This window comes from Nomia melanderi, chromosome 4, assembly GCF_051020985.1.
Source record: "Nomia melanderi isolate GNS246 chromosome 4, iyNomMela1, whole genome shotgun sequence".
NCBI classification, from domain to species: domain Eukaryota; kingdom Metazoa; phylum Arthropoda; class Insecta; order Hymenoptera; family Halictidae; genus Nomia; species Nomia melanderi.
This window is the reverse complement of record NC_135002.1, coordinates 4,763,270-4,907,448: the sequence shown is the minus strand read 5'-3', so window position 1 is coordinate 4,907,448 and position 144,179 is coordinate 4,763,270. Positions and strand designations below refer to the sequence as shown.

Genomic DNA, 144,179 nt, shown 5'->3' with positions numbered 1-144,179 from the left:
TACTTTCAAGATCATTTAGAATATTCAATGCTTTTAACACTAGGTTTACGGAACGCGTGAAATTGACGCATATTGGATTTTAGAAATATTATTTTGTAAATGTTTACAACGAATTTTGATTGATCACACTGACATGTACCCCAATTACCTACTATCAAATCTCCAGTTTCCGCAATCTAAACAAACGAGCATCGATTCTTTTAGGAATAATATAATGAAGTATACAATAAATGATACGAGTGCACTAGTACGATAGTTCAAGTGTTAAACATCAAAACATCTCAATGTAAACACAACTAAAATTCCTAAATAAATCGCAAAATCCCTTCTCCACAAGCGCAGAAGTAACCTAATAAAAATCCCTCGCCAACAACCAATCTTCCGCACCTTTCGCAATTCTTCATTTACTCCGCAGAGCATCATCCGCGAGACACCGCGGAAAATCAATGACACCGTCCAGTCTTCCCCGTTCCGTTTATTCGCGGGGACCAGTTTCGTCGGACGGATCCTCGATTTATTTTTCATGTTCCTCCCCCCTCCCCGTTTCCGACGGAGTCGTCGGCCGTCTCCCCGCGTGTCAGTGTTACGCGTGAAATCGAGGTCGTCCGCGGGACTTTCGAAACGTTACAAGCGCCGCGCGCGCGCTCGCGCCGCCTCGGGAAAATAGTTGGAGGGTGAGTCAGACGATTTTATCGTGTGGACGGTCTAAAAGTTGCTTTACGGCTCGCCCCGCGACCCGCCCGGCCACGGCGTCCCTTTGCATTTTCACGGATCGAAGAAACGCGCTCCGGCCGGGAATTATGAATATTAAATAACGCCGCCGGAACGGGAACGCGAGCGGGCCGCCGGTTTCAATCGTCGCGCCCTTTCTTCTCGCCCGTTCCGTTGCCCGCCGCGGCCGGCCTCCCTCTTCCACCGGGGAATGAGGTTAAACGTTCCTTCTGATATGCAGGGAAAATAACCGGTTCCACAGAATTCGCCGTACACACGAAGGTCTCTCCTCTGCTCCTCGTCGCGCCTAGTGCCTCTTAAGGCAGCCACTGATTCCGAGGATCAACGGAAACGGTCCTCCACCGCGACTTTTTTCAATACCGTACTCCTGCGAAAGTAGCTGCAGCGTGATGGTCTTGAGCATGATCTCGAGTGGCGCGAGAAATTGTACGTTTCATGGGGATTCGAGAGAATCTTAACACTAGGTTTACGGAACGCGTTAATTTGATGCAGATCGAATTTTATAAACGTTACTTGGTAAATGTTTTAATCTGAATCTTGATTGTCTATTTCTACATCTAATTTCTAAAATCTGAATGGACGAATAATAACTTCCCCAGGAACAATAGAATTAACTGTACAATGAATGTAAACCTAGTGTTAACAGTAAATCTACCGGCAGTTGAGTGAAGTTTCTGACATGTCTATGGAAACTCCGAAAGTACGACTACTGAGACTTTAATTAATTTCGTTTGCATGGTGTTGGATCAATTTCTTTAACGATTTCTCAGAGACATTTGTTATCTCTGTAATAATTGCTCAAGGAAGACCATAGATTTTAACACTAAAACTACCGAGCAGTTCAATTGACTTTTAAAATTTCGCTATAGAAACTCCAAGAGTGCATCTGTTCAGACTTTACTTGATTTACAATCCAATTTGCGTAGTGCTAAATGAACTTCAATAATTTCTCACAGAAACATTTGTTACCTTTCTAATAATTGCAAAAAGAAGGCATCAACTACAATTTCAGTTTGTCAAATTTCCAATGATTCGAAAGAAAATTCATCGATTCAACAGACAAGAATCACAAAGCAATTATTCCACTCATTTCAAGCAACGTTTTCAACGTCTTACAATAAAAAGCTTCCAAAGACTCGTAGCGCAGAAACATTCCAACGAACATAAATCGGTCTTCCAAGACGAAGGCGAATCGCTATAAAAAAAGATCGATTCCTCGAAGGCGCAGCGTACGCTGAAACACTAGAAACATCCGCTCCGAATCGGCTGCGAAAACGCAGCGAGAGATACGAGACGGAATTATGTACATCTGCAAATAGAACCATCTTGGATCTCGATTCGGTCGATCGCGCGCGCGACGCGTCCGAGACGAACGGAACGGCTCGAGACGAGGGATCGACGGTCTCGATCGTCGGCCGATCACGGGAATTCTCGGCGACGGGTAACGAGAAAGGAAAGTTCCGCCTCCGATCGACACGACGCGTTTTTCTTATTTCTCGCGTTCCGACGGCGGACGGCGTTATTCCTCGGATTCGAGCAACAGTTACCCCCGCCCCCGCCCAGTCCCGTCGTCTGGCCTTCGACCCTAGCCGCGGACCGGATCACCAACGGGAAATGAACGAGCAAATTGCGACTGATCGAATTTTCTGTCCCGATACACCGGTGATCGGCGCACGTGCTCTCTCGCGGCGCTTCGGCGTCCTTCGATCGCGACAGGAATTTTCCTGGGTAAACCGACGCGCGAGAAATATAACTTTCGGGGTAAGATATAAAATCGAGTATCATATTTTTCATTCGCGTGGGAAATTTCAAATACATCGTTCGAATTCTGAGATGCGTATTTCAAAGTTTCCTGCGGACTAACGTAGGATTGTGTAAGAAACGTGAATTAATGGCGATACCTTGTCGACGATTTTCACGGGAAATTCGCGTCGCTTTAATAGCGCCGACGCGCAAACATCGTTAGAGGATATTTGATTTCCCGGAAAAACTGATAGGGTGATGTTTGTATTTATAAATGTGATTTCGCGAAAGTGTTCCCCGGATATTGTTTGATACGGCGAGATTTATAGCGAATCGATTGAATACGTTAAATATTATCAGAACAAACAGCCGAGAATTGGAGTGAAATTGCTAGGGCAATTACGCCGTTGACCTAATGCTTCCCGATCGATCGATAATGCCACGACCAATCGAGGCGGCCACTGTCCGCAGAGGATTGTCGTAATGTTACATTAGACGGCGATCGTGTACAGGTTAAAAAAAGAATCGTAGCGTTGGGTAATCTTAATTTTGCGCCTGTCAGTCGTGGGAGATTCCGCTGGGCGATGGCAGCGACAGGGAAATAATATTCTCCGGGTCGCCGGTTCGACTTCCGTAACAGAACCTTCCGCGCTTTCTATTTTCCCAATATTAATAGAACGAAAATTCCGATCAATTCGCAACGAGACGGATCTCCATTAAATTAAAGCGTCGCGGAAATTAAGGGTGCCGGGATCATTAAGAAAATGCGAAATGGACGGGCGGACCGAAATGTGCGGCATTTTGTTCCTGACACGGTCGTGATAGATGGGTCAATTTCATTTCGATGGAATTCCTCCGTCGGGCTGAAAATCGTAAGGAAATCGATACTAAAAGACAACGCGGTGCCTCGAAATAATTGCAGCGACGGAATTGTTTCGACATCGCGTGACACAGATTTAATATTAATATTAATACGCTTCGTCTACGTAGTAAATCTTCCTTGATCCCAATCTCTCGACGTTAATTTATGAAAATTGAGATTTGCATCGAGACCCTCGGTCTAGTTACCGTCGACGGGTCCGCTGCGCTGAAGGAAAGGGTCTCGTCCGATCGAGGCATCAAAAAGGAAAATTTATACCCGACGCAGAAAGAAAAGGGAACGCTGGAAAGAAAGAGCGGGGGTGGGAGGGGGAGGAACGCAAAGAGAAGAGGGGGAGTGTAAGTAGTCGGAAGAAGGGCAACGAGATACAAAAGGCGCGGCGCAGATAAGTTTTATTGCGTTTCATCTTGCCTGGTGCACTTGAGCGCTTTATTTAGAGCCGCTGGAGCCAGCTGCCCGCGTTTTCTGATCTCGCGGCGCCCCGCGTCAAGGAAGAAACGCGGCCGATGATGTATGCTCGGCCGTAAAATCGTTACTTAAGGAATGCCTAACGAGCCACTCGTAATTCTTGCGCGCACCGGCTACCGAAACAATCCCCGCGGTTTTCCCATCGTTCTCCTGTCTCGCCCTTCTTTAAAGACACATCGTTGCTTCATTCGTTCGTCTTCCATATCGATGAAACTTCGATTCGTCGAGACGGTAGAATGTGCATCGTGATCAACGAAATTGGAATACTGGCAATTTGATAAAAATGAACGAAATAATCGTGAGATTGATGAATTTTAGAGTTTAGGTTTGTGTTGAACTGATTTTCGTATTACTAGTTTGTTAATTATGTTTGAATAGCAGATTGATTGAGAATAGGTGTAAGTAGGAGAATAGGTGATTGATTGAGAGGTATTGGTGTAAAGTAGAATGTGTCGACCTGTTACGAGATAATAACTTTTCACCTGAATTATCTGTGTATCTACCTGGTGTTCTATAAGTATTGATTAATAGTCTACACGGAAACAATTGAATCGATGTCGTCAAAAATCGTCAAAATTTCGTAGAATGTGCATCGTGATCAACGAAAGTGGAATACTGGCAATTTGATAAAAATGAACGAAATAAGAGTGAGATTGATGAATTTTGCGGTTTAGGTTTGTGTTGAACTGATTTTCGTATTATTAGTTTGTTAATTATGTTTGAATAGCAGGTTGATTGAGAAGATGCGTGGCATTTTCTGTTTTTATTCGAATTCGCTCGAATCGAAGTTTCGTCGATCGAGAAGCTCGAAAATATTTAATGGGGCAAAACGAAAATATAATCGTGCAAACAACGTCTCGAGCACTTTTGACAATTATGTTACGCGAACCGGCTGACCTGGAAAATATCCCGGCGTCCCCTCGTTTAACGCCGACGGTTTTCGCAGAGACGAATGTTTAACTTCAAGTATTCCTTTTTTTCTTTTCCCCTGTTTTTTATTCTCGACTGCTTTTTGTTGCTCGGGCGCTCGTGAAAATTACAGGGATCCCTGTGACGTTTGTTAGCGAGACGGATGAGTTGCTCGTTCCCTCGTGCTTCTTTTTTTTATCGGTGTCCGCGTGCGAAAGTATTGCTGTTTATCCGCTGAGCACGGAATAATTAAAAGCGTGTGTATCGTTAGTGGATCTACGGAGACTATCGAGACCGCGGATTATCAGTTTACTATCATTTCATTTGCATGGTTTGTTGAAGGAAAACAGGTATCGAATAACCTGATAAGACTGATAATCAAATTTTCAATTTTCTGCACTTGTTCAATGAAAACTCTGTAAACTAACTATGAAATTATTTTATTTTCGATATGATCGAATTAGTTTATGAACGATAGAAATTTCTGATTTCGTTTTCTTGAAAATGTGTCGATATGAGAATTCCTATCATTATCGTTCTATCAAAATCAAATATAATATAGAAGTACTCGAGCTGCCGCGAATATATTTTAATAAACCTGCATCGATCGAGCACGTTCACAACTATCTACACGCCTGTCGTTGCTAAAACAAGACTGTCTCTAGTTAGCAACAGAATTTATAGATTCATTCACTTCAGAACTCTTGTCTCGTGCGCCGCTGCAAGAGATCAAAGCCACTCGAATGCAGTGCCCCGACGATCCTTGCCGTTCGTCGTCGAGTCCGTCGGCCGCGAGCGTCGAAAATCGTTAGAATACATTGAAATACATAAATAAATAAAAAAACAGACAAACACGAGACTTGAGAGTAAAATATTACATGTCTCGATCTGCTGCTGAAATAATTGTTACGTTCACATTCCACGAGTGAAATTTCAGTACTCGAGCAACTTCGTTATTCGCACGATCAACATCCACTTTTTCAATCATGGAAACGAGTCGCACAAATAAAGATGTCGTGACGTTCACAATTACAGTCCAGAGAAACCTCTTATCCCCGCAATTGCCGTACGCGTTACACATAAACTGTTGACGATTAAATGAAATGATATATCCAACTATTAAACATAATCACACTCGGAGACCGTGTAATCACCTCGTTAGTCCTTTCCCCTGTGTTCAGTGGCAAGAATGATTTCAATTGTTTGCTGTAAACGAGTCACTCTGTACACATAGTTTAACCCTAATCGGACCACGATGTGACTTCGAGTCACATTTCAACTTTTTACTGAAATTTTTTGATTGCTTCATATTGCATTTCCAAAAGTTTCTTTTGGGCTTTTCAAATTTGTGCCCTATAAACAAAAACAAGATTTTAATCATTCCTTTTATTCTCGTAAGTGACTGAGAGTCACATTTGAACTTTTTACTGAAATTTTTTGATTACTTCATATTGCATTTCCAAAAGTTTCTTTTGAGCTTTTCAAAATTGTGCCCTATAAACGAAAACAACATTTTAATCATTTCTTTAATTCTCATAAGTGACTTCGAGTCACATTTGAACTTTTTACTGAAATTTTTTGATTACTTCACATTGCATTTCCAAAAGTTTTTGTTGGGCTTTTCAAATTTAAGCCCTATAAACGAAAACAACATTTTAATCATTCCTTTTATTCTCATAAGTGAGTGAGAGTCAGATCGCGGTACGATTTGTTAGAAAAACACGTGTTACGATTAGGGTTAATTAGCACGTGCGCGTGCGAACGCTCGTCTCGTGACGTTCGCGGGGCATGGTTGCGTCGCGCGACCGATTCCGTCCGAATAATCGTGCTATTTTCGCGCGTGTGCGGGACACGCACGTCCGCGATGACGTGACCATGCCCGGATGCTTCTGCGTATTCGCAGTCGCATCGGTTTGTAGCCGGGATTCTCGAAACCGACGATCGACGTGCCGCATTTAGTCATTACGGCCCGAGGGAAGCGCCGTTCGCGTGGGCCGCGGTTCATGCCGAATTCCTTCTGTCGCAAGCACGCCGTGGAATCGAGATCGATTACCCCGACGCGGGCTTTAACACTGAAACTAGCAGACCAGTCGAAATCACCTGTTCCTGATTTCTTCGTTTTTCAATTATTAACCCTTTGCACTCGCGGAGTGACTCTCAGTCACTATTTGATATAACAAAATTACAAAGTGTTGTATATGATATTAAGTATTGTATCATGCGTCAATATGTGAAACATTTATATAAAATAGCTTTGTTTATTAATTTAGGTATGTTTTCTCATTAGTTTCAGATAGTGTCGTCTCATTGGAAAGTGTCGAATGTTTCTAGTGAAACGCTGAGTGCAGAGGGTTAAGAAGGCAACAGATGTTTCTTTGAGAAATTAACACTAGAACTACCGAGCATTTAATACGACTAATATGGAAATCCTATAAAAATTGTAACAATAGATTATTTTCAGTTTCTTCGGACATTCGTTATAGTACTCTAGTGAGACTATTTGTTTTCAAAATCATTTAGAATATTCAGTGCTTCGAAGATATCAGTAATTGCTGAACAAAAAAGTGGAAACCAGTCATTTTTACTGGTACGGTAGTTCTAGTGTTAAAGGAATTGATTTAGCAATACGCGAATGGAATTATAAATCGATCGAAGTCCCGATAGATGCACTCTTGAGGTTTCTATAGATGAATTCTAGAAAGTCAATTTAACTGCTCGGTAGATTTAGCGTCAAGCTGCTTCCCCCTCTGTATCGAACAGGTTATTCGATCGAGCGAAGAATCGGAGAAGTTACAGAAGTAGAGCAAAGACGGGAGAAGGAAAATTTCTCTCGTCATTGTTGATTGATTTTTGGTTGGCACTCCGCTAGTCATTCAGGACGTCTGAGCGCGTTGTGTTCTTTCTCTTGTTTTCTTTGTTTCTCTCCCTAACTGTTGTTTTTTGTATAATTATTGTTTTCTATTGAACTGTTGCATTTTATTGCTTTACTAAAAATTATAGCTAATAGAGGATGTAATAAATAAAATACTACTACTACAATATTTACGTTTGGTGATTGATACTTGAATTTGAAAAATATTTGATACTGTAATTAAATGGAACATGGAGTAATATACAACATTAAAATACTTTAGGTACTGAAATTAATGAAGAGACCAAAATGTTTGGCTTGCAACGAACTGCATAGGATACTAATTTTTAATTAGAACATTGATATTCGAATTGAACGTTATTTTCCAGTATTCCGTTGTTGCAAATGTAAACTGCGATTCGCAAACGAGAATATTTTGTTCCCCGCCGAGTAAAAAGAAGTTAACGGTTGGACAGACGCGTGCGTGAGACCAACCCTCTAATTTCTCGCGTTCCAGTCCTCGTTTAAGCACGTAATAAAATTAACGAAGGAATAACTCTTCGTGACGTTCCGCGAGCTGCTAGCACAAGCACTTGGCCGTTCTAATGAACGTCTCCCAATTATTCGCACGACGATTACGAATATAACCGGCGGCGGAACCGGAGAATGGGATCGCCGGAGAGAATTGGCTTTCGGGAATTCACGCGAGAACGTGGAACACAGAATTCGTCTAGCGACCTTCACCCAATTGATTTTCTACAAATAAAATTTCATTGCCGGAGCAACAATTCGAACAATTCCGACGATTCGTACAGATTCCTTTGTACGTTCACCGATACCCGGACAATCTTATAATACATTTCAACGATAACATTCGAGTTTCCTTTATTACGGAGGAAAGCCAGCGAGAAGTCTCGGTAAATCGTACTCGCGGAACGTGAGGCCAGCCCCCGAGGTTAAGTCTATAAAAACGTTCTTTGAGAAATCGCTCCTTTCTTGACTGGAAGGAAGGAGCGGCGAAGATAAAGGCGAAAGACACGCGACAAACGATCTAAAAATTTCTCCGATCGGCCGGTTCCGCGGCGGCGCGACGTATCGATGAAAGCGGGATTTCCATCTGTTTATAATCTCAGGGTCGCCGATTACAAAGGCTCGCGGCAAAGTAACTACAATGAGGAGAACAATTCCAGGGCGAAGTGTACCGTATCGGCGGATCCGGTGTGCACAGGCGCGTGCAACGGACTGCAAAGTGGAAGCGCATTTGTGTGCAAACCGCGTGGAGAAGGACGAGTCCATGCGAGGCATCACGGTTATACTTACCGCAGCTTCCGCTGGACGCGTCCATCTTCAAAGCGGTCCGCGCGCGGGGGCTCGTTGATTCATGCCCACCCTGCTTGAACCCTTTGATTGTTGGTCAAGGTCACCGATGATGTCCGACTTTCCCGAGAACGATAGAATAGTGACGTTGCGAACACTGAAATCATCGATATGAACGATGTATTAACCCTTTACTCCAAAAATTTGTCACTAGAAATATTCAATTTATTTCTATGAGATATAGACATTTTTTTCAGCTAACTTAACCCCTTGTCCTACAACTACGAGTGAGACTCGTGATGAAGATTTTCAATATGATTCAACAAATATATTACTCAGTTCATTCGAATTCAAAATAAATATTATTCCTCTGTAATCGACTATTACACTTAAAAGGAAATATAGGCGTAACGTAAGCCTAGAATTTTTCTCTTTTTCCAATCAATTATTAATGACAAAGTAGCCGTGTCGATCAGAGAAAGAAATCATAAGCAAAGGGGTTAACGAGGAATCTATTCACAAAACAAGGGGACCAATGGTATTTTATTTCCCCATTGCACGTATCGACGGATTACTTAAGATTTAATGTTAAATACAGAATTTTACAATTTTTATGCACCAATCGAGTGACTGAGAGGCACCTTTGGAGTGCAAAGGGTTAATATTAGAGAAAATTTGAAAATTGTGATTACGCATGTTATGGTTCTATGACTTATTTTTCAATTACATCACTTTTGAATTTTTTAATAATCTACTCGACGAATTGTAAATTGAACGTTAATCGGTGCGTCAATGTGCATTGTTTCGAACAAATTCCATTCGTTTGGAAGTGTTCCGAGTTCTTATGAACTTTTCATGATCTTTATGTCTGTTGACGTTATTCCGTGTTATTTCAGTTAAATAGAATAATATTCGTTTTATCGGTATTACATTGAAAGTATAACAGGCTACCTATCGCTACGCCTAATTCTTCCACGCGGAATTGCACGCGCTGATCGTTACAACCTCTTAAAGGGTTATCTTCTTAACTCAATCGACCTCTATCCGGGCTACGTTCGCAATACTCCCGATAAAGAGGCCATAAAACGGTCAGAAGATGTCCGGTGCGTTATCAAATAAAAACTGGATCAGGACTCCTCCAGCCTTTACGAATCATTACAAAAAGAAACTGGGAAAAGTCGGAAGGACACCGTGGCTTGATTAAAGTACCGATCAATCGACGAATCCTCAAGCTGGAATTCCGTTCTGACATCTTTTCCTTCGAGGAGCTACATTTAGAAAATAAATTCCTCCGTGGAAATTCAAGGGAGATTAACCAAGAATGAAACGACTTCAATGAAATTCCGCTGTTTCATTCTTTCGCCCTTTCACCGTCGAAAGAAGAAAAGACTCGAATAGCCAGATTTGCGAAAAAAAGGGCACCCTCTAAAATTCCCTTCCAGCCGGATTTAAACCCTCAATGGCGCTCTGTTTCTTCAACTCAAGCCCCCATTCCGCGATTGGCGCGTGTCTTCGGCCACTTTTCGGAATTAAAAATTGAAAACGTCCGTAATCAAATGGCTCGTCGTTCGAAAGAACGAGCGGGGTTCGAGAACGAACGAGAGAGAGGGCGAAAGCGGACGGAGCGACGAGAGCCGGAAAGAGGCGGGAATCTCGTCGTTTTAATCTGAAAAAGCCGGTCGCCCGTTTCCGCAGCGAGAAAAAATAAGGAGCGGAGCTATTCGCTCGGTTTATTCAAGCCCGCTTTTCCAGCGTGAAATCGAGCCCGGCGCATCGGCGCTGTTTTCTTTAGCGAAGGGCCTCGCAGGATCGTCCCCGTCCTCCCGTTCTCGTCGCCCGGCGTCGCTGATTGCTGGATAAGCTTTGCGAGAGCCCTCGCGGTCTTCGAGGAGCGACGATAAGAATCCGTGCGCAAAATGAAAACAAAAATGGCCACGTAATCGACGATACAGCTTCCGTAGGCGAAATTTCTCGCCGTGTCTCGCTCCTTAATTCCTGTCACGCGAAAAATTGCAACGCGTAAACCGTCGTTCTATCTGATCCAGATAATCGTTGCTCAGCGGAAACCACGGTTCCACCATTGCAAAGTGGAACTCGCGAAAGAGGCTATGGAATTAATTCCCCAGTAGAATTATCATGCAAAGCGGATCCCCTACAATCCTGTTTTCTATCTTTCCTTTATCTTCGTCCTGCGATCTGCTCGCCGCTTCGAGCGGCGTATGTAATTGCTGCGAATCGACAGGAGCGCTCGTGACCTCTACATCTCAATTTATCTTATCTCGGTTTCCCGGAACGTCGTTATTCCTGTTCGTCTTCTTTCTACCTCTCCTGTGTCTTGTTCAAACAACATTCCATCTGCTCTTTGTAACTTGCGTCCTCCGCCTCTCCTTATTCCCTTTGTCGTCGTCTTTTTGCATTATGCTCCCTGCGACTTCGCGTTTACTTTCAAAATTCCCCACCGGTATTGCCTTTTTTTATTCCCGCTGCCCACCTTTCCGCTTCATTGCCCTCTTATTTGAAGTTACTGCTCCGCTTCGGGCCGGTTGTCAAAGGCGACGCGAACGTGTGCGCGGATAAAGGAACTCGAAATCGTGTTCAATTTACATGATTGTCTTCTCTTTGCCTCGATGAATTATCTCTACCTAACAAATAAATAAAATATAAGTTACAAACCTGTTCGAAAGCCAGCAATTTTAATTTCCCATTCCTAGAATTTGTTTCTTTATACGAAGATTTTAGAACTCCACTTTCAATTTACGTCGAAACTGTTGCAATTTATATTAGAAAAACCCCTCGGTCGCGAGACGGTAATTCAATCGTTTTCCTTCGGTTGTTTTAATGACTCCGGAATGCCGTTAAATCTTCCGATCCCCTTTTAAATCGCCGAGTATAATGAAAGGCGGATCCCCCGATAATCGCGATCCTTCTCGAAGCGGCGAAAAATCGCGAGTAAATTTCCCTCGGACGCGGCGTGTTCCATCTTCCCGGGATTCCTCGCGTCGAGCTTTAATTAAGGCCGATAATTAAGCGCGAGCGATGCTTTTCGGCCGGCGATAAATCTCCGCGGCGCTCGGTTCCCCGTGTTTTACGGGTTTCGGCGACGTTTATCGGTTCCCCGGTGGTGAATTCGCCCCGCGGCACACGTGACGCTCGTCCCTGCGACCGGCTGCCTTCCGATTCGTCCAATTCGCACGGCGATGCTAATCCGCGAGCAAATTCCCCGAGGAAACGGAGCCGGCGTTGCGAGTCGCCGACGCGGCTGGCCCGTTTCTCGGAACGAATGTTTATCGGGTTCGATTGAAAGATAAACAGCGGACGCGCTTTCTGGGAAACTGTTCTCGCAAGATTTCCCTTTGCATCACTTTTTACTTCGTAATTGTTCCGGATAACACGGTGAAAGTTAATCAACTGGTTTAATGGAGGGAGCATTCCGTTTCAATTGAATTAGCCTGCGTTTTATCGAGATATATTGTATTCGTTCACGGTCTATCGCGATGTTAATTTAATAATGGCACTTTTGAAATGTTTAATGAATTGTTGATTTGATAGTAATTGATAATAAAGATTGAAGCAATACGCGGGATTAATAATTACTCCTGGATTTCCTTGGCAGTGAAATAGGCCTTCAATGATCAGACACGATTCACCGCAGAAAGGTGCAGGTATTGGTGTGAAGTAGAATGTGTCGACCTGTTACGAGATAATAACTTTTCACCTGAATTATCTGTATCTACCTAGTGTTCTATAAGTATTGATTAATAGTCTACACGGAAACAATTGAGTCGATATCGTCAAAAATCGTCAAAATTTCCAGAAATGAACAGTGAACTTTATCGTGATTTTCTTAACACAAACTACCAAATAAGTCAAAATGACCCATTCGTGAGTTGTTCTTTCACAATTATTGGAAAACGGACAAATGCTTCTCCGAGGAAGTACCGAAGAAATTGATTTAGCAACGCAAAGTGAATCATAAGTTAATGGAAATCCCAATGGATGTACTCTTAGAGTTTCTGTAGACAAACTCGAAGAAGTCAACTCGACAGTTCGGTAGTTCCAGTGTTAAATGAAATCTCACCTGCGACACACCGAGAATTGCACGTCGACAAGATTTCGAAACAGCTGAAACAATTCCAATCTCGGAGCATAAACATCGAAAGGAGCATGCCCCGGGGAGGGAGCCGAGCTGGAATATGTAACTAAAATGATTTCCCGATGGGAAGATTGATTCCGCTGACGAGCCTCAAGGCGTAATTCGTTACACGCAGGAATTCACATTCATCACGGGCCGAACTCCCGCGAGATGCTCGGCCCGTATCCCCGGCTTTCTTTCGCGGAGCGTGCCGCTGCGCGAGCATCCATTATTTAAACGAACGACATTCTTGTTCGAGGGCGTAGAGCAGCCGTTTAATATTTATGAACCCCTCGAGAAACGGCCGCGAAATATTCGGCTGTTCCTGATCCCGCGCGGCTGAGTAATTAATCGGGGCCCCCGAATTACGTTTCTTCATTAAACAAGCTTCCACGTCTCTCTAACAAAGAACACACGTTCGGCTTCGTCAGGCTCGAGTGATTCGTAAAATGATTACCTTGTTATAATCGTTATTTAATATTCAGCAGAAAATACGTAGTAATTATTGATTCAAAACATCGCGTTGTTTGCACGATGAAGAATGTTGATCTGCTAAATGAAACGAGACATACTGATCCACTCGATAACTTAGTACTCTCCATCTTATCTCGCCGCGGGAGCCAGAAAGTTGGGAAATTTACGCTGCCGTAAAGTCGGTGTTTTACAAAAATAAAGTCGGCGAGTAACTCTGAAAAATGATTCGCCGGTTGCGCTAATAATTCTCAGCGTATAAAGCGGCTACTAGGTTTTTCAGCGAATCGATATATCGCCCGTAACGCGCGTGCCATTCTACGAGAAAGGCCGGTACGTGTCATCTTCGTGTTAACGTTAGACGGTTACGATTGCGATCAAAGGGGCGCGGCTCGAGAGCGGGGCAGACATTTTTCAGCCGTACCGTAAAACTCCGGGAGCCGAGATACGAGCCCGACATTTCGGCCGACCGGTACACACGGTTAACGAGGTTATATTGACGTTTAAAGATAGATCATGAAATATGGATCGCCGATGTTTACCGAATCACCGGCACGTATCGCTTTGCATTCCCGTTTCGGCCCGCGGAAATCGCCGATGTTTCTGCGCTCGGCGAAATTCAATTTCTCGATCGGCGAGCCGGCGCGTCGCGATTAACGGATGAAAGGGTCGGAGTAAAGAACGAACGCGATACAAATCGGTCGGACGATGAAAAAAAAATATTGAAAAATCCCGGTTGAATAAATGCGCCCGCGGAACAACGGCGGAAGCTTTTTCTTTTCAATTTAATTCGAAAGCGCACTTGTCAACCGCAGCGCTAAAATTGGCTCGGAAACCGGCGGAGCCGGGGCAGAAGTAGGTCTTGCTAATGCTAGGAAATCGATACGGGATGTGTAATTAGTAAATACACGCTAACATGTAATATTCATTACCCCGCGAGCAATAATTTAATTTAAAAACTGACGGGCACAACTCGCGGAACACGTGACTGGTTATTAATAAATGTTACGACGGATATCGGGGGACCGCTAAGTTTCTCTGGTGTTCCATTAATTTGTGTCCGCCGCGGACAAACCGGCCGCGAAGAACGATATCGGACTTAAGATTCTTAATCTCGCTAATGAACATACTCGCTGCCCATCTTTATTAGGATTCGTTAAGTTTTAACCTCCGCGCGAATTGATCGGGGAGAGTTTAAATTTTTATAGATTTACTATTCGAGGTAAGATCCATTATCGGGTCCTGTCATCGTTTTAAAGCTTCTTCATGGAAATATCCGTGTTGACGAGTTGAATTGTCATATTACATTACCTCGTTTTTTTTCCTAGCGCGATTAGAACGGTTTTTATTCGATAGTTGTATAGTGTATTCAACAACTGCACTTTAACCTTTCCTAATTGATCTAAATTTCTAAATGCTCGTTACTCATTGATTACCGAATATTCAAAGCAGAATTACCATTTTATTCTGTGCAACTGTTTTCTACTCTAACCATATGAATTTTTATTCAACAATTGTAAAATATACGAACCATCGAATTTTTTCTTGAAAATTTGACGGGTCCAACGATCTTCCTTGGGATTTCCCCGATTTTCCGAAATTTCGAAATGCACGTTGCTCGTCGGTTAGCAAATTCCAATCAAAAGATACTGTCGACTTGAAATACACCGGCCTGGTTCGCCCGAGAAAAATCTCGTGTAGCAGATCGATCAAACGTACGGAGCGATCTAGGATGAGTTACGACCGATCTAAAATTGCCGATGGTCAGAGGAATCCCGGGAAAGACTCGCGGCGCGGCTAACGCTCCATTTATTTTTCATGCGTGACGTCGCGGCACGATTCAAACCGAATGAAAAATTCCCGTCCCGTCGCCGTTCGGCGTTCTCTCATTCCGCATTCGTTACCGGGCTACGTTATTCTGATCTCACGCGCGTCATTTGGCAGCGCGAATGATACCGGCCCGCTCCTACAACAATGTTATAAATCCACGTCACCGGAGGGACCACGGGTTACGGAAATATTCGCGTTCTTTGCATTATCGGCCGAACGCCGCTCGCCTAATAATAAACTGGTAACTGCTTAATGATCGTTCCGACAGTTCCCGCGTATTGGGGAAAGCTAACGACCACGAGGATTGCAGCGAATACATGCAACTGCGCGCGCAACCGAACCGTTTCAAAATTATTGTGGTCCAGTGAAGGACACTATCTACTCCAACGAGCAGACTTTAAAAAATCTGGATTTTTTAAAAATATATATACACATAGGCAAGTATAGAATAATATCGAATATTTTCTGATAGTCTAAATTTTTTAAAATCTGCTCGGAATAAATGTTTTTATTTATCAGATGAATGCAACGTCTACATTTAGAGATGTAATAATCATAAATTATAAAATCGATTCATGGAGTCAATGGTAACAACGTTTGGCCTGATAATTAGATCAGTTTATCCTAGGGATGTAACTATTATTGAAACCTCGATAGTTGGAACATCAATACGTCGATAGCTACAAGCGACCCTAGCCGCTGGCATTCCGTCAACACATGGTACAAATGGTTGCCTGGTTACGAATAAACAAAACTCTAGATTCGTCTTACTGGAAGGATAATAAAAAGCGATGAGCTCCGACGAGCTTGTTAATTGCATGCATTTTCGACGACCGATTCGTTGCAACTATCGACGATCTATCGTAAACAGCTTCGGCGAGCTACATAATCGTCCCGCCGAGTCGATCATTTTTATTTTTATTTCAAACCCGAAGAACTTTCGTCAATGAACGAAGGCGCTCTAAAATTAGAGACAATATAGCGGCCGCGTCAGCGCTAGCCGCTGATTGCCACTTAGATACGGAGCGGAGAATGTTAGAGAACGCGAAACAGGTTTCTTTCGATGAAGTCAGCGGTCGGACGAAAGTGAAATTTACGGTTTCTATCGATTAACCGGACGAAGATTCTAATTTCGACACCGCGCAACGGCTGCTCCTGGCAGGAATTCGGTAAATTGGTTACGGAGCGGCGATTAACGAGTCCACGACGGAACAATCGATTCGCAACAAGTGTTTACACCGAAAGGCCATTTGTCGGGCTGGTATTAACACCTCCTCGGTGTGCAATTCGCTTCTGTCGCTGGCGAAACGTTCCTGTTTTAATATTCGTTCCCTACAACTTTAAGATTCTCCCAATCTTCGCAAACCTCGCGAACTCTACCGAGAAGAAAAAATCCCTCACTGATCTATGAAACATTTTCTCTTACTCCAAACATCAGTAATTAAAAGTCACTGTTACCAACTTAGCTATCAACTCAGTGACCACTGCCAATATCAAGAAATACCCGAAAATTACACACAGCGTCTAGAAATCTACCAGCTACAAGCAACGAGCGACGAAAGAAGAAATATTCCACGGTCCACCTCTAACATCTCAAAACGCCCCGGACCAATTATCCGCCATTCGTTAACACACACGCCTCCCCCCGATTTTCCCCGGCCAGTTGCACGCCAGCTGGCCCCCGTTTCCTTTGAAGAGCAAAAACGCTCGGGATTCCACGAGCAAACGATCGACCTGCCTCAAAGTTGCCCGACGGATGTCGGCGGCGGGTCGCGACACGAGGTCAGAACCTCGTGGAACTCCGGGGGCTCACCGCGATTTATGTATCGCGAGTGGCAGAGAGCACGCGGGAGGTTCAAGAACTCTATTAGCCGGGCGGAGTCTCTAGATTGATAGGAGGTCAACCTGGTTTTCTTCCCCCTCCCCCGCGCGAGGTCGAGCTCACGCATCGCGGCCGCCGCACCGCGCGCGCACAGTGGTCTAGAGCAGTGACTCTCAATCTTTTGTGCTCCGCGCGTCCCTTGGAGGATGTGCACGAAAATGGGACAGCTCTCGCTTAGGTACGCAATGCTGTACATGACAATGGAAATCAAATAAAACACACGTGCACGATGTATATTTAAACCTATACTACTTATTCGGTATACATCTTATCGAAATTATAAATTATGTTTTATAAAATTATAAAACTTTCAGTAGGAGCCATTCTAATTGCTGTGTATTAGCAATTGAATGCTTCGGAGGTAATTTTTGTATATAATGATGTTACCATGGAACTATTGTATTCCTATTGACGATTTCGATAGCATTTAATTTAGAATGCGAAGATATGTAGAGAATAGTATTGTCATCGGTAGAGAAGTACTTTTCGAATTTTTTCCTGCTAACCCGACAATCTAGACCACTGTGCGCCGTCGACGACGGACGCACGGACGCGGCCGACCCGGTGTGCCTGTGTGCGGCAGCATTGGTATTTATAAATAAATGCGTCGGCCACGTGCCACGGGAGAAATGGAATGGCGTTTGGAGAGTGCCTTAACTCGTCCAAGACGCTTAAAACGGACGTGTCCGGGGGTGAAATCGTCGGCGGGGAGCGGAGGAAGGGGAGGAAGGCCGGCGGAGGAGAGGGCGAAGGTGGATGAAACGTGGCGCGAGTTTGTTATTTAATTTCCTTTGATGATGAAACTTCGACGGACTCTGAGGTCGAGGTTTTCGAAAATTGACTGGGCACGATCGACGCGGAGCGTACTGGATGTTTCATAACACGCGCGCGTGCCTCTCGCGATGAATCAGACGTACGGAAATAATGAAAATGCCCATGTGTATGTTCCTCGGATTGAATCCGCTTTCTGAATTGGTAGCGATATTTTTGTTGCGTTACTTTATTCTCGGGGAATCGATCTTCCTCTCTGCTACTTGCGAACAGTCTTTAATTAACCCTTAGTAGTCTAGATGGTTTCATAACGTGACAGCGGTAGTCCTACTGAAAATTAACAATGTTATAACATTTCTTAGACCTTTAACCCTTAGCACTCCAGATGGTTTTATAATTTATCAGCAACTGCAACTAATTTTTATGGTATCTCTAGTGAAAATTACAAATGCTATAACATTTGGATGTGTGGAAAATCTAATAATTTTGGGGTAGTTTCTTCGATTCGTTAAAATATTTGATATTAGAACTGGTGCAATATTGGAGCCTACAGAGTTCAAAGGGTTAATTATCCCTCCGGAACTCCGCTGGACTAATAGATAGAAACAAATCTTTCCACGATTTCAATTTTTATAATATATATTTCCTTCGTATTTGCTCGAACGTTCAAGTGCACGATTTTAAAGAAGAAAAACCAAGCTACAGATTTCACTATACAATACGTCAAGTTTAATCGCAATAGTCTCAGCGATATACCATCTGACTTGTATAAACTTTCCTTCTCACTTATTCACGTAAACATTAGCTCACAGCATCGTCAGTTGAATGCAGAACTAAATAAAATATTCGACTGTACGACTATGAGTAAAACTCCACCGTTTCGAGGATCGAAACATATCCCATCATGCAGAAAAAGCTAAGCAACGGGTGGAACAGTTTTGAATCCACCCAACCCGAAAGAGTTAAATAATCATCCTTCCAATTAACTGCTATTTCGAAAACACGCTTTCAATTGCGCTGTTTCAAAAACACCTTTCAACGTATTCAAAACGGAGCCGTTGACCCGGAAACAGTTTCCCGTGTACCGCGAAATCGAATGTGCGCCACATGTCAAAGAATCACCACCGAAATGAACACGGGTTTACCGTGAATATTAATTTCAATTAGTGTACCCGTATCAAACACACCGAGCGTCTGGCAATTATGTTCTACAGTTGAATCACCGGCGAACGCGTAACACCGTGCAACCCGGCGAGCCGCGGTCAACCGTTCCCAAAAGGCACGGTTAAAAGCATTCCGACCGAGGATACACGGTGACTCGGTTGATACGCGTCACGAATAATTCTGTTACGGCTCGTCCTGGCGTACCGGGGCGGCGAAACAACGGTTCCTCTTCACCGGTTACAACCACCCAGGGACCGGATCGCGAGATAAACCCTTCACCCACGCGCGACGCACAGCGGTGAATTCTCTCTAAATAGGTGGACTAAATGCATACAGCATTTTCTTACTAGAATAGAAAACTACCCTTGACAAAGGTGTTTGATCTGAAAAAATAGAAACTTTGGGAATTACGACGATAGGATAATTTGAGAGATAATAATAGAATATTGATAAATGATTAATAGAATATTAATAAACCATTAATATAATGCTAATGGAATATTAATATACAATTAATGGAATATTAATAAGTAGAATATTAATCCTTGTTGTACAGAGAAAATAGAAACTTTGGGAATTATGTCGATAGGATAATTTGAGAAATAATAATAGAATATTAATAATCCATGTAATGCTAATGGAGTATTAATATATAATTAATAGAATATTAATAAATAATTAACACAATATTAGTAGAATATTAATCCTCGTCTAACAGAGGTTTTGATAAATCAATCAACGCGTTTCCCTTATCTCCGGTTATTTTTACTATTTCTTTTGTATCGCGTTACAGGCTTTCTAATAATACAACGACGCAACCTATAAATTCCCCGCGTTTCCCGAGGAAAAAATTGGAAAATCGGCCGAGGGGTTGACGCGGCGCTGCGGCAGGACCTCGTTCGCCAACAGGTCCATTCATTGCGATCAATTTGGACTGCCGCACCGGTCCCGACCAGCGCGACGCCGGCCGCGCTGAATAACAAAAACCCAATCAACTTCTTCTCAACTTTTATTCTGTCTTCTTTTTCCTCCCTTCGCTTTTTTCTCCCCTCCGTTCTCGTCTTGTTTACCGACGTTGCGGCAGTACGTTGATTAAACCGGCGTCACCTACTTTGCAGACTCTGCCGTCATTTCCGTTTTTCGAACGCCTTGCGTCACGGCTCGCCGCATGGACGCGAGAGTAATCGTCCCACCGGGGGGAGAACGTGTTCGTTACACTTTTAGAAGCGGTTTTTTTCATGCGAACAATTTTTTTTTTACTCTCACTCTCGTTCTCTCCCCCTTTCGCTGCACCCTCGCCGCGCTCTCGCGCGCGGATCGCGTCCCACGCGCCACTTTCGCTTCGATTATAATTGTCGTTCATAGAAAGCGAACCGGCGATAACGGGTGGTGGAAATAACCGGGATTCGGACGGTCTAATTCTGGTTCTATTTGGGAGCTTCGTTCGGGAAAGGAACGGTGGATCTGCGTTCTCTGAACGGGACATAAAGATTGTTTGTCTGGTAGACGCGCTGGGAAAGTTTTCCTAAAACACCCTGACATCGTTTCCCATGAGTAAACCGAACATTCTGTATACATAGAGCTTGGTATATCAAACATTTTCATTTGACCAACGTTTACTTCTCATTTGGACTACGTTGGAGTTATTGTTCAGAACTCTTGGAAGCTTTCCCTCCAATCTTCCATAACAGAAGAAAATTCAATATACAGTATACCATTTATCACCATCTTTACAATATTTTTCCCATATACATCCCACGAAGATGAAACAAAAGAGAAATTCCTTTGACTGATCTCAAGACAAGCATTCTTGTACAAGATTGATCTCATCGTCAGACGTCCGGTCGCGTTAATGCGACCAATGGTAACTAAACCACGCCGAGGACGGAACGTTAACGTCTCCGTCATCGACGACCGACGGTCGCGAAACCCGACGCTCGACTTTCCCGTCCGACTTCCATCAGTCTTGAAACACGACCGCGAAGAACGGACAAAAGAGCGAGGTCAGGTCCGAAATCCGACCTGGACGACGGGGGGCAAGGTGGGCAGAAGAAAGGAGGAGCGCGGCGTCGAGCTATCGAGAGAGGAGTATCCGAGAGAAACAAACAGAGGAGAGGAAACGACAGGCCCGTGGGGTGGTTGGTGACGATCTGGTGGAGGCTGCGGACCGAAATACACTCGCACGGCCAATTCTCACGAGCACAAGCGCGATCCTGATTGCACGTGCAGCCGACCACCATCTTAGAAGGTGGCCGCGCTATTTCAGGCGGGCCAGCCGGTGCCATGTAGCGAAGCAGGACCGTACCGATCGCCTCTGTTTACCCGTGGACCACGAATTTCTTCGATGATGGCCGAATCGTTGATCTCCACCAGCTATCGGATTAACGGGTTGAGGAAATTAGGATAATATTCATCGCCTCGATGTAAGCCTTTCCTTCTACGATGGGACGAAATAAGAAAGCTTGGCAATGTTATGCTCCATTTTGATACTGTAGAGTGTGAGGGTTACGACATCGTAGATCCAGAAAATTAAGGGACGTCTGATTGTCCTGCTACGATCTTTTCTTGTTGCGAAAGGAATAATGAGGATTACGAATTTTATACTCGAATTTTAAACTATAGAATATAGGGGTCGTATCGAGAAAACGAAGATAAAATTGATTGCCTTAGGGTAACTACTTCGCGAAGGAATAAAATGAAGAGGATAAACCGGGAAGTTCATGCTCGATTTTTAGATTGTAGATTGTACGGGGTAGTTTCATAGTGGATCGGAGGAATTAAAGTAGAATCATTCATAATCACGGTATAACTTTTTTACGAGGGAATAACGTAGCGAGGATGGATTATGAATTTTTTATGAGGCGTTTCGAGCAGGGACATAGGTCGTAGACGTGCCCTAGGACGTAAAAATTAGACGTAAAACCGTTGAATTTGTCTTAGCTGCAAATTGATTACCATTCGAAGAAGAACAGACGAACGTTTCGTGCCCGATGCGTCGATAGTTTTCTTTTTAATTTTCACCGTGGAATTCGATTCGTTCCTTTTTATTTTAACGCGTTGCGCGTTCGATTTATTTTAATTCCGCGAAGTTCCATGCGAATATTGCGCGGTGAATTTAATTCCGATTTATTCCGGAATTGTCGATCGCGAACGGATTCGTGCGCATTCATACACGTTCGTACGTACGATTTTACATTTAATATCTTTTAAATCCAGACAATATTTCGCTTCCGGTACACTCGTAAATAGTGAAAGCCAGTTTCGGGGGGACGTCACACTAATTTTAAACGCGGACCAGACATGCGCTATGCACGGGATATAACAGAGTTGCAGAAAACGATGTATATAATAATAAAGTAATAATAAACGCCGGCGGTAGGTATACATATTCAAGACAGACTAAACAGCGCCGATGTGGCCGAATCTCATTCACGCGAACCTCGGCGAGGATTAATTAATTAATCCGCTCGACGCGAGGAACGCACAGGTTCATGGATAATTCTCCAACATTGAAATACGCGCAACAAAGTCTGAACATCATCAAAATTCTATATGTTGCAATCGCGTGGAAGGTCGTCCGTAATTAATTGACAGCAACTCTCACCGTGGAACCTTGCGAATCAGGTATTTATAGGAAAATTACCGCACCCGTTTCTTAACGCCGCAGCCATCTCTTTCAGAGATCAAACGACACGCAGATATAATTGTTTATCGCGTGATACTTTACTATTATCATACACTCTTCGTGTTCCTGTTCAATTGTCATCGATATAAATTGATTCAATTTCTTAATCACTCAGCTGTACAGTTCATTTATTTTCTAATCGCACAGACGATTAATTAAAATCTCTAGAAGACAAGGATTCACTTCAGAAAAGCAATGTGTTCGCTGTTATTGTTGTAATATTTACAATGAACACTTTACTATTGTCATACTATCTTCTTTCTGTTCCTGTTCAATCGTCACCGATATAAATTGATTCAATTTCTTAATCACTCAGCTGTACAGTTCATTCAATTTTTTAATCGCACAGACGATTAATTAAAATCTCTAAAAGACAAGGATTGACTTCAGAAAAGCAATATGTTCGTCCTAGATCGCTTCTGTGACTATCTTTCCGTTTGTTATCTATGTTACGGTATCTTTTGACAGTAAAGGTTAATATACATAAAAGATAACCATCGGCACTTTCTCGTTAACATTAGCCAAAATTAAGTTAACAGGGAACCACCGCGTGAGAAATAGCACTACCGCCGCGTCATTCAACTCCCCGATAAAGCTAGTTCCGATTTAACCAAAACATGCGGATAGTGCGGCTAAAATGGAAGAGTCTTTACACCGAAGATCTCAAATGCCGGTAAACACGCGAAGCCAGGCTCGAGATCTTCGTTCGTTCGAGAATAGTCAGGTACACGGACGGCCGAAGGAAAAAAGGCAGATGCCGGCGATAAATTTTTCAACGACGAAATTCATCGATGATTATTTTTGCACGAGTTCCGCCGCCGGTTCCCCGGCCTGCGCCGAACGATGCGTCGCGCCCCGGTGAGACGAATATAATCCAGAAAGGGTCTTCACCCTCGTGAACCTACGCGGAACAGGTTGAACTCCCGTTCCTCGCGCGAACAGCCGGCGTAAACAGTGGCCGGCTCGGAGGCCTAGTTCGATAAACACGGGAACGAGCCGCGTTAAACGGTTCGCCGGAACAATCAACCGACGAAACGTAAGGTTACGCGTCGAGAGCACGTTGAATGTCGCTGGGTCACCGATGACCGTTAATTTCCCGGTGGCGCCATCAGTGTCACCGTTGACCAGCAATCAAGTCAAATTACTGTAATTCGTTCAACGATAATTGATAACGCGTCGACTGTTAGCGGTGGCCGACAGAGCTTGCAAATTGATTGGGAATGCTTACGGTAAGAAAACTCGCGTGGAACGGAACGTTTTAGTGCCCAGATGATAGACGCGACAGTAACGATCGGGCGAACGATTAATAATTATTTCAAATGTGATCTTTCTTCGCTACGGAGTAAATAATGTCGCACGAAGCACACAAAGTTCTCGCAGTCGACGCGATTGTTCGCGAACGTTTCAGCGTCGCGAATAATGTAACGTAAAGCGGCGACGTTCGATAAGATCGACATGCAGAGGACGGCAATGCAACCCGATTAAATAATTTGATATCGTACTTCCCGCGTGATCCATATTCCGCCGAGTGAAAGCTCCGGCGCGACGCCTCGGGGCGAGCCACGCGAAAATCGTGCGGCGTTAAGCGCGTTAAATTTTGATCGAATGGCCCGCGACCGAGGAACGAGGCCCCGATCGACGCGAGAATTGGAGCAGGCCGGGCGGTTTAGGAATGCCGCAAGATAAATCGATGATAGGTGGCACGAGCGTACGGAGGATCGGTACCCGAAGAGAAAATGTTCCGCAGGGAACTGAAAAGTCGGCTTATGGATGATGTATGAGGCGAGGAGACCGCGCTGATGTCTCCGTCTATATCGGTCCGCGGCGCGGGTCTAGGAAGTCTTTTAACCCTCCTACATCCGTCGGGTCTCTTCTAACCCAGAAACTTTTTCATCATTCCCCGCTATGATTCCCCAATTTGTTCCTCGTTCTTCGGAGATTGCTCCGGGGTAGACGGGAATATTAAACAGAGATTCGAAACCAACGGGACTGTGTATTCTCGTACAAATTTCCATTCTCGCGTATTATATTCCGCAACCTAGAACCGGGGGAGGTTGACCAACTGGAGGATCCCCCGCGCGCGCGCCGGCAATTTAAATATAAAATCACGTTCCCTAAATACTTCCGTTACTCACTGTACGCTATGAATTGCAATTACAGAAATAAATTTCGCGGAATACCGTCGGCCGCGATGATTCACCGATAATTCGAAAGAAAAGGTTGCCGGTGTCGTCGCGAGAGCGTAATGAATTTTCAGCGGTCCCGACAATAGCGGCGCAAGGGACGGTACCTGGCGACGACGAGGATAACTGGAATTGAAATAAAGTCGAGGCACGACAAAAGCGAGAAATTCGATACTACTTGAGGCGCGCAAAGTGGAGCAAGCGTTCGCGAGAGAGAGAGAGTGAGTGAGTGAGAGGGACGCGAGGGGTGGCCCGGGAGGACGGAAGAGCCGAGTCGACGGAAATTCAATAACCAGTAAAAGTTTCTGCAGGAGAAACGGTCTCCCGTGTCGCGTCGGAAGAATCAGACGGTCGGCAGACGGAGCGCTGTGAAATTAGACGCTCGATGATAATTAATTTGGGTCGTAGCGCTGCCCGGAAACGCGCAATCGATAGGCGACTGTTTTTCGCCCCGCGGTCCGCGCGAACGGGGCCATCGCGACGTCTGCCCCGAAGTCGTTAAGGACCCGGGGACACCGAGACGTCGTCGACGGGACTTTTTGCCCCGAGGCGTTTCCAAGAGACCGGCGGAGCTGACCTGAATAGCCGCGGCGATCCGCGGAGCGGTTTTCAACGTGACCGACGACTCTAATCTCGATACGCCCCACGTTTCGCCAAGATTTTTCATGAACGGTGATAGACAGCTCGGTCGTAACGCGGGCGAAGTCGTTTCCTGGTCGAAGTTGCTTCCGGAGTGAATTGTTGATGTCTCTTCCTTCGCGGAAGGGGTTGGAGACGTTTATAGACGCGTAAAGGCGACCATTCGAGGTTTATATGCTTGCTTTACATCGGGAGCGGGACGGTAAGGATTTTAGACGTTTTACAGGGGATCGTTCGTTTGTTAAAGCTGGAGGAAGAAGCTTTGGAGTTGATTGGCGAATGTTTCAGGGGAAACTGATGTTTCTTGTAGACTGAAGTTTGAAGGAGAAGGGAAATAAGGGAATATAATGATTGAAAGCTGGAGGACAAAATAAGTAGGCTTAACAGTAGAACTACGTAACAATCGGAGTGACTTATTTCCAATTGTTTATCAAAATTAGAACAATCTTTCTTGAGATTCGATGGGTCGACTAGCCTTGTATCTGTGCAAATACACGAATTCGAATGAAAATCTTTCGCAAAATTCTAAAGTGGGTCAATTTGACTCGTCCGGGAGTATTAGTGTTAAGACATTGCATACTGGTAACGAGAAATCTCGTTTTTATGTAAAGACATTTAGCTATGCAACTTCGCTAATTACCACAGCATTGAAGAAAATGTAAAATTTAATTGGAATTGATTATCTATTTAAAATATATTACATAACAATATATCTGAGTTTTTGTATCTATAGCGATATAAGTTGGTCTCGCTGAAAATCGCCATCCGCAGAATACGATTTTCTGAAAATTAGTCGGTACGCAATGTGTTAAGAAGATTCTTTAGCAATGGCTAACGGAAAAACTTGCGTTCGTATGGTGGTTGCAAACGGCGAGGAGGAGATTAGCGATGTACCGTAATTTCGTGGACCAGGTTCGGATCGTGCCGAACCGTGTCGAGAAGCACGGCGTGACCCACTTGCTTAAACGCTGGCGAAATAATATTCCGGTTGGAAGGGAGTCGGCCGTTTCCATATCTACAGTCGGTCGCAATAATGCCCGTCCGCAGACTCCATTTTCCCTCTAGCCCGCACTCCAGGCCGTACTTTTCTGAAACGAGGCTGCTGGCGATCGATCAGCTGGAGACGAGCTCCCCCGTAACGACCTTAGCAAATAGATCCAGCGATAAATTGCGCCGTTAATTTTTTAATGCGCCCGCAGCCGTCGCGGGTGCAGACCCGAGGAAATTGACCCGCGATCATTAAGCAGCTCGACGAGGAGATTCAAGGTCTTATCAGGGAAACCAGAACGAGCGGGTCCGCATTTTGCGCACTAAAACTACCAGGGTCAAAATCACGCATTCAAAATTTCTTCATTTCGGAATTATTAAAAAGATATTTCTCGGAGAAATTATTCAAGAAATTGATTTAGCAATTGGCAAACTGAATTATAAATCAATTAAAGTTTCGATAGATACACTCTTGAAGTTGATATAGATGAATCTCACCGAGTTAATCAAACTGTTCGATAGGTTTAGTGTTACAGCGTTCTCCGGCGAACTTTTCGCGCGTACTTTTAAGATTATCCTAAACTTAGGAGTAATTTCTTTCGATAAGATAATAAATCGTAATAGCTCGAAGGAGTCGAGAAAGAATAATATACAACACTAGGTTTACGGGCATTTATTGTACAGTTTATTCTATTGTTCCTAGAACAGTTGACATTCGCCTATTTAGATTTTGAAAACTATAAATTTAAATATAGACAATTAGGATATGTATTCGTGTAATCGGATCAACCAAAAGCGACCGAAACATTTACCAAAGGATGTTTACGAAACTCGATGTGCCTCAAATTGACGCGCTCCGTAAAGCTAGTGTAACTTTACGCTAATAAATAGTTCAGGAACACACAGCTACGGATGAATACGCGACTACGGAAATACGGAATCGCGCGGAATATTTCGGGCAGCCGGTTTTCATGGGTGACACGTAGAAATGAAATTTTTGCGGACGGCACAAAGGTAGATGCATCGTGTAACGACAAACGAACGATGCACCGTTCCCGCTTCAATCGCGCCACTTTTTTAATGCCCGACGAAATACGGGACAGGAAGCTTTGATGATTATTGTTGGCCGAATAATAGAGCACCGTGGAGGGGGGCCGGGCGGGGGGAGGAAACGCTTTCAGGAGTTGCCGCCACTTTGTTGATCATCCCGGAATGCTGGGACGCGCTTTGCCTCAGCCAGCAATGAAATGCTCTCCCGCGGGCAGCTCGCGCAACGATAAATCAGCCAAAACAGAATTATAATAAATAGGATTAAAGCCGGGATCCACTTAAACGCCGTAACGTCGTTTGAATTTTAAAAGAGATAAATGCAAATGTGACCACGAGAGGCTACCGAACATGGATAACTCGACTTTCACGCGTCACCGTGGCCGCAAGTTGCGGTACATCGTACGCACAAACAACAGGCATTATATTAACTTCTATATTTCCGCAGCAAAATATAATTAAGAACGAAGCTCTGGTTCTGGCTTGAACCGGGATATGCTGTTAACGCAATACAGCCTAAGAGATAAAAACTGAAGCTCCAACATAGAATAACCGAGGTATCCGCCTTAGACAGAATATACCGTAACCCTAATTTCGAATAGAATCGAGTCGAAGTTTCCTAAAATCGCAGCTTGATGAGCGCACAATCAAATAGCAGAGGAACAATTCTTTTCGCACGGATTCGCAACAGCTGTTTCATTCAACCGGAAACGCGAATGGGATTCCGGCGAGCCGTATGCCTCGCGCAACGAGCGAAATTATTCGAGAAAAGCACGGACGGGCTCGTTAATGACTGGTTTTTACGATCATCGCCCATCCGGTTACATCGGCGGTCTGCAGACGGTCTGCGCTATCTCATCGGCATGGAATCTGCACGTTCCGCGAAGAGGCCGCGCGCACCCACGCGTACGACCGACCGACTCCATCCCCGAGTCTCGCCCCGGCCGACAACATGACACGTTCGTTCCTCCTCGTCGGCGTGACTCACGCAACGCAATCTGAAACACGGTCACGTTTCGGCAAAAACAATGCGCCTTTATCACCGGGCGCACGCGGTGTACTTGCACGGACACACGTCACATCCGCACGTAGGACCGCGCACCTGGAATCTAATTTTCAGGGCTGTGAACTGTTCATAATCGCGAGGCGAGGTTTTTTTTATACTTGCGAATACACGAATTTTTGTGTGAACTCATTGGTCCTTTGCTTTATAGTTTATTTTAGAATTGAGGTCAATTTTAGACGTTTTTGTCAATATACTAGAAAAGAAGTTTCTCCTATGATGTTTAGTACTAAGATTGACGACTGGTGGTAGAATAATATTTAACTTTGACTCGAATGATTGACGAATTTGATAGAACATTATGAGACAAAGAGTTAACGTTAAGATTGTGAGGTGAGAATGACCTACTTCTGGTTTCTGTATGTTGTAGTTATTGAAAGGATAGTGCTTTTCGGAGAAATTGTGGAATAATATGGTTTAGGTACATGGAAACTGAAGTATAAAGGAACCTTGCAATATCTATAAGGAAATTGCAGAATAGTCGATTAGACAGTCAATGGTTCTCGTCTTGAGGCTGGGAGGAGGGCAGAAATCACTCTTTCGAGGAGTGAACGTTGTCAATTCTGCAACGGGAGCGGGCCGAACCGCGCGTCTCTCCGTAGTTTTTAATTTTTCACGTGGGAAAGTTTTAATCGAAGTTTCTCCGTTGGCTACGGAAAATTTCATGCTCCCCGTGGGAAAGATCAAAGCAGCTTCGAACCTTTGAAGTTTACCCCGACGTGACTTCGACGAGGGACTGTCGCAGGGGTGGTTTCGGTGGCGGTGAACGTTATTCAATCTCCGGCAGGATTCGTTAATTTACGATTAGTGCGCTCGTGTAATTGGATGTAGCAATTCCGGCTGTAATTTGTATCGTCCAGTACCGTCGCATTTCAATTTGCCCGGGCACGGTTAATTACGATAATTACACCGTCGCCTGATGTGAATGACGTTAATCTTGAGGGATGGGTTTAAAACAGATAAAGCGCTGGTAACTCCATCATCGGGTCGCAGGAGTAGTGTAAAGCTAAATCGTTTGACGAATTCGAGTTCTGAAGCATTCGACGTAGAAGAAGGTAGAAGTTAAACTGATTAACGATTGAAAGGAAATCATTGACGGAGGGATGGTTTTTCTTGCAGGTACTTATCAAGGTCAGTGGCACCGGGGGATGAGGCATGGCTACGGCGTGAGAGCGAGCGCGCCGTTCGGTTTGGCGAGTCATTACAAACCGTCGAAGCAAGTCAGGGCCTCCTTGACGTCCTTAAGGAGCGCGGATGGCGGAGGACCTGTCGCGCCCACGCCGGAACCGACGGACAGGAGGGATCGTCGAGTCGACGATAACAGGGGTGGCTTTGTACTAAAAGCCAGGAGCGACGATCCTCCGGCACGGAGGAAAAGCCTCACGGAGAAATCCTTGAAAAAGGGAATCCTCTCGGTAATGTGGATTTTAAATCCTCCAGTTCTTAACATATTGATTCCCATATCGGAATATTTTAATATTTATAATTGTTCTTCTTGGCATTCGCTGTATTATCGAATCTCGTCAAAGAATTCTGCAAACCAAAATTTATCGTGTTTCTAATTCTACGTACAGAATTATCGATGTCCACCCATGGAAGCTGGTTATCCAGTAATGTCCCGCGACTGAAACGATCGTTAAAGAGTGAATATAATTACAGGGGCTGAAAATCCGGAAACAGAGGAGCACGGGTGACTTGGAGAAACGCGGTACTGGTGGCAGTATTAGAAGCAACGCAAGCTCGGCGTCATGGATGTCGACGGAGAGCTCGCAGAGTCAAGCCTCCGCGTCCGTTCACACGGACAGCAACGCGTCCTTTGTCATCGAGGTGAGCTCCGATGGAATGGTACTCGAATAAGTAATAAGGATAAGAAAGGGAAACGGGTACAGAGAGAATTAGCTTAAGTCGAACGAAGAATTCAAAGGGTCACGGGCAAAGATTAAAGTCAAGAGTTCAAGCATCTAATCGCGCAACTTTGGTTACAGGACGAGCAAATGGACGCCTCGGTAACCGAAACGTATCTAGGCGAGTGGAAGAACGACAAGAGGACAGGGTTCGGTATATCGGAGCGCAGCGACGGCCTCCGGTACGAAGGCGAGTGGTTCAACAACCGTAAGTACGGTTACGGCGTGACGACGTTCCGGGACGGCACCAAGGAAGAGGGCAAGTACAAGAACAACGTCCTGATCACCAGTCAGAAGAAGAAGCATCTGTTCCTGATCAGATCGGCGAAGTTCCGCGAGAGGATAGAAGCTGCCGTGAACGCGGCTCAGAGAGCCAGCAAGATCGCCCTTCAGAAAGCGGACATCGCGATCTCGAGGGCGGCGGCGGCCCGCGGCCGAGCAGAGTTGGCGGACATCGCAGCGGAGCACGCGAGAGAGGATTCGGAGCTTGCCCAGCAAACGGCGAAGCAGTTCGCGCCGGACTTCCGGCAGCCTGGATTGGAGAGGTTACGGAACAGGGAGATACCCAAGTACGTGCCACCCCCTCAAGACACGGTTCCGGGGAAGAGTATCCTCCACAAAGCGGGCAGCGTGGATCAGCCGGGCGGCGGGGCTGGCATGAAAAGCCCGATCTCGTCGATGGAGCCGACCTCGACGACCACCACCACGTCCACCGTGAGCAACATGATGCAATCGATCAGGCGGCCCAGCATGAAGACGCAGAATCAGCTGCCGCAGAACCAGCTGCCGCAGAACCAGGTCCCGTTGCCGCAGAACCAGCTGACGCAGAACCAGATACCGAATCAGGTGACTCCCGCGCAGCTCGTGAACCAGTTGCCGTTGAGCCAATTGAATCAGACTACCCTGAGCGGCCAAGACTTTTATCAAACGCAGTACCAACAGCCCATGTCGCAGAGCAGCATGCCGCAGGCCCAGTACCCTAACAGTATACCCAATCAGTATCAGCAGGCCGGCCAGTTCCCTGGCAGCCAGTACGCCCCGCAAAATCAGTTCCCTGTTCAGGGTAGTCCGTACGGTCAGCCGCAGTACCAACCGGTCGGCCCGCCGCAGGCGGACCCGTACTCGTATCAGCAGCAGCCGCCAAGCCAAGGCTACCAGAATATGCAGGCTTATCCTAATCAACAGGTGATCACTTCAGTCGGACCCGTTCGACACGATCGCCCACTGGGCGTCCGTTTGATATGCTTTTTTTTACACCGACTAACCCAGTATCTGTTAACCTTGAAAATTCTGAGGGGAAGGACTTTTGAAATTCAGCTGGACTGAATTGCAGAAGGATCAGACATGTTGCTTCTCCTTGAGTAACAGCTGTAGTTTAGAATTTATTATTAACTGGTGCATTTGAGGTTGAAGACTTTCAGTTAAACGAATGTGTTGCTCAGTCTTTTTAGGGTTGTTATTCAGAACAACTGGGAACTAGAATTTCGAAGCACTGGGAGTGCTCGAGAGTTATGATTTCTTTTCTAGCCTTCTAATACCCTACCAACCGGAAGGGTGTTTTTGTTCTGTGTTGGATAACGGTGTGGTGACGATGTCATCCTACTAAGTATGATGTCCTAGCGAAACCTTCCGCGCTGATGAACGCGTGCACATGCGCGAAGGCTAACATCCTGACGATGCTGATTAACAAAGATTGCTGTTCGAACCCTGTGTGATTGAACTGGCCAGGCAAATGTTAGAATCTAGTCCGTTGAAACGTTTCAGATGCCACTAACCAACCAGTACGGGCCTGGCCAGATGAACCAGTATGGTTCCCAGCAGCTTTACACCCAGCCTCAAGCAGCGCCTCCGCCTCAATCGGCGCCTCAGCCTCAGACGCAAATTCCGCAGCAGTACCAACCTGACGGGGACCCGCAACGACCGCCGAGTTCAACGAGTATACGAAGAAACAGCAGGGTCTTAACCCCGCAAGATCGACCCGGGACTATCGGCCAGACGCTGAACGACAGGTCTTGACCTTATCTATGACCAGCTGAAAATATATCCCCTGTTTTAGATAGAAACACAAACTCGCCGCGCGTTCATCCTAAATATTTATCGGACTCATTCGACACTTTACTGGCAGCCGGTGGTTTGATAGTCTCTTAAAGGTCAACGATTAACGCCCGGGGATTCGTTAACAAAGTTTTCGGTAGAAATAATAATTACAATCGCGAACGCGCGAACCAGGACTGTCTTGAGGAATAGAATCCGATAGCTTCTTCTGGGGTTATTATTTAAGAAAGAGTTGCTCGGCTCTGGTTTGATACAGCACAGTCGTCGAGAATCCTATTAATAGACTTCCGGTAGATAAAGTGTTGACTTGTTGCCGACCAGACACTTGGTAGCCGCTGTACTTTTACCGAAACCGCGGAAGAAACGCGGGATACCTCTGCAGGATTTCCTTGATTCCGAGTGGACCGTTTCTAATTTGACCGGTTCCGACCGATCGTTTTACAGACTAGATCATTACAAAAGGCCGCCCAGCCGTGATAGTTCCGTGGATCGTTACGCTAGAGCGCATTCCCGGTTGACTGGATCAAGGCAGCCGTCCGTCGATAAAACCATCACGAATCCGCCCCAGGATATGCTCGACAGGTGACTAAAGTGTTCCGGGTCTGTTCCAACCGGAAAACCGTAAAAAACCGTTCTCCGTCATTTAATAGAAATCTCGACGTCTTCACAGTATAATAAAAATACCCTAACCGCGCAAAAACCACGTCCACCGGTCCAAATTCTGCAAACTTCGTCAGACTCCGGGCTTACATGAGAATCTAACCGTGAATCTAACTGATAATTACTTTCCCTGTAACATCCTTGAAATCCTATTACTGCAAGCATGAAATCAGCGATTCATTCATTATCCATGCATCGTTTGACCCAGGCGTGACAAGGTTAACCCATTCGCATCACATGACAGTCAAGAATATTCCATCCTGCCAAAATCTCTTGTGTAAACAGTAACGACACACATAATAATACTTATAATAATATAGTAATACCGATCAACTAATCGTCGACAGTCTAGACTAAAGTGTCATATACCCTAATTTCATACGAATTCATTATATTCCAATGATCAATATGCAGAAGTCGGCACAAACAGGTATTAATATAAAATCATAGTATTCCAGTAAATAACAGTAGCAATCAAAACTAATGATACCTATGATAACATGGTAATATCTACTAACCAGCCATCGACAGTCTAGAGTATCATATACCCTAACGATGCGAATGGATTAAAGTAGGATTGAAAGGTGTAAGAAGCTTGATCTCTGCGTGCAGATCAACGAGAGCACCGAGCGCGATCCGATCAGGCACACCGCTGAATGGATCGGTGGTGGGTAGCGGGACCGCGACGCCGACGTACGCCGCCTCGACTTCCGGTCAATTCGAAGGGGCTCTGTTGAAGAATCGTGGCCTTGGACAGGACATTCTGCCGAGTCCGGGACAGCCTAAGCGTACCGAAAGCCTCTACGTCACTCCCGGACGCGGTCCGGCCGCATCCGGCGGTGGTGGCGGCGGCGGTGGCGGGGGCGGCGGGCCGAAGGTGAGTCCTCCTCTTTTTTCGTATCACTACCCACCGTATAGATATTTATTACATTTATATTCCTATTTGTCACGCGACACCGTCGTCCTGGCACATGCCTCACGGGGCTCGAAAGATCGGTCGCGAATCCTTTGGATCTCGACCTCTACCGTTACCGCTCAATATCAAGTTATCGTCTAGTACATTTTCGTTGACAGTATTATGTAACAGAGTAGCGACAAGCGAATCAGCATTGATGGTTTTCTTATCAGAAAAATCTACGGTAATGACGAACTTTAACGATCTAGAATCCATCGACATTAATGAGCTCAAGATTGTTCGCAATTCCGCGTTACATATGCATACCGTTCCGTGAGACGAGTTGCGTAATTTAAGAACGCGACGCGGCCTTTGGCACTCTGTTTTCTATCGGTAAATTCAAAATTCAATTATTCCATCGCGCGTCGTTACGAGAGTATTGATGAAAATTTATAGATTAATCTGAAGGAACGTACACTTCGCAAGAAGCCGCGGCGGGAAGTCCCCTAAACGTCACGCTATTTACGGTCACGGTTATAGCGAGAAGAGGGCGAATGCATTATCCGATGGTATGATATACTTTTATGAGTACGAGCGTATTCAACGTTTTCTCGTACGAGGCGTATATAGGGAATTTATTGGAAATTCCTGTAGACGGTGAATGGGGTCCAAGGAGATTCGCGACCCGTTTTCCGCCCGATTCTTCCTTTTAGTGCATCATTTAGGCGTTATCACGAGTTTCTTTTCATCGAACTTCCCCGCGGAAAGTGTAAGCTCTCCGGGAGACGTCCGACGAGAGACGTAACCGCGATCGAGGAGGAAAGAGTCTGAGGAGAGCGGCTCGGAGAACGTTTCGTCGGGACCGGTGCTCTTCGGCGAAAAACGAACGAGACGCTTTTCCGGGGAGCGTCGTTCGAAAATACCGCGGCACGGTCGAACACGATAACAATCGTTCGCCGCGTTAACTCGTTCATTCACGCGTCCCTCGCGAAGAATCGCGAATTTATAGCATCTCGTCGACGCGCGGCGAAGTTCCCTCACGGAAGGAAATGCCATTGAGCCGACGTGATCGTTTAGCGGGAATTCCGAGTAGATTACCGTCGATTCATCTAGCCGCGTAGACTCGAAATAAATCTGCATTCCCGATTCGAACGGTTCCGTAGATCGTTGCCTATAAAGTGCTCAGGGATTCTAACCGTAAACCGTGTCGGAATACTTGGCGATCATTGTAACCTGTATATAGTAAAGATAATTGACCATTAGGCGACGCAGTGTAACTCGATTCGCCCGGTAAGACCGGATTGTAAACACGATAATCCGCAGTCGGGCGATCCTGTGACTAGTATTCTTGGATAATTAGGGTGAACGTGTCAGTTCGGTTTAGAACGAATTTCGAATTGGTTAATCACGTGAATTGTAACTGATATAAGGTAATTTACAAGATTCTGCCGTTCCTGCTTGTAATTAATGAATCATGGAATAGATTAAGATGTAGACAGTTCGATAAATTTGTAAATACCCTTCGGATATATCTAGATTGAAGATAGATTCACAGAATGCCACAGTTTTATTAATTGATATATATAATGTTAGACATTTTTCAAAATCTTAGTAACTCGTTCCGAATGATTACCATCAAAATTATCGTTTCGATCGTCACTTACTCGCATACACCTTGCCAAAATCGAGTTATCCTGTTCCCTAGCAGTCAATCAGCGCTACACTGATCTTCCCCGAGGTCAGAATCTCTGAGAGTACTCTAACTTCCGATTGGTCGCTTCACTCTGCCTGCTGATTAGCCGCATCGTACGATTCTCCACCAAGCAAGCCCTTTTAGCGAGACGAACGATGTAATACCATGTTCTTTTGCTTCCTGAGTACGTCATAGTTTGCGCGGTAGTTGCTAGCCTAGCGACCATGATTAGCCATGCACACACCGGTTTTTATTACTCGTCACGATCGGGTGCTTTCGAACGATCGACTTGACTTTCCCCGTCGCAAACCGAGGAACAATTTCACGCCGACCGAACGCTTCGAAGTGATCGAACGCCATTTTACAGGAACTCTCCAGTGCCTACGGATTTGACGATCAAACGCTTCCCCGCCATTTAACGCTGTCCGATCGATATACCCGTTTCAACCCTTCAGCCGATCTCCCATACATGTCTTTGATTATCATCTCAAGTGTCCAGACCCTCCGTTAACCAAGTCTTATTTTATTTTTCTCTCTCTTCCACTTTCTCTCTCTCTCTATCTATCTATCTATCTATCTACCTCTCTGTATCTGTATCTTTTCTCTTCTCTGTCGATTTTGTCTGTCTGTGTAACTGTGTGGCATTTTGTGCTGTGTTCTGTGCATGCCATCCCAGGACGCAGGCCGGACGGTCCCCGCCTTCGCCGCAACGTCGAAGGGCCGCGCAACCCTATGAGTATAAGTATTATAATAAATAATGTACACCACCTGCGATCTGCGAGAGTAAACGAAGCTTGCGCCGCGTTTCGTCGCGCGATTCAGCCGAGAGCCGGCCGAGAAACGCGGCTCGTGATTCGACCCCGGACCTTCGAGCGATGTTCACTTCCAAGGGATATTTTGGGGCTCGTTGAAAAGAATATTTCGTGTCCGGAAGAACGACTGGCGGATCGTTTAGCGCGGCTAATTTAGATTAAGATCTAAACGTACCGGTGGACACGCGAATACGAAAAAGTGTTCTATATTTTTGTAAAGGGTGCAATATATCGTTTTAACACTTCGATAATGGAACGACGATGGTTTCATTTTGAACACTGTACGCGCGATAATCTTACGAAATGAAATTACATTTTCTCGTAATTATTTCTACACTGCATCTGCTAATTATAGCGCTGTCGATACTGCGAGTTATTACTCCAATGAAACACACGCCACACTTTGGAAATATGATATTAACGTTAAGTGCTTATTAATATTCGACCAATTAATATACAGAATTTTGGAAATAGAACGGACAATTTCAAACAATCATCCGCTAAGTAGGTCCACCGGTACCGTAGCTTAATGATAATGTTCGTCGTAACGTGTCACAGTGTATCTAGTGTACATAGAGTTCAATGTCGCAAAGCAGGGTGTAACGTTGTGTTCCGTGCAAACGTGGCTGCTTGCACAGCGCGCTTATTTAAAACGATGAAACAACGGGGAAATCGATTTTCAAATCAAACAATAACCTCGACGCGTTTCAAAGAGAATATTTTCTATTTGCTCGAGGAACCGGGGTCCATTCGCGATCGTGGGCCGCAGACTTCGTCCGTGTGGAGCTTCTTGCGAACAACGCACTTCACATTCCACCGACCAGCCGGTCCAGTACACATTCCCAGACCCAGAGATCATATTTTACATAACGCCTCGTCGTTGAACGATAACGTCCCGGTAAACGTCGAAGCCCGTGCCAAAGTGACCTGGACGATGTTTCTACAAAGATAACGTATACGTTCGCGCCAAGACTCCGATCGATCAAACAGACTCGGGAATGTTTGACCGGTACCCGGCACTCGTTTGGCGCTGAATGTATACAGGGTGTTTCAATACGGGTGACAGAATTCGTAATCGAAGACAGCCGAACGGTATTTCAAACACGACCGAAACGTCTTTTTCCGTATATCTTCGAACGGGCAACGTTTCCCGACGATTCCCCCGCGTAAATCAATATTCGGATCGAGAGTAATTGCTCGATCGTTAAATAACAGTTACTCGATCGATCGTGAATCATTGGCCGAAATTTTTCTTAAGGGACAGCATCGTTTGATGTCGGACACGAAATTGTTCTCGCTTTGACTGACTCCGGCTACGGTAAATCACCGATGTTGATCGTAAATTTCTCGGGGCGCACGTAACACAGCTCGAATTGAAAACGAACTGTGGTAGTAAAATCAAATAACTCCTAGCCTACGTTGAAATATTATACAGCCTCGCGACGGTTCGCCAGAGACCGCCGATGACATTTATGGAAGTCTCGTGAACACGTGGACGAAAGCTGTTTAAAAATCTATCACGCCTATTGAAACACCGTGTATCCTACGTAGGGTCACGGTTTAGTCAACAGGCACGCTCGCGGTTTACATCATGGCTGGCGTGTTAACGGGAACAGACACCGGAACCATTGTTTGGTATGCGTCGAGAAGGAAAATATTTTCAGATCGACACTTTAGTCTCGACGATGCGCGCGCCAGACTTCGCGGACTCGCGGGTAAGGCTACGATCACTGTCCAAGGGAAAGAACCCGATGGAAGCTAGTTTGGAAGATTAGATCGCTGGGTTCATCTATCGAACGTTGAACAACACTCAAATTGGTGATAGCTTCTTTGTCAATGATCCTCATTTATATTTCCACACATCACAAAAGACGACAGATAAATACTTCAACTTCGATGAAAGAATACTGGCATCCACGACGAATACAAAGCAAAGGCGATAATCGTCTGCAGCGTTAACTAAGAAATTAGTAAGTTTATTTAAAGAAAAAGGAAATCGTCCCAAGTTTCTCGACAGACGAGCTAATGAATTCAGAAATGGAGGATGACTCACCAGTTCCAAGTAGCAAACCCACGAACAATGTGTCATCGTGGCCGATGATCGTTAAGCGAAGGAACCGTTCGCAGACCTGTTAGGTCGCGACGAAAACGTTCTGTTTGCCGAGCTTCCGTCGCGTCGGGATTCATAATGTCGTAGCCTTGCCCGGGGGCCGGCGGCGTTTCCGATTTTCTGAGAGCGTGGATTAGCAAGGCGGAACATGTACCTGGTCGTAGATTGTTATTAGCTAACTACGTACGTATATAGAGGTCTCGCGTATGCGGATCGATAGGCAGTTAACCCTTTCGGCGATGAATCGCGCGCGTTTTCAATGGGCGAAATAAAATAACGCGGCCGAGGGAAAGGAAGAAAGAAGGAAATATTGAATCGGGCCGCTCCGCGCGCTCCGTGAATAGGCCACGCGGGATGAAAAGGGAGTATTGATCGAAAGGAAATGAACGATAAGTAGGGAACGGAACGACCTGGCCCGCTCGGGGAACGTTAACGAGGCTGAAAGGGTTAAATCGAACTTGGGCATTGAGCGAAAACGGAGCGACGTTCTTTTCCGCTTTCTTGTCGGGGACAGACAGAAATTATTTTTTTATGGGAAGCACAATAGACGTAGCGGAACAATGAACAAGAAGATATACGAGAGAGCACTTCACGACCGACGCACGCGATCTGTGCACGACTGCAACGATACCGCGATCGCTTCGCTGCCGAACGATTCCTTGTCGAATCACGATAGGAACTTAAACGGTTCTCGAATCGTACCGGGCAACAAAGAAACACTCGTCGACGAGTAACGCGATACTCCAAAGAGTAGTTCGAAATCTAGCGGATTCAATGGAAAAGTGTCGATTCGTTCCAGCTGAAACGATCGCAACGTCGGCGAAAGTCGGAGCAGCACGGATGCAATAAAAGTGCGTCCGCAAATGAATTCGCACAAAAGAAAGGTTCGCTTTCAATAATTTCAACCCCTACCCCCTAGCTTCAGTCTCGACGCTTCGAGCGAACGATGGAGCAAAACAAATTTCAGCAACCATGTACATATATATATATATATACACATATATGTGTGAATCCTTTCGATTCCCGTCGCCATTTTGATTTTTCCCCGTTACCTCTCGAGCCGTTTCACCGACGGCAGACGAACAAAAACAAAACGATCCGGAATGTCGAGAGCACGCACGACCACCACACGCACACACGGAAATTGATCTGTTTTTCTTCTCTATTTTTTTTTTCTCTCGAACCCAGTGCACTCGGTGTTTACGTCCATTAATTAAGCGAAGTAAGCGTAATTGATGATTACGTCCATTAATTAAGCAATTCGAGGAAAAACCGATGAAAAAGGTAAGGTTTCGCGCGCGGTGTGGAGGCGGGGACCCGGTTTCTCGTCGATTCTACTTTCTGTCGCCTATGTTCCTCCACTCTGTTCTATGACAAGCTTCGACAACCCGTCCTTGAGAGCTTCCCCGCATCAACAGGGTAACGCTTCCTTTTCTCGGCGCCATTACGCCCGCCATCGCCGGATGTATAATCGTCGGACGTGTTCTGAACCCGCCCCGCGAAGTCACGCGTTGCTGGGTCCATCCAAACCGACGTTGATCCTCTTGTCCAGATCGGCGGCGACCCGGTGACTTCGCGGGGAAGAACTGTTTTTAATCTCTCTCTCTTTCTCTCTCTCTCTCTCTCTTTCTCCTCCACCTCCACGCCGCTTGTTTGCTCCTGTTTTTTGATCAGAGACATTATTTTTCTAACGCATGCTTCTATGACATAGCGTCACTCTGTAAAGTCTATGATATATAATACTGTATACCAGTTCCACAGGATGGGATGTCTATATTATACATACATATGTATACACGTACAAGCAGATACACGCATACACACGTACATACACGTACACACGTACACACATGTTCCGTAGAGATAAGTACAGAGAAACATCGTAGCGTGAGATAATTACTTAAGTGGTAATATTGTACAAGTGATCGATGACGACGACCCTTTCGAGACGAAGGATCGTTGAAGGGAATTGTTTTACTACGGCGCAACTTCGTCTAAGCGGGAACTAATTTCTGAGAAGTGCATTTGTTCTCGAGCGTTTGTTTGATTGGCGGGAGCGGATCGGACGATCTGAGATCGACCCTTAAAAGATAACGGTTTTTAATATTATTCAAATTTTCGTTTCCCTTGTCCATTGAAACAATTCGGAGGATATGGAAATGTCGCAGTAGAAAGCAAAGGGGAAATTAGAACAGTTGTTGCGAATGAAGCTTAACCAGAGATACTAGAAGTCCTCCCCACTCTGTAACAAAGGGGGCGTGACATAAAAGTAGAAGAAGTGACCTTGAGTAACGAGTTTATTTGAATCCTACCCATAGTCTGCAAGTTGTTTCTGTGATAAAAATCGACTATCCCCGTATTAAGCATTTACATCTCTTCGAACGAAATAAGTGATCGATGATGGGTCTCAAGCTTCTCGAAGGGGTTGGTCCTCATTGCCGAAAAAAGCACAAACGTCAGTACCAAACGTGCATTATAAGAATACGTAACTATAACTCGAGATACCTCTGCTGAACATTGAAATTCCTCGTCGAATCAGACCAACGCGGGAAAGTATTAATTCTTGTGCGTTAGGCGCGGCCCAGGCCACCGACTCGTTCATGTATAAATACACACACGTACATACACACGAACGTAAATATATCAGAAAGCTCTATTTTAATCACGTTTTTTCACAGTACATTTACGAACGCCTTTCGAGCGCCACGTTGAACTACTTGAACGTAAAAAGAACGACAAACCTTTTCGACGATCTTTATCAGAGAGCAAGACAACAAAATATTCGTTTCACGGACAACAACGTTAAATTTTAAATCCGTGCGTACTCTGCTTTACCTCGCGCCGCGCGGTTTCGTTAGTTTTAATTACTGCCTCCCCGAGCACGAAATATAATGCGATTCCGAGTCGACAAATCTTGAACAGACCTTCCTGGCGACTTTTCGAGCCGCCCGACGAAACCGTACGGCAGGTACAAGCTGGCGAACACGAGTTAATACGTGATTTTGCTCAAAAGAACGCGGTGACTAAACGTTTTTAAGAAAAATTTTGAAAACCGTTTCTACGAGGGAGAGGAATCGCAGATGTTTTCTGTCGAACGGGGTCAGACTTGCTTCGGGGGGCGATCTTTTCGCGAAACACGAATTCCCTGATTCAACGTGGTTGCAATCGTACCCCAGCAGACGGTCGTGCCTAAAGAAACGAGAGGAGCCGTACGATCACGGGCCGGGACAGAATCGAATGAAACCTGGAACCTTGCCGGCGAAAATAACGCGGAGGGCAGAGCTCGGTTGTAATTGGATCTCCCCAAGTTCCTTGATCTTTCAAAAACTATTTTTTACGCGGACCGGCGGATCCGCGGCCTCACCGCGAGCCTGATGTACGGGGTTGTTCAAGTGCCAAGCTTTTCGAAAGTGTCTTTTCGCGAGAAACTGGGATACAATGTGTGATTCGGCGCAGTTGGCGTGGCGCGACGGAATTTGATCATTTTTCAACTTGTAGTTCGATCTCGATTCGAGTTCCATTTAAATAGTATTCGATCTGGGTCGTTGGACTGCGGATCTTTATGGAAATTCGAACCTTGTACGAAGACCATTGGAAAATCGAGATTACGATACAGAATATTCTGTCCGGGAAATATTACAGAAAGCGCTGCACTTTCGGTAGTTTATATATTTTTCCGTATCGAGCGCTATTTCGCAGTTTTAAATCTCCCGTAGATAAATAAAAATCCGCAGTCCGGAGGTCGTAATTCGAATTCGAGCGATCTTTTATTTGGAACTTCTCTGTTTTCGGGGATGATCGTGAAAATCTGGACGAGCAAATTTCAGCGAGATGAAACGATCGACGCGAAAACGGAACGTAGGACGAAATTTCACGTATTTTATTATTAAAACCGGAGGATAAGAATCCGTAGTGTTGTATTAGTGGAAAATCAACGTAGGGAGTTTCGACTAGAGGAGCCAGATCGATGAACGCGAATTAGCCGATGCACGCGCACACTCGACGATGCATTTCCAGGTTGCATTTCGGGGAAACGATTTCGACGGGTGTAGAATGATCGACCGGCGACTGAAACTCCGTTAATTACACAACGATAAACGCAAAACGTTGGTTCGATGTATTGGATGTATTTATGTACATGATGTAACAGCTGTTATTGGCCGACAGATTAAAAGCATGTCGATTAGGAGGACGTTGGATAATTCTCTCAACCACCAAGTCTCTTTTTTTACTTCGTTACGATTAATCGATGGCTTCAACCTTTAGTCCATTAATTATACCGATTTAAATTTAAATCTAATGATACTATCACTTGCAATATTCATAAGATAATGGCGCTCTCTTATTTATTTTTTTTTACTTTAAGTTTCTTGTATCACTCATTAATGATAATGTTATGTCAGGTCACGTATAGATGGGAAATAGCAAGTTTAAAGAGACTCGACAACTGCTCGCAATCATCTCTGCTACTAAATTGAATATTAAACTTCGATGTTGATCGTGAATCATAATAGAAGAATTTACGGTTATTCATGAGGTGCTGAAATAATACATTCATTGGCACCTCTGTTCCCCAGCAGTCTTGTTTTCGAGTTGTTGGCAAGAAAAAAGCGCCACGAATCTTTGCGTAACAATGTACGTTTGTCTAATTGGCCGCCACGGCTGTGCCAAGAGACGAGCGTGTGTCGAACGCACGCATCGCGACGACTGCACTCGTCGAGACAATGCCTATTGGCGTGAAAACAACGCGCGATATTTCGGTAGCTCGCTCCGAGGCAGCGTTTGACAATTATTACCAATGTCACGCAGCGTCGTCCAAAGAATGTCCGCAATAAACTCGACATGTCCCGTCCATCAAAACGAAATTCTGCATAAAACGCATGAAAATCCTCTCGGACTCTAAAATAATTCCCCAAACATTTATCGAACGATCAAACATCGTACCGTATCTTACACTCCTGAAAGAACCGAAAACACAACGACGTTTCCAATTAATATTTATCTTAAGAAAACATTCGATCCACCTTACAGGATAAATTTTCGTTGCATCATCCGTTACGAATTCAACGGAAACGTTCGTTTCAGCTATAAGTTACAAACGAATTATTTACCCCTTTCGTTCCAAATGGTATACATAGGTACCACGAACATTTTAAATTGCCGGAAAGCTAGAAAACAGCTAGATAAAAGAAAATTATACCACACGAGGATCTTCGCTTGTGGCTGACAGTTCAAGCGCTAATTAGCTATCGGTACACGTGTCCTGATTGATTAGTGCGCAGCTGTTTTTCCACAAAATTCATATTAAACAAGAATACATATTCAACGACGAGAGGGTTAAACGTATTCTGCGAAGTATACGCAACAGCATTGGAAATGTTTATAAAGGAGAAATGATCTGCAACGCAAACCACGACAACTAAGTTTCCAGGGGAGCGTATTTGCACATTTACGATCGCTTGTTCTCCGATCGAATCGTATCGCGGTGCAGAGTGAATGACCGCGATAGTTGAATGATCAATTCTACTTTAATTAGACGCGTAAATCCGTTTATCGAGGGACACGCGCAGAATGCGCGGGATTTCCGTGATTGCAGTTCCGTTGCCTCGCAGAAGAAGATCGTCCGCGAGGGATTACCTTATGACGGTTCGGGTGACTTTCCATGGGAAAAGGGAGGGTAACGGTGATCGTTAATTGGGCGGTATCGCGTGGTCTTGGCGGCGTTGGAAAATCAACAAAGCCCCGTGGCACGGTTACCGTGCATACTGATAAGCCCCGGGTCAAGAGATCATGGCAATAAAATACACTCGCAACAAGATACCGCTCTGATTAACAAAGCTAATTACCGTTGCGCCAGGATTGAAATTCGATGATTAATCGGGCGAGAAAACAAGCGTCCGACATCGATAGCCGACCGATGCAAATGCTCGGCCGTTGCTTTTGCGAAGCGCGCAGGATCGAACATTTTTCTTGAATAAATTGAGAATTATTTTGAGCGATAAAATATATATACATATATAAGAGAGTAAACAGAAGAGGGAAATATCGAAGGAATAAATTATTCTATACGTACGGAGTACACAAAAACGTCTTGAAGAACGAGAAGTTGAGAAAACAAAATTAAGAATCGACTGATTGAAAATGTTTACGCAACTATACTAAATTTGAATTGCAACAGATACGGGATTTGCATAAATATTCGCGGCTTCTCGATGAGAAATAAACGAATGAGCAACACGAAAATCGTTTTAGAGAAAGGCAGGAGTCGCAGCGGGACGCAACGGTGGAGGAACAAGGAAACGGAAACAAAAGTGGGCCGAGGCCCATTTTGGCTTGCGAAGATCGAAAACAGAATTCTCGAAAATCGCGACGTATTCGTTCGCATGCCAGGCGGATGAATCATAGACCGCGATTTGCGAGTTCGGCTTTATTTGCGTAACGATATTTCCGGTCGCGTCTCGGCCGTGAACGGACTGAAGAGCTCTCGTCGTCGCCGTACGACGCGTCATCCGCGTCCGCCATCTTTGATCGTCAACTGTTACTGTACCGTGTCTTCGATCGAATCGAAACTACCAAACATGTTCTTACCGAGTCTACATTCGCGACAATGCACCAGTAACAATCAAAGAATTATCAGTAACAACTAATTGCCTCCATACATCGGGGATTTCGATGGATCACCGAAGTGACTAACCATTATCGATCCAAAGATCAATGAAAACAACACTCCCGCATGACTCACCGACGTTATCGGATGCTCCCGCAGACAAAAAGCGAGTTATCGTACGATCGAAAACGCAGGCAAGCTTAATCCTTCTCTCTAGAAAGTTGTTTAGCAGAAATACAAGTCGAAAACGAATCACGCGTATAAAGCATATCTATTTTATTTCAATATTTCACGTATCGATATACTGCGCACAGCTTAATATTACACATCAAACTTTATCATTTCCTAGTATCAAGTTTATTGGTGACTAAGAATCGCCTCTGAAGGTTTAATCGCTGCTCGTCTTCCGTTTTCTCTCAAACGACCGCCGAAACGAACACCTTTCCGTGATCGGGGCGCGCGTCCACCTCGGAGCAGGCCTAAAAATACGCGCCGATACCGGTTCGACACATATGCGAACGAAAAACCGAAACGATTCCGAAATAATGCCAGCGCGCGGCGAACACCCGGCGATAAATCAAGCAGCGGTGGATCGACAAGGCTCTGGCATCGGCGACGACGGAGGAGCCGTGAGCGTCGCGACGCGGCCGCCGGTCGCGATGCTATTTCGACGAGAAAATAGTGGGGCGTCTCTCTATTTCGGTCGAACCAGCCAGGGCCGTTCAGTCTGCGGCCTGGCTTCCTCACCAGGAGGCCGCGGGTCTGAATTTTCCATTTTCATCGTCGCGCGCTCTCCAGGAAGACAAGCGTTCTCCGTTTATCGAAGTCCGGAGCCGGTTGGAAAACCCGTCGGCGCAGGAACGACGCGATCTATGAGCCCGGTTCGATCGGCCAACGGCTGGAAACGCGGTCGGAAAATGTTCAGGGATAGTCTGTGCAAGATGAGAGATGTGTATCCACCGGTGATCCGAACGAGATAAAGTATTCCCCCTTCGTTGTTCGCGGGTCAGAAGACTTTTGACACGGGTGAACGTTTCCTCGGGAGCTAAGATGTTTTGGTCAGAGCCTGACGAGGAGGAAGAGGCGCTGTTATGCAGCCCTGCGCTCATGGCCAGGAGGGCCTCGGAGTCCTGGATCGTCGCGCCTCCCGTGGAGGTACGAGAGACAAGCTTTCGACAACTCGCTCACCTTAGGTTCCACCTTTTAAGCCCTGGTAACCTCGAGTTCATTGCAGTGAATGTTTTCATTGAAAAACCGAACGGTAGAAATGGTAAATAGAAGATTACTTCGTGTCTCCCATAGAAGTATCGTAGAAGGAATGTTCTGTGAGGTAGAAGGATCTAGCTGTCAGACGTCTGTTTTGAAAGGTGACACGCTAGACGGAGACGTTGCAGCGGATCCTCTAAGTTCCCAGAAGATTCAGTTGCTTCGAACGCGACTTGAATCGTGTCGAATGATAAGGGACCTCCGTCCACGGGGATTACTACGAAAGAAATCGTTCGATAAGCTCGAGATACGATTGGGGGAGGACGGAGCGTCGGGAATCAGAGTGGCAGGCTTTTCTTCGCGGTTGTCGCGCGACGTTATCGGTGCACTTTACAATGCTCTGGAGAAATAACCTCGAAACCGAGGATAGAGTCTCGTTGACCCGTGACTGGGTTACGCGGAGCGGCGGAAGACGGGATCGGGGGTTAATTAATGGCGACAGGGGCTATCGTCGAAGGGGAACAGAGGCGCCGATCTAATTTTACGCCTAGTAAAACGCGGTAAAAGTTCGCGTAGATTGATAAGCGGGGTGAACGAGAGCGTACGAGCTTCCCTCCTCCATTTTTCGCGAGATCTCGAAACTCTCGCCGTCTCAGAATATTATTCTAATCGCCGCGCTTATCGAATGACACATTCCACTTCTCGGTAAAAGTCGTTTACGAGCGGTCACTAGCATCGGTCCAATGCAACCAGAGTGCGTAACGCGTAATCATTATCGCCGGCCCCCGTTATCGGGGTTTTCTTCGCCGGGTTCTCCGAAAGTCGAATGAAAAATTGGTGTCGAAGGTCAACGTATCCGGAGTAGAATTCCTGGCCTTTGCGTCGTTATTACGTGCGATTACGAGCGAGGCTGCACGTTTTGGAATACGTCCAAGGATTCCCCCATGCCTTTCCGACCGTCGGTCTGGCCCGGTTTCCACGCTTCTTCAAAATGTGGAACTAATGAACACGTAAACGTACGGCTGCCCGATGCCACGCCAAACAAGTTGCCGCCGTTTTTCACCGGGACCTCGGACCCGCTCTAACCCACGATCCTTAACCTCGGTTACTGATCCGTTGCCGAAGACAAATCCCTTTCTGCTAAATTAGCGCGGTCAGGACGGCGCTTGTTATCTATTATCACTAGACTGGTGACTTTTCTGCCTTTAGAGTAAATGGCACTGAAAATTCCGGGGAAATCGGATACAAATTTAATTTCGTTTTCCAGGGAAGATACTATCATATACTATTAAAATTATTAGAAATGTCCATTGTCTCGATAATGTAATCCGATAATATTCATTATGTTATAATGTTTATATTATTACATATCATCGTATGCGAGCATCCAGCAGCGAGTCACGCCGCCCTGAACGCCATAAGTTACGCGTGATTAGAATTACTCTCCAAGGAATGTGGACAGGCCATTGCTTCTAGTTCCTGTTTCATTTAAATGCTGATAGTTACTTAGAGTCCGTACAGATAAGATCCCTAACACATTCACTGTCGAATAGTATCATACCACGAAGAGTACGATGATCGAATCTTATATAAACTTACCGATCCATCGAAGTCAAACTATCATACAATATCATTAATACCCAAACGTTCACAATAACCCGCGTTAAAACATGAAACTGGACAAACTTCACGGTTAATACCTATCGAGCATGCTTCAGTGAAAATCCGGTCTTTCTCGGGAGAACCACTGTGAACATTCGAATATATCTGACACGAAATTCTACCTGAACGTCCTAACGACGAAGGAAACTCGTTTCCCGAGCGACTGTGAAAGGCTGCATCGGACACTGTCGATCTCGGGGAACAATTAAGCGTTCGCAACGAATTCCTGGCAGGGTCCGTGAAGGGACGGTCCGTTGGAAACCCATTGCCCCGATCGGACACGCGTCCGTGTGCATACCTGCCTGCACCCTTAAGATTTTAAGGCGTTTACCGAACCGACCGTATCCGTGGACCATCTCTCTCTCTTTGTTTCTCGTTTCCTTTCTTCGTGCAGGCAATGCCGGCGGCGGCAGCGGCGGCGTCCCTCCAACGAAAGAAGTCACTGCCGGATGTGGCGCAGCCCATTCAGCTGACTGCCACGGCACCGCTGTCCAGGGAGGAAGTCAGTATCCTGAGCAGCATGAGGAGGGAGGAGATCCGCAGGCAGATCGACGAGAGCGAAAGGCTCAGAGCCAACCCTCTGTTGTACCTGGTCAGTCCTCAGGTTAAAGTGAGTATCAACATACATCTGTGGATGTGTACGTTCTATATTTTTAATGAGAGAATGGTTCAACGTCCTCTGAATAACTGTTGACATATAATAAAAATAAGGGGAAACGTAGAGAATGATAAGGTATCGAGTATAATATCAGAAACTAGTGGATGGGAGTGTGAGTTGAAAACGTTTGTTCACGTGGATTTGTGAAAGATATCTACGTACTGTTTTCATGGGAACTGATCAAACCGGTCGTCAGGTAGCTGCGTAGTAGCTTAAAATGATTCATAGTACATTACACTAGGGGATAGCGTTTGCATAGTCGTCCGGTCGACGCCCGTGATATATCGAAGAGTCGATAACGGTTCGACACGAATCTTCTCTCTTTTTATATATCCGCTGTGGAGCATCACGACCGTGTATTCCAGAAACACTCGTCGTTTTAGATATCCAATATTTAAATAATACTCGCAGTTAAAGAAAATCGTTCAGATCAAATCATTCCTTCGTGTAAAATTCAAATTGCCCGATGCACAGCAGAAAATGCAGTGAGAGATAAAAAGAAAATTCAAACGCATCCCTCGGTCTCTGTCCGAACTCCTCGCCGCTCCTTAGCGTTCATCTTAAGGCACGCATTTGCGAAAGAAATCGCGAGACGTCTAGTATTTCCGAAGGGTGACAGAGAATCGATTGGGAAGCGAGAAAAATACGCAACATTTCGAAAACAGCTTGCAAAACAGCTATCTACGTGTTGTGCGTAGAACGAAAAATAGACGCAGTACCCTCGGCCGGGGAGACCTTGACGAAAAGAAAAAGAAAGAAAAAAAAGAGGGGAGAGCGAGCGAGCTGTGCACGGGACAAGCTCGAGCTCGAATCGGCGACGCAAAAACGCTCACTTCTTATCGGATGATTGCGAGAGTAGGTCGCGCGAGTAATGATACGTGATTATGAATGCTTAATCGAATCGGCCGCTTTGAATATCCGGCCCGAGCCGGTCATCCTCTTGAATCGCAATTACTCAGAGCGTGAGCGCACCTTTCGCGACCGCAGCCGCCATTCGTGCGCACCCGATTGAACTCGAAGACTCGCCGCAGTTTTACGTAACGCGCTGCGATTTTCAATTTCACGCTCTTCCACGGCGTTTCGTCTCCTGCGACGGTTGGGAATTAATTTAACTATATATCGCGATTCCGTCGCATTCGTTAAGCAAACTCGTTGCACGAAGAACACGTAAACGCCACATGGCGAGCGGTGTTACGAAATCAACTTCTTTGCGCATTCTTGCACGTGGGGACGCGGGCTCTTTTTCCTTCGCGATGGTTCGTATCACTCGAGGAGACAGATAACAGGATCGCTAGTACGGTCGTAGTAACGCGTGCGCGTAGTTTTAACGGTTGCGGTGTGATCTTGTTAATGCAGATTCGCGAGGCAGATAGCGATGCGGTTGTTAACGTTGTAAGTTAGAAGGAGCGAACGTTTGATCGTAACAACCAATGTTAATAACGGAACAATCTAACAGATTGCTGTTCGCAAAATGGAAGATATGCATCTACAGTATGAATAGACTCCGGATGTTTATGCGATTTCCAGCTTCCACTGGCACGCTTCCAATGGCTTATACTTCCAATAGAAACATAGGTTGTGAATCATAGACTTGAAATAAGACGAAAATTTGAATATTCTCCATTTCGATTATCGGTGTCATCAAAGAGATCGATTGAAAAGCGTCCACCGAATATTTATCTAAAAAGAATTCATTCTTAACAACTGAACGAGAGATTTAACGGATATAATGATTTTCAGGACTGGTTCTCCCGACAACAGCTCGTGATGCTGGTGCTCTTTATCAACATATCCCTAGCCCTGATGTTCTTCAAGCTGCTGACGTAGCAGCCAGCCGACGATCGGATTCACGGACTCGTGGTAGACGTGACCTGAGGCTCGGGGGCGTCGCGACGCCCCGAGTTGTCACCGGAAACCAGAACGGAACAAGCGATGCGCGGGGGCGCAAGGACGCGACCCCGGCGCAAAACCACGAATAATGAAATTGCTGAGAACGTCCTACGAGGGATCGTGCTCGGTCCCACTCAGTCGGACGAGCGGACAACGTTCAGGTATCGAAGGGTCAGCGTGGGACGAAGGAACAAGAAGTCAACGACTACGACCACGACCACGAAGAAAAAGAAGAGGAAGAAGAGAAATCTCCGGTCGAAGATCAGACGTTTCGAGTCCAGGTTTACGACAGGATTGTAACGCGGTCGAGGAAAACGAATCGAGGAAGCATACCCGGGCTCCTTTCACTCGCGAAAGGACTTCCGGTGGCGCAGAGGTTCGACCGAGACCCGGATTCTTGGGTGGCGACGGAGAGAAGAGAGCAGCTCGTTTTTTTTCTCGGACACGGGCTACGAGAGACACTCGCGTGCCCGGTCCCGGCTGTATCATACATATTTTTACACCGAGTATTTTAATAATAGTAATATTTGTAAGGGCCACGCGGCCGTCTCCCGATCGGAGGCCGGCCGCGCCCCGAAACACGGTGCGCACAGACACGAATCTCTCTCGACACCTTTTTCCTTTGATCTTTTCTTTCTCGGCGATCGGCTCGAGCGCGGACGACCACGATCACTTTTATACGCGACACTTAGAGCAGCTAGTGGATCATTCTTTCAAGCCGGGAAATTCTCGCGGATGGGGGACGCGCGGATATTTTTCAAAAAATGTTTTCCCGCCGCCCCGTGTAACGAACGAGGGGTGTTGTTTTATTCGGGGACGCTTTTTCGACAGTTGAAATTCGCTGGATCGATTCGGGTATTCGTCGGGGAGCGGCGGGCTTTCGAGTTTCTATGACAATTGTTACAGGTTTTGTACGTGAGATGCGAGAGAGTTGTTGCGTGGTTTTGAAAGAAACGATTTTACGATTGTACCCGTGTGTGTTGTTGTCGACGTGTCCGTGTAATTCGTATGAGTGTTGCGTGCGGATATCCACGTGTATAATTAATCGCGGCGGCCTCTCCTGATTAGGAGACCGCCACGTCCGCGAAGTCTGTTTCGTGTAGCCTTGCCTTCCACGCGAACACTGTACATAGACACTATATTCTCCAATTTTTATATACACGTAGCTTGCGCACGATTCGTCGGGACACGCGAATCCGGAAGCTAGAACTATCTGTCAGCCGCTCGGAGGGATCGGAGGAGGTTGATCGGGGACCGTGATAATACCACTGTTTATCTCTTCATCGTCGAGGTACGACCGCGACAGGAAAATAGGGGTGTAGCTCGTGGTCATGACGGAAACGATTAATCGGGTCCGTCGACGGAGATTTTCTCTCGGCCGTGGGAGACTTTGTATTTTCTCCGAGAATATCTTTTTTCGCGATGGGAGAGACGCTCCAGAAATTGTACGCGTGACGCGGCCAGTTTTTAGAGGAAACAACGTTAGGGATCTTTCTCGTTGAACTTTTTAACGGAAGCGCAAGAAACCGCGGCGAACCTTTTTTCGGCCGTTTCCCCGACACAAAGAGGAACGTGTTCGCGTGACGCGGATCGGCGTCGAATCTTCTTCACACGCCGGGGGCTCTCGACGTTCAGTTCGGGAACCGAAAGGTCGACCTAGCCGCGCTCGAGCGATCGCATTTTTTTTCTAGCCTCAGGCGTGTAGCTTGTATACCTAGGTGAATTTGTAAATAAGTGAACGGAAAAGGAGGACGAGCGATGCGGGAGAGAGTGAGAGAGCGTGCATGTAGACCGCGATCGCCGCAGTTCAAATTCGTCTGCATCATTCTCGTTTCGTATTTCCTTTTCTCTATTTGATTGCTCCCCGGCCTCGGCTCGGCGGATCGGTCGAATCGAATCGAATCGAACCGGCGAGCACCGCGGCCGAGGGTCGGGTTTCTCGAAACTATTTTTCCAAAGAAAGAGAGGACACTCGCTATTTTCATCCTACGCTAGTATGTATACATATACATATGTACGTGTATATACATATATACATATATATTTTTCCTCTTTGTACCTAAGACACTAGCACTTTCACGTACCGTTTCGAGTACTTTTAATCGCCGGCGCGAGTACTTTCTCGATCCTTTAGGATGAAAATGGGGCAAACGGCGGTGGATTTTTGCGCGTCGATCGGCACCGATCGGATCGCCGTTGTTTCGAGCCGCCGTTGCCTTTCGTCTGTCGACTGCGACGGAAACGGAACCGTATAAGGATAGCTTTTTCCGAGGATTAATCAGCGCGACATGTCGCGAGACGCGATCGCCGCTCGACGTTTCGACCGGCGCGCGTTCGGACGTCAGTCTAGAATGGAACTTCGATGAGTCGCGGAACGGATCGACCAGGCTTTTTTGTTACGGGGATCGTTCGTATTTAATGATCGAGAGGCTATTCGTAGCGGCGGGATTTGTTGCCCGCCGATGGACATGTACTTGTATATATATATCGCAAAACTATGTACGCATATATGAGAACGATTAATTAGTATCAACGACCGAGAGAGGGAGAGAAGCTCTAAACAGAATTTGATATAAATGAGAACAACGCGCGAGAGGAAATGAGCGTAAGGAAAAGAGAGAGTGTGTTTGTGTATGTGTGTGCGTGCGTGTGTGTGTGTGTGTGTGTGTGTGAGAGAGAGAGAGAGAAAGGGAAGAGGGTGGATCGGAGGTTCACAGAGGAAAGGGACGGGCATTGTAGGGGATGCGTTAACTCGAACCTACACGCGTTAATCCATTATTCATTACCGCATCGCGGAAGCCATATCACGAATCAAAGGGGAAATTTCTAATATGTATAGGGACTAGGTATAATTATCGATCGAACGAAACGAAAGAGAAGAAAACGATTGGTTATACGATTGCTATATACACACGATGAAAAATCTATGAAACAATCATATGTATATTTTAATTGTTATCTATTGATTATTATCGCAATTAGCATATCTCGTTATTATTGTATATTATTATTATTATTATTATTATTATTACGATTATGATTATTACTACTTATCGCTATGATTAATTAATTATCATTTATTATTATTATTACTATTATTATTACTATTATTATTACTATTATTATTATTATTATTATTATTATTATTATTATTACCATCACGATCATCATTCTATCGACGGCTAAAAAGAAACATATTGAAACGAGCCACGGGCGCGAAAGAAATTTACGAATTTCACAAAACATGTGCATAGGTAAACGACGAAACATTTAATGGGGCCCACTGACAATTGTTGATTTGCGAGGTAAAAAGCAGTGATTCAATAAACTTGTATCATATCTGGCAACTATTCACCTCGTTCGTTCATATTGCGTTCACGTTCGCGCGTTCGCTGCGGATGACGTTGTTTAACGATTCAGATTGTTTAACTGCGCATGCTATCGTGACACCACGCACGGAATACGTTTCATAATTCTTATAAAATACTTGTGGAATATTTCGAAAAGTCACCGCATTAAATACCAATTGATTACCCTGGTTAACATAGATGTACTTACGTAGAACGAAATTGTACGAAAGTTTCGATTACCGAACGACGAAACGCAAGACCGTATTCGTCACGGGTACGTGACGGTGATAACGAGTTAAAGCAAACGACCGGTGTATGATGCTAATTGACGCAGGTGATTTGTTTCGTGTCCGCGCGGAAAAAAATAATCGCAACCAACGCACGGTGAATTTAATCCCCCGGTAATTCGCTGGAAGAAATACGCGCGAAAGTCGAAACATCCGACAGCGAATGTGCTCAACGTGGAGCGGCCGCGCGCGTGTTATCAGTCGGAAAGACGGAGAGGCGAGAGAGAAACGAAGACGCCGAACGAGGCCAACAACTTTTCGTTTCGTGCCCCATACGACAAAAGCCGACGACCAACGTTAATTGCCTCGCAACCGCGAATAAGAAACGAGTTTTCACGGTCCCTGGCCCCGGTGTCGCGCGCCGCTTTTGCGAAACGAGTCCCGCGAAGTCTGGCGGATAATAAAACTCGCCGTTAACGCCAAACGGTACAGCGACCGGTCAAATGACCGGTTTCTAAAATTTCATTCGGAATTCTGCGTTTTTCTTCGTTCACTTAACTTTACATCAATTTATATATTTTCCGATTAACCGATATTTCGATTATCCTCTTTCGTTCTGTTTCTGCTTCCAATAAGAAAAATCGAACGTCCAACTTGTTCACCTTCATTTTATAACCAATTATTCGACTCGTTATGATATAAATAGGTATATACGAAGTGACGGGGTACGTTTAGCGTTGACTTTGTTCGCGATGGGAAAAAAGAACGGAGGGTACTCAATAAATCGCTGTTCTTTCCAGATAAATCGGACGAACCGTCGTATCGGGGAGCACGGTTCAGTGAAACACGACGACGGCAACGTTCTCGAGCCGTTTTATCGTCGTTTCGAGTATCCGGCGAGTTTATTATTCGCTTCTATCGTGAATCGTTCGGAAAAATCGGCCGGAAAACAATGGAGTGTCATCGGCTGATTCGCTAGAGCCAAGGCCGAGATATTACGCGACACGTGAATCGTTCGTTTCCGCGTCGATTTTTTCCCCTCCCCCGTAATCGTTTGGAATCTACGCGATAAAAAAAAAAAAGAAGCGCGGGGGGAAACAGGGGAAACGATAATGAAGAGCGTGCACTTCCACCTTTCGCGGCGTCGCCTCTCCCGTCACGTGCTCGCTGTCTGACCTCACCGCGACGGTATATCGATGTCAGGCCTCGTGCGAGAATGGCGAGCGAAACGTGACCGAATCTGATACCGCACGCAGCTAGGGAGCCTCGTTACTCCTCCGCGATGATCACGAGGCCCTGAAATCGAGACGATCACTGGGACGATCTCCGTGAGCCGATACTATAAGCCATTAAGCATCGAGCGGCTACGGCCGCCGCGAGAAGGATCGATCATCGAAGGACATGATATCTAGATTCTTGGAATACATACGTTTTCCTACAGTGTGTCCTCGTTCTTCCATTATCGACACGTGCAGGTTGTTAGTTTGTATTCTAATTTTGTACAATTTTCGTATGCATAACGATTCGTTGGGACATTATCTCATTATCTAGTCGGTATTCGTGTTCTCTATCTCGATGGGTTAATATTATCTGTTTAGCTCCAGGCTTTTTCTTTCCATATTCATTTTAGAGTAGATACGTGGCTGACGTAATGCACGGGGAAGTGATACGTGAAGTCAGGAAAATCGGTAGAGTCAACATATCTCGCTCCATTCGTACAAAAATGCTGATTGTGTGGGGGCTGTTTACCAATTTTGTTTCGAGACTCGTGCATGTTCGTATGGGAAGAAGGAAATTGAAGAGGGTACTTCGCGGATGGTCTTTAAGAGGCAGTTAACCCCTTCAGCACGGAAGTCGCTATGCGGGCGACATCAAGTTTTTATGTCTAGAACGGATAATCGTTAAGAAAACGATGCAATTATTACACGACAAAAGATCGACTTATTTTCTAGAGTTTAACATTTTAATACATAATTTAGCGTCTCATCGATAGGCTATTTAAAATTTCGAAAGATTCCCGTCTACAACGGGTTAATTCCACTCCAGTCTGTTTTTGGATGATCAAATCTAATTCCACGTCGACTATAAACAAGGTGTATAATTTATACAGTCCAGATGTAGGACTATAACAATCGCGCGCCGGCTGCACCGGAGAACAGCGGAGCGTCCGCGAAATTCAAGGACGGTGCGTGCACGTCTTCCAAGGTTTTTCTTTCAATCGGTTGATTTTGCGCAGGCCGCGGCAACGTATCGAGGTGACGTCGCCGTTCGGGTCGACGGGGCGGGGGGCATTTTATCTCGATCTTCGATTGCCGATGAATTACACCGGCGATAAGGCGGCATCGCGAGTCCGGACAAAAAGTTCTAATTTTAACCCGGACGTATGACTCTGCGAGCCGAGGCAGGTGGTTGGTTCGTCATTGGTGCAACGATTGTGACGAATTACGCGATCCATCGACCGCGAGATCCGCCGGCGCGATAATTTTCCTTCGCGGTGCGTTTCCCCGAATGCGCGTCGCCGTATTCTGCGTCTCTGACGAGGACTTTAGCGAAAAGAATTCGAAAGCGGCGGTTGTTTTGTGGCGAAAAGAGAGATAAGAGAACTACGCGACTCTGTCCTATCGAAACAATCGCTGCCGCGAAATTTTTTCGCGAATAACTAATTTTTTTTCAGGTTATCTGGCCTTCCTCTGTCCTCATGCAATTACGGTTATACTCCGCGAATACTGTAAACAGAACATTCAACGGGAAACCCGTGCTCTCGTGACTTCTTGCTAGCGATGCCATCAGAAACGCAGGGTACTTAATACTTCCCATGATGGCGGTTTGTTCCGTGTCGGACCGCCGGCGGATGCGTTCCATTCCCCGCGCCGCGGCCAAAAATATTCGTTAACCCGAATATAGAACGACTCTGTCGCTCCGTCTTTAGCAACCGGCTAGATAAAGCTATTGCGCAGAGATTATTGAACGGAACACGTATGCGACAAGCTCGTTTTATCGGGTGATCTTCATACACGCCGTCGTTTCGTCAGATTCGCTTGAATCGGCGGGAAAGTAAATGTTTTGATTCTTATCCGAACCTCTGTTGCTCCTCCTTTTCGTTTCCTTGAACCGTTTCGTTCTTACCTTGTATCAACTCTTCATGTCCTGAATTACCACTATCGCGTTCGTGAATTTTTATAAACGACACCTTGGTCTTGGACAGTTCGACTCATATTTGGATAACGCGAATGCCAAGTGCAACTACATAGTTTTTATAATAATTAAGGTGAAAATATGTATAAGTTTGATATTACATGGACTTTGTTTTATGATGTGGTACGTTGAAGTACCATCGGGACGCAGGGGGTTAAAGGGTCCGATTTCGCATCGTCGCCGAAGCGAGGTGTGATCCTCGGCTGTCTTTTCGTTCCGACACGTTTCTTATCTGTTATCGCCGGCTGTGTACGTGTTCGCGCGTGTCGTCGACACCGAAGAAGGACCGATAAAGAAGGAACAGCTGATAACCCACGCAACGAAGTTTCAGAGCGTCGGTTCTGTGAGACATCGGCGTAGCGAGGAGGGAACTTCGGGAAGAGTGTATGTACATCCTAGGACGTTTTTATTCGTAAACTAGTCTAATTACTTGTAATAAAAACTTGTTCACTTTATCATGGAGAATAAATTTTATTGCGAACCATTTCCCGCGGAGGCACCCACTATTCCGGCCGCGTAGCCGCGCGCGTTATAATCGGCTTCTCTGGTTTCGTCCGTGATATCCTTCACCTGAAACTACGGCCGCGCCGGAGCGCGACATACGCGGCTGCTGTTACTGAATATTAATTTTCTCGTTCGCGTAATCTGAACTTATATAATCGTCTATGGACGATAACGTGGACCTACCGTATGCCGTTCTTTGATTACAGACATTTGTCAACCCCAGCGACCGACGTCGTCGCCGTAATCTCCTGGCTGTCGATAGTGCGTGGAATTTCAACTGTAATTATTTGAACGCGGAATCACGATGCGCGTTTCGTTGCCCGAGCTCCGAACACTACGATTTTCTAGACGGAAATGTATCTAGCGCGTTTATCGCTCTAGAAAATATTCGGCTTTGTTATTCCTCCTCAACGGGAGAGTTGATACGTTTTACAATAACAGTGTCGTAAGTATCAGAATATCGTTACGTTCCTAATGGTAGAGCTACCGAGCAGTCAAATTGATTTTTAGTACATTTCTATAGAAAATATAAGAATGAATTTCTCGAAAATCAAGCATTCATCGCGTCTTATCGTATACTATGCAGTCGCGATAGCCTTAAAGGTTGACGAAAAGAGAAACTTTCGTTCAATATATTCCAAGTTCAGCACCATCGGTTCACCCACGAGAAACATGAAAAATGTATGTCTCCGCCTTTAGTCTAGACTGTAGGATTTGTTAGAGACACAAAAATTCAAGATGGTCGCCACACGCGCCAGCCCATATATTTCCCGGGGTGGCGGACGATACAGTCGGAGGGTCGCCGATCCCGCAGGTAAACGACGAACATGGGCGGATTCTAAATGAAGGGTTCGCAGCCGTCCAATTCCACTCCAGGAGAATAATAATGGTTCATTATCGGGACGAATAAATACCTTGCCGTTATAAATATTCCGCGGCAAAATATGTTTTTCGAAGACCACCGGCCAATCCCGATAAACGAAATCATCGAAGACCGTAAACAATACGTCCGCTGCGTTAATCTGCCTTCTTATTTCTCTGAATCGAATGTGCAAGGCTTTCGAGCGGCGAAAGCGTATCGCGGATCACGTAGCTTCGAAAAAGTAAAGAACGAAAACTGAGCGGTACCGTTATCATTCCCGAAAATCCAGACCAGCATAAATCACTCGGTAAGCCCAGACCCCGTAAATTTGCAATATTCGTCGGCGGTCAACGCGCGTCCAGCTCTCGGATCTAGAGTTTCATAAATCAGAGCGAGGCGTTCGAACCTTTCTTTTCCCGGCATTCCGCCCCGCCAACCCTCGGGAGCGAGCGTCGGAAAACGCGGTCGTTACCGCGCGTTGGTCGCCGGGTTCACAAAGATGTGGACGATAGAAAAGGAAAAAAAAGCAGGAGAGACAAGAGAGAAGGAGAATGTGGAGGTAAAAAATGAACGGAGAGAGAGAGAAAAAAAGAAAGGCTCGATATTCATTATGCAACGGTCTAATAATGAGGCTCTCTCGCTGCGCCCTTTTCGCCTGGGTTACGCCTCCACTGGAAAACGGGTAACACGTAATACAGCCGAGGTACGCACGACGTGCACGTGCGTGAGCTGACCTCGGTCTGGCCACGCACCTCCCGCATGACTCTCCAGCGATTCGCGTGCTGCGAAGCCTAACGAGAGACCTTCAACGCGAGAGAATACATCAGTCGCGCGCGAGGCGGGCAGAGAGAGAGACGCGGAAACCGCGCGTGTGTCGCCCGAGCTCATGCACGCAAGGATCCGTTCGTCGCGCGACTCCGTTCCTCTTCGTGAGACGCAGAAACACTGCACACGATCGGCCTTTCTCCGCTCGATCCGAACCTATCGATCGATTGATGGACGACCACCCTTACAGTGAATCATGCTTGCAGCTGCGCTTCTTTTTCACGTAATCTCTATTCTTTTCCCCTTTTTTGTTCGATGACGACGCGGTGGGATTATTTTTTGAACTTCTAATGGAAACTTTTTTTCTCTTTGGCACTTGAGTCACTTCACATGGAAGTCGTATCGGAGTGTTGGATTATTCTTTGGATTTCGAGTAGAAGCCTTTTTCTTTTTAATTATTGTTGAAAAGTTATTGTTGAATTCAATATTTCAGAAGGAATACGAGAATTCGAATCGTAACAGTGGTTACAAAGTTCCTGTAGATTTTAATTATCGCTTCAAGCTATAGGAAACGCAGATGAGATTACAGGCTTGAATGATCGTCGAGGCTACAACAGGTACTGCAGAATTCTCGGAAGGATCGCCGGAGATCGCGAAGGATGGATCGATCGAACCGTCGAACCAACTCCCTTTTCCCTTTGAGCCGCCGTTACCGTTCCGCTAATGAACTTTCTACGCGGATCGTGGGTCACGAGCGATCGGCGATGGGAGAAATTTTTTAATTGCTTCGTAACGGTACGCGGGGGCATACGCGATGAAAATATCTTTCGGGGAGGAGGGTGGGGAGCGCGTCGATGCTAACGGGAGATCGAAGCCGTCCCCGTTCACAGAAAATGGATTGGTTCGTGAATTATTCAGCGCGGCGATGAGAACCCGATTGAAATGTGGCTAATGCTGTACAAATTGCATCTTATGAATGGCGACTGCGGGGGGCATCGCCGTGAGAAGTATTCTCTTATTAGCGCTTTTCATTCGAGGCACGCTGGATTTTAAGCCTTTTCAGCTTGAGCCAAGTCGACGTTTCAAGAACAAGCAACGTAATCTAAGATTTTTACACGGAGCTTCGTTAATTACTTCGCCCGCCGGACTTTCCATTCGCAATTCAAAGTTATCGATCATTAAAACCCGCTATATTCTATCCGGCGAGACTTTCTAGAACCCGAAGTTATTAATTATTAATCGTCCACGGGCAAACCGTCCCGAAGCAGGCATCGGTCATTTTTCGTATCGTCGGAACTTTCTACCGGTCGAAGTTAACGACAATTAAAATGTGTGGACGGTTTATCCGAGCCCACGGTGACACATTTTCTATCGACGGAACAATGGAGAAAGTGAGGCCTAACACGTGCGTCGAGCAACCATTAATAAGATTCGAGAATTTTCCTTCTAACGCGAAGGTTCGTCGAAACTACACATTGTTCCTGTTCGGAGAGAAACACGCGGCCCATGACCGCCGCCGGCTAAGCTCGCGTTCACCTTCTTTATTGCGTTATCGCGGCAACGATTCGATCGCGGTCGTTGCTTTCCCTTAACGCGCCTCGATTACCGGCCGGCTCGTTACATTTTATCCAGATTTGCATATGGTAATCAGCCGGCGGGTGGGGGGAACAAAAACCCGTTGAACCTGCGCCACCGAGTTTTCTCGCGACACGCGGCGCAGGGATAATTGATCGTCGCCGGGCACGTCACGGAGGAATTAAAAACTGCCGGGGACCCAGGTGCGCCGGTTTACGTTTCACTTTAGCCTCCCCGGGCCCCGACACCCAGTTACATTACGCTCGCGCAACATTTCGCAATCGCAAAATCGAGAAATCAGCCGGTCGACCGACCCGGCCGGTTACCTTACCGCAGAATCGACGCCGCCGCTGCACCGTGTCCAAGGTTCTCGCGTTTTCACGAGGGGAAAACGGATCGTTAATGATCCCCGACCGGTCAGGACTACCGGGACTGAATTGGTTAAAACGGTACGGCCCTGGCCGAGCAATTTCTTCATCTAGTCGAATTTCGATACTTCCTGATACTACCGGTCCTCCGAATGTAAATGAACGTCTAGATACACGCTGTCGGACTATTCGTTGCATAACTCACGGATTGTTTATGCAATTTTTGTATATAACGAGGAGAAGAGTTAGATGGAGTTTCTGTGTTAATTGGAATCTCTGTTAGGTTTTGTTTATTAGTATTTGCCAATGTGTAGAGCACACAGCGCGTGGTACATAATTTTTAATGCTATTGTAATCACTCCTTCCTCAATTTACATATCTTCTCACAGTAGGTCTGTGTACTCCGAGATTTCGAATATGTATTCTGCAAAAACGTTTGTCCTCATCTAAACGACGAGGATCGCGTATACTTCTACGGATAAACTTCAATTAAGGAAAATAAATCACCCGTACGGTCGATTAATTCCAAAATACGCAGGAAGATCGATTCGTTTTTTCACGTCGTTAGTCACGACGTATTTCCAATGTCAACGTCATCCTCTCGCGGCGGGGATCGCTCTAACGTCTACTGCCCAAGAAAAAAGATATGATCTTTAATTCCACGTCACCAGATACGAGCACCGATGACCCTATCCTATCTCCCGGGTTATCAATAAGCCTGCATTTGGAGGGGAGGCGTGCAAAGGCTAGCGGATCGACCCAATAAATTAATCAGCGCAAGACGACGCGTTGCCCAGGGGCCGGGCGAGCATCGACGCCTTTCATAAAACTTGCAACGAGTATCGCAGCGAAATTCCGGATGGATGACCGATCGCGGCCATTATCGAAATCCCTGGGATTACATTCGGCGACGTGGAACACGCGGCGAAGGAGTTTCCTTCGCTTGCGCAGAATGTCCATCGCGACGAGCAGCACCACGTGTATCTATATCGTTGGCGGGCGCGGGAGAGTGTCGGGGCTCAAACTCGTTTATCGTGTCGGAAACGATATCCCTCCCCGCGTGCGTTTCCGATATATTTTCATCCTCGCGGCCACTTCCTCCCGCGACTTCGTTGGTCCTTTAATTCGCGATAACGCGTACGCCGCGCGGACACCGCAGCATCGTTATCGTGCGCCACGTGCCGCGGCCGCACCTACACGCACGCACACGCTCGAAGACCGCCTTCAACTGCGTCTATCCCGGGACGAGTTAATGTCGGAGCCCGCGGCGCAGTTAGTTTCTTCGGTCATACGTTCGACATTAGTCGCGACAGAATTAAAATTCAGCGGGACGCGCGCGTACGAACCACGAACTCCCGACGTGTGCGTCTCGGGTCGGCCGGGTCGCCGTGTGCCCGCTAAAAACCACGCGCGGAACAATCCGCCGTGATACACACGGGGGCCGGCCCTATTACGGCTTTCGATCGAAAGGTGAACGTTTCCCGACGTACACGACAATGTACACGCTTTCGCTAGAATGGGTATAGCACGGTCGTTTAGATAACCGTGAGATTGAATAATGTCCCCGGCGGCGGAGGTAAAAGTTACGTAGGGCGAGAAGGGTCTTGGTTGTCAATTAGATCGCAGGGATTGATTAAACCGCGGCCGAGTTCGATATTCCGCCTGTGATTCACGTGGAACTCCAGGCATGGCGATGCTGATCGATATTTTTAATTTTCCAGCTATAAAAAGAATCGCTATTAACTCTAGGCGGACCGCCTGGTTTCATGCGAACGACTGGCGTGCGAATCTCGATAAAAGGAAAATTTTCGCTCGGGGCTCTATGAAAATTTTTACTTGATTTTTAATCGGCGCGTTCGCCAACCAGCCTGGTTTCTCTTTTATCGTTGCTCGCCGCTAGTTGCGAGGTGTTTAAAAAAAACGTTGCTCGTACCGTTTGGAACGTTCGAAAAGAATTTTCTGGTTACTTTTATACCTTCGGAATTTAGACCGGGGTATCGTTCTCGTTGTAGCAAAGATATTGTTTATCGAAAGTAGCATCCGAAATAAACGGTTATGTGCGCAGATAAGTTGCTCGTGGCTTAGTCATTCTAGGATTAAGAGCGTATACGCATCGGCGAATTCCGCAGCGAGTCTAGTAGCATCGGAAACGCGAGTAGTTATTTTCGGGTGCAGCATTATGTATATTCGGCGCGTGTTTATTATTTGCCTAGACTAAAGGCACGTATTCATGAGACCGTCCGTGAGGCCGCCCCGATCGGGCCAACAAAACTCCGCCGCCGTGTTACAACTTTCTGCCCGCGATAGCGTTACGACATATAAACAAACACGGCCGCGTGTAGCTGCGGCCCCACGTTGCCAACACGAAATTTGCATCATTCTCCCCTTTCACAGCCGACCTGTAGCATAAAGAGCCTCCACACGGAAGCGATAATGGCGCTGGATCGTTTATCTCTGTGCGCATGCGCTGTGCCGCTTCTGGTCGATGGCAGCACCACTACTTCGAGTATTTTAAATGCAATATTCATGCGACCGTGCTTTCACAGTTTCCTCGCAATCGAATATTACATTCCGACAGACAGATCGCCGATCGTAATAATAATCGAGTTTCGAATTTCTTTCGAGCATTATGCATACATTCAATTCGGTATTCATTACCGAGGATATTCCGAGAGAAATATTTTATTTAGGTTATATAAATACGAGTATATTCCTCAGTCACTTACCCGCCGCATAAGTGTCTGCATTATTCGCGTCACGAACCCAACCATGCATTCGTCTTTCATACTTGACATGTACAGGAATAAATGATTCAAACGACGCTGGTAACCAACCAACAAAGGGCCATTCATTCACCGCTCTCGCACTCGTCAATCTTTATCGTATTTCTTAGGAATCTTCGGGAAACGATCATCCACCGTGAGATCTTTACTTCGAACACTCCAGGTGAAGTCGGGCGATGGTTTGAACAACGGAGAACACAATTTATACGGAGGAACGTTCAAACTGCCGCAAGCGTCGCACACGCCATCTTCCCAAGTATCCAAGATGGCGCGTCGGTCGTGGTCGAACAGCTGAGTGGAGAGTGGAATATCTGTAGAAGCAGAGTGCACGGCGAGCAGACGTTCTGTTCTCCGTGCTCGGCCAGATCGGCAGTAAACAGCTGGCGACGCGATGCGTCAGAGCAAAATGTCGAACGGGACTGCGCCGAGCTAGTCGCTCCCCCTCCCTTAACGTCGTCTCGGGCATACAGAGGTACGGGAAAAAAGGTGGACATTCACGGACGAACGTTCGACGGGACTCGCGGCAGAATATTGACACCGGGCGAACGAAGAGAGCCCTGCGGCGACCAGCTCCGGGACAAGCTTTACGGGAAACGGGGGAAAATCCGCGGCGAAAGTGGAGTTTCTTTGTTCCTGCGTGAAACGTTCTCTGCGCATAGGTTTCCGTGGCTGTGGCGCAGCGTTGTTTGTTGTGGTCGGTACGTCACTGCTCTCTCGGTGTACACACAGGCTCGGTCTGGACAAGAGGAGAGCTCGACCCGACGACTGTGTCCCGACCGATCCCGCCGTCGACGGGTCTCGTCTGCCACACAGGACAGCGTCCGCGGCATAAAACGTCGACCATACTCGCGCTCGAGTTGAAACGTCCCGTCGACCAGCTCGGAGAAAGGATCGCTGGCCTTTCGTGTACGCGCGAGTGCTTTGTTTTGACGAGCAGCTGATCCGGGGACTAAGCTACGTTCGTCGACGATCTTCTTCTTTTTCGCCGTTGCAACGGGTGGCGCGCGGCCCGTCTACGAAACAGTTTTTTCCTCGCAAGTTGGTGATTCTCTTTTTTCCTCTCTATCAGAGTGATCGTCGGACTGCACCGCTTCATTCGACTGGCCGCCTCTGTGAATAGTGCGTTTAAAGGGATCGCCGAGCCGTGGCGAGAGAGAAGCTCCGTTACATCACGGAAAAACTGGAGGAGGACGCGCGCGATCGACCGATGCTCTCTCGTGGACACAACAGTCGCCAGCCTATACACCCGTGAACCCCCTCGATGACAGGCGGACCAACATAATCAAGAATTTTCTATTCGTCGATCCGGACAGAAATCCACGGGCTACCTCGGCCCGTGTCAATCGACGCTGTTCGTTTCCAAGGGATACTGCGCTCCCGTTCGTTCCCATCGACACCCAACCGGAACGAAGAATTCCTGCCGTCCTGTAAATAACGATCGACCAGATCGCGCCTCACGGTCCTATCTGCCGTGTTTTACCAACACAACCTCTAAATAGTCTCACAAAGGAACCGTACAAATCGACACTTGCCAAGATTACAACGTTTGTTTAGTTGCCGATGATATTCCGACGCTTATTGTGTCCACATTCGTTTTTGGATCTCCGACTTCGGTTTTTCCTCTAGGGCCAGCCGAAGCTAAAACCGATCGTTGTTACCAACCTATATTCACATTCACGCCTACACGCAAACATACACACGTTCACACACATACACGCCTTTACACACACGTATACCTATATAACGTGCACACATTAAACCGTGGCCGTATGCATCGGTTCTCTAGACGAAGACTGACGCTATCTGTCCTTGTCTAGACCGTTCTCAACGGGTACGCGCGGGATCACGCGATTCCTGCGAATACATACGTGTCACGAAAATACGGAAGGGACGCACGGACGGCGGGCACGACGTTCGTGGAGCGGATCCGCCGAGAAAGTATCCCGGCTGTGTTGTGAATCGACGACGAAACGGTTCGGTGGCCGTGATCGATGCGGCATAAACCCGTGGGGGCCGTGCTCACTCGCGCTGGCAAACCGGGGGTACGGCACCGATCGAGCTGACTGCTGGAGTCGACCTGAGGTGACCAAGGGGATTCCCGTGTCTCCGAGGACGGGTACTACCTGGCCGGGTGTGTAAGGTTCGCCGGATGCCAGTCGGGTCCTTGAGCCGGGCTGGCCGTTTCAATCGTGTCGTCGGACTGGAAGGAGCACCACCGGCCCGAAAATGCTGTACATATTCCACGTGGACACCGGCACCACCATCACCTTCGACATCAAGCTGGCGCTGCAGACGTAAGTGATCGTTAACCTGTTTTTGTTATTACCGCGCGGACCCGCGGCTCTACGCCTCGAGCGCGCTCTTCTTCTTCTGACGTTTCCGTTGTTTGTTTATTTTGTTCTATGCCATTGACTCGTTGACTGTTCTGTATACATCTGTGTGTTTGTTTTGTTGTGAATAGGTAGTACGCATTTAGGAAGAACGCATAGGAATGTCGGAGGTTTTTAGGGTCTGGTTGCGCGGAAGATAATAATGATTGGTCGCAGTAAAGTTTTGAACGAGAATCGTATGCTTCTGTTGTGTATGCCGTTTTTTGGCAGCCTGTTTGGTTTTGAGTGGATTTTATAAGGAGACCCGCGGGAATGAAGTAAACTATTGAAGCGTGTAACTAGAATGTAAATATTAAGAAGACTGTTTATGTGGCATCGGATAGATATGTTCTCATTTGGAACGGCGGGAATACTTGAGACTCCCACTCGTGGTCAATGTAGGTGGCCTAACAGCCGTTGGACACGTGTCACGAGACCTTCCTTTGCTCTCTAAAATTACCAAAAAAGTATCCTCTCACGACGCCTATTGGTCTAAAGAAAATAAACTGGAACGGACTGCGCACAGCGTTCCAAAAATAGGGAACCATAATTCAGTAGAAAAATAACCTACGGCGAAGGTGTTGAGCAACACCCCGTATATTACTCTCTAATATCCGATATCTATTATTCCCCAACTATAAATATCCCCCTCCATTCTCAGTCCATTCCTCTTTTGCGCTACACAGCTCGCACTCGACACCCTCCTCATTCACTTCCTTCAACCACTTGATCCGCACGCGGAATATTGAGTAATTGACGGTGCTTGAAGTATTCATTTTCCATCAAAGAATATCAGCCGCTGTCGTCTACCCGTCCAAACCGCGACCTTCTTTTCTGTCAACACATTTTTCACGTCCCGCTCAAATGGCGGGACCAGTTGCGCGCGGAATCGTACACCATTCATCGGACATTCAATTAACTGTACCCTCGGGGGAATAAACGATGATCTTCGCAGCACGGTTTCTCTAATTCAATGAACGCGATTCGACGGTGATTTTTATTCAATGATCAGTCCGTCATGCGTCCATGAAAGGTAAGACGAAATTGAACGCCGAGCATGTGATCGTGAAATTAAGGACATCGCAAATTGTCCCCTGAAATGAATACAGACAGGAATTTCAACGGACGTTGATTTAAAAATTGAATATTTTCGCAGCTCGTCCCCGGAGGAGTCCATTCATCGAAGATTCATTCGCATTAATGAATCCTGCTCTATATTTAGGACACCATTGCGCGAGGTATTCGTAAAACGTGTCATCTTTAAAGTACTCGGTAACTCAGATAGTATCCGCGCGATGAGAGTCAGTGATTTTAATGGTTACACGATGCGTACCGGTGATTTTGATTTCATAGGCAACTTTATAGTTACATTCTAGATGAATCTGCACGAAATTGCTCCACCTGTAAGAATCACTCGCGGATATTGCACAATTTCTTCCTGCTTACGAATTACCTGCACACGTTCGCCGCACGGTCTTCCTTTTTTCTTTCTCGAGCGTGGCTGCCTGTATTATTTATGATATCATAAAGGCGCGTTCGATATTATTCCCAGATTAGACTCCCTCGTTAAACTCCGACGATGCTTATCAGACCAAGCCTGCCTACGAACGTAGTTTCCCTGCCGCGGAAACTCATTTCTTCGCGCGCAGATATATGGTGAATATAGCCGTATCCTTTCTTGGCCGGTTCACGTGCTCGTTTTTTTGCGGATGCGCTGACCGCCACCCGAGAAAATCTCTCTTCCTTGACGATCTCCTTTGCCGGATACAGTTAGATCCGGATTAAATGCAGCGATTGTACCCTGAGTTAAGCGACAGTGGGCTGTGCGTCGACTCCTTTGTCTAATTCTAATGAGTAACGCTTCGTTACGGTGATTCACCCTCCTCGCTGTACGAATAATAGAACGTAGCGTACTTCCCGAATCAGTGATTACTATACCCTTCCGTGTAGGCTTGCTTAGAGTGAAGTTAGCAAGCTGTTATACAGGAAAATTTAGTAAAATACAATTGCGTCTCCTTTAAAAGAAGCCGGAACGCCTTTGTCTAAGTTCTCCTGATTCACAGCTGTATCCTGAGTTACTTGTAACAGGTGCCGACGCCCCTTTGAATTGCGCCGCAATGCATCGGTAATTTTGGGGGAGAAAAAACAAGTGCTTGAGACGTTATGGGATATCGGGGCACTTCTCGTCGAGCCGTGGTCGGGATCAGTCGCGTCGACGGAGAACGAATTTTCGTTTTATTGCGTTTTTATGTATTCACTTTTCGTGCAGTCGTGAGCCGACTATTTTTCTATTCATTAAAGCTACCTGAAATAGTAAGACTCATTTGAACACTGGCCTAAGTCTGCCGAATTTTTCCTGACACCTTACATACTAGAATTATCGTAAACACCTCGATGCAATTCTAAATCTTCACCGGAGAAGTTTCCTATTTTTCATACATTTCCAATCCTACCTTTCACTCGAACAGTCGCATCCAAGGTCTGGGTTACGACAATAACACGAAAACCGGCGACAGTTTCCTGGCAAGACTATGATGTATCCTCGCAGTCGGGAAACTTTTACGCGCGATTCGTATTCACCTCGATCCGCGCGCCCAGCCATAACTCTTCTAACGCGTAACATTTTCCCAATCGTCCACGCGATTGGTCGCCGTCAATCATTTAGCAACTCGTAACGCGAACAACGACACGGCGTGGAAGCGCCAAGGATCCGTCGAAGGTGAAGAAAATTGCAAAACGACGATCGATCTATCGCGAACGGATGTGGGCAAAGCCGTGCTCGAGAGGGGTTTTCTCTCGCTTCGCTAACGAGCGGGACGATCCTCGTTGCTCGCGCGCGGCCGCCGAGCAGGTGGCAACGAAAATAGTAATGGAATCGGCGCGGTGAACGTGGGCGGCCATCGGCTTGTGTCGCACACGAGTCTGACCCGCGGGCAAAACTCGGCCAAGTCCTTAATGCGTGATGCAAACGCTGCATCTCTCGAACCTCTCCGTGGCTTCGAAACGCTCGGTCCACTTTAGCACGGCTCCGCTGTTTACGAAACTTCTCGGAACTTCTTCCCCGCTCGCTCGTTAACGGTTCCGTTTTATTTCAATGTTCGCGAAATTCCCGGCGGTTCGAGCTTCATCGGCTTCGAATGCGCACGCTGCGAACGCATAAAATCCGCGAACCGCTGATCATTGCGTTCAGTCGAACCGAATGGAATTTGAAATGAATTGGCGGGATTGATTTTAATGCGAATTAATTTTATGTTTGAACTCCTTTTTGTAAAGTAAAATCTCGTAATGTATATTTCACCTTGTTTTAATAGAGGTCTTTATTACGAGATGATTTAAATATACAGAATCCGAAGATACAGTGGTTTTGGATCAATTCCGATCGCAAATCATTTGCTCAAATCACGTCTCGCGACTTGGTTGATCTTAAAAACCAGTGAACTTATTGTGATAGTGTTAAGTCTATAAAGTCCGACGAAGATAAGCGTTGTAAAACATCCTCGGTGATTCGATCAACGAAGGTATTAGTTCGATCCGTTTCTTCTTTACATAGACTATCGTCGTCTTTATTTGAATTTCGACGCACACGGAGTTATCCGTGTCAGTTCATCCGTAATTTTTCGATCGGCGGACGCTCGCGCCGCTTGTCGCGGTTGAAAGAGCAAAACCGTCTGCCGATCGAACAAAGAATCGATTCCCGCGGCACCGATCGCTCACTCGATCGTTCGTAGCCAGCGCAACGCGCGAATCGTCTTGATACAGTTCCGTGATTTTATAGCGGGTTTCCCTCGCGAGCTTCTTGTAAATATTTACCGCGAGCCCCGAAGTATTATCAATAAACCTCGAGCCGCTGGGCTAGGTCGTAAAACGCGTATCGTGGCGAACCTCACCTCTTTCGCGATAAGGTGGAACAGCGCCTTTCGTTCTCTCTGGTCCAGTAATGCCTCGCGGTATCAATGGCGATAGCGATACGCGACAAACGCGAAAAAGAGCGAGGCAGGTGATAAATTCATTGCTGCCGCGAAAGAGGGACGGAAGCGAGAGGAATTCCTGGATGAATTTCTGTTTCGCCCGCTCCATTTATCATCGCGACGATAGCGCGGGAGACCACTGGCGGCGATGGTAGCGGCGGTGGTGACGAGGATTGGGCGCAGACGAGAGAATTAAGTCGTTCGATTTACGCCGGTCCACGAAAACCTGTTCGTAACGAGCGCTGAGCGTTAAACCCGAAGAACTTTCGTTCCGACCTGATATAATGCATCGTATTCCGGCGCCGAGGGGAGCACGAACACGGTGTTAACGGTACGCGAAGCGAGGAAAAGTTGGCGCGGAATGAGGCCAACGTGAATTAGGAAAATAAAACCGGTAGGCGTGCAACTATCGCCGATGAAGAAAACGATTCCGCCGAGCGCGCTGCGCCCGCGCCCGTTCATTCGAGCCATTATCCTCTCGCTCGCTCGTTCGCTCGCGGTGCGTTACGCTCGGTGCACGCTCGGATTGGTAAACCAACCGCTTCGCGTATCCTTTGAGAAAAGAAAGTCCGCAGGATCATAGCCTGCCGCCAAGGCCCCATTCAAACCAACCGTCTCCTACTTATGTTACGCATCCATCTTCCTCCGTTCCCATCGGAAACCGATGTTCCGCGTTTTACTGCGCACCGTGCCATTTAAATATCGTCTAACGTTACACACCTCTTCCATTTCGCATCCCGTTTCCCCGCCGGGAACCTCGTGCATGCGTGTTCCGATTGATTCCCCACGTTAATTAGATGTTTCTGTTTCCGCGGCTGTCCGTGGAGTCGGACACCCTATCTCCTCTTTCGTTCGGTGTCGTGTTCCAGCGTTACGCGCGGAGACAGTTTCAATGTCGGCCGGGTGATTTATGGAGACACTTTAGCTGCGCGCGGCCCTTCTGTCTTTGAATTATTATCGTCATCGTCGGATTCACTGCGGAACCGATGAGTACGTAATCCGCTTTGTACCCGGTCGTTTCGCGAGTAATACGCCTCTTTTCGAGAGTCCCGTTTGAGAGGATAGCACTTGCCGCAACCTTCGTTCAGCTGTTGGCTACGTTACAAGTTGGAGCGTATTGAATTATGCCATACTATCTGGTAATTGGATAATTGGATAATTTCTGCTCCCCAAGATACTAATTCTAGGGTTAATAACAAATAATAGATCATACATTTAAATGGATATCGGTGGGAAAACCTTATTTCGCGTCTATAATCTCCATCGCATCATCAATTCATTAGAGCCGAGCGATCAACGCGTCCCCCAACGAAACTCTAATCCACCTCGAGGATTCTATTTCGATACAGAGTCCATTGATTCACCTCCGCTCGCGTGACGAGCCAGATCCCCTCAATGTCTCGAGACCGCCTTTGACTAGAGCGTACCGAGCGTTATGTCACACACGTTCCAGCTGTTCCGAACGGCCATTACGTGCGTAGAGAAGATCAGCCACGGTGATCCCACGCGTAGGAAAGACGCCGGCCTCTCGGCGAATACCTCGACAATATTTGTGCATTAAGATAGCGCGGTCACGCCGGTCACCGACCCCGTTCGTCGACGCAATTAACGATGCGTGTCGATCCGCGGCGGCGGCGGCGGCGGCGGCTCGCGCCCCCGTTGCTTTTATTTTCGCGACCGGTCGTAATTACAAAGTGTACCGCTAAACCGCGAAAGGCCAGTCAACGCCGCGATGTAATTGTGATTTATTCCGTAGCTGTGTGGTCGAACGCTTCGAACGGCCGATTCGGGGACTCGAAGTTGCGTCGGACGCGAAGCCCCGCGGTATCGCCGGAAACTCGTGAATCAATCCGGTGCCGCTCGCTCCGTCGTTGCTAATTAAGTCTCGTTAATGTTAGACGTGCTCTGTATTCCGTCCTCATCGGTTAACCGGCTTCGAGAGGCGCGGAGATCCTCGTTAACGCTCGCAGTTTTCCATTTTCGAACATATGATTGGACTGGATTGATTAGAAGAAGCGGTTCGACGAGTTTATGGCAGTAACTATATCAAGGATAGTATATCAAAGAGTACGATTTGTCATCGAGCAGGAAGAGGGTTTCGATATCGAAGTGATTGTAACTGTAAAGCGAAACTCTATAATGGTATTTGGCGTTTAGAGTAGTTCTCCGGCTTTCGGTCGGTGCAGCTGAATCAACTGGATCCAGAATAATAACGGCACGCTCCGCCATGTTCCACGTTCAAGTAATTATGAAAAGGTAGCAGTTAGAGTTCGCTCGTAGCACGCGAGTCCGAAGGAACGAAGTTTTCAGTCGCTGAAAATTAATCTACTTCGGTTCCATTCAATGCTCTAGAGGTTCTTCCTCCTCTCTCCCGTTATTACCACCCCCATTCCGCGCCGACAAACGCAGAATGCAGCGCGGAGGGGGGCCAGAATCCCGCAAAGAGCTTCCGAGCTGATCGTTTACTCGCCTGTCCAGACTATTTCAAGAGGTTTCCGCGAACACGGTTAGAAAACGACGCGGACATCCGGCGAAGAACTGATTCGAAACTTAATTAACGAGAACATTATTCACCTACAGTATTACTCCGCTTCGTACGTTACTTTTTAGTTTTCTACGCGAAGTCACGGGCTACTTGGTCGCTCGGGTTCGTCGTAAAAATTCTATTAACAAGGTGTGGGAAGAATTACCAACGAAAATAGATATTTTCCGTGCTACGCCTACGTTGTCCCATAAACTCGATTGCAGCTTTCAATTAGCGCGAGACAAACTGAACAACAGTTATTTACTTCAAATACGATCTACCTTGAACTCGATAACAGGGTGTTGCAGTTTTAACGCTACGTCTTCACTATAAGATACAAGAATAATAAAATAACATGCACGGCGACGCGAGGAAGGCGTTGAGTAGCGGCAATAATGATCTCTAGAGATTTCGGCGGCGGTAACGTCCAAGTTTCCGCCATAAAGCGATTAAATCCCCGAAACGTGGCCAATACGTTGGTCTCGGTTCAAGATTACGAAACGCTCGTATTTCGGACCAATTGCCGCGGAGTTTTATTGCGAGCCTCTCCTCGTAACATTCGTAATTCGTGGCGGTCGCTGCGTCGACGGTGAAGGAAAGGAGGGAGGCTATAACGCGCGCGTAAAAGGAATTGGAACGAAGTTGTCGTCAACACCCTCGACGAGGCTAAATAACGCACAAGGAGAGCTCTTTGTCCGCGGCGAGGACGACGCGCGAGGCGCATCACGTATTAATTATAAAAGGCGCATTCACGCGAGACCAGCGACGCCGCCGCGCGCCACTTAAGCGAGAGGAACCATGCAGTTTTATTCATAAATGCGCCACCGACAGTTATTCGCTCTCTCTTCTCTCTACGCGGCTTGCGATACCGACCTTTCATTTTTCTCGTCGCGCGTCTTTCCGAGCGCGGAGCTGCTGGACGGCAGGCTGGTCCGGATGAATATCACCTTGAAATAATTACCGGGTTCCGGCCCGCGACCTTATCTTCCTCAATCGAATTACACTCCGGGTTTCGACTCGCTGCGCCCGGGATTAATCGATTTACGAAGATTTTTTCGGGACCTTCTGCACGGGAAGGTAAATTGCGTGTTGGACTCTTGATTACTGAGAAGAGAAACTGCACGGATTTTTTGTCGGTCGAATAATTGGATTATTTGTATGCGGCCTTTTATTTTCGTGTCGAGTGTTCGGTGCCGCGAACATGGCGATCCCGTATCTCCTCGAACTGTTAATAGATTTCTGTAAGGGAGCTCTGTGTACTCTACCGTCACGGTAAAAGTATAAATGGATTCTGGGAAAGTAATTAATGTATTGACGCGGGGAGGCTATCAGACGAAATGTTGTCTTATCTCCTCGGAACTCTCAGGCACGTTTGCTCACGAAAGAGGGCATCGGATCGATTTTCCTGTACAGAACTACATAGAAACTCGCACCGAACGAACACACTCTCGCGGCGGGGATAACGTGGCTCACCAGATTCGTTCGGATCGTTTAACATTCGACTATAGCCGAACACATTTATGTCCACCAGCTACGAGTTGTACGACGTGCCCTAGAAACGTACCGGCAAAATTTACTTTCGCTCGTGCTCGTTAATAACGATCGACGGGAAAAAATCAAGTTTGCCGGCTAATAGATTAGCGAAATTATATAAACCAGCGACGTTCAGCGGGAACACACCGCGGGACACGTTAAATATCCCGTTCACGAGCACCGGGAGACTTATCGAACGCGAAGTTAACTCGTAAGAGGATTAGGAAATTATTTCCACGGAACCATAACACTTTAATATAATTATTTCTCGCAGAGCAGCGACTTTTTGCGTTCCCCGGTGCTCGCGTCGGACTCTCGTTGCGATGCGCCCGGGATCGTTTGCAGTCGGTTATCCGAGGTAGCAGTCGTAAGTGGTTAACTGTACATCTCGGAGGAAACGTTCTTCTAGCCACGGGCTCGCTCCGTGATCCGAATATCTCAATATCTCGCGATTTGTCTGCGCTTATCGTATTTTACATCTGAACGGCCTACTCGGCGCGGCGTGGATTGCTCCGCGTTTAAAGGCGAAGCATCGGAGTAAATAGAGAGGAACGGAATAGTCGCTTTTGAGATCGAAAGTAGGCTCGGAATCTAGCTGTGCCGGCTATTTTTTGCGTCCCCCTTCCGCCGGCTTCCACGCGAATCGCGGAAACACGTCATCCGGCTGTTAAGGATCCTGCCCGGCGAAAAGCAGGTCGCGACTCATTGAAGGAAACGCGCTGGACCCGAACGACCGACGGATCACGCGCTAGATCTTCCAGTAGTCTCTTTCCAGCTTCCTCCAATTAGCCGGAACTTTTGTTGGTTCTTCGATACACGGCCACCTCCGATAGGGGCGGAGATAATCTTGACCTTAATCGCAACATCGACGACGCCGAAGCTGTACAACTGGCCGGGTTTATTGCTGAATTCATTATGTACACGGATTATGCGCCTTAAATGGTTCATCCGACCGTAGAAGATCCTGTTTTGGGCTTAGGCGATGTCAGTTAACGCGATTAACGACAGGAGAGTTTCGATTCGACTGTCAGCCCTTATCGGAGGGGTCATACAAACGACTTGACTAGTAATTCAGCGCATACAATGTTCTATACGTCGATTTTCCACCTTTTTGTACATGGTTTCACGTGATCTTCGTATAATTCTGTTGTTCTTTTTGTACACAACCAAACGAGATCCGTCTAATAGACAGTACGCGACCGGTGTACAATAGATGCAAGAAATGAGATGAAGAAGAATCTTATATAAGCCGAGTATTGTGAAGACAACGTTGCGTGCACGTGTAAGTACACTACCGGTCAGAAGTTCCGAGTCATTTGCCGCATTCAGCGAAATTACATAGCGTGACAAATTTTCTTTTAACATGATCATTTGTAGAGTCGGTCGCCGAGATCTCGTCGGATTTTCTAGATTTCTACAGTTAATCTTCTGACCAGTGGAGTATTTATTAACGTACGAATTTGCCGATTATTCTATCGTTGTTCTCGATAAAGTGTATTCCTAATTTGGTTGTTCCTCTTTGTTGCCACAGGGTGTCCCAGCTGATGGAAGCGATCGAGAGGGAATGCGGCGTGGTCGCGGCGCACCAGGTGCTCCTGATGAGCGGAGGCGAAAGCCTGGAACCGAACGCGCGTGTATGCTCCTACTCGGCCGGAACCGACACGAATCCGATCTATTTGTTCAGCAAGGCCGCCATTGAGAGCCACCTTCCACCCACGCCGAGCATAGATTATGGTTCCGGTGAGTGACGAGCTTCTTCACCTGTGAATGTATCCTTAGCTTATCACGGTTCGCCGAGTCCTCTCCTTTTGCTTCCTGCCCGCGCTCGTCCGTCGAAAGAAAAACAAAGGGACGAGAACAACTTGTTCTGTTCGACGGCAAACTTTCCGCGCGTTTGGAATTTCGCACGAGGCGATTAAACGGTATCGACTGCCGCGTCGACGGTTGCGAGTTTTTCGAGTGAAATTCAAATTCCGCCAACAGAACCGGTTAATAGATTTGTTGTTTGTTGTTTAATCGCGGGACCAAAGTTCCCAGGCATAATGTCCCGGAGAGGCCACGATAAAGCGGTCGTAAACTTTTCGCGGAGTCAAGGGGAACACCTCTGCACTGTCATTTACGAGCCGGTATCCTTGAAATGTCACGTTGCAGGTTTAATCGGCAGCCCGCGGACGATAATGACGATTCCCGCATTCGTCTCGCGATACCGATCCCGATTCGTCTGTCGTCGCTGGTTCGGCCTCCGTCGATCCGTCGTCGCGTTCCCTTTAAATATTCATGGTCCGTTATTCAACCGCGAAGGTTCATCAGCGTGACCAGAGAACAACCGCGGAAAGTCTGCGGTCCGCGTAAGAGATTTTGCATCATAATGCTACATTTACATACCGCGGAACTAAGAATCGAGCTTATGTAACGAATCTATTCGTAGTGATTCGCGTGCTCGCTGTTATCCCGTCTGCCGATCATATATGCTCGTTCAATTTAGCCGGACTGGCTCGGTAATCGGGACACTTACTCAATGTCCATCTTTTTATAACCGCCATCTTCAGAAGTATCCACGTAACGTTGTAATCGAGTGAAATGATTCCTGCCCCTCGAACGTTCGTGTATCTGGTTACCGGCGGGACCGCGATTCCCGCGGAGCAGTTCCACGAATAATTCACGCCGCTCCGAGCTGCGCGTTTTCTGGCTACGAACGGCAACAATCATTCGAGCTTCTCGCATCGTAACCGCGTGCGTGACCAAAATAATATCTCGGGACGAGATAGCGGTCGAGAGGAGGCACGTCCCTCGGCGACACTGGGCTGCCTTCGTTAACCGAGAATCGTGCCGGAAGGACGCTGCTAATAACGATCCTTATCGGCGAGCGTCCGCGGGCGGGCAAAGAGGAAAAAAGGAGTTAGATGATATTAGCGCGACGACAACGATATCCGCGCGGCGGGGGAGAGGCAGGCCGCGAAGGTTGTCTCTTTGTGCCGGGCACAACCGAGAGGCTCACGGTACCGTAAACGGGCACAATAGGAAACGTCAGCCGGTCGTTTCGTTACTTTTTCGTCACCGCGTAACGGTTTGTACCGTCAGGGCTCTGTATTCTGAACCGTAAGAACACCGAAACAAAATCACCTCGCTGCGTAGATAATCTTCAGGTATGTTTGCGAGAGCCTGGGGTCTAGGGTAGCGAGGTCACGTAAACATTGACGATTATGAAACGGTCAAATGATCTTTCGTAGCTGAACTTGAATCTTTTCGTTTCGTCCGTCTTACAATTTTATAGTTTGATCATTTCATAGTTTCAGCGTGTAGCAATGTTACCAATTCACCACTTCTATCGCTGTTGTCATCTCGAATCATCCCCGTATCGATCGCGAATCGACCATCGCGGCGTCGCCACGTCGAGGAAACGGGGCGTCTAGACGAGCGTCTACTTGGTCGACAAGGCTTCGAAGGAAATCGGGTCAGCCATGTTTTCCCTTCACCCGGAGCCTGCATATCGGCCCGTCGATGTCCGTCCCGCCGCGTTCTACGGGCCCCGTAAAGGGACTCTCTCCGGCTGGAACGCTAAACGATATGTTAACCGCGCAATTTCCATACCGTTACGCAGTTAAATGCCCTGCCGTACATTCGGCTCGGTATTACGCCTCTCGATCCTATGTTACGACGATTACACCGGCAAGCTATGATTTCACTAGACGAGCGCGCTCCTTGCGGTGTTCCCGGTGTGCCGCGGCGATTCGACCGCAAATCAAACGCGTTACGAGCCCGGTACCTGGAAACGCTCGCTCGGAAACACTGCAATCGCAACCGGGAATCGTTTGCGTTATCCTCTGGTCGCTTCTCTTGTAGTTTGCGACGCGACGCGGGTCTAAATTACATTCGATATCCGCGCTCTTGGCTTCTTCATGGGAATTCAGCGCGTCGAGGCTCCGAGGATATTCCCATTGATTGCGCCGCGGAATTAGATGCACGATTATTTTGTACAATTTGTATACGTCCGTTGCAGCGGTTTGATAACCGTTTAAAACGTTACTTTATTTCATTCGTTAAATAGTTTTTCAAGAACCTGTGTCGAGTGCACGCGAGATCCTTTATCGCGAGGGAATATTTAATCGCGATTCCATGTTTTCATATTTGTTTAGGAATTCGTGTGAGATAGTTGTCGAGCGGTGTTCCTGATAGGGACAAGGACTGCAGCGTAGTAGACCGACGCTTCGAGATCACAAGACCATCATCTTTGTTTGTTTATCTCTCCCCATTCTATCTATCACCAATTTTATCTTCTTTCAATTCCATTATTCATTGCACGTTCATTCGAAAAATCACGAAGCAGAGGAAACCATTAAAACTCTGGAACCCGCGTTGAAACTTTTAAAACAGTAATAAAGTATTCGAGATACAAGCTTTCCGTTGCTCCGTATAAAGTATCTCGAAACAGGCGGGAACACAAAATAAAGAAATTCACGAAGGAGATGTTCACACAGCGGAGTGCTGGCCGGCCCGGCTATCTGTTTTTCAATCACCTTATCTTCATCTCCGGCACTTTTTCCCGGAATAATCCCTTCCATGTTTTCCCCCATTTAGAACCGTGGAAGAATTTTCGTTCATTTTCATTCCTTCCCATCCATCCATTTCATCCTCGCCGCCTCGGGTTTCATGCGGTAATTCACGTTCCTCGACGCGTTCCGGTAACGCGACCGCAGAGACCACTCGTACCCGTTGCGATGCACTTCGCGTTGACCGCTTCAACCGGCTCCCGATGAAGTAACGATCAAGTTCGCTCTTATCGCCTCGCACTTTCGATTTTCGCGGCGAATCGCGCGCCGGCTGCACTCGTCGCGGCATCGCCGTAAAATCCTGGATGCAACGCGCGTCCATGATGCTTGATTTCGCCTCGGGTAATTTCTGTTTAAAAAAAAACGAGCATTTGCATATGATGCTCCTAACGAATTATTTTCCCGGGACTTTGTTTCGAATCGCGGAAAATGTTTGTTTCGAAAGCTCGGGCTTTCAGCGAGGAAAATAAAAAACACGTAACGTTTAAACAGTATTACCGTGAAAGTCGTAAAAAGTACTGGCCGCTACTAGCGAAAACGAAATGTTTGTTTTCGTCCGGACGTGAGCGCACCGGCGGGCACCTTTGTTTTATCAGACTAAATTTAGCGATAATTGCGCGTATTATACTTGAGATTTTACGACGGAGCGATCGGCACGGTGTGCTGGCGTCACAGACGAAATTGTCGACGCCTTATCGTCCGTTTGCGCAACCGACTGTCTTTCGGCAAATTCTGGTAGACATCTCGCCCGTAATCACCTCGCAATCCGATGTCTGATTCACGTACCGTCTGATTAGAACGAGACTGTTGTTTCGTTTCCGCTCGAAAATAATCCTTGGAACTTGTAACGCCGTTTCCCGCGCTTGCGCGCAGATAACGGTGTATCTTCGACGGTTCTTCCATCAACAAAACAGCTTTTTTCTAAAAATTCTTTCGCCCCGGGCGATGACTCTTGCAAATTTTTCGCAACGCCGAAGATATACGTATCGCTTCAAAAAGTGGCTCACAGACTTCAGACTCGTAGAGTTAATCCTAGTCATTCATTCGATTATAAACTCTCCGTTATTTAATCTTCGCAGTCTCAGCTTTTAATCTTCTTAATTTTTTCCTGCGCCGACAGCATTCGTGATACCCCTGAAACACTCTTCATCCGATCTACTGTTCGCTCCGTGATCAGCAATTTTTTAACGATCGTTAAACAACAGATTATAAACTGCATAAACAAACAAACCAACTCGAACCGAATAAACGAAAAAAATGGAAACGTGCCGTCTATCGCTAATCCGGGGAGTATCATCGCGATAATCCGAGCCTCGCTCTCGTTGTCATTCATCCGTTTCATAAGCACCGGTCGATTAGCTAAAGACTGCAAGCTGACTTATCGAGTGGTCATTAATATTTATAATCACCACGGAAACCCTTGACACGACGGCGCTGCGCGAGCCTCTAGCGCCCCGGTGCACGCCATGTTTTTCTCCGGCCGCGTTTTTGTCTCTTCGCTCACATTAGCGGCGTTGTAAAGCGTCACGGCCGACTTCTTCTTTCCTTTAATCAACGATTCAAGCTCCGGTTTACGGGCGCGGGAAGAAGAGGAGACGAGCCGTTAATCGACTGTCCCTTTCTTATCGGCACCGGTTTCGAGGAACGATCGCAGACGCAACAAGACTTTGACCCCCGTCAACGAGCCCCGTGACCATCTTCGACCTGATTCTTTTATCCGACGGATAACGATCTGCGGCCGCGCTGTGCGCGTCCATTCGCGCGACCGGATCGCCGTCTTCGTCAATTTCGAGGCGAAACTAGGTCACCTCGCTGCGCCGTTTTCTAAGCAAAATTGGTTAATTGACGCCACGTGAGCCGGGGAGCTGACTCCACCGATCCGAGGGACAACGAGGCCCCTGGATGGGATGCGCCGCTTAAAAATAGGCGGATTTGTGGTCAAGTCATCGCGATTGAACGCTCCTTTCGCGACGCGATCACGCGAGTTCCGCGAGGGACGAGCAACTGACAGTCATCCGGACGAGAAACGACGGGACGGTTACGGAAGTTGCAGTTAACAGTCGATTGGTATCGTGATTTTTAGGTTGAGGAAATAATATTGTTGCAGATCATTTGGAAGATTTCCTCGGATTATCGTAGACCGGTGTTCGGTAGGAATGAGGAACAACGGAAAAGTGATTAGCGATTAGAATCGATGAGAGCATCGGGAGTAATAGTTTCACCGTTTGTTTGGTCGCTTTTAGAGTAAATGATTGTCGCGCCTCGTGCAAAATGGCGGTGCCGTTCTCTCATGCATATGAAACGGGCGTCTCGAACGCTGATGCAACTGGCGGCAGAAAGATTGGCACAAAATTCTGACACGATCCAACATTTTTGCCGAATTTCGCGGACCGTGTTATCTTCCTTGCTTGAATCTTCAAGGTCGCACCTATTTTCCGATGGGTTCCGTAACGTGTGTAGTCACAGTTTCCGTGTGATGCGGCTTCGATGTTTTGGACGATGATCAAGAGATGAATCAAGAGATGACTGTCTTGAGGAAATCGTTCTTGCTTCGGTATGAGGAAAATTTTGATACTATTATTTAATTATTATAACTAAAGCCCATTGTGTACTTATTTTTACCTCGCTTTCTAAATGAATTAATCAAATATTCATCGGCACCAGAAATTAGTTGGAAATTCAGTTATCTCTATTTCGATAATCCAGCGAAGAAACTCCAGTAGTTTAAATTCGAAATATTAAAAATACACTGTTGCAATATGGAGAGAGACCGTATCGATGGTAGGTGATAATTTGTCAGTTTACCGTTGACAAAACGAAGTTGACACCAGGACGACTTAATACGTCGCTTTCAAAGCGGACTTGGTTAATTCGAGCGGCCTGTAAATACCGCTGTCAGCTCGAGTAGAAGTTTCTGTAACCGGCGAGGCCCTTGTACAAAAACTCAGGACGCGAGATATGAAACACGGACGGTTTTTGCATCATTCCCGTGTCCCAGGCCAGAAGCCCAATCTAGGACAAAGTAACACGTCGTTTCCTACGCGAAACTGTTTAGTGAAAACGACACCTGACCGTGACACGTGTCTCCGAAATCGGGAACGCTGAAACCGTACGAGCATTTCGGTGTCGCTAATGAGTTTCGAATGATCCCCCGTTCGAACGGAGAGTGTATACTAAAGACTTGATTATGTTAAATCGTTCTACGCTCGCAAATGGTTTTCTCGTGTACAGTGAGTAACATCAGACTACGACGAAAGCTACGATCTCGGTGACAACGCCAACTCCGATTGTCTGTTCCACAAAAATGATCAATCCAATACTCTCAAAGTATTTATTCCCTATAGTAATTTTCAATTCAATAATTTTCAAATACCTATTTCCTTCGCAAATGTTCAATCTTCAAATATTCTGTTTTCTTTTTTCCAAATTCGTATCATAGTTCCCGCTTAACACCGTTTCAAATTTCCTACGCGCTGAAAGCTCACGTTCCTTTTCATTAAATGATCTTAATCCGCGCCCGCAGACGATGAGCATCCTTTAATTTCGGAAAAACCTGGGAAGCCTTCGGCGGCGATAGAAGTTGGCCAGAGGAAGAAGAGCCTGGACAATCGGCGTCGAAGCCGAATCATTAAGAGGTCATTCACGATTCGTGACTCACTGGCCTCCAAAAAACAGTCGCATATACATCGTAAATAATCCAGAACCGGTCCGGTTTTCAGTATTCGCCGCGAGGAAGGTGTGTCATATTTTCCTTTCCATTTTGCTGGTTTTAAAGGAGACGCTTCGAGATCCTCGACCGACGATTCCAAAAACAGCCTGCCGTGAAACTTGCATGACCTCGTGTATGTACAGCGACCGAATGATTCCTGCCGTTTATAGCCTGGAACGCCACGGTCAGCACGCCAAGAATTTTCAGGTGTGTTTGTTCATGCACGAGAGAAGACGCTGAAATTGGGCCGCGAGATGGGACGCCTCCTCTTTCCCGTTTTCAGCACGTTTCTAATTATTTCGACGGTCCGCCGAGCTGCTCCGAGTCGCCTCGAAATTGGACCGCTAACGGGCACAATCGTAATAACTATTGTAACGACTGCGCAACGGTGTCTTCCCGTTTTTCGTTAATTACCAGAGGAACCTTTCCATTCGCGTAATGAATAATCCTCGATAATGAATTATTCAGCATTGAAATCTGAATCCTGATCACGCAGATGTTAACCCTTCGCCTTTTACCATTCGTTTCTGCGACTGGACTGTTAATGATTTCCTAGAATGACTTACACATTCGTTATAACTGCACGTTGCTCCTGAAAGTTCAATCTTCCGTTCAGAGGGCTTCACTTCGAATCACGTGAACCGAGCGGCGGCGTTCATGTTTATTACACACGGTTTACAGTGTTCGTCGCGTGACCGAATATTCTAACTCGACGCGGTTAAATCGTTGTCGACCGATTGGGAATATTAATACAAGGTTTGTTGTTCTCCGCTTTCGAAGGAAAAACAATCTAAGCCAGACACGTAGCCGGAAGGTGTCTGAAAAGTTGCCGACTAATTCTTTCAATTACGATAACGAGAATTGCGGTCTTAATTGCGAGGGGAGAGATGCAAGTCCCGCGTGAGTCATCCTTTTCCTTTAGCTGGCCCGATTCCGTGTTCCGTGCACATCGTACGTCTCCGCATAGGAACGAGCGCGGTACGCGCGCGGAAAATGTATCCGAGTCACGCGAGCGATTTCGGGTGACGTTCCGATATGTCGTCAGAATTCGTCTCGTCGCATGTCGGGTTGCTTTTTAAAAGAGACGGAACATGCGAGGGAACAATGCACACGTTCGTGCTTGTAAAACCGTGCGGGTTTTCGCCGAACGTATTCAGAGCCAGCCACCCGTGCGCATCGTTGTTGTCGTTATTGTTTTGTTTCCTCCTTACGAAATTCGTTGCTGCGAACGCATTTCGGTCTGAACATTTGGAATTCTGATCTACGCGGAAGAGGAACGCGTGGAATAAAAAAGAAAAAGAACAATCGGGTTCGACGATTAAATAACGCGAGCACGACCGGCTCTAGGCTCGCCCAGAAAAATCATGAATATTCCAGCCGATCGAGATAAACGCGAAACGTACGTAACGAGCGTGGCGTGCGGCTGCAATAAACGAGTTGACGAGCGATAGTCCGGGCAAACGTGTTCAAGGCGAAGATGGCACTCTCTCTTTTTCTCCGCCGAGTGCGACCGGCGAGTCGTCACGCGTTTAAGTATCCGATGACCCGACTGTCTCACGCTGTATCGATAGCCGAAGCAGCTTACGTGACGTTTCGCCGTCAGCTGACGACACGACACGCGAAACGTGGCCAACAGAATCGGCGGTTCGGCGCGGGAGAGCCGAACAGCTGCGACGGAAGAATGGTTCGCATGGCCAGGATAATGACACTGGCCGCTCAATGGTCGATATACGATTGAGCATAAAGGATGAACGTCCGTGAATCGACATTCGCGAATGCATTGAACAATGGTTAGGGATCCCTAGTACACCATTTTTCGGCTGTTTGGAAGTTAAGTTTGAAATATTACTATTCTTCTTTGTAAGTAATGATCGAAAGAGCTGTGTCTTAACACTAGATTACTCTATTGTTCCTAAGAAACAAAATGTTCGTTCATATGGATCGCAGAAATGTGTATTCGCATAATTGCGAATGAAAATCGATCGTAACTGTCACCGAATAATGTTCAGAGGATTCGATGTCCGTCGAATTGATGGATTGAATTGTTAACACTCGTGACGTTGAGCGGTGGAAGTACGATTAATTTGCAATTAGCAACCTTTAAGAGACCATTTCTTGGACATTCGAGGGTTTCTCTGGAATCTGTACAACAATTAACTTTGAAGCTTGCATTTCCTTGCGGAGAATACTTGAAAATATTACTTCGCAGTATTCACGACTTTGCACGCAAAGGACAACAGCGTCTACCGGCTTCGGACCGTCGTTTTTCCATTTCTCTGTTCTATTGTTGCGCGAGTCCGCCGCGAGCATAAAGGCTCCAGCATCCGTGCACATTCTCGCTCACGGATAAGCAAGTTTGTTGTTCGTCGAATAACAGTCCGAGCGTTGATGCATTCGCATCGATAATGAAAGCATTAAGCGGCGGATCTCGAGTGACACGATCCTCGTTTTCCCAGGATTAACGGACGACTCGAAAGCGCAGAATAATTCCGTTGATTTATCGTTTTAAATGGTCCGTGACGAGTCAACGGAAGGTACCTTTCACGGAGAAATTGTTGCGTTTACATTGCGCGCGGTGATTTGTTTAAAACACGCAGCCCGTTAAGCCGGACTCCACGGTTATTACTACGAGTGGATGTTACGACAGATGTTCGGGCTTTAGATAGCTAGATTTTTGACAGATGCAGACGCGAACCGGCGCGAACGTATACTTTCGCCGGCGAGATTGTTCGGGGATTACGTTATCGCGGGTCACTGAACCGTAATATCGCGCATTGTCATATTAATTATCCTCGTACTCTTGATCCCGATTGCGATACGACGTTCTTTCATTACCAACCGCGGGCGTCAATGACTTTCGAAAGCTATTCTTCGTTGTCAGCCGACAAGTCACGACCATAATTCTTTTGTAAACGGAGCTGATCGCTGCTAACACCTACTCCCGAATTATAACAGCCCGGAAGGGATTCATCGTGATACGAACGTCAGGTTCTTAAATAAGCTTCAAGAATAATAACTGCTTTCGAGCAATGTCATTTTTCATACCTTCCAAACTCTCTACTCCAAATAGTCCACTCCGAATGCCAATCAAACAAACGTCAATCATAAAGCGGTAATCTAAATAAAAGCATCAACCCCAAAGGAATTCGGATTCCAAAATGAACGATCTCAATTCGATCGTTCAGCCGCCGAGCCGCGAATGATTGCCGATGCCTCGAACATTTTTTCCCGAGAAACAGCATTCCCGTTCCTCTAATTCTCCGCGTAGCTCGGCGAAGAGATTACCCGTCGACCGGCAGAAATCATTACTCCGCTTTCTCGAGCGACCGGTGGCCAGGATCTCGCGATTCTCGATATCTTTCCCCGGCCATTGAATTCAATTGGCACGGTGTCGGTCAGCTGATCGACGACACGGCGGCGCAACGCGCGTGCGAAATTGGATTCAGGCGACGCGACGACGCGCGGGACAAAAGGGACTTGCGGGAGAAAACGTGGCCCGAACGGTGGTCCTTTCTTTCTCTTCCTCCTGCTCCTCTCACGACTCTCCTCTTGCGGTCCCCGGTTTTTTCTTTCCGGCCGGCCTTGAATTAATTTATGCCGCACGGTGCGGTTCGACCGTTTCGGCTGTGGGCCGCTCGTCTCGCTTCTCTCCGGGTCTTTGACCGATGATTCGACGCAAATACGACCAGGACGGAGAGAAACGAGCGGCCCTCTTCACCGGAGTTCGCTGAGATTGTTCCGTGGCGAATAAAAATAGTGCGACAAGCGTAAATGGGCGAAACGGAATGGAAGATTTTCGGTGGGCGGAGCGAAGGGAATCGAAACGTTGATACCGAAGTCATATATATATATATATATATATATATGTACGTACAAATCCTTTCTGTGTTTACGATGTCACGCGAATTTCATATGTTTGCGCAACTTCGAAACGTACATCCACGTATTGAAGGAACCGATTTCCACGTTCGAGCGTCGCTGGGAATTTATTTAATATTTCGAAAGCTCGCAGAAGAATAGTTTCGAAGCTGCTTCGAACGCGCATGATTATTCTGGACGTTGGTCCCCGAGGCCGACACTATTAGCAAAATCAACACCGACTGCTTGAAGGCTAAATTTTTCCAGAATAGACACAGATAACTCGAGTGTTTGTTTGCCCGGGTGCCGCTTAACCGGATAGGAATGCGAGAAAGAAATCGCGTTACGCGTGTATCGGAAAATTAGCGTACGCATTGTGCACACCATTGAAAAGGTTAACAAAGTGATGCACCAGCCGCGAACACCTCCATTGCATATTTATTATTCGAGAGGACCTTACCTAAGAATACATTCTAATTACTCTATACATAAATGTTTTTTTATGGCTGCATAATGCGTCCATATGGACGCCGCTATACGCACAGTAATTAAAGATGAATAAAAGTGATTCGAAGGTATTCGCCCGCTTCGAAGGTAATTAACTTTTAATTAATACCCCGCTGGATACCGTAATTGGAGCAGATTCTCGAATCTTTCGGATAAAACACCGAACAATAAGGACTTTATCGGGAAAGTGCAATTAAATACAAATGAGTCGGTTAGCCGCGGTTAATAAGTTAATCGAATTCGTCGCGTGACGTTGATTCGCTAGCTCTGCCGTCGAACTGTTCGCTGAAAAGTCTGCTCGTATTTTTCAGCGAAGCTTCGAGGGGAATTTCACTGTTTCGAACGAAACCTCATTGAACCACGCGTTGCGTATTTTATTCGAGAACGATCTATTGTCTTTCGGTTCACCTATACGCGATGTTTATCGCTACGTTACAATAGAAACGTCACTCTCGAAAGCAAAACGACTTTTCGAGCGATCTAATATTTCTCCTTGACCGTGAACGATTATTTCAAGTGAGGCACGTCGATATGATTTTATTTTAGACCTGGCCGCGTTGGCACAATGCGTTATTGTGCGATACCGCGGACTCGGCCACCCTGTAACGTTTACATTGTTCACGAATCGAGTCTGCAGCCTTTTTTCTCGCTTCTACGTTACATTTACAACTGGTTCTGTTGAGCCAACTAGTGCATTCGATGGTGTGCGCATCTCATGCATGTTCTTAACGCTCGCTAACGTTTCCACTTCGTTTCTCTTTCTTTCATCTTCTACCTTATTAGCAAACCGTTTAGCTTCATCCTCTTCAGTCTCCTAACCCTTTGCGCACGAATGTCGACATTCTGGCGCGATCAAATTTTCATACTTGGAATACTAAGTTGTAAACGAGTGATATAATTATTTAAACGTAAGAGATCATTATGTAGTCTCTTATTTTTCTATATAGAATTATATGCTGCAGGTTTTACATGCTTTAAAGAGTCTTCGTCCGATGAGAGCTAATTCTTACAAGTTGTGTCAGATTCTTAACTAATTCATTTCCTTGCAAATGTTTTAACTCGCTCGTGCACGTACTTCAGTTTTAATTAGTCGAGTGTAAGCATATCGACGAATAGTATCGTCAGTATCGAAAATGAGATGAGAACAGAAAATGAGATGAGAACCGATGGAGATTGACCAATTAGGCTTGTATTCCTCCTTTAACTAGCATTGTTGTCTGAGACGCACAGCACCATGGAGCGGCTATTATCGGTGCCCGTCGAGATTTCGTCTTCGCAGCTCGATCCCTCGATTTCTTCCCCGTTTCGTAAATATTATTCGCTGCCGGTATCAGACTTTATTTTTCTGTTCTCGTTCGATTCTTGTTTCACGGAACGGGTTTGCGATATGGTCTCGATACCCGCCTGTAAATGTCGCGGTGAAAACGCCCCCTGCCTCACCCCGATCCCTCCCCCTGCGGAATTTTAATAAATCCGACGGTTCAACGACTTTCATCTCGGTATCAGAATTTCTGTATCCCCGAAACGGAATTTTGTTTAATTTCTGTCGTTGCTTGTTTACCTGAGCAACAGAAATCCGCGTGCGGCCTCTTGAGTTTTTCCTCCCATTTTTTATTCCGAATACGCGTTGATCGTTAACGGAGGTCAGTTCTGACGTATTTCAGTCTTTTTATTCTCGCTGTGAAATTTTCTTTTTCACAGCCAAGTATTTGGATCGATCGAATGTGTATTTTCGTACGAAAAAACTTACTGCCTCCATGCTCGAAAGCTTTACTTTCTGTATTTCAATACTTCATCTTCTAGATGGTTATCGATAAGATTTCTAATGATCTATTAAAAATCGATCTAATAATTATCTCCCATAAGTCTCGAATAATAATTAGATTGCCCAATGTAATCCGCTGATTTAGGATCGAAATTGTTACCACCGCCAACGATTCGATGAAGAAATCCGCAGGCATTGATAATTAAGCTTCAGTAAACAGTTCAATAACTGTCGGTGGGTAACACGTTGGAATATTTATTCGCCTCTGCCAATTCGGATACGGAAGACTCTATTGTACTCATTTTTCTGCTGGCTCCACAGCAGTTACATTCGAAGAGGATGTGCCTCATGCTGGTTTCCGTTGCGCGTCGAGCGTTCGAGCACTCTCCGGTCTTGTTTGCATAGATGTTTCAAGAGTTTCGAGCCGTGTGTTACTGAACATTCGACATTGGCCTTGCCAGCGAGCGGGCCGGTGTTACCAACTGACGATATTCCGACGATAATTACGCGTTCAGCCCTTCGGTCGGAGGAAACGGCGCGTCGAAGGAGGGCAATCGGCGCAATAAATAAATCGGGCGTAAAGGGTGGAACGCTTATTACGTTTGATGGCTGCATAATTCTTGACTTTATTAAAATAGTAATTAAGGAATCGGCGTTGTCTCTTTGCGACGTGCAGTGATCGGGAAAAGTATTTTACGCCCGTTGTAATTGCTTCGTAGGAATTGTACACGCGTACACGTGGATTTATCAACGATTATTTCTACCTTCGACGACGCGCGGACTAATTGTAAGTTATTCTCCCGCTTGCGCGAATATTTATCGCGACTAATTACCTCTTGAATTGCGAACGGAACAACTCGGAAATTTAGGTTCTCGTTGTTCGCGATAAAATTACCGTATGACGTTCGCCGTCTCACTCTGACCTACATTTTTATCCTTCTCCGTTTTCTTGCGACGGACTGCAAGGACTCTCCGTCATTTTTTGAATTCGGAGCGCCGCATCACGCGAGAGTATAATCAAGCGAGGATTCGCTGTAACGGGGATCCATAAAAAAGCGAACGTTGACTCATCAGACCTTTTTGCTCGTAACCTTTTTCTTTTTATCGCAATTACAGCTGTACCGAGTTCGCCAGCGTTCGCATATCTTCGGGAAATAATGCAAGATTGCTTACGTGCTCGGATCCACGCGGGACTTTTTTTTCACTTGTCAGACCTTGGGCAAAGTAAAGCGCAATTGCAATTATTACGCGTGCGTTAGCTAACCGTCTTCATTGTTCGCTTTTCGATTTCTCTGTCGAAAGTTTCCGTTTCATTCACGGGAGGTTTCCATTGAAATTTTACGATGGTTAAGATAATAATTCATTTCGTTCATCGCCGCTATTAGTTTTTTCGAGAGATCTCCTCTTTCGTTGCAAACAGTTATTCAACCGAGTACACAATGAAAAACTTGACCGATTTTCAGCGCAGGGCAAAGATATCACCGTTCTTTACAATGGAAAAGTGCAAACAGAGGTTTCGGAGCTGAAATTTCCATACTCTTTCAAACTACTCGCCCAGATAGTCGATTTTTCCATTCCCCTATCTAGCCGTTTCACTTTATTCGACCTCCTAGTCCATTTTAAGTCCCCATCAAACATTTTATGCATCTGCGTCCACATGTTCCTTTTTTCGTAGCTTTTCTCAACGAGCTTCGACCCCCAATCACTTAACCGATGTTCAATTATAGCCTCCGCCATCGAATGCCTCCATAAAAATAGATATTCGAGCATCACCGGTGGGTTCCTACGTCTCCGCACGATTTTCTCCGAATGTAAATGCTCCTCGGATGGCCTCCGTGGAGGGTAGAAGTTCCTGAATGGTCGATCGACAAGAAATGGAACTCCAGAAACGCTTCGACGAGCGTATATCGCCCCCTACTTTGATGCGCTATTCGCGTGCTTCTCGCGATCGGTTCGATCCCGCTCCAATTAAAGCGGCCAGAACGAATCCGTACTCCTCAACCTCGAGTAACTATCATTTTCGTGATTCGGTGCGAATGTAACATCTGCTCGAATCGAAAATAGAACCGCTCCAAAACGCCGTTTAATCCTTACATTAATAACTTGAAGCTTCGTGTTAGTACATTGTGCACTCGGCGTTTGAATCTCAAAAAATTTGGAACTAACAAATTTTCAAGCCTCGAAACTTCTAAAATTTCAAATTTCCAGTCACTCAGACTTTCAAACTTTCGAACTTCCAAACTTCTAAATTTCCAAATCTTAAAACTTCTAACGTTTCAAATCTCTAATCATTGAAACTTCCAAACGACCGAACATTCAGGCTCTCTACGCGATTCATTATGTCCTCGCAAAGCTCCGACGAGGTAGCCTCGTTTAGCGTAACAACGCCGTAACACCAACGTTTGAACAAAGCGATCATTTCGGTCGCTAACGCGAGGATTAACGCCGTTTAATTCAAACCCGCTCCGGGGGCGCGATCGCGGCGTAACGCGGGAATAAACGGCGCGTATAAATAACGCGAATACGAGCGTGTGCTGTACACGTAACTTCGGCGTCGAGCGTTTTATTTATGTAAAAGAAATACGCGGCGCATTTCCTTGAGATTCTAATGGCGCTCAATGGAAAATGTGTTTCGCGCCGTCGAGTTCCGCGAAGGGAACACGTCGCGGTGGATTGTCGGGCTGTGTAGAATTGTTTTTGTACGAATAATAGGCGTACTCTGCACGCGGAATTTTACCGTTCGCCATCGTCGCGATCATTCGAAGCGCGAGCCAAGCCATCTCGACCGCCATTTCCGAGGCGTGTTGTTCCGCGTGGACCTTCGAGGTTTTCTGCCCTTGACCTCCGCATTCTGCGAATCTCCTTACGTTATCGCATCGCCGCGGAACGCGGCAACTTTCCGATGCACGTAATTGCATCGGACGCGGCGAAAGTGACTGTCTCTTCCTCGCGGGATTTGAATCAGCGTCAAGGATGTGCGATCTTCGGTCGAGCGAAGTGATCGATGATTTAATCGGAAAGAGGACACGTTCGAGAAGATTGGGAATGGACTCGGTTACTCTTGAGAAATAAGTTTTTAATAAACTAATAATAAGCTGGTCCTGAAATACATTGTACATCGTTCAGGCTGGTGACCTTGATATTCTATTGAAATTGTGGGCAGAGTTCTGTTCGCGAATAATCACTAAATTGGATCTATTAATTGGAGATGGAGCAGATGATTTTTGGTTACACGCTACGCCATCTGCTGGGGCAGTGCTGCTTAAATTGGTAGAGTTCCTTGTCTTTCCTCGAGCGATACTCTGTTGGTTACAACTATGTTTTCGTAACACTTGGACTTGACGTGTTTATACTAATTCATAGGTTCTACTTTATATATATGTAGGAAACGATAAACATTCTGAATACATTTTTTCCCGAGATAAAAGTGAATCGCATGATAATATTTAATTGCTTCGTTTTATCTTTACTGCCAGCACGCGTATTTACTTTCGTATAGAGTGAAGTCGTTCGAGTAGATAGAAATAAGTGACTGGGTTCCAGTATTTTAGGAACAAAGTAGAATCTTTATCAAATCTCAATTAGCATTTAGCGATACATGAAAGTGAATTAAATTCAGATAAACAATTTGAGCATGGGGAACTCGATTGAAACCAAGGACAGGCCTCCCATGACGTTCCGAAGTCGGATTCTAATATGAAAGTTCGAAAGCATCGATCCCAATCGGCCCCCGAGGCCGATGAAAAAGTTCGAGGTTCGACCGACATATAAAAGTGTAATCAGAATTTGTAACGTGGCATTGTCACGATAGCATAATGGTTCTCTGTTCGAAGAACCTACCGGTTGTTACCTAATTATCTACGAACAATGCAGTCGCCGTCTTGTATAGGAGAAACAGGGAGTTCCTCGATTCTAACCAACATCCAGGTGTCACTCGCAGATAACTGCTCGACTGGCAATTATACCGAATGAATTATTAACCGGAATCAGCGATTCGCTTGTCGGCCAGCCCGATCGCTTCCGATGACAATATAATTGGTGCAATTCCTTGGAACTGCTCGCCGCGGGGAAAAAACTCGCTGGAATTCGCTAGCCAAAGGATTCGCGTTTAATAACGACTCTCGGCTCGTCCAGGAACGTGACCTAGAAAACCATCAGCATTAAGGATGAGTATTCATCCGGAGATCTAATTTTTCAAATCTTCACCGGCAATTCTCAAAATTCAACCCAGAATATGCTTGAAGTTCTGTTCATATCGTTGATTATCTTGAATAATTACTTAAATTCTTATGAGTTTCATCACGTTTTTCATTAATTGGCGGCATGTGGATAGCCTCCTGTTTTCACTTTCAGAGGGTTATCGTTGTCACCTCGAGTGCGATTGCCACTCCTTTAAATTAACTATCGATCTTCCTGCGACGGATTCTGCCGGTTTCTTCAGCCTCTTTCAATGGTCTCTCGAATTAACATTCTACCGCTCCGTCTTTTGATTCATCCAATCTTTCGAGTACGTTACCGCGGCAATTCCTTCTAAATTATTCTTTTCGCGGACCCGCGAAATCTATATATCACACTCAATTACGGGAACCCGATATATCGACGGTGTCCAAGATAATATAAGATTTCCGAACTTCAGCCGTCTATTTTTCTCTGTCAGAGTTCTATTAACTACTCCAATTTATCTTGGACACCGTATTCCATTATTTCGCGTCTTGCCTATCACCTAAACTACACCCCCATTTATCATCGACTCGAGAACTGTCCGCCAGAACCGACAGAATCACGCCCTTAATTCCACAGTAAGCGAAACAAACGAGCTCCTTAAAATTCCGCTACATCGGAGCGATCCTTCCGGTATCGGTAACGCCTTACAAATGATTACGAGCGAATTATCGATCCAGCTGTCAGACGCTAGTACATTAATACGCGACACTGTGTGCATTATCGCGTCACCTGAACCCCCACCGACAATTACCGTTCCTGAGCGCTTCCGCGTTTCTCTGACGTCAGCGCGCGAAGATTCGTTCCCGCTGCCGGTACAAAAATAAAAAATAAAGCGAAACACGTAGTCAACGAACAAAAGACTAAAATACACATCGTGCTCTATAAAAGGAACTTCAGAAATCAAATTTTCATTGCTCTCTGTTTTTACGCGTGACAAAAATAGAGACGGAAATGAAACAAAATACACGACCAAAAGAAGGAGAACAATAAAACACTTCCCATTTTAAAAGAGAAACTTCGCAAACGAAAGTCAAATGAAATCCCTAATTCAACGAAAAAAATATTCAATCCTCTTTAAATCCAATGTAATCGAAGTTTCGTTGCTCTTTGTTTTTATACGTGACAAAAATGAAACAAAATACACAACCAAAAGAAGGAGAACAATAAAGCACTTCCAATTTTAAAAGAGAAACTTCGGAAACTAAAGTGAAATGAGATCCCCAAGTAAACAAACAAAATAATCAACTCCCTATTAACGTCAGTGCAGAAATTGAAATTTCGTTGCTCCCTATTTTCGCACGTGACAAAAATAGAGAAGGGATGGCAGTGTGTGCGGTACACGGTGCACGTGGAGATCCCGCGAATTGGCAGCGAGTAGGAAGACACGTGCATCCGATAGATAGCGGCGGAGCTCGGCTCGCTGGTGCCAGCTTGTCTGCTTTAAATTGAAGTCGCGTCATTTGATCGTCACGCGCGGGAACGGCGATCCGCGTACGTATTCCGCTCGCGGCCGAAGGCAGACGCGTGACCGCGACGAAAAAACACGGGGAAAGAAAGGATCTGGTTCGCCGGTGTACAAGCCAAAATTACCGTAAACGGCTCGCGCCCCTCCACCGAACGTCGATACGTAGCGCATAACACGTTAGTACTTGCACACCTTCGCGATAGATATTTTTTTTCGCGTTCTGCCGCGCCACGTGTGGGAAACTTTACGTAATAAGTCGCCGGCATCGTAAACACTCCAATCGATAACGCGATTGCTACTGGAGCTGATAAACTCGACGACTGAAATCTCCTTTGTGGGTTCTTCGCGGGTGCAGCCGTACGAAATGTGAGAGTTCCGAGCTGGAGTTCGAAGTGTAGATTTAGAAGTTCGAATAGTATTTAATACAGTGGTTTCTTAAATACATGGGTTTGCGAACAGTTCTTGAATCGTTCGTGCGGATTTGCTAACCGGGGTATTTATGTTTTAATTATAGAAGTTGAAACTATTTAGTATATTCCCGTTTGAAGCGTTGAATAATATTTAATACAGTGGTTTCTTATATACATAGGTTTACGAACAATTCTTGAACCGTTCGTACAGATTTTCTAATTCGATTAAATATCTTCCGCGGAAAGTGGACAGCTTAAGGCGCGTTCCGAGTAATCATCGAAAATTATAGTGGTGTATCGCAATAATCCTTTGAACGTTTCAACAGAAATGTCGGTAATGACTATGTGAGATTTCTACGAACGAACTCGTGGGTGGTAGCTTCGGAAAGTAAAATTACGCAGTGTCCCGCGAATAAGTCGGTTTCGATTAAATGTCATCGGTTAACAATCGATTCTGCATTTCATTCCGATAAATAGCTATTCCAGGATCTATGCACGTTAATAATAACCGACTAGGAACAAGGTATATACTTTCCTACCCACGCAAGAAACGCTTGAAATATGCCTAGCACTTCGTCGGGGGAAAAAAAGGAGGAGGATTACGATCACGGGCCGAGGAAAAAAATTCATCGCGCCCGTGATGAATAATCAATAGGTCCATTATTTATTCCCGCGACGCGTTGACTCGGTATGACGGAACGATAGCGTGTCCACGGTGATCCTTTCCCGGGGCGGTTTTTATTTTCGAATGTCTGTCGCCTTGAAACGTAACAGCGCGATCGCGCGATTTTCTTAGCAGCCTGAAAACGATCGGCCTTAACGAATCAATCTTTGTACCGTAACAGACTAGGAAGACACATCTGAGTCGCTACGTTCTCTCCTTGACAATTTCTTTTAGAAAACTCGGTTGAGGTAACCTGGGCGCATAACGAAGACAAGAAATAGGACAAAGTGATCTCGCAATAAAACGAGCACTCTTAATTTCCTATTACGCTCGTCGCTAATATAATGTGTGTCAGCGTAGAGTGGACTTCGGTTAGCGTACGCACAGTTGGCAAGATCGGCGCATCGGATCCTATGAACTTTCCATTTGTATACTCAATAGAGCAAATAAAACGCTGCACCTGTGGATGTCCATGGGAATCGAAGGATTAACGGTCGCGTTTCTCTTCCCGCGAAATTACATTCGTTTTGTATCTCTTTGTTCCGAAGGTGCGCGTGTTCGAGGAAAATTATTCCGGCCGCAATTAAGGTGATCGTTCGGGGCACGGTTGTCTCTGTGTTTCGAACGGGCGAGGAACGCGGGAAAAACGAGGGGAAAGAATCGCGATTAGAAAGCTGGCGGAATTGCCGGGCGTAATTGACGGGAATTACATTAATCAAAATTAGAGTCGTTCCGTATTCATTAAACACCGTGTCGAGATCCTCGCCGCTCGTTCCGCGTACAGATCCGGCCGTGTTGGAGCTATCGTTAGTTCAGCCTCGTCTGATCGATGCTGAACCACCGCATCCGCCGCGCCGCTCTCCTGTTTCACTTTTCAGCATTCGTAATGCGGGGAAGAAAGTGTTGCAGAGTGCGCGCCCGTGCGGTGTGCGTGGATTGAATTGGCTGTTCAAGGTCAGTGTCCTCGTTAAATCGTTCTTCATTTCTCTTTGCGCGAATTGTGCGCTGTCCTTCGGAACGAGCACAGTCTAATCGCTGCGCAACTGCCAGAGAATGTTCCTTAATCTAGATCGATGGAAATATCGTGTTCGAATATCGTTTCATGTTGACATGAAACGATCGTTTACTATCATAGTAATAATATTATAGCAATATTGCAGTATTATAGTAATAATAAACCGATCTTAGTCGAACGCCAAATGGAATTAAATTCAGAATCACATGTAGAATTCCTTATGAACGCAGTTCAGAGTTCTCGTATGAATCACGTATACAATCCCCTATAATCTAAATTCGTCCTCTACGATGCAAATTTGGAATCTTCCATAAACCAAACTTCGAGTCTCCCATAAACCAAATTAAAAATCTATCAACCAAATTTCAAATCTATGCTGCGAATTTGGAATTTTCCATAAACCAAATTAAAACTCTACGAACCAAGTCTATTACTTCCTATCTTCTACCCCCCAAGTTCGGAATCTTCCACGAACGAAATTTCTCCAAACATTCACAAGAGGGCGTCTTCACCGAGAACTCGGAGCCCGAGGATCACGCGAAACAATCATCGCCCCTAGAAGTCGAGCGAAGCAACAGGGAAACTGGCTGACCCAGAGCCATCCATCCCCACTGGGCCGCGTTTTAATCCGGCGCGCTGGATGCGGGCTCTTTCCGCGGAACCGCCGCGTCGTTCCAGGCAAACAGAGAAACGAGCGTAGATTTCCACGCACGCGCGGCGAAGGTGATGTAAGTGCGAGCACAAGCTGCCGCGATATTGTTCTCCGGCTTTTTATCCGTAAAGTAGGCGCGCGGCCGGCGGGCGAGGGCGGGGAGGCGGCGCGATTTTCCATGTATCACTCCCACCGTGGCGATTATTTGCCGCATTATATGGCGGCCGTGTGAACGAGGTCGAACCGCGTCCGCGGCTTTGTTCCTCCACGACCCCTTCGGGATCCTGCGAGCAACGAGGAGGAGTTCCGCGACGCCCCGGAGCGGCGACGACTGCTTTATTTCGCCGACGTTTTGTCTCCTGGAAAAATTGGTACCGCTTCCTGCCGCCAGCCGACTGAATAAGAGCAAATTAGTACCACCGGCTTGTTCGCGGCCTCTCAGCCGACGTTCCCTTTTTTACAGACGGAGGATTCTCCGGGAAATGCCCACTGACCTTCTTTTTATTGGCCGGCTTTCGAATCCGAGCGGCTTCGAAACGATCCTCGAAAATAGCGGACAGGGACTTTTAACGCGGATCTTGAAACTTCGCTCTTTATTCTACCGATCCGGAGATTTTCAATGTGATTCCACCGTGTATTTTCACGTTCGGTTTGTCAGCGGGCGGTGGATGTATTCTCGGCGCCCTCGATCGATTTTTCCAGTGCCGATAGTTTGCACAGTTTATCGCAATGTTTGCCTTACGCCCGCGTGGAACTTCGGAATGTTGAAGTTCATATCCTAGTTCTGCTATTTGTAGCGAATTTCGTACAGGCATTCAACAAGTGAGACTGTTTCGAACGTCGAGCTTGAATGTAAATAGTGTTAGGACAAAACATGGGAACAATTATTCCCTTCGGTATTCAAAACTTTGGCAGCGGGGGCAACGTATTTCTCTATTTTCGGTGAAATGGAAGTTCTATGTATTCCTCGGAGTGTTATGAAGTGTCTAGATGTACAATTGATTGCGTTCTTCGCTTAACTTCGGATCAAACATTCATAAAACCCATCTCGGAGTGCTGCGAAAACGATTTCCGTCCGGGAACAATCGGCCATTTCGCCGCTCCCACTTCGCCGGCGCAATATCCCCGAATCCGCCGGCTGAATCGCGAGCAAACGAATCGATCGGCGCACGATTTTCAGTGCTCGGGACGGGATCGATTGGTCCGGGTCGCTTCTGGTGTTCAATTAGAGACCTCGGTGCGTGAAAGTCGGAGGGGAAAACGTGGACACTACGGCCAGGCCCGTGTTTCATCGGCCGATGAGAAACGGCACGCAATATCCAGCCGGGAGATCCCTCGGTGTTCGTCGTCCTCGTCATCGTCGTCGACGGCTCACCAAAGTGGAATCGATACACGCCGCATTGAATCCGTCGGCCCCGTTAGGTCGTTTTATGTAACGCGGCGGCCAGGACGTTGGGAAAACAGAAAGGAAAGTGGAGTGCGTGTGGGAATACGCCGGGCGGCGTTACCGTTTCTTACTTAACCTTCTCGCGCGATTTAGTGGGAATCGGGAAACGAATGGAGAGTTCGTTGATCCGAAACGTCCCGGGAATATCCGACGTTTTTCGTTCAATTTTATTCACCTGTTACAATATTTGTTAACGATCGGTACATACTTTGATGAAGAAACGGCAATTTTTTGAGCAGCGACGAGTATACTCGTCACAGAAGTAGGATCTTTTGTAGCGATGAATATATTCGTCGTGAGCGTGCAATGACGAGTATACTCGTCACGAAGAAATGGAATTTTTTGTGTAATTATGAGTATATCATTGATTTCTCGAAGTAAGGATAGCGTTGTTTCCTTATTATTCAATTCGATCTCGCAGTAGCTACATGTAGGTTTGTTCGACGAATATAATCGTCATTGCGTCCAGCGGTACAATACAGACAGATGCTTTTGAAAGGGCACTGCAGCTAAGAGGTTAATGTTTCCCGGTTCGCTCTGAATATTTTCTTGGTGCTTTGCGGACCGTGGCAAATTGTGGGAAAGTAAACGCGGATTAAAAGGATTTGTACCTAATTGAATCGTTCGTTCCTGATTAATCGTGATGATGTTAATGCGTTCGTATCGTAGGCGGGAACGATCTCGGCTGATTATAGAATTCTTTAAGAATTAATTGTTAATGCGAGATACTATGCAATTTGTAAGATTCCCGGGGTACGAGCAGAAAGAAACTATGCTCGTTTGTTCTACAATTTATAATAATATTTACAGTTCGTACAAATTATCTTCTCCTCTTACTAATATTGAGTCATTAAATATATGGACGTAGTAAACGTTTTATTGCTTCATCGAAGCGTGTAGTGTGCATGTAGTGTAATGTGTTCCCTTCTCTTCGTTATCGCAGTCATCGCTTTTTATATCGTGTCTTGAATTAATTCCACTGTAACCAGACAATACTGTATAATAGAACGGAATGATTTAGAGAATCGTTTGAAATGTTTCTTTCAATTGTAGTCGAGCGCCGTTCTGTTACTTTACGAAAACACCATTTCCACTGAAACGTTTATTCTCTGTTGAAACTTGCTACTTATCAGTTTCAAAACCGTCACATATCGCAAACTTCCGTACGACAGTGAACGTGTTCGCCACTTCGGAGCACGTAACTCTGTCCAACATGTTCGAGATGCGTCTCAGAAATGCAAAGTTTCCGAGAATATATTGATGCAGAGTTTTACGTCGAGACCCAAATTGACGTCGCGACAGAATACCCGTATCTCGTTATCGATTCGATGCAAGGATTCCAGCGTCTCAATCCACAAACACATTTGACTACCAGAATCCCTCGGAGATTCACCGAATATCATTAACCCACAAAACAGAAATTCGCGTGGAATACAGGCATATCTCACTTCTTAAATATACAAAAAAAAATATGTAAAGTATCTGAGATACAATATGCCAATATTAAAAAATGGGAAAGTAATAATCTACACAATTTAAACGAAACTCGATCTTACACATCCCAGGATATGTTCCAAGGATCGAAATTATTGAGTTCGCGAATATCGTTAAGAAAAGATCGTTAAGATACCTGTATCTTTACCTTCTTCAAAATGACCCTGATTTCTTCATTTTGTAATGATCGAAAAGACAACAGATGTTTCTCCGAGAAATTAAAGAAATCGATTTAGCAATACGCCGACTGAATTAAGAATCAATTAAAGTCTCAACAGATGCAATCTCGGAGTTTCTACAGAGAGATTTGAAAAAGTCAAGTTACATGCTCGGTAATTTTCGTGTTAATTGCGAACATTAGAGGATCATTTGCATGGAGAGGCCGAATTGAAAGGATGCGTAATGAAAATTGCGATATGAATCAACATTAACTCGACCGCCGTTTCCAACGAGCGGTTCGAAGGTTAATGGGCAGAACGGCTGGGTTTTCCACGACCCATGAACCTCCCTGGTCCACTTCGGAGCCGGACTTTCACGGCTCCGATATGCTCGGTAAAATGCGCGGTCGACGCGAGAGGTGTGCCGTCTCGGCTGCTAAGAAAGAATATTAATTCCAGAGAGTTTCACCGCGGCCCGCCCGACTTCACCAGATCAAAAGCGGCGCGGCTCGATCGCCTGGGAAATTGGAAACACCCGGCACACCGACCGAATTCCGGCAAATTTATTCTCGTTTCCGGATCGTGATTATTCGCCGACCATTCCTTCCAGACTCGGAGAGTTTCAGCTTTAGTGCTTCGTTAAACTTCGCGCGGAAACTTCGGCTCTGTTTTCCGGTCTCGTTTCCTATTATACTCCGGGCGTTACACAACTCGTATAAATTCGAGACATTAGTATCGAAAGCACTTAACGGCGAGAAAGTGTTTCACGCTACAAACGTTATACACTCGGTACTGCAAAATAGTAATCAATATAATTAAACGATAACCTCAGCTTACAGATTAACTAAATATAGCACGCTCGCGTTTGCCAAAATTCTCTATGAAAGGATTCAATTGAAAATTGTAGATTTAACGTTTGCATTGCAGTTTAACCTTGCTACCGGTGCAAGGGCGAACCACCGAAATCTTCGCACGCAGAACAGTCTCGCGAGGCTGCAGTCGATGCTCGTTAGCGTCCACCGAGGTCGGTCCTAATTAATTAACACCAGCGACCCGGGCAGATAAAACGATAAATAAATTAATGATCGGCTCGAGTGGAAGGAAGCAACGGCGAGCAACGGCCGAGCTTGGTGACCCGAAAATGAATGGAAATCGGCTCGGCTAGGTGTTAAAGAGCAACGGAAGCCAAACGGGGAGCACGCAATAAAGCATCCACGCTGGCACTCGGCATCGAGCCGGGCCGATATTCTTTATTTAGCTGTCGATAACCAATCGGCCGGGTTTTATTTAGACGGCCGATACTATTTCCCCCTGCGCACAACGATGCTCATTGTTACCGCGAGAAATCTGTTCGGCGACGATTATCGCACCCCTTTCGCCGGCTGCCACCCCGGCCGGCAGATTAAACCGCAGAAAAATATGTTTTCGCGTTCATTCCTACCCGCGATTCCAGAATCTCGGTGGTTTTGTTTGCGAGCCGCTCGCGCGCTCGCTCTGATAGGATAAAGGGAAACACCGGAAGTACCGCGAGGGGCTTCAGGGTTATCTTCCATCGGGTCGAGATTCAACGGTGGAGAAAATGATTTTATTATGTGCTAATGAGACCCTTTGATCTGCTAACCGGAGAAAATAGCCGTTGCTTACGTTTTACTCTTTAACTCGTTGTATAGCAACATTCTATAATCTTATATGTATAATATTAACCCTTTGAACTCTGTAGGCTCCATTGCACCAGGAATAATATTGGATATTCGAATGAATCTTAAAGAAACTACCCTGCAATTATTCGATTTTTCACATATCCAAATTTTGCACTAACAAGGAAAATAAAAGATCTAAGAAATGTTATAGCATTTTTCATTTTCGCTAGGGATACTATAAAAATTGGTTGCAGTTGCTGATGGATTACAAAACCATCTGGAATAGGGTTAAGTATAATACATCAATATGTGAAATGTTCAGATAAAATAACTTGGTTCGATTGATGTATATTTGCTCATTAGTTAGTTTCAAAGAATATCGTCTATATCGCATCGGAAAATGTTGATTACTTCTATCGACAGATTTTCCAGTGCAAAGAATTCATTCGATCTGATTTCTTCATCGCTTCGTACCTAGAACTGTTTGCCTTCTAGCTATCCATTGAATATAATCAACGTAAACGCGTGAATCTTGTGCGAATACGATCTATGAAACAATAAGCAGTATCAGTGTATAGTTGATTGGAGCTCGTCACGTTAAAGGATTGATTAAGCGTATCGAAAAGGTTGTTTATTGAAAATAAGCTAGATGAACTGATTAGCATTAACTTTCATGGCCGTTGTTAGGGGATCCGGCGTTATTGAGAGGTTCGCGAGCGGCGTAGGTTGATTGGGTATCGTAAACAAGGTTACATCGTCTTTTGTAAGTGAATTTGTGGCCTCGCGGAAAATATGGGGCGGAGGAGGATGAGGGACACCGTGGTCCTTTGGGAGCCGTGTTTACTACATAGTACGTTTACTCCGGCGAGCCGCGCGGTGGCTTTGCATCGTATATTACGATCATTTATTGACAGCGGATCGTAGATTCGGCGGATACACAGTGGCGCGGCGCGATGCATAGGTACAGTATATCAGATACTTGGACCGGATCCCAGCCTTGAAGGTTTATTCTAGTAGCGCGAGGGTTTTCCTCCTCGGATCCCGTGCTTCTTGATCGTTGGATTTTTCTCGCGACACGGAATGGAAGATTCAAAGGGCGGAGGAAACGAGTTTGACGTATCGCGATTTTATTCGGATATTCCCGATAAAACCGACTGCCATCTGGCGTTGTCGTAATTCCTTGAATAATACAGATACCTTCATCGCTCTCCTCATCATGTTCGATGATCCGTATTACACTCGGAGGTTGAAATCAATTTTGACTTCTGTCAGCGAATTTTCGAATAGATTAAAATTAATAGCTACTAATGGGTTGCAAACAGATTTTTGAACGGATTAAAATTAATAGTAATGGACGATGAATAGATCGTTGACAGACGAAGATTATTAATGAGATATTAATCTCGAGGAAATGGTACGAATCCGGTGGTATTCATGGGAAATGCTGTTCCGCGAAGGTACGTTTCGTTAGAATGCACAGTTAAGTCGAAGTTGTCTTCCAGCTAGTGTCGTATTTCTATCTTCGACTTCGAGAAGTATGCGTCCACGGTTTTTAGTGCTTCACACGCTTTCGTTACGCGGCGAACGGGAGTTCTAAGCGTTTCAGTACATGCCACCCCGTTGAAACCTTCTATATTATTGGTTTTGCGTTTCACAGTGGGGTGCCAAGAACCTAACCCCAGGTCATTCACGGAGACAGCTGCAGAGGTTTCATTGGACTCATGGAAGGCGACAGGAAATTTTCTAGTAAACCTAGTGTCGCAACGACATATTTCTGATATTAACGACACGGAAACCAATAAGGAGGTGTTTATTGTATTTTCAGTAACATTTTCGCGCGGCAAGAGGAAAGAAACAGGGTAAATATTGAATTTCAACGGAGTTATTACCGTGAGTTTAATTACTTCGGCAATATTTTAAGCAAGTAAAGCGCGATGGAAGGAAAACTCGACGGTTTTTTAAATTAAAGCAAACGGAACAGGCTTTCCAAACACATTCGCCCGCGGGGCTTGTAGGAAATATGATTTTACACCCTCTGCATCGGTACCATTTCCTTCCAGTTTTAAAATTCTGCCTTTCGAGTACCTAAACGCTGGGCTGAGTGTCTGATTTGTGCAGAGTTCCACGTGCCTCGTGGCTCAGCGGCGAGTTTACTTTTTCCCTTCCGTTCCCCGCGGAAATCGTGGGAGGTGACGTTGATCCACGGAAGCGGAAAACCGCTGCAATTTTGATCGCGAAAATGCTTGGCAGTGACTTTCACCACTCGACGAGCACTCGCTCGGACAAGTCCACGTGAAATTGACGAGGATACGACGTTCTTTGGGGTGCGTTTGCCTGATTAACCCTGGAAAGACAACCTCGGGACCAAAGAAAATTATCTGCGTCCCTAACCACTTATTTTCAACACCTTTTGCGAGAAATAATATCTTTACTAAAATAAAGTTGCTTCTTTGACATCAGTTTTAAAGATACACGTGGCAGTAAAGAATATTTTCTAATATTTTCAAAGTGACGAGTCTGAGAAACTTATTTTAGTTTCCCAATGCTCATTTTCATGTTTCACTGATGAAATCGTTACGTTCGCGATGTTACTACGGAATTGCATCAAAATTAGAACTAAATTAATGGAATGCAATAACTGCAGTCTACAGTAAATTGCATAAAAGGATTCAATAGATTTATTCACGTACTTCCGTGGAACAAAGGAATACTCGAACGAAGGGATATTAATTTCGATTCAGATTGTCCGGAACACTGCACAAAGGTTAAGACTTGCGGCTAACAAATGCGAGAGCCGCTGGAAAAACATCGAGTTCCGTTTGAGTTGAAAGCTCTTTAAGCAGAACGTCGATGCGAAGTGGCTTCGATGAATCTCTAGAAGCGGTTGTATATTTTCAATGCGCAGCGTCCGATTTTTGCGGAGCCCCGCCACTTTTCCTCGGTCTTCCCCTCGCGTCTGCGATCCGCAATTCCATTGAAAGTCGCTCGACTTTCGTGGGCATGAAAGTAAATTCTCTCCTCTGCTTATCATTATACTGTTACCCAGATAATCCCTGTATTCTTGCTATCGCGTCCATCTTATTGCACAGGAATTACTTCAGAATTAACATCATCCATACACTCATTCCTGGAATCCAGGATTCGATCACAGTGGGCGTTTTCGAATAACGAGTAGGTTGAGTTAGGAACCTATATATTTACGAGAAAGTTCAAATTCACGGTAGACTCCGAGAATCTACGCACACTCGCATATTCTCGCGTTCATTTATAAAAATCCCTCTTCCACGGAGCGCGATAGAACTACACTCTTCGTCCTCATTACGCTCGAATTACGATAAGACTCGATCATTTCCGAAAATTCCTTTCATCATCTCCTAAACACCAGCTTATCTTATCGGTTCGCACGATAAATCTGTATACAAACTACACGCAACGAGTGTTAACAGAAACAATTATCGATGTATCCGGCAAACAATCGTTACATGTAACACCATCGCGTCGGTTGTTTCCTTTCGATCAAGATCACGACAATAAAACTACTTTTCTCCATCCATTATCTCTCCCTTTCCCCTCTCTCCCCGTTAAATAATCTCCGTCCCCAATTGAGGACCCGCGGACGGACGTCGAACGATTATCAGGAAAAAGTGCACATTACAATCTCACGTTAAGGGGCGCGTGCAGCAAGATCGGCGGAAATAAAAGCGAGATAACGGAGACGGATAAATAATTCTGACCCGATTATGGCGAGGCTGGTTGCGTAACCGTGTCGGTTAACGAGTCGGGAGCCGCGGAAGCGAGACGCGCGCGCGCGCGCGGAAATAAGAGGAAGAAGAAGCGAAAACCGCGGGCCGAGCGAATCGACCGATAATCGCGTCGCGGCGGATGCACGCGTCGCACGTGTCACCGCGCACACGTTTTCCGTCTTCCGCGGGGCGATAAGCACGCGATCGCCGGCCGATTTCCCCTCCGCGGCGCGACAAAAGGCGGCCGGCCGAGTTTTCGCACCCGAGATGGGATCGCGGCCCAACCGGCCAACTATGATTCTTCATTCATGCGTCGGACGGCTCCATCGGAACGGTCTCTGCCAGCCGGCTTTCATGATCGCCGCGGCCTGCTGGTATATCAGCTGTCCGAGGGCCGATGCGAATGAAAGGAGCAATCGTAATTGTCTGGCACACGATGCTCCTCGGTGCGTGGCCCGGGACCCATTAACCCTTTAATAAAGCACGGCGGGGCATAAACATTCGTACTGGCTGCGATCTTGGCTGCTGTTCGATCGGAGTTACCGTTTTACGGGATGAACGTTGGAAATTTCAAGGCGAAATTGAGGAAGTGCATTTTTGGGGATGTTAGTGGGAATAGATGTGTGTCATTTTTGGGGTACAAAGTGGAATTTTAACGCATTTAGACAGTTGGTAGTCTGGATTGTTAAGTGGAGATTAAAGAGATCTGTTTAGGTGTTCTTCGATAGATTTAGAGCAAAATTTGCATACCGTTCAGGACCTACCGGTGAACGTAGATTTCATCGCTTGAGTTTGTGGTCAAGTTTAGTGAATAATGGCTTCGTGTATTATCGTACAGGTTTTATGGCTCCAAAAATATCGATGTTTTGAATACAGCGCTGAGTCCTTGATTCGTCGATCAGTCCATATAAAATTGTCGTTCGATCCGCGGCGAATCGAGGAAAACCATTTCTCAGCCGCCGCAGCGCCGACATTGTCGTTTATGGTCAACGAGGAGGGTGGCGCGCAGAAATGCGTTTAATATACGGAATATATTGTTCCTCCACCGTGACCAGAATTTTTGAACGCGTGGGCGTGTGTTTGCGGTGCGTAGAATATATAATTAGAAAAGGGGAGCATTAGTCCAAGTTAAGATATTCTGGGAATTCAGTGTCGTGCCGAGAAATTCTTGGCCCCTGTTTGCCAGGTTCAACCCTGTACCGGAAGCTTATGCAACGGCGTGATTAAAAGAGGTCACCGTCGTTATACGCCGCGCGCTGTACGACAAGCGAATTTTGCATCGTCTTTACGCCCGACGCTCGACGGTACATTGTTACGCCGCCGGGCCATAAACGTGGACAAATTGGACACACCTGGTTACGTCCCTCTGTCGGCATCAGCTTGTCTCGGTAAATCGTGGTAATGTGTCGGTAATGACTCGGCCGCGGTTGTTTCCCCGCGTGCACGCAATTTTTACACGGCAATTCGCGTTTAACGCGATTTACCTAAAGCGACGCGAATTACCTCGAGATTTACACAGAAAATTCAAGATTCATTAAACTCCACTGAACGTCTGTTTTCGGTAAATCGCGTTCCCCGACTCGCGGTGAACGCAATGAACGTTCGTCCGTATTCTCCCCTCGAGTCCCGTGTTCCCGTTGAAAAGCTACGCTCGTAAATAATATTCACCCAGTACGCGAACCGCCCAACGAATATACGTGCCCTAGAATCCATTCGACTCGCGAGCCACGTCTATTTCGATGTTAATCCAGAAACAGTCGGCGCAAAGAACCAACGGAACTTTCGGAGGAACCGAATCGAGGAATCAAAGTCAATCAAGGCGGATCTTAATTGAAATCAGCGGGATCGAGTTTCGCTGGGGCGAGCCCCGAGGGAAGCCAACGAAATTCCGCTGTCCGCCCCGGCCGACGACGGAAGCGTCTATCTTCGCACGGCGATTTAGCGGGGCGGCGGCGGTCAATCGCCGAACCGATTGCACAGTCATCCGCGCGATCACGATACGCGATCACAGTCCGCGCAGGTGACCAGTCGACTCGCGATTCCCGAGCCTGTCGTTCATTTTTTTTCTCTTTCTTTTGCGTCGCAGCGCGACGACGATGATCTCACGCGGTCGTCGCGTCAATCGGCGTCCGTTCGCGACGCAGTTTTCCCCTTAAACAGTATTCCGAACGGGGATCGGTCGCGATTTTGCAAACAGATCGCCGGGGGTCAGCGGGTCGGGAACGTGAGGTCTAGTCCCTGCCTACCGCCGTGTCTATTCACCGTTGCTCACGCCCGGAATATGTATAACACTGATCTGCATAATGTCGGACGCAGCTGCGTTTCATTAAATCGACAGGTGATCGTTTACCTGCACCTAGCTTCTTTGCTTTTCCGTTTTGCGTCGTGGTACGCTCATCGCTGCTGCCTCCCGCGTTTCAACCCCTCGCAGGCGAGGACTTTACAAAGTGTTCGAGACCCTCGACAGAGAAACCTGAATCTTCATAGCGAAAATTGCAGCGCACTGAGCTCCGTTTGTTTGAATAATTAAATTATTCATTTGCAATTTTATATTCTAGATGCGAAACTTCCACGTGACTCCAATCAAATCGATTATAATTCGCTCGCTTAGACGACGATCGTTTGAAAATGTTTCTAATTTACACCCAATCCGGTCACCTGTAGCAAGATAAATATGCAATGACAATAACGCAGGTTAATTGAATAATTTGATACATGTTCTTCATTTCAATACGTTCAACGCGTTAACACTAGAACTACCGAGGATTTAACACGATTGATATGTAATTTCTATAAAAATTGTGACAATAGATTATTTTCGGTCTTCAGGCATTCAGTATAGTATTCAAATGAAGTTATTTTCAAGGTCATTTCGAATATTCAATGCTTTTAAGATATCAATAGCGAAATAAGACAATTGAAACCAGTCATTTTGACTCACACGGGTAGTTCTAGTGTTGAGGAAGTCGCGGGTCGATTAGGCGATCGATCGCGGCACGATCGTATACGCCGTAATATGCAAATTAGCGGCGACGCGTCGCGCGAGTGAATCGTTCGTTCGACGGAATGAAAAGGTTCCGGCGCGGTTTATCTCCTCCCCGACTTTCCCTCCGCCATTGTTTTCGGCCCGTGTCACCGGCAGCTCGTCGATTTCCGCGACGTGGCCTTTTTACACCCTAATGGATCGACGTGTTCGTCCTTTTACGGCCCAAGGATACCGGAACCACCCGGACGGCTTACGCGCGCGTCGAAAAGAGAAGCTCGGACCGTAGAACGCCCGCATAAAATCGATACATTGTGCCCAACAGTTGTGCAACGCATTCCTCTTTCTGCTGCCCTGTGTCTTTGTTGTTGTCTTTCATTCGGCTCACGCTCCGCTGCTGTCCTCCCCTCGCCGTTGTTTTATATTATGCAACCAGTGGGAAAGTACTCCCGGATGGATTTCGGTCAACCGGCCGCGGCTTGGGAATCCGACCGTCCTCCGCGCTAAACGGGTCAATTGTTCGAATAATGTTAGTAACCTGGATTTTCCTTTCTCGGTTTTCCGTCGAGTACACAGCGGAATCCAGCGGCGCGGCGTACTCGAGCATCTGTCGGCTATACTTTCCGGTAAATTGGATTCGGTTAGACGGGAATTTTGGTAGCGACTGTTTTCGCGTGTCCGATAGTTGCGGATGGTAATGCGGCAGTAGCGTAGCTTCGTCTTTTATTGGAGAGATCACTTCTACGAATAAACGTTGTGAAAATTCTTTGGAGATTCTTCAGATAGTATCTCATGGAAATTGAATTTTGCGGTTAGAATGACGCTCCGTGTTCCTGAATGCGTATTTCGAGGTAGAATGACCCTCTTTCTAGCCGGGCGGCTGAAAGTTTTATCTGACCCGGCAACCGAGATAATGCTAACGCATTCCGCGGCCGCGTTGAATTTCAGTTTATAAGAATTATCGCCACCGAGAATGTATTGAATATTTAATGCGTCCCGCGGCGCGTCCGCCGGATTATATAATTCGCCGGTCCACGAAAATTGTTATGTATCAACTGAAAACTATACGAGCAAACACACATTAATATGCGACTTGCGGTTTAGCGATAATTAGACCGGAAGCTTATGCAATTTCACACTTCTGCGGGTGAACTTCGAGAAACTGCAGTTCAACGAAGTTCCCGATCCATCGATAACGTCTGCAGTAAGTCGAAAATAAAACGGACTGCATTGACACGTTGCGTTTTATGTGTCACCCTTTCCTTTGTTGCGAAAATAAACTCGGTCCGATTATCTTTTATTCAGTGGCATAGTTACTACATTACAATACTATCGAGCTAATGACGCTATCAAAGATTTTCAATGATCCCACATATTCTAATTCTTTGCAAACAATTCAGAAGCGTCAATTATCAGACGACACACCAATCAACGCGCGAACATCTGATAAATCTTGGCATCTGCAATCTTGGGATATTCTCGTACGACGCAAACCCTTAACCCCCGTCTACTGTTGGCGTTTAAAAGCGATTTAAAAATGTTATGTACCATTAGCGTCCATAAAATGTTATTAACAATTGCATCGAATCTTAGATCTGATACAAGTGAATTCGAATTCAACAATCACATCTTCCGTCAGTCATATATTCTATAAACGTGATTATTTAATTCAGTTGAATTCAGCGTTTCCACGATTTCAACTCACTGTCTTCGAAATACGCGTTGACGCGAGATTCTGCCGTCGCCAAGGGGTTAATACAGCGATAGCATGTAACAGATACGTATGCGCAGTCGCGTCATTCGTCGCGAAATGCGTTAGCCTCGTCCGTGCGTCCAACAGGCAGCTTCTGATTAGGATCAGCGGGTGTCCCGTCTCCTGTGGCAAGCTTGTCACTAGTTGTTTCGCTTAACGAGGATAAAAGCCGCGTCGCGGGCTCCGGTTGACCGCCGGGTCGTAAAACCGGACCCCCGCGGATCGATAGACGGCGAAAGAAAACACGGTGAACAGGGTGGACGGTATCGGCGGCGGCGGCGGCGGCGGCGTTCGAGTGGTCGGCTCTCGGCGTTAAATGGCAGGCATATAATTGATCGACGCGAGCTTCGCCAACGTAATCTTGGCACGCGATGAAAACTCAAGGTCGCGGGCACGGCTCGCGCCGTTTCAGTGCCCTTACGTCATAGCCTGGATCCGCGGATCGGCTGTGCGAGCGAATTACGCCGTCCAGGCTTCCTGGTTGGGCGACAATTGCCTCCGGCGGATGAGGCCAGTTCGCCTTAAGCCTCTCTTCCACCAGGAAAATAGACGAGGAATAGAAAGCAGACCCTACAGATTAGCGCGCGCTACGAGAATCGACTGTACCGACCTCTCGATCTATAATCAAACCGGGTCTGTTTCGAGCTGCCTTTCGAAGGCTTCATCCGATTCTCCAGGTTGTAGACCTATATCGTCGGTTGGATTAGATTTAGATGAACGGAGGGAACGGAAGAATTGATTATGACGGATCCAAATGCGTATCGTAGCCTAGAATACCCGCCTCGCAAGGGTCAAAGGTCCGAGTTCCCGCCCACTTTATCGTCCGTCGCTATCCGTGCCAAAACTAGCAACTAGGTTACAAGATACTCGGATCCCAATGGCCAAACATGTTTGTATATGCAGCCGTGATAGGCATTCGGCTCCGAAATCCATACTCCGATTCACTGTCGGTCTATGTTCTGGCCTGCGCTCGCCGCATTATACCTACGCGGCTTTAAAACAACGAAACTTCAATCGTGGCAGCCTTACGTTCTACTTTCTATCATCGGTCACGTATTGTGTAGGTCGTCCTGGATTCTTGCGCTAATAAATAGACTGCAGAACTCGGAGCATTCGGACAGCGGTAGAATTCGAGATAATTCTAGTATTCGGTCGGATACAATGAATCCTCTGTTTCTGTAATGATAACGTTATTGTTATTATTATTCTCAATATTCGGCAGTAATACTAACAACATCTTCATTGTTTCCTTGTTACAGATGTCGATCTGCAAAGCCAAATCGACGCTTCGCTGGCGATGCCAGCCACTTACCAGACCCTCGTCGCTCGGGCGCAATTGGCTCAGCAGTGTTGCGGATTGGCTGGGGGGCAAACCAGGATCTGCGAGAGGCTGGTGCACGACCAGCACCTTCAGCAACAGGGCTGGGCCGCCGTGGTGGCGAATCTGGAGGACATCACGCAGATGTTCCAGTCCCGGGCCGCTGTCCTGCAGCAGAGCTTCGCCGTTTACCTCTCGGAGAGGCAGCAACACATGGAGCTACTTCAGAAGTGAGTAAACGTGTCCTCGCTTCACGTGATTCCATTAGAAGCCTCGTATTGTGTTTCATAGCCACTTAAGAAGTTGTTCGGAACGAATGAAACACTTATCCGTGCCTTGAAACTATACGAAACCGCCATTTCCATTACAATCCTATTATCCATCCTCGGACGGCTTGTGTAATAAACCATTTACACATTACACCGGCCCACGCGTTATTTAGATACTCTTAAGGTACCTAGATCGCTTACAGGCGCATCCTATCGCAACGAGATCCTCCGACAGGTAACACCGACGCAGCGTCTGTAAACTACAACAACATTATGCTAACACCGTGACAATTACACTTAACGACACCAAGAAACTTGAGAATGCTCTTTGACTAATCGTCTCAGATTGTTTTGCCTCGTGTAGTTGGTAACATCTAACGCGGGATTTTCTGCTTCTGTTCCGCAGCTTTAACGCTGATCTAGAGATGCTGTCCAAGATCCCAATCCTACCAGCGTTGCGGGCCCAGGCAGAGGGTCTGCTGAGTCCCGAGGACCAGCCGAGCCAGTCGGAGAAGGACGGGGACGGGAGGGAAGAGGTCCTCAGCTTACTTCGGTGGATCTCGGCGAAAGACAATCAGAGTAGTCTAGAGCAGGTCGCGGAGCAGTGCTCCAGAGGTTTGGAGCAGTTCGACGAGAGGATGATGGAGGCCTTGAAGGCGGAGGTGAACGCGGCGATAGACAGCGCGAACAAGCAGGACATGAAGGAGATCAAGGGTCTCGGGGAGAGGCTGTTCGCGCTGGAGCAGCTCATGGCGCAGACCAAGAAGCTCGTTCAGGACCAGGGGGAGCTCGCGCAGGGTTTCCTCCAAAATCAGAGCCGCGTGAGCAACCTGGGCGACGCCAGCGTGCTGCCGGACCTTTGCACCTTCCACAGACGCCAGCTGCTCGTGATGCTGCAGAATCACAATCAGCTGAGGGACATCCGGCGCAGGTGTACCAAAGCGAAGGAGGAGCTGTCGGTGAACATCTACCATCGGCTCAAGTGGATCATGTACGTGGAGAACAAGATGATGGAGGTGGACAGGAAGCTGATGATGTACAACGAGAGCCTGAAACGACTCAGGAGACACTTGGAGGTTCTCCAGCAGATCCACCTCGCGCCGCAGATGTACATGAACGCGGTCGCGGAAGTTGTCCGGAGGCGAACCTTCTCCCAGGCGTTCCTGGTCTGGGCTAGCAACCTGGCGTGCCAGCTGCTCACCGTGCACAGTGAGGAACTGGCCCGTCGGAGGGAGTTCCAGAGCAAGTTCGACGGACACTTCTTGAACACGCTGTTCCCGGGGCTGGAGGATACGCCGCCGCCTTTCGCGACGCAGGCACCGTCCGTCTTCGACAGTGGATTGCCAAAGGTATTAGTCGCTGTGAACTATCTTCGGATACAATGTCTCGCAGCTTGACCCAAAGCTGAATCTAGAGTTAACTGAGCAAACATCAATGATTCATACGACGTTTTTCTGTTGCAGTTGACGGTGGAAGACATGGAGTCGCTAAGATCGCAGCTGCCAGACCTGGCGCTCGCCGTGTCGTCGCCGGACTTGAACAGCATCACCCAGTTCTTCTTGTCGAAGAGTCTCACAGAGGCCAGTACCGACGGCAACAAGGAGAAAGATAGTACTTCCATGAGAGTGGACGTGGCTGTTAAAGAACAAGAACGAACCAGGGCTCCGATGATGTCTGACAGGTACCTGACGATAAAACGAAGTAGGAACGCGGTTTTGCTCGTACGAGGCGGGTTTCACAACTGGTTTTTGTATATTAAAGAGCAGTGTACCCGCGAGGGATGCATCTCTTCGATTTTAATGTATCTTTGCACGTCAGGAGCATACAGTTTACAAATGGAAGACTATTAACACGTTGAATGTCATGGCAGTCACCGATGACCCCCAACCAAATCTAGTTACTATAGTTCACTTAATTAAACGATGATTATTTTAAAAGATTCCTACATTATATATAATGCTACCTAATGCGGTAACATTCAGATAGATCAACGTGCAATAATAATGCGATTCAATCAAATGATTTAATATCATATTCTTTCCATTCTATGTATTTTACTCTATGAAATCGTGCGGTATGCAACGTGTTAATATGACGTCATTTCTTTGTCCCATTATCTCGCAAACATACATTAAAATCCAAAGCTGCTTTGAGCGAAAGGAATGTACTAGGTAATTCGCATAAAATCCTTTATGTAGAGGATCTCGTACATACTTTCCACGTTTCCCATCGCTAATCGAATCCTTTGTCACTGTAGGGGTGGCTTCGAATCGGAGACGGACACCGAGGAGTTCGAGAAGATCGGGCAAGGGGCCGCGGACTCGAAACTCGAGTCGTTCGACGACGCGAAACAAATGCGTCAGAAACAATTGGAGGTTGGTGCCTCGCGAAGCGTGTCCCCCTCTTCCTCCACCTCGACTAACGTATCCCCGCTAAATTCGAAAGTCGTGGACCTGACGAACCGGTCGTCCTCGTCAAGCGAGCCCGGATCCTTCCATTTCCCTAGCCTGTCCGTCAGCGAACGGCCGTCCCAGCTGAGCCCCCTCACCGAGTGCGCGGAAAACGTCGAGTCGAGCTGCGCGCTCCATCGCGCCGCGAACGGTCTTTCCAAATATAGCGAGCAGCCGCCGCCGACGGCGGCCGAGGAGCCGAGTTCCCTAAGCCCGAATCCTTCTCCCCTGACACCGTCCGTGTTGTGCGACGGCCAGCAGCATCAACGGAACCAGCTGTCCAGCAGTGGCGGCAGCAGTCCATCGGTCGGGGTCGGCGCAACCGACTTCATGGGTACTGAGTTTTACATGGACGAGTCCCTGCCGAGCAGTCTCAGCGAGCATCCTGTCGACGGCCACCATCAGGCTATCATTTCCCTTCTCCAGGTACTGGACGACTTACAGCTCGCTAACAGACCTCGTAGTCGTAGCCGTAAACGTTCCACTACCTTGAAATCTGATTTACCCCCCAGGCCCGCCTTGTCCGATGGTTACACTGTAATACTGTATGCTTATACTCGTCTACCATCTAGAACTGCGGTTCAACTTGTCTCATTCTGATCCGGGAACCATGTCTTGTGTACCGGGGCACAGGGTGTTTCACCTTCGCGTCAAACATTTTGTGAATGTCCCTTGCATTTTCGCCGATGCGAGGAGCGTCCGGGGAATATTCGATTTCGATCGAGTTGTACGTTGAAGGTATAAAATTCACGCGGATAATTGTGATCGTTGAATCATCGTTTACTAACACTACGTACGTGTTGTGGATGGTAAATGTTTCATTGGATATTCATCTGGTTTTACCAAGGGATAATAATGTATTAACAGTAGAGTATGGAGGAACTTTGGAAGAAGATTAAACGTGTAGAAGGTTCTGTTTCATACGGATCAGTCATAATCATGCTTTCAGGAGTACTTTATTTTATGATTGTAAAGTGTATAGAAACGTTTTGTGTGTATCCTTTCTCTATTCGTTGGGACCCGCAGTTTGGTTGCCCTGATTTTAGAGCGTGTCTATCTTATGTATCCGTTCTGTGTGATCCTGCATCCCCGTCTTGCTCGACCCTGCCTCGATTTCTCCCCACTTATTCTCCCTTTCTGTGGTTTCTAGGTACTTTCGTTGTCATTGTCTTTACATTCGCTAGCCAATCTATTAGCGCTGACTTTATGCAAGTATGTATACCCCGAGAAGTCGGTATGTATCTCTTGCCTGCCATTTTCTGCCGTTGATGTGTAAAAACCTCCCCTACGTTTTTGGCCCCTTATCTTTTGACCGGTAGTTGAACCCTCTTCCAACATGTAGCAGCAATCCCCACCGCGTGTAAGTCGTGCGTGAGTGCGTGTGTCTTAATTTTTTTTTAATTACAGGATAGCTGCCGTCGCACTCGTATCCCATTTCCCCCCGATCCGAAAGTGTACACTTTTCTGTCCCCGAGATATATACTGTTTGACTCACCGAGTTCGTTCTCTCAGAATGCTAACCGAACTGTTCGCACACTCACGGTGTGGCGCGTGACTCTTTCATCATTGTTGTTCATCGGGCACAGTGTTCTTTTTGGGGTTTTGTTACTTACATTACATCAGAGTTGTCGTACCGCTCCTAAACAACTAACCGACTTATCCTCTCACCGATCACAGATAACTAAATAACGAAGCAACGAGGGTGTCGCGACGAAGGTACACCGAGTGGCTGTTGAGAAACGATAAACATTGTTATAAAGCCGTGCATTACGAATGATAAAATTCACAGAAAGTCCGTATTACGGATCTGTAAGTTTAGAGAAGTTCATATTACAGACTGTAGAATTCACAAACGTGCCAACAGTCCTTAGCGTATCTTCGCTGATCCTCGATACGGCCAATCACGTGTTCTCGCACCCCCGATACACACCTCGCAATAGTATCATTCGTCGTTTCTCATCGGAACGTCTCCGGCGATCAACGTTTCAGGAGAATCTCGGCAACACTCGCGAGGAAGCGGAGAGGCTGCGTTCGATCCTGAAGACGATGAAAACCGTGGTGTGCGAGGCGATGACCTCGGTCCGCCAGGAGCTGTCCGTTCTGAGGAACCAGTCCGGCGAGGACAAGAGCAATCTCACCGAGATGATCGAGCGCGTTCGCGAGGCGTTGTCCTTGTACTCCAGCGAATGCGATCGTCGTCTCCGCGAACGCGAGCAGGAGCTGACGGTGGACCACGAGCTGGAAATGGCGGACGTGAAGAAGCTGATCCAGAGCCGGGAAGAGGAGATCTGCACGTTGAAACGGAATCTGCTGGAAAAGGAGACGGAGTTGTCGGAGCACGAACGCCTGGTGACCACTATGCGACAGAAGCTCGAGTCCGAGCAGACGGAGATGAGGAATCTGCAGACGCGCCTTCACCAACAGCTCGAAGAGGCGCTGGAGCAAGCGCGAGTAGCGAAGGAAGCAGCCGTGAAGAAGGTGAACGATGAAAGGTTCGTGGAGATCGCCCCTCTGACGAACTCTGTCACGCAGTGTCAAGATCGGATCCGCGAGTTGGAGGAGAACCTGAACACCGCCAGGAACGATCAGGAGAGGATGGTCAAGGAGGCTACCGACATGTTGCACATGGAGTACAAGAACGAGCTGGAGACCATCAGGAACCGATTCAAGCAGATCTCCGCGCCCGCCATGGAGAGGAGTCCCAGTGATTCCAGCTTTGAGAAGATCGAGGTGAGTTGATGATTATCGAATGATATTCTTAACCGAGGAACTAAACTAACGTCATCGTTTGCTCCTTGTAGAGACTCGACGTGATGGAGCTCGGTTTCCGCATCCTAGCGCAAGTGAAGGAGAAGCACATAGCCGTTCGAACAGCGGTGGAGAAAGAGAGAGCAGCCTGCATGGCGAAAGTGGATCTCGAGCTGCAGCTAGCCAGGCAAGCGGTGGAGGATAAGGAGCGCGAAGTGAAGATGTACAGGATGAGAGAGTTCGCGCTTCTGGAAGAGCTGGAACACTACAAGACGACCATCAGGAGAGTAATCGAGTCGGAGGAGTTCAAGAATATCTCGGACGAGATGAGCTTAAGTCACGTGCAAGAAGTGCTGAAGGGTCTGAGGCCCGACAAAGACGAGGTAGAGGTGTCGGAGTCGAAGAAAGTGCGGCTGGAGGCGAACGACGATCAGACTTGCCTATCTAGGAGACTGCAGATGCTGGAGAACGACAACAAGAGGCTGAACGCTGAGCTGCAGCAGCTTCGCGAGAGCAGGGATTCGGTGGAGGCGGAGATAGAAGCCTTGGAAGCTGACAAAGTCCGGCTGGAAGTGGAGCTGGTGAAGGAAAGGTCGAGGAGAACCTTCGCGACTCCCGAGGCTTCTTCATCCACTGAAATCCGCGAGAAGGAGATGAACACTTCGGTCTCGGTGGTAGCGGAGTCAGGGCCCAGTCGAGCGACCGGTACCGAGCCGCAATGCATGTGCATGGCGTATTGGGATTACGGGCGGAAGCAGCTGAAGAAGACCGCGATGATGCTGAAGCGCCGGGGTCGCATCACTGTAACCAGCTGCGAAACAGGGGACATGGTGCTGGTATTTTGGGACCCCACGTACGAGAACTACACGATTTATCAGGAATCATCGACCCTCTATTTCCTGAACTCGGATTGTATCGCCGCGCTAGACTTGGGCTTGAATCCTGATGGGACGCCTAAGAGCATTCAGACTATCGCTGAGGTTGTTGATAAAGAATACTGTCATGCTAAAAAGGTGAGGTACTTCAAGTGGAATAGGTTAACCCTGGAAACGGCTAAAGCTTGAAATTAAGTAACTTATCTTTAGAGCTGATCGCTTAGGTTTAATACTCCTTTTGAGAAATATCTTTTCTAAAGTATTACCTAAATTGTTCGAAAGAATTGTTCAATCTTCTCGAGGATAATGACTTCATACTTGATCTCTATAGCTTTGCAGAACAATATTGTTTATACTGATAGATTCTCTAACGAAATGTTTTCTTTCCAGTCCGAGAATAGATACCATGTGCTACGTGGCACCAAGTTCTACCGCGTGCGAATGAAATCAGTGAGCAACAGCCCGGCACCGTCGACGAGTATGCAGCAGCAGTAAACGTCCTCACCCATCAGAGGAACCCTTTGATTCTTGCCTTGATTAGACACGCTGCAACCCCCGGATTCACGTTCAACGGATGGACAGTGTCCTGTAGGGCACGGTGCGTTCGGGACGTGGGTCCACCAGCTTACATCATCATCCTCGCGACCATCCGGATACCGATCCTTCGGATCAAGGCCAAAACCTGCCAGAGCCTGTAGACGCATCCTGAACGCCACCGAACAGGGAGAAACGTTTTCTCGATAGATAAAGAAGGTATGGGCCGCCCGAATGGTGTGGTGCACGCTAAAGCGATCAGACGATCAGGAGGATGCGCTGGCGTTTCATTGTGATATAAATAATTTTTAAAACGAGTGAAACATATAATTGCCGAATGCTGTGGTTAGCTGTGAAGTGTAAACGATGATTTGTATTCCTTTTTCCTCTGTTTTTCTTTTTCATATACGAGACACAAACATTGAACGTGAGCGAACGGCAGCGAGAGAATGCGAGAGATGACGTAGAAGAGTAAGGGTGAAAGATAAGATAATACTACTAACGTAATCGACGATACTTCTTCTTGTAATTCGATATTGAACGAATGTGTAAGTGAGAGAGAGAGAGAGTGAGAGAGTGAGAGAGAGAGTGTGAAAGAGAGAGGGAAAGATAGAGAGATACAATGATAGAGAGATAGAGAGAGAGAGGGAGGGAGAGAAAGAGATAAAGAAGGAGAGTAGAACATTTTTTCACTTTAATTTCGGACACCGAAGTGAAACTTCCTCGTTCCGCGACTCGATTCGAAGCTATGAATTATCAATTAATTATTACTATTATATTATTCTTATTATCTTTGCACCGTGTGAAGAAAACATACAAAAAAAAAGATACGAAGACGAAGAAGTACGAAAAAAAAAATATATCGTAGTAGAGTAAGTTTTACAAAGAAACAAACGTGCAGTTAGCGAGACAAAGAAGCAAAAAATATGAAAAAAATCGCAAAAAAGATAGAAGGAAACGGTAAACGACTACATACGGTTACTTTCTATATACCATATATATAAATATATATATATTATATATTATATACGTGATATATAATATATACGTGTGTGCTCCGTCGTACCAAGCGTGCAATATTCGCGTAACGATGTTATACGTAGGTCCTAAGGTGGCTTTTCTGAAGAAACGAAGAGAAAAGAACACGCGAAAGACGAACGAGAGAAGCAAAGAAAAACGAAGCGGTTCGTGCGAACGCGTTGTGCAGTCCTCGCGGCACGTTAGAGGGAAAGAGAGAGTTTGTTTGATTTGGAGATGACCGCGTTTTACCGACGATTTCGTTTAGCGAGGTGCCGCGTGGTCCACGCGAATTCTCCTCTGTTACCACGAACGGTATCAGCGAACGTCGGTCGTCAACCCTCGGCTCGTCGGGTTCGAAGTTTATCGCTTCAAATCGGTTCAAAGATGTGCGTGGAACGCCGGCCAGGCGTTCCGAAACAGTTCTTAGCAAATCCGACTAAGAAGATCTCGCACGGAACCGTTATTTAAACCTTCGAACCAGAACGGCGACGGGGTTTAAGCTCTGCCCAAGATGGCGGACGCGATCGGGGCTACCACGCGGCACGCTCCTCACTTCGTCGACGCACGACGCTGTCCGGCGAAACGTTAGGTCTCCGAGGTACCGATGCGAGGCAAACTCTTCGTAGAGATATGAATTTTCTAAGCCGCGCGCAGTGAACATGGAACGAACACAACAGGACACACGTATACACGCGTACACGCGGATCACCTCCACCGTACGATTTCGTTTTTCCATTCGTTCCGCGTCGGAGCGCGGTCGAGGCTCGCCCGAACGCGATCCGACCCGAGAGAATATTGAGAGCGCACCACGGAGAAGAAAACAGGAGCGAGAAAAAAAAAAAGAAAAGCGAAAACACCGAGTTAGCTTCCTTGCGACAGATCACTCGCGAGGTCCGTTCTTTGATCAATCCGATTCCGTACCGTTTACCACTATTATCGTTTCTCCGCGACAGTTTAAGCACTCATAGTATCGTACAATAGCTGTGATCGTTAGACTCGACGTTTTCACTACTTAGTCGTTAGTTAATCTTAATTCCTTGGGGCGCGGCGAGCGACGACCCGGTATCCGGTCGGGCGCTGTTCCGGCTCCGTTCCGCTTTTTTCCTCGCGCGGAACGCCGGGCGTCGCCGGGCGGGTTCCGGGGACGGACCCGATCGCTCGCACGCTCGCTCGCCGTTACCCGAATTTTCGAGTTCGAGCGACGCCGCCCGCGTTCAACGGTGGCCCGCCGAAAGATGCTGATAAGTAAGATAAAAGACGAAGCAAAACGATCGTTTTTGGTAGGTTGTAGCTCGAGCTTGTCGAGAGAACGGCGCACCTGCTTCTGACGTAGCGCAACGTAGCCCATTTTTAAACGATTCCTCTTTCTTCAACGAAACGTGAAAAATAGCACCCGCGGAACACGCACGCATTATGCACGGATTTAGCACGAATTTTTACCGGGCGCGGGTTTATTCCTCCGACACCCACGCCTCGCCCCTTCTCACAGCTACATCTCCTCCCCCGTCCCTCCCGCGAAGCTTCGATCGTCAATCTGTCGTCGCGTCGATTCGCCAAGAGACACACTGTGCACGAGAAATCGAGCGTTGCTTTTCATTCGTCGGACAGTACCTTCGATCTTTCGGTTCCGTCGTACGATGATCCTCCGTTTTTCGTCCACCCGGTAGCTCATATCGAGGGCGGGTCGCGTTCTCCTCGGGGACGTTCGGAGAAAAATTGATCGAGTACGTTCAGGGAACGAGTGGTTGGTGCAGATACATATGAACTCCTGTCTGGGAAGATCTTGTTGTTCGATCGAGAGATCGCTGGCGTTCGAAAGTTACCTGTAAGACTGAAAGTTTGCAAAAATTTTGTTTCCCTTTGAACGGAATGTAGGTTATAGCGTTCTGATTTTATTCGGTAGAATGTAAGTGTGCCGTAGACAATCGGTTTCGTTTTGGTTTTACCGATTAGCATGTGTTTCTCATTTTTAACGCTTCGCAACGACGTATTTGGTAGAGTTAAGTGACACGATTCGCGTAGACTTAAACGGTTCGTTCTTTTTAAGAGTAATCCAACGAGTGTGAACTTTCTCAGGAAAGCGACGAATTCCTTTCGCGAGAGATTACGCGGGAGCGGCCGGTCCACTTTTTCAATCAACGGTTCGGCGCGACCGACGAAAATCCTCGGGGGCGTTTACAGATACGACTTCGTATGTACTTCCATCATCCGCTGAACTCGTCGATATACAATATACAAATTTTGTCCGCACGTTTTTGCATATCCTGTACGTTAAGGTGATCGGGAACGAGGCGATGCCGGTTCCCGTTATTTCGAGACCATAGAGACGCTCTTTTTACGCTCACGCGAGAGCCGAGTGCACGCGCACGCGATCCACGGTTCCTATTAGTCCAATTTTCTTCGCAGCTTCGAAGGGCCAACGAACAGAGACAGCTTCGGGGCCGCTCGAGCCGTCACTCTCTGCACAGTTACACCAACCGATCCGTAGAACGTACGAACACTGTACAATTAGGTACACCGTATTTAACGCTGGAACTACCAAATGGGTCGAAACGATTCCGAAATTCTCCTTTTACAATTATTCATAAGGTAGCACTAGAACTGTCGAATGGGTCAAAATGATCTGCTCGCAAATCCTTTTACAATTATTGATAAGGTAGCAAATGCTTCTCCGAGAAACGAATAGAGCAGTTTAGTCATCGAACTGAATTATAAATCAATTTAAATCTCGGTAGATACATTCTCGGAGTTTCCATTGAAAAATTCAGAAGCCAATTCACTGGGTAGTTCCAGTGTTAACTGCGTTGATTCGCGTAACCCTGCACCTTGTCCCGAGGGACGCTGGACGAGCATTTAACTGCAACGTCGTTAGACGGTCACTCGACGCTGCAATTTATGCACCGACAGCTACCTCGACATCCTCGTCCCTTCGCGTGGAAACTGGAGATTGCTCTCGTCGTTTAGTCTCGGATCGATCGATCGGTTCGAGTCGAAGAAACGCGTGAAATACATTTTTGAATATATATCTTGATCTTTAGGACCTTGATCTGACGGAAATTCACGGAAGCGACTCCGCAACACACCCTTTTTTCACTTTCGTTTAATCGTTTCGGAGTTGCAAAGTCTCTTCAGGATTCGTTGATAGGACTAAGAGGCAGATTCGACGGATGATTTCCTCGAATTTAATCGATGTAATCGAGAACAAACGGAAGATCGGAGCAATCGGTTTAGTTTCTTCGCGCCGCATCCATTCGTGAAAGTTTCTAGTAGAATCAAAGCCGGCGAATTCCCTCGGAAGATTCGCACGGCCCGGTTGCTGCGGAAGTCCCGCGTTTATCGCGGAGAAGTTGCGGTATTTAATTTGTAACTTCAGCTCCGAAGTACCCTGTATCGTGCGTTGAAACTTTTATTTCTCACTTTTGTCCATTGAATAATAAAAGAGAGTAGTGCCTTCTACGATGAAAATCGATCGAATTTATTACCGAAACGAGTTCACGTTTGGATTTTTCTTGCTTTCGCGTGGCGGCTCGTGTCTCCGCGAAGAACAGCGTTTGGTAACGTGTGGGCGTGACTTCGATCGAGCGAACAGAAGAAGAAAGATTGAGAGTTTTCTACGTGTAATTAGCCAATTGATTTTATCTTGGAAGCGTGTGGTGCTATACATGATCGTTTCTTCCATTTCGTCCGAGCTGCGCCCGACGCGAAGCTCCACCCACATCTTACGAAACTCTCTTGAACCAGCGCGCGACGTCCCGTCAGTTCTCGCTCGTATGCTTCCGAATTCACAGGAACCAAAGAATGTGACCTGAAAGTAATCGAACATTCGAACAAGTGTTCAATTATCCTTTCCTTGCAATCTCGTGTCTGTTGGAAATCGACGCGTTGGCTCATTTCCAGTGAAAACTTGCGCAGCAACCCGACATTTTCTTCAACGACGCGCTAACGTTTCCTCGTCCGGAGAACGCTCGAAATCGGAGGACTTCCGTTCACCGTTCCGAACGCTGGACGATCCGAGAATCCCTTTCCGACGATGATTTCGCGTCGCGTTCGACGTTCCCCGATTTCTCGTTGGTCCGAAGCGCGTGCTCGCGGAACCGAATATCAAAACAACGTGCCTGGTTACGATAGCTGTGCGGCTGCGAGAAGAAAGGAAACACCGCGAGTTTCGCGAATCTCGAAACGAGAGAGATCATCGAAGAACGGGGAGAGAAGAGAAAATCGATCCGACGCGCGATCGCGAGAGGAGAGAAGCGACGAGCGTCGAACGGAGTCGCGTTTCGATCTTTCCAGCGATTCTCCGAACGAAACCGAACGTTTCTCCCCCGTTCTTTGCCTGGCGCCTGCGAACGAAAGGGTGATAACGGACAAAACAAACAAAAAAAAGGCAGAACAGAAGAAATGAAGAATAATACCGCGACTTGCGATACGAGCGTAGCCAACGATACGGTTTGTTTTACGCGCGACGTGTATAGGCGACAAAGGAACTATGTAATTCGATATAATATATAGAAATACTCTTTTTTTTACCGACCAAAATTTATACGCTTACGGAGGTGTAATACGCGAGAGGTCCGCCGTACATCGCGTACGAGCTGAGCGAAAGCAGGAAGGAAGAATGATGAAGAACGCAGAATGAAGAGAGAGAGAGTAGCGTTAGGCGACGTGTATTTTTAGGTTCGCTTCTTTCGACAGTGCCGAAGTTTCCTTTTCTTTTGGTCTTCTTCGTTTCCGATTTGTTCCGTTCCACTTTCACGAGGAAGACGTAGCTGTTCCGTTCAGAACGATTCTCGATCCGCTCGACAGATGCGCCTCGCGGTGCGAACAGATCCCGCGGCGCGCAGCTTCGCGGATTCTTTCGGTGAATTCGGTCGCGTCACTTCCGGGGAACAAATGCACACCTAGGGAGTCACTTTTAGCCCTCAGTTGCGCGGCAGATCCGCGCGCGAACACAGGAATCCACTAGCCAAAACTGGGTCCGCGCGAGACGGCTTCGCTGACGAACGATCCGACGGGTGTCTCTCGGTTAGCCGTTTTCCAGTCAGTTTCTCCGCGCGATCTCCTCGCGCGGAATGGCGACGCGCGTTTCAGTTTGGATTCCAGCTCGATCCTTATCGCGGATTTCGAACGGATGCGACTCCGTCGATCGTTCGGCGATCGGGCTCGAGCGGACCCCGCCGCCCCGTTTCCGTTTCTCGTCTCCCTTGAGTTTCGCCGCTCGCGGCGGCGCCGCGGTTCGCCGTAGCGAATCGCGCGACAGGCGGTCAGCTACTGATCGATGAAACTTAACGAAACTAACGGAGAAAGATGAATACCGCGCATGTAATCCGAGAAAGTGTAACGCAAAATAGGTGTATGATAACATTACATAACGTACATACAATTGTGATCGTGAGAGTATCTGTTACGAATAAATAAATTACGAATAAACCACGTGAATTTTTTCCAAGCTACGCCGACTCGAGTGCTTTGAACCTGGCTACCAATTTCCCTGGAACCGTCGACTTCTTTTTGCTGTTTCGATAGTTGCTAGCGTCTAATGAAATCGTGAATTGTTTGGTTCGCGGTATAATGAGATAAGCAATGTAGTATTTTTAGGTACATTGAATGATTACAGTTTTTATAGGTATCAGGACAGTGGGTTCAATGGAAAGAACATGCGACACATCCTTTAACAAAAGATTCTTTATTTAAGTCAATCGAATTAACAATTCGAAGTACTTTATTAACAAAACGGGATCATTCGTGTTGCTCGAAGATGTAATACTTTTAAACTGTTACTGTTCAGTCTCTTGCACGGCCGAAACGATGTCTTTCGAACACAGTGTCGGGCGAAATTGTTCGGCTTGTAAACGCCCGTCGACGAAGAACATTCAATTAACTTCAATCAAACGCAATCTTGCCCAGCTTTCACAGGTATCGGCCAGGAAGCTACAGTCACGCGGAAGGAAGAATCGACTCAGACCTTCCGCCATTCATCTCGACGACTAGTAGTGTCTCTGCCCCTCGAACGAACGTGTCCGACTTTCCTCCTCGGAACGTATCACTAGACCTGCTACAAAAACCTCGAGGACCGTCCGCAAAGTTCAAGCTGCGAAATTTCCAGTCATCGCCAAGTCGACCTCTTCTTCCAGCCAAAAGGCGAAACGAAGAATGAAAGAGAACTCGTCACCGGCGCGGTGCAACTATACCGTATATTCAATATTTATAATACAAATCAAGATCGTCGCGTCGGTCTAATGATGGGAGACGTAGGTCTGCGTGTTCTGCTGGCAGCCGGTCAACAGGTTCGACGTGTCCTCCTCCGCGGAGCTGCACAGCATCCCTACGAGGGTGTAATCGACGAACGGCGGCAGGTCGAGTTCGTTCACGTTAACGTCGTTGTAATTGTTCATTCCCGTTTGCGTGTTCCCGGCGTTCATCGGCATTTGCGGCAGCCTCGTGTCCAGAACCTCGCAGGTATAGTGGCACCGGTCGTTGCTGGGGTAGAAGAACGGTTCAGAGCTGTTCTGCGACTGGATCGACGTGTCCAGGGTGCTGGAATCTGGGAAGAGTCTCTCGGTGGAGTCGGACGTCTCGTGGCTGCCGAAATTGTTCTGCAGTCTCTCGTCGAGGACCATTCGGCTCGAGTTCTGCTGACATCGGTTCGCCATGTAGTTCTTGTTCTCGGAGTGCTCGAACATCTGGTTGTAACCGTCGTAAGCGTACTGTTTGTTCTCCACCGGGCTACGATTGGGCCGGGCGGGATCTGCCACTCCGTTCTCCTTCTTCGGGTACACGTTGTAGCTTTCCATCAGGCCGGGTTGACAGCAGTTGGCGTCCCTTCTCGAGCTCATCAGGTCTTCCTCCTTCTGAGGATCGAAGCCGGGGAAGTTCAAGCGGTCGTCCTGGTGGTTCCAGTAGCCCGACTGCTGATCGTTCTTCACTGCTCCATCCACGAAGTTCTTGTGGTTCTGGTTCCGTTGGTACTCTTGGAAGTTCATCGCGTTGTTCAGGTGGTTCTGGTTGATCTCCTTGTCGGGGACGAAGTGATTCACCGGTCTCTTCGCGCAGAATCCGTTCGAGTCCTTCTCTGACTCGAAGCCTGGGAACTGCAGCCTGTCGTCCTGGGGCATGCTCAAGTGGCTGCTGCTCGAGTCCTCGCTGAGGAACTGGTTCCAGTAGGCCTGGTCCTGATTTTGTTTGATCTCATACTTGATCGTACCACTCCCCAGGTCGAGCAAGGTGGGCGGCGACCTGGCCACGTCTTGCGAGTTCATGGGGAACTCGGGTCGCAGGGGTTGATCTAATTGGAAGATCTCTTCGGGTTGGAACAATTCGCCGGTGAACGAGGGGAAGTCCGGGTACGATGCTTCTTGCGGTACTTGAATAGGTAGGTTGTAGCCTAAGGTGTTCTCTTGCGGCTGAACTGCGTCCTGCAGCCAATATGGCGTCTCGTTCGATGGCGTTTGCTGAGGATACATCGCCGGCGGTTGTTGGTGAGATTGCTGGTACGTTGATATGTTGGTCTGCATGCCGCACATACAGTTGAACGGGGAACAAGAGCAATATCCTAAAAAATAAAAGAATAGAATTATTTATATTGTTTATTTGTAATATTATTGTGTTTATCTTGCAACAATACAATACTGTAAACGTACGGTACGTCGAAAGGGAGTAAAGGGTTTGATTTTGTGACGTTGGAAAGTGATTATTACGAAGTTCAAATAAAATGATCGACTATAATGTTACCTTTGATCAGACGTTTAAAGATTCTATTAATGTTCCAGATTTTATCGTTCCAATTTAAAGAACGCCTGTTCCTTCATTCAATGTTGACTGAATTTCATTCGAATTTGCGCGCGCAATCGGTAACTATCGCCGAGAAGTGGCGCCGCCAAGCGGAAGAAGTTAGAATCACCGGCGGGAAATCAGTGCGAGAGGTGTCGTGCAGAGTGAAATAGTTTTTCAGGTAAGAAACAAGTAATTTGTCACAGATTTTTTATGGTTTACACAGAAACTAATTAGTAGAACTGCTTTTTATTCGGAGAGAGTGTAGACAGAGCATTTTAAGGGCTAAAAAGTATGAACCTTTGTCCGAAATTAGTGGCGGTGGTTGGGTAGCCCGCGGTGGTTGTTCGATTGCCTCTGAACTTGGTCTTTTCGTTCCTCTCAACGACATTAACTGTGAAGAATAGAAAAGTTATTTATTAATTACGTTACAGTGATCAAACGAGCAAGATTGTACATTTCCATCGATCAAGACTATTCTTTGGACGAGAGAAGAATCTCCCGCCAAGGCTGCACTTTCGGTAAGTCGCCATATTGGTTGCAAATATCCTTTTCACTTTATACGGACTAAAGTTAAAAATACAATTAACAATTGAACACGTCGATCTCAGAATAAGAATATTATTTCGAAAACAGAGGTCACATCAGTATTTTTATTTTTCATATCTCATATGAAATTACTGTTTCTAATTACTTGTTTATTATAAACCAAAGAATATCAGCACCTCGTGTTTCAATTAATAATCAACTATAGCTGCAATAATTCACCGTTTACATCCAAGGAAAAATATATATTTTTAATAAAGCCGTAAATGTTCATATCAACTACAAATAATAAATTGTTTCACCTTCGACTTCAATACAGCGTTCGATTCGAATTGAATAATTAATGATACGACTGTTTCGTTACGAATATTGAAATATTGTAACTTCGAAATTTGTTTTTCATGTTTCAAATAAATTATTAAAATACTGAACAGTTACTTCGGGACGTCCTATAGGAACGAAAGATAAAATCCGCTCGAGAAAACGTACTTTTGAACCTAAGGCGGCCTCGTTGGCCAAAAGGACCGCGAGTCCTCGCACCCTTCTTCCGGCACCCACGCTGCGTCTCGCCTCAGACGTAGACTTCGCTTCCGGTCGCGGATGGTCGTGTTGTCCTTTCGCTTGGAAGAATATCGCGTGCTCGGTGTGCCGCCAGAAATGCGTCACGGGGTAACCGCAATGGCCGCGGCACGAAAGTATCTCCAACCGACCCGTGCATTGCCTGTTTGGGCACGGTTTCCCCTGCTGCTTCTTTCTTGCCTAAAAGACGAGCAGATCCTTTCCATTATCTTCGAAGCATCCTACTATTCGCTCTTAATTCCTTCGTAAATGAAAATGAATATTAACGACTTTCACAATGGATCTCAAATGCTTTTGTAAATCATGTTTCCATAGAACACTGTGTGAAATAGGGAGTTCTTTTCACTGAAAATGGTTACTTATTAATTGAATCTTAAAGGCGTTTGTAAATCATATTTCCATAGAACACTATGTGAAATGAGGAGCTCTTGTCACTGAAAATAATTATTATCTATTCATTTCCTAGATATTAATTAAATCTACGTATTTTACAAGAAAGCTTTGCTTTTGCGAGACAAAAGCATTTTGATATATTCTACAGTATTCTTCCTAATCTGTTCAGTTTTACAAAGTTTATCAATTCGTGAGAACTCCCTGTGGTTTCTTTATTTTTCATTGTACGTGGTAATTATGTGACGCTTACCTTATCACAAATTGCCGGTCGAAGGTGAACCCTCCCGCCTCCAGGTAGAATGCACTCCTGCGAGCAGACCAGGACACCTAGGCACGATTTCTTCAGAATACTGACATTGTGATTGTTCGTGTTCCTCATCGCCCAACCGGAGGCGTGCCTCCTCGCCTCCTCGCAATCTGGGCCATAGACCCTTCTTACGTGGCCATCGGCCCATTCACACCACGGATCGTACTCCACCACCTAGAAACAAACCGTCCGTTTAATTACTCGCTGCCCCTCGAACGTCGAAAGTTGACGAGAACGTGCGCAATGCCCATTCACGACGCGTATCTTGGAAACTGGTTCTCTCCTGATTGAAACATGTCAGGATTTCAATTATTGCTTTAGCAGTTAGCCTTCACGCATTTAATCCACGCCAATTTTTCGCGAAACAATAATTATATTGCTCTCAGATCAAACTGAACCGTAATTAAAGTGAAACGTACAAAACTGACGTGTTTCTCACTTTCATCTGTACAGTAGATTCAAATTAATTTACAAATTTTTGTAAGAGAGCGCCATAAAGAATCTAACTTGTTCAACGTCAAATTTGATTTCCACAGAACGATATTTCTCCTAAAAAATGGCACTAACAACTACTAATTCTTTCATGAATTCTTTATTTTCTCGCATAAACATGTAATTCTTTGTTTCGCATTGATCTTTCATTAAAATATACTCTACGTGCATTCGTCCTTCGACGAGCACACGCTCCATTTTTCAATTTTATTGCCCGCAGAACCAGAGGTTTTCCCAACTAAATTCCACAGTTAACTGGTTAACACGTTGAATGCCGCGGGTCACCGGTGACCCTCAACCAAATCGAATTACCATAGTTCATTCAGTCAAACGTTGCTTATTCAAAAATAAGTTTCTATATTACAAATAATACTACATAATGCGGCGACGTTCAGTTAGATGAACACGTAATAATAATAATGCAATTCAATGAAATGATTTGATATTATATTTTTCCCATTCTCTGTGTTTTGCTCTATGAAATCCTGCGGCGTTCAGGATTCATATTCGTGTAATCGGATCAACGAAAACCGATTAACCCCTTAAGGCACAGTTTTTTTTTAAAAAGACCGGCCAAAAGAAATCAATTTTGATATACTGTGCTTTTGTTCCATGGAAAAAGGCTATATTCTTGAATAAATAAGTGTTATAGCTTACAATCCCATGTAAATGATAAATATCAATAAAACGATTTTTTTTCTTTGCTTTCACATTGTTATTTTCAGTTTGGCCTGTTTAGCGCCAAAAGTTAAGGGGTTAAAACATTTACCAAATTCAATCTGCGTCAAATTGACGCGTTCCGTGAACCTAGTATCAAATGTACCAGTTGCATACAGCAGATGCGAGGAACATACTAATATCGAAGTAATTTCTCTTTATCCCCGTGAGTGTTTCGTGCGAAACCCTTGCTACACCTGGGAAGGAGTCGGCATTCTTCACGGCATACCTGGCCGCGTTTTTGTTGTGGAATTGGGGAAAGTCGAGAACTATAATAATTTCCAAGGTACGCCGAACATTCCCTTGGCCACGCGTGGGGATTACCCGAGAGTGCGAATCGGTGACTCGTTTAATTACGCCTGGCCGGCGGGAGGATACTTACCCTCGGCACATTCGAGTCATTGATGTCCCATTCTTGATGAGGGTGCTGCTGTTGCTGGTTCCCGGCCACCGTCGCTGACATCGTCGGCGACCCGACGCGACTCCTTAAACAGCAAGCGAAAAGACCGTGCAATTAATTGCCTCGCCAAGGGAAACGTAACGTAAAAATACAAACGCCCTGCTCTGCAAAATTTCGTACTAAATATTCCGAATATCTTTCAAGCATGATATCGCTTGGATCTTTAAATGAATTGTTTTGTCAGGTTGATTTAACCTGTTGCACTCGAAAAGTATTGTATTAGATATTCAATATTTTCTGATAAGATACAGAAGAATTTTTTAAAGGAACGATAAATCACATAGAGTAAAGAGCAAAGTTTCTTTGTTCCAATATTTCACGTATCGATCCATTATATGAAGCTCAATATTAAACATTAAATATTCAATTCTATGGCGTATTAAATCAACTGCGAAGGGTTAACATTTTTAAACTAACGATGTACTGCAACAATGAATTTAGAATTAATACCATTAATTCGATGCGATATAAGTGTTTAGATGTTCGTGTGTTCATGGTCTCAACAACCCTTAATTTTACATTTAAATCTTCATGTTTTACACAACGAAGTATTTATTACATTATTCGTACAAACTATTAGCAAAGAATCAACCAAGTTTTGAAATACTTTATACACTTCGATTCCCGAAGAATCAGTGGTATCGTAGAGAGACGATCGAGTGGCAAAGCGTAACGACGCCAACGTTAGATCAGCCAGAGGGAAAATTGGGTTAATAAAAACAGGTCGACCTTGAGTTCCCAAAACTCGAAGCCCGTTGCATCGGAGCCCAGGACCAATTTAGGATTATGCAATTGCCGGCGTGCCAAGGGCCGGCAGCTTCGAGATAAAATCCCGATTTATGGTGCGTACCTGGCCGTACCTCGCGCCATACTTATGGGAGCCCGTGGGTGGCCTGACAACGGCCACGTTCACCGGCTTTCCGGAATCCTTATGTTCGTCGCGAACGATTCCTGATCGCGGTAAAAAAGATCGATCTTCGGTAGTCGAGGTCTTCTTCAACTTTCCTCCGTCAAACAATCGTTCCTTCTAATTTTCCAGTATTCGTCCGAAAATTCTCTATTCCCCGTAACCCCCTCAGTTTCACCGATAAATCATTCGATACGAAGGTACGACACCGAACAAAGACGATAATCATATGTTGTCTAAAACTGAAGGTACTATTTCCCCAACAAACAATTGCAAAAACCTGCAATTCAATTTCTCCTTCGAATCGAGTGGACTCCGTTATAAGCAAACTTTGTATTTCGCAGCGACAGAGGATTCAGAGAATCGAGAAAGAAGCAAGGATTTCGTCGGAATATTAGGAAAGTAGCATTAGAATCTTATCAGAGTCCGATGGAAACCTGAATCGGAGTCGAATAAAATTTCATTTAAACGCAGTGTCGTGAATCAAGCCCGCGGAATCGGTTTTCTCGCCCTTTCTCCGTTCAGCGTTCAAGTGCGCCGGAAAGTTAATAAGCGCGAAACGGTCCGAGCAATGTCTCCAATAGTCGTCGGCTCGAAAACCTCGGCGGTTAACGATTCCGCATAAATTCTCGCGTAAGTGTTCGCTCGTGTCTGGTCACGCAGCAGCTTCTGCCTTTCTCCCGATGACATTAAAGTCCGCGGTTATGATCTGTGGCGGCGTTATGGCGCGCGAGAACGATCCTTGAACCGGGTTTCCGGTCAGAGTTGATTTTTTCCTCTTAATCCCTTTACCGCCTCGAGGGAGCAGAAAAATCGAATTTTCTACCCTTAATAGTCTTCGAGAAATAAACATTTATTCCGCTTCAGAGATAATATAAATACTCGAACTTGATCAATCTCAGGCTCCGAAACCGCGGCTTCTTCGCAAAGAAAACGATTAAACGGATCATCGTTATTGTCTTATTTGGAAGAAGATATACCTGTCTTTATTCCCATTTTCTTCTCGCGTTTTACACCGTACACTTTTTACACCGGACTCGCTCGCCCCTGATGATGTAAGGTTGCGTAGGTAATGCTCATTGGATTCGACTGGTTTATCGAGTAGTGTCCGCGAGCAGGTTACTTTGAGAATATTCGGAGGTAAATTATTGTGCGTTTCGGGGGCGAAACTCGCCGCTCGAATCCGATGCGAAATAGCCGGCGTGCGTTATAAACATCGTCGACCAAGTGTCATTGACCATGAACAGAACCGTGGAAGACGTTCGGCTCGCCTACGTCTTCTGGTGCCAACCTGCCGTTCTAGACTCGCGAGCGAAACTCTGGATGCTCGATGCAAAATGCTCTATTCAAAATCTTCGTCTCGATCATACGCAATTTTATCCGGAGATCAAACGAAATCTTTCGATCGTCGTTGCCAATGAATCAAACATACACGCGGTTAATAATGGAGAATAATGAACGAGCTGATCAGTTAACCAGTGTATCCAATGAATAGTGGACCAAAAGCGTCGAATGATTTCGTACGTTAAAATAGTCTCTCTTCGAATCACTTGACAAACGAGATATTTCATAGAAATATTCAATACTTACAAGCAGAAGAGATCGAGAAGTATCAAGGATAATAAAATAATTGACACGTTCTAGCGTCATTCACACGTGACGCGTCTACAAAAAGAAATCTAATTATAATCGACAGAGCTGGAAGAACAGAGGAATTCCAGCAGGCTGAACCATACGAAACGCGAGTGTACATCACAATACTCGCTATAGATCCTGATTTTCCAAGGAATACAAGTTTCCTAATTAATGTGAACCTCGGATTTGCGCTCGGCTCGATATTACATAAGGATTCCCAGCCTAATTATTCGAAACGACTGAATCAAGTGCCGCCGCGATCCTCCGCGTTGATTAGGCGTCCGAAGTGTTAAGAGGCGAGCGGTAATATACTACGAAATAAATTGAAAACCGCGATCGTTGAAGACTGCCCAGCTAATGGAGCAGTTCTCACAGTTCCAGAAACAAATGATGGGCCGTGAAACCATCAGCGAGACGATTCCGCGGGATCGCAGAACCGTCGAAATTATGTCTGGCCTGGAATTTTATTGGCATTTAAAATCGACCGCCGATCGAAATCCATCGAGCTTTCGCCCGTCGAGGCGGGACACGCTCGAGAGCCGGGAGACCCACGTGAGGCGAGGAGAGGCCTCCTCGAGTAGGTGTCCGAGGATCGTAAACGTCCGTTCCCCGACTCGATAAAACCCACGGAAACGATGTGAGCACGCACCTAACGCGTAACCTGTACAAACGCTCTAGAAGGCATGCCTCCTCGTGAGTGCCTCCTTCGGCCTCGTCGCGCCGCGTCGCGTCGCGTCGCCTTTCGGTGCGCGGGAACCCGAAGACTATATACAGGGTGATAAAAAGAGAGACGACGGCTTTAAGGGTGGTTCGCGGTCGTCAAATGAAAGACGAAAATAACGCGGGGAACGTTGTTCTTACACCGCCGTGTGCATAACGCGTGTAAGATTAGGAGGCGTAATGTTCCACGCAAATAGGACGTTATTTGGATATTATATACGCTGATCAATTCCGATCACTCTGGGTATCTCTTTTACAATTAGACATTGCACAGTTTTCACTTCTTTGCGACCAGGGCTTTAACCCTTAACTCACGAGTATTTCAAGGTTAGCGACGACTCCGAGCTATGTATAATCATTTCTGCTATACGGATTGGACTTAGTTAACCCTTTGAACTCTGTAGGCTCCAATATTGCACCAGTTATAATATCAAATATTTTAACGAATCAAAGGAACTACCCTAAAATTATTAGATTTTCCACGCATCCAAATTTTGTACTGAGAAAGAAAATAGATCGAAGGAATGTAGCACTTTTCATTTTCACTGGAGATATAAAAATTAATTGCAGTTGCTGATCGATTAAAAAACCATCTGGAGTGCTGAGGGTTAATAAAAGTGTAATGTATTGCATTGGTTTTTCAAGGGTTAAGCATGAAACATTTGTATAAATAATTTACACGATATCGGATAAAGAAAGGATCCCTAGAAGCAGTTCTCCAAGGAAACGAAAATCCAATGTCTCAAACTCCAAATATTCCACCGTATTAATAAACCGAACGGTACCGAAACCACCCCACCAACGAACAATTTCTGTAAGGACGCGGTTTGCTCACGGGTTAGATCAGAACCGTAATTATTTCGGCTTCGACCGGCAGCTACCTCGGGTCCCGTCCGCGTTGCGTTCGAGGCGATAATTCCACGGCTCGCGTCCGCTCGATCCGTTATGCTGAAGGCAAAACGAGAAAAGTAGGCGAGAAAGAAAAAGCTGGCGAAAGGGAGAACGAGACGGGAAGAGATGGGTCGCGTTCTCCGGCACGCAAAGCGTTTTACTTATATACGGTTGTTACGTCGACACCTTTCGGCGGGGCGCGAAGGGAGGCGAGTTCCCGGGCTCGCGAGGCACGGTGGTAGAAAGCGCGCGCGCGATGGGGAGGAAAAGGGACGCGCACGGCCGCGGGGAGGCGAGGTGGCGCGAGAGGAGGCTAGGTGAATGATTGCCCGGATCGGTGATAAAGTCATCGCCTTTAGCACCGGCGTAAGATGATACATCGGCGGACGATGCTGCGCGGAGATTGTCCCGCCGCGGTTCGAACAGACTCGCGGCGACCGGCCAAGATACGGACGCACACCGGCGAGATCCCCGGTGGACCCTGCCGGCCGAGCCGAGCCGCGAAAGGGAAGAAAAAACGGGAGACCAGGGACTATATCCTCGTTCCGGTCGGTATGGGTGCCTTCAGAATTTCAGATATTAAGGCTGATACCGCGAGCTCGCTAAAATATCACGCTTCTGCCCCGACTCAGGCGAGATCTCTTCTCTCCTCTTCTTCCTCCTCCTCCTCCTCCCCCGCGCTGCCCGCCCTTGCTTCGCTCGATAGACTAGCTGGATCGTCCTCTCAGATTAACGTCTAAACGAGTTAATTCTAGCGAGCGGACCGAGCTTCGCGTTTAACGGGGGATTTCTGCTGTGCATCGATGATAACTTTGCAGTGACTCGTATAGGTTTCTCTTGTTCAGCGATGTTGCTGTGGGAGTAGAGGTCTTTCATTGCTTTCTGAAGTTTGGAGGTTAAGAGGTGCGATTTTTATGGTTTTCGTGGTTTCTTTGGCGTTTCGTGCGTATTTGAGTGTGGTGTTTCCGAAGGAGGAATGCTTGAATGGTTGGTTTTATGTTTACCTTGGAGGTTGTGGTAGATGTAAGAGCAGATCGAATGAGAATGCGATATTTGTGTCACGAGTGATAAGAAAGTTTAGTTGGTTATCCGGATATTTTCTATAGCCGTCGATCAAGCCGGTTAGGTCCAGCGGTAAATCGCGCGCAGAGAATTCGAGAGATCTTAAAGGTTTGTCAATCGAACTGATCGCGTAGACGATGATATCGCGTTGGCGGTCCGCGGGATATTATCTCGGACTATTTCGCGGCCGGGAATCGTGCGTTCCGTTATTATTCGCTAACAGACTTCTTATTTGCCTACTCTCCGGCCATATACGACGCTCGTATTTTCATAAATTTCCCTGTTTTACGCGGTTCTATTGCAACTGTCCCATTCCCATGTAAATTAAGGAACACATGTACGTTTAATTCAAAATTATATCGCAGAGAAACTCTGACCTACAAAAGTCGCACACCTTTCAGTATCCGTAATGAGCGTTAAAGCTAACATTAAAAAATAACGCTGTCGATGAAAGTCAGGCATCCTTTAACCTACTTGTGAACCAATTACTTAGGAATAAACAGAGACGGTTTTACTCTCTGATTAATTATACTTCGAGCAGCGAACAGTGGGGGGCGTTCCGATTTTACGATCCTTTCACAGGAATTTCCGAGTTGACGCAATTCCGAGTGCACCGATTAACGACGGAATTCTATAATCTTCTTCTCCGATCGCTGAAACACAATCATCCATGTTCTACGTTACAATACAAGTCCGAACGACACGTTTCGCGTTTCCTTTCTAATCTTCCGTTTCCTTCAACCTGTTTCGTCGCCTCTCGATTTACACGCGTCCGAAAGCGCACACCGTGGAATCAATGGGAAGCCCGGCTGAACGGGTTTTGTTCGATTCCATCTCGATTCATTGAGACTCACCGCGTTTTATCTAGCTGTATTCCGTACCATCGCTAATAAACGTGCCGTTCCCCCGATTTCGCGCGTGCTGACGCTCTAGCATCGGAAAATAATAGCGGTGCAACGCGCAAACGCTATAAACTACAACCTATAGCGACCCGTCGGTGAATCAAGAGTTGTTAGAATCGAAGTTTAGCGCGGCATCGGAGGTCTCGCGAAAAGAAGCTCCTCGCCGAAAAACGTGGGACATCATTAATACCGAGTAAACTGTCAGCTTCCATTTGCTCGCAGCGGTATAAAAGGATCCTGACGAGGATCCGAGGGAAAGAGGGAAAGAGAGAGGAAGAGGAGCGGAGAGAAAGAGCGAGCGGGTCTGAAAGACTTCCTCACCGCCGCGGACAGGGAGAGAACGTTCTCGAGATTCGAGATAAAGGGAGATCGTTTTACCCGCGGACATTCGTTTAATCTGTCTTCGAGGTGTTGGGCCGTGATCAATGGCGTGGCGCGGGTACATCCGTAATCGGGTTTTCACGAATAGACGGCGACGATCCTTTCCAGTTGGCCCGCTCGATTATCCTTTTCGGCGAACGCGCCGCGCCGGGTCTTGTCGGGAGTCGCACGATTGATGCCGTCATTTGTTCCTTCCCTTAATCGCGACCCGTGCGAGCGATTTCTCTCGATTCGACGGAAAATCCGTGTAAGTTTCATTGTTCTCCGGCAATTCGTGGAACGTTCACTTTTCAGGTTTCGCGAATTGGAGAACGTTCGTTTTCTTTCGAATTGATTTATCGGCGGCGATTACTTCCATTGCCGAGTGGATTGTCCGATTAGAAGCGAGAGTCTAATTCAAGTTATTAGATAATGTATTGTTAGATGTAAAATCCAATTGATATCTATAGGCCTATAAATTGACGATGAAAGAGGCATGGAATATATTATCTAGTTGAAGTCATCGCGTAAGAATAGAAATTGATGCAATTTACGCTATATGCTAAATGTATTTAGTAGTATCAAGGATAGAGAGAGGAACAATACCTCAATTGCGATATTTCAGTATCTCGAATAAACTTTTAACTTGGTCGAATATAGAACTTATCTGTGATACGTGTCGTTATTTATAATTACACAATTCAGCTGAATTCTGAGCTTATCGAGCCGCGAAACAAGAGAAAGAGGACACGAAAGGCGACCGATAATGTTATTTCCACTCGCCCTACTACATAGATGGATTAAACGGTTACAATTCTATCGCCGTTCAAATTTGGCGATACGCTCTATCGATCCAACAGCCAAAGAAAAGCGATAACCTGCGAGTCGGTGCGAGCGATTCCATTGCCGGAGTTCGTCATACAATTTGCGAATCACATCCGTTATATTCGTATTCAGCAGCCGTACGCAGCGTGGCACGTTGCGCATGTGTACGACACAGCACTAGAATACCCATCGACCAATCGGGCTCCGTGATAACGCCCACACACCAATGAGAAACCCGCAGAACGCCCACTGATTAGATACTAGGGAAATCTTGCTGCTCGTCCAGGAAGAGAAATCGATGCCGAAATGGTCGCCACCTGCTCCGACGTTTCCGAATTTCCATGAAACGCTCCGATTAACTCACGCCCAGTTCCGTTTAATCTGAACTCTATTCGAATCCGAAATAGGCGATGCTCGAAATTCAAAACTTCCAAATAAACTCGCCGTGGTGCACTTGGAGAAGTTTATATTGTAGTTTGAATCTTTGGCAGTGAAAGAAAGGAGAACTTATTACATACGTCTAATGTATCCTTTGCTGATTTAATAACCGTAATTCATCTACTTCTGCATTAGATAATCTCCCAACTTTCGCTTGAAAATTCTCTAAAGTCAGAATTTTAGTTTACAGCTACCAAGGAGTATCAGTAATGACAATACCGCGTTACAGTGAGACGAAGCTCCTATAAATGCCCCGAAACACTGAATGACCACCTACTACACCCTCTATACAATACCTGACTCCCAATACAAATCCTAAATTCTCACGATTAAGGGATCAACCAAGAACCAGTTACTAAATTCAATCGAACCCTCGTTCAACACCTCAAGAACGATATACCGCGCATCTCACGGAAACGACTATCCTCCGTGATCCACCCCCTTACCACCCCCGTCCACGTCGCGCTCGAGTCGTCTGCCAAGCAACAGGAAAATCCGCAGGAAATACTTACAGAACTACCATAATCGTGTCTGCTTCGTGTCGAGCGGTGCGAAAGTCCTGATTGCCTCTGTACCGAGTTCCAAAGGATCACAGCGGTCCAGCGTGCGGCTAGCTCCTCCGACCAGGGGGCACTTCACTGACTCTAAGGAACTGTCGCCGAGAACGTTCAACTTCGTCTCTTCATAATGCAAATCTCGGGGGCACTTGATCGTCGAACAAAATCCACAGATCCTGGACAGTCTCCTTCACCCGGGACGGACGGAAAGGTTACCGGGCTATATCGATGATCCCCCGCGGGTACAGCGATGGAGCAGAGTTCAGGACGCGTGAAGTATTACAGCGTCGATGCGTGCGACACGAAGTCACTTCGTGAACTGAGGCGCCTCCACTCCGACGCGTACTAGCTGGAGCCACCACGTTGCGACCGGTGGATGGTGTGCACAGCGTGGTTGCGTGGTTTGTCCTGGCCGGCGTCAGGGAACGCCTAGAGGAGTGGCCGTGCCCGACCAATCGGCCGGCGGCTTCCACCTCGGAGGGTGCATAATCCTCGACAACCCCTCTCGTCCTGACGGAGGATCGATCACCGGCTATCCGCCGCTCCTCCTCGCCGCGATAGGGGGTTTGTTGCTCCTGTCCCGGAATCGCGACCCCGTTGCCCCTCGGTTTCCGGTTATTCATGGTATTCTGTTAACGTCGACTCTTAGCACGTTAACTGTCGATATTTTCGTTCACTTTCTGTTCATGCGTCTTACGTCGTATTTGGATGCTAAACAATGTTGATATTCACCAAAAATGCGGAAGTGGTTGGGTGTGTATGCAAAAGAATTAATAAGGGTAGTATCTAATGAGATCACAAATATTGTGTTATTACAAAAAAATATCAGAAAACATTTATTCAAATAAATTTGGATTTATTTCTTGTAAAGCATAGTAAGAAAATTATAGTTGATACTGATAAACAGAAGCGCCTCCGCACTCTCCGCAATTTTGGCACAATATAAGAAGGGTGCTATAGCGCTCCTCGGCACTCAAACGGTTAAGGAGCAAAGGCCTGAACCTGTTAACGCGTTAGCGCGGCGACGATTTTGCTGGCGTGTCCGTTCAGGCGGCACTTGCCAGCGAGCGCTCGGATATTTGGGATAGAGACAAGATAATGTGCACGACGCGTTGACGACTTCGTTTTGCATTTTCATCTTTTGTTTAGAAGGTAGGAATGGTACAGATGATGCACAAGTATACTAATTTTAAACAGAAGATAATGATGGAGGTGAACGAAAAGTCCACTGCTGGATCCTTAGTACTGGCGCCGTGTTCAATGCATTAAATTGAATGATGAGACGGATTGATGATTTGACCAGTTTGTCATTGGTCGTGTTTGAGTGGAAAGTGAACTGGGAATTGTTTCTTTTTAAATTGGGGGAGTTTTGTTGAGATTGAGGAAGTTTTCGGAGGTTTCAGGTTTCGTCTAAGTTTTTAAGAGTTACGACATGGGCTGATTGGTCTGTTAGGATGTCTGATTGAGATGTATCGTTCAGTTCTTCGTTTTTGGATTATCTTTACCCTTCGAAGGTACTGGAAATCTAAGGAACCTGGTTCTTTGATTTCTCTTCTTTATACTCAGGTTCTTTGGAGTATAGCAACAAGGATCTTTGAATATTGAAGTTAAATGACGATGGCAGAGGAATCGTTTCAATTTTGAACTTGTATAGTTGCTATCCAGAGGACTACACTTTAGGAGCATCAAATAAATGATACGATATTCTGTTTCTCGTAAATAGCGTTAAATCGTCGAATACGTTTGGAGTTATCAATCCAAAAGAGACGTGGCTTGATTGTGGAGGATCGTACGCTGCTCTGAACTCGCAATCAGCTGGTCCCGCGACGCTCTAAGGGGGTGTCCCTGCTTGGATCCTCCTACTTCCTACCTTCTCCATCCCTTTGCCGTTGATCCCAGGTACCCGCATCCAAGACAACGGCCCGTTACGCTTCGATCGAACCTGAACCCACGACGCAAACATATCTGACGAGGTGAGCGCGTCCTTCGGAATTGAGGAGCTTCCTCTGATTCCCACCTAAATGGATTCCGCTTGGCAATACTCCGTACTCGCGAGTTACCAGAAATTAGACGTCCCCGCGCATCCGATCTTTCAGTCCCTGAAATTCTAACAAATCTTAGAACATCTCTCTAACTGCCTATAACTCTTTGGGTGAGTTAAAAACCACCCTTTGCTTACCTTTTATTTCAAAAAATTGAAGTTACTCATAGTCGTACAGTTTGATATTTTACTTAAAGTTTCTCATCCAACTGGCAATGCTATAAATTAACGATAAACGCGTAAATAAGCGAAAACAAACATTTACACTGCAATTAAGGTTGACGAATCGCGTAGTGAACTCTGTAGCTTGGGTTGTTTCTTTAAAATCGTGTGCCTCCAAGAGTCAAGCTTTCCTCTGGCTTCCAAGTTTCTACATTTTAATCAGTGAATACACGCAATAATTCATTATTGTAAATCGATGTCATTCTTTGCGAATTGAAACTGAAGCTACAGATATTTAATACATTTACGAGAAGATAACGAACTGTATCGAGAGAGTTACCATTTAGTATCGGCTAATGTTGCAACGGAAGCCTTTGGAGGAACTCCACGCATTCGTACAAACGGGACCCTGTAATTAGCATAGAATTAGTAAAGTGGATTAAGTTCGCACCCCTTTATCGGAATAACCGCTCAGTTTCGTCAACCGCCGGTCCGTTGATCGCGATAAGATCTACAAGCAGCGTCCTCGGTTAGTGGCGCATCCTTGTCGCCGCGCGCGGCGCGAGGCGACGCGACGCCTCTCCGTAACGATGCGTTTCCGCAAGAGCGGCTCAACCGCACGTGCGATTCCGTGCGTCGAGCCGGCACGTGCGTCTCCCTGATAACTCTACCGTCACTTCCTACCACGTGTTCACAGGTGTGCCCGAGCACAACCCTAAATTAGACATTAAACACCGTTAAGGGTTGCTTTCGTGTACGGGAGCCACGTTAACCCTGGAAAGACTGGAGGTAATGCACGTATAAAGTGCATCTCGTACAAAGTACATCTGACCCTCGATTTACGCGAAAATCCGTTCCACGTGGGTTCGTTTTACGCGAACGAAAGTCGAATGAATAGAGCCTATCGGTACAAGAGAAAAAGTATTGAAGAGAAAAGCTGGTAGAAGTTTTAGAAATACATATATATTTCACATAGCTTAACAAAAGAAATAATAGTAAACACATTAGAGAACAAGAGTATATTTTATTCGCTGTTACTAAATTCAGATCGCGTAAATTGCTGAACTCCCAATTTACCGTGTAAAAAGAGGCTCGCGCGAAGAAAGTCCGCGTGAATCGAGGGTCTGGTGTATTGCAAATTCATCATCCCTGTTGCGTAGAATATTTGAAAACAATTGCCTGCTATCATTCCTATTTATTTCTCAACGAATCCTTCGTTCGGAAGAGCCCGAGTCCCGAGGACCCGGTAACAGAGTTCAAATGGAATAAAACTACCCCGAAGAGGAAAGAAAACGTACATCAAAGTGCAGACGCAAGGACGGTCGCCCCCAATTCTCCCACGGAATCTTCAAATACTGCTACGCGAGGGGTAGATGGCGTTAAGGGGTTGAACAGGAAGGGGTGGGTCGAGACCAAACAACGAGGGAGTTAATCGCGGACTTGATCGAAATCCACCGTCTAATCAGTGTAGATAACAAATTTACTGTAGAGTAGATCATCAAAACAATATTCGTAGGATATATCGATCCTCCCAAAGCCTTTCGAAATGAACAGAGTACAAGAACACTTCGCCATTCGTTCCCACTGCAGTTCACAGCTAAATACAGCGACCCCCTCGAGGAACGAGAAAACGAGGAAGGCTACATAGAAATTAATCAAACTCGGAGTAGAGAACGCTCGAACAGAAACTTTTCCTGTCGTCCGAAAATGGCCGTCGCGTGCAAAACAGTGAGAAGAAAAACCGAGCTGCAGGGGGGTGCACGGAACCGGCGAAAAGAGAAACGGTTAGGTGGAAGGACGCGCGAGAGGAGCGAGGCAGGAGGTCGCTGCCGGAGGAGGACGGAGAATCGGTGAAGGGGGTGGAGAAGGTAGAGTTCGGGTCTGTTTAAACACAGAGGGTGTGCAATCAGGAGTGTTTGCCGGGGCACGAGCGAGCGAGCGAGCGAGGCGAGCGACCGGATCAAAGGATAAACGCGGATGGGGTGGGTGGCCGGCTGATAGCGCTCTGATTTGATTGTTGGCCGCGGCTATTGTCCCCGAAACTGGCCTATTGTACTTGTTCCCGTGTCGGTACAGCCTCGGTACTTGCACACAGGTACCGCCGCGAACGGTGCCCTGGAACTACGGTTCTGTCTGTGACACTATCTCTTTGCCGGTACCCATTCCACTTCGTAGCCGGCCCCGCGCCTCGATACACCGGAAAACGACAATTATTGCGGAAGTATCGCGAAAAAATTG

General features: G+C 46.5%; 4 protein-coding genes across 5 annotated transcripts in view; 3 read left to right on the top strand and 1 right to left on the bottom strand.

Moving 5' to 3' along the window:
- LOC116435150 (uncharacterized) overlaps positions 1–43,072 on the top strand; it is a 64,311-nt gene extending 21,239 nt beyond the window's left edge. Inside the window, exons 4-10 of the mRNA XM_076366791.1 lie at positions 29,874–30,169; positions 30,414–30,581; positions 30,740–31,843; positions 32,423–32,667; positions 33,158–33,295; positions 33,986–34,250; positions 36,638–43,072. Coding sequence (XP_076222906.1) covers positions 29,874–30,169; positions 30,414–30,581; positions 30,740–31,843; positions 32,423–32,667; positions 33,158–33,295; positions 33,986–34,250; positions 36,638–36,697 — 2,276 coding nt within the window. The 3' untranslated portion in view covers positions 36,698–43,072. The remainder of the gene's footprint in view (positions 1–29,873; positions 30,170–30,413; positions 30,582–30,739; positions 31,844–32,422; positions 32,668–33,157; positions 33,296–33,985; positions 34,251–36,637) is intronic.
- A 300-nt stretch (positions 43,073–43,372) lies between these two features.
- LOC116435151 (uncharacterized) lies at positions 43,373–55,926 on the top strand. The gene is made up of 3 exons (XM_031994412.2): positions 43,373–46,645; positions 48,753–48,968; positions 50,757–55,926. Exons 1-3 carry the CDS (start codon positions 46,541–46,543, stop codon positions 50,841–50,843), a joined length of 408 nt encoding a protein of 135 aa, XP_031850272.1. The 5' UTR covers positions 43,373–46,540; the 3' UTR covers positions 50,844–55,926.
- Positions 55,927–64,830: 8,904 nt separating this feature from the next.
- Positions 64,831–125,630, top strand: Atg17 (autophagy-related 17). Of its 2 annotated transcripts, none has more exons than XM_031994286.2 (9): positions 64,831–66,829; positions 76,461–76,669; positions 112,226–112,514; positions 112,960–113,902; positions 114,017–114,234; positions 114,811–115,429; positions 116,993–117,733; positions 117,805–118,764; positions 119,017–125,630. In XM_031994286.2, exons 1-9 carry the CDS (start codon positions 66,762–66,764, stop codon positions 119,119–119,121), a joined length of 4,152 nt encoding a protein of 1,383 aa, XP_031850146.1. In that variant the 5' UTR covers positions 64,831–66,761; the 3' UTR covers positions 119,122–125,630. The 2 variants fall into 2 exon arrangements, with proteins under 2 accessions (XP_031850146.1, XP_031850148.1); XM_031994288.2 differs by having other exon boundaries at positions 64,835–66,829; positions 114,811–114,928.
- A 572-nt stretch (positions 125,631–126,202) lies between these two features.
- Positions 126,203–139,704, bottom strand: LOC116435091 (uncharacterized). The gene is made up of 6 exons (XM_031994289.2): positions 139,694–139,704; positions 131,364–131,466; positions 129,716–129,946; positions 128,983–129,252; positions 128,248–128,341; positions 126,203–127,729 (listed from the first exon to the last, which is right to left on the bottom strand). Exons 1-6 carry the CDS (start codon positions 139,702–139,704, stop codon positions 126,414–126,416), a joined length of 2,025 nt encoding a protein of 674 aa, XP_031850149.1. The 3' UTR covers positions 126,203–126,413.
- Positions 139,705–144,179: the final 4,475 nt, after the last annotated feature.

Coding starts and splice junctions, on each gene's coding strand:
- LOC116435091 (XM_031994289.2), bottom strand. Junction 129,253..129,715: donor GACCGGCAATTTGTGATAAG/GTAAGCGTCACA, acceptor CTCGTCTTTTAG/GCAAGAAAGAAGCAGCAGGG. Junction 128,342..128,982: donor AGGCCGCCTTAGGTTCAAAA/GTACGTTTTCTC, acceptor TATTCTTCACAG/TTAATGTCGTTGAGAGGAAC.
- Atg17 (XM_031994286.2), top strand. CDS start 66,762: ATGCTGTACATATTCCACGTGGACACCGGCACCACCATCACCTTCGAC. Junction 112,515..112,959: donor CACATGGAGCTACTTCAGAA/GTGAGTAAACGT, acceptor TCTGTTCCGCAG/CTTTAACGCTGATCTAGAGA. Junction 118,765..119,016: donor AATACTGTCATGCTAAAAAG/GTGAGGTACTTC, acceptor TTTTCTTTCCAG/TCCGAGAATAGATACCATGT.
- LOC116435151 (XM_031994412.2), top strand. CDS start 46,541: ATGTTTTGGTCAGAGCCTGACGAGGAGGAAGAGGCGCTGTTATGCAGC. Junction 46,646..48,752: donor TCGTCGCGCCTCCCGTGGAG/GTACGAGAGACA, acceptor TTCTTCGTGCAG/GCAATGCCGGCGGCGGCAGC. Junction 48,969..50,756: donor TGGTCAGTCCTCAGGTTAAA/GTGAGTATCAAC, acceptor AATGATTTTCAG/GACTGGTTCTCCCGACAACA.